The sequence below is a fragment of the Lacerta agilis genome, chromosome 10 (assembly GCF_009819535.1).
Source record: "Lacerta agilis isolate rLacAgi1 chromosome 10, rLacAgi1.pri, whole genome shotgun sequence".
NCBI classification, from domain to species: domain Eukaryota; kingdom Metazoa; phylum Chordata; class Lepidosauria; order Squamata; family Lacertidae; genus Lacerta; species Lacerta agilis.
The window spans coordinates 1277946-1417000 of NC_046321.1; the positions used below are offsets into that span (position 1 = coordinate 1277946).

General features: G+C 48.9%; 10 protein-coding genes across 10 annotated transcripts in view; 4 read left to right on the forward strand and 6 right to left on the reverse strand.

The window, feature by feature from the left end:
• The first annotated feature begins 11642 nt into the window (after positions 1 to 11642).
• LOC117054036 (translation initiation factor IF-2-like) lies at positions 11643 to 16855 on the forward strand. The gene is made up of 3 exons (XM_033162475.1): positions 11643 to 11655; positions 13040 to 13391; positions 16310 to 16855. Exons 1-3 carry the CDS (start codon positions 11643 to 11645, stop codon positions 16650 to 16652), a joined length of 708 nt encoding a protein of 235 aa, XP_033018366.1. The 3' UTR covers positions 16653 to 16855.
• Positions 16856 to 19190: 2335 nt separating this feature from the next.
• On the forward strand, positions 19191 to 29680 carry LOC117053954 (protein FAM71F2-like). Its single transcript, XM_033162342.1, has 7 exons — positions 19191 to 19428; positions 19620 to 19798; positions 22469 to 22719; positions 24786 to 24806; positions 25740 to 25806; positions 28242 to 28300; positions 29332 to 29680. Exons 1-7 carry the CDS (start codon positions 19288 to 19290, stop codon positions 29553 to 29555), a joined length of 942 nt encoding a protein of 313 aa, XP_033018233.1. The 5' UTR covers positions 19191 to 19287; the 3' UTR covers positions 29556 to 29680.
• A 5736-nt stretch (positions 29681 to 35416) lies between these two features.
• On the forward strand, positions 35417 to 43313 carry LOC117054037 (C-type lectin BpLec-like). Its single transcript, XM_033162476.1, has 5 exons — positions 35417 to 35489; positions 36152 to 36261; positions 38094 to 38225; positions 42545 to 42671; positions 43216 to 43313. Exons 1-5 carry the CDS (start codon positions 35417 to 35419, stop codon positions 43311 to 43313), a joined length of 540 nt encoding a protein of 179 aa, XP_033018367.1.
• A 16560-nt stretch (positions 43314 to 59873) lies between these two features.
• On the reverse strand, positions 59874 to 68849 carry LOC117054038 (acrosin-like). Its single transcript, XM_033162477.1, has 6 exons — positions 68776 to 68849; positions 68007 to 68204; positions 65795 to 66078; positions 64516 to 64661; positions 60728 to 60925; positions 59874 to 60581 (listed from the first exon to the last, which is right to left on the reverse strand). The coding sequence occupies exons 1-6, from the start codon at positions 68847 to 68849 to the stop codon at positions 59874 to 59876; spliced, it is 1608 nt and encodes a 535-aa protein (XP_033018368.1).
• A 4610-nt stretch (positions 68850 to 73459) lies between these two features.
• On the reverse strand, positions 73460 to 81580 carry LOC117054040 (acrosin-like). Its single transcript, XM_033162478.1, has 8 exons — positions 81549 to 81580; positions 79857 to 80001; positions 79068 to 79168; positions 78784 to 78981; positions 76521 to 76804; positions 75264 to 75409; positions 73890 to 74151; positions 73460 to 73665 (listed from the first exon to the last, which is right to left on the reverse strand). The coding sequence occupies exons 1-8, from the start codon at positions 81578 to 81580 to the stop codon at positions 73460 to 73462; spliced, it is 1374 nt and encodes a 457-aa protein (XP_033018369.1).
• Positions 81581 to 81920: 340 nt separating this feature from the next.
• Positions 81921 to 88612, reverse strand: LOC117054041 (acrosin-like). Its single transcript, XM_033162479.1, has 5 exons — positions 88539 to 88612; positions 87712 to 87912; positions 85212 to 85486; positions 83874 to 84019; positions 81921 to 82616 (listed from the first exon to the last, which is right to left on the reverse strand). Exons 1-5 carry the CDS (start codon positions 88610 to 88612, stop codon positions 81921 to 81923), a joined length of 1392 nt encoding a protein of 463 aa, XP_033018370.1.
• A 2276-nt stretch (positions 88613 to 90888) lies between these two features.
• On the reverse strand, positions 90889 to 99259 carry LOC117054042 (acrosin-like). Its single transcript, XM_033162480.1, has 5 exons — positions 99150 to 99259; positions 97449 to 97652; positions 95852 to 96120; positions 92964 to 93112; positions 90889 to 91389 (listed from the first exon to the last, which is right to left on the reverse strand). The coding sequence occupies exons 1-5, from the start codon at positions 99257 to 99259 to the stop codon at positions 90889 to 90891; spliced, it is 1233 nt and encodes a 410-aa protein (XP_033018371.1).
• A 5931-nt stretch (positions 99260 to 105190) lies between these two features.
• On the forward strand, positions 105191 to 109266 carry LOC117054043 (acrosin-like). The gene is made up of 4 exons (XM_033162482.1): positions 105191 to 105342; positions 106310 to 106584; positions 107868 to 108007; positions 108742 to 109266. The coding sequence occupies exons 1-4, from the start codon at positions 105191 to 105193 to the stop codon at positions 109264 to 109266; spliced, it is 1092 nt and encodes a 363-aa protein (XP_033018373.1).
• A 6491-nt stretch (positions 109267 to 115757) lies between these two features.
• On the reverse strand, positions 115758 to 120681 carry LOC117054044 (acrosin-like). The gene is made up of 4 exons (XM_033162483.1): positions 120665 to 120681; positions 120227 to 120501; positions 116515 to 116654; positions 115758 to 116279 (listed from the first exon to the last, which is right to left on the reverse strand). The coding sequence occupies exons 1-4, from the start codon at positions 120679 to 120681 to the stop codon at positions 115758 to 115760; spliced, it is 954 nt and encodes a 317-aa protein (XP_033018374.1).
• Positions 120682 to 130101: 9420 nt separating this feature from the next.
• Positions 130102 to 139055, reverse strand: part of LOC117054045 (acrosin-like) — a 10954-nt gene continuing 2000 nt past the window's right edge. The window contains exons 2-5 of the mRNA XM_033162484.1: positions 137790 to 137993; positions 133769 to 134034; positions 132395 to 132558; positions 130102 to 130809 (exon numbers count right to left, since the gene is read on the reverse strand). Of these exons, the coding sequence (XP_033018375.1) occupies positions 130102 to 130809; positions 132395 to 132558; positions 133769 to 134034; positions 137790 to 137993 (1342 nt within the window). The remainder of the gene's footprint in view (positions 130810 to 132394; positions 132559 to 133768; positions 134035 to 137789; positions 137994 to 139055) is intronic.

Here is a 139055-nt window from a genome sequence, read left to right on the forward strand (position 1 = left end):
AGTGGTGGATACATTAACCCAGAAGGTGCGTGATATGTCCCTCACCAGAGGTGCTACTGCCTGCCAACACCTCAAGAAATCCTATCACTGGTGAACAAATTTTTTGTTGCATTGACACCTGCAGTTGTTCTAACCTAATTTCAACATGCTGATTTCATATCTGAAGTTGGTTTTGTTCTGTAAACTCTAGTTGTTTTTTTTTTGCAATTCATGTTTTTCACTTTTCACCATAATCTTTGTTTTTCACAATGCAAGAGTTCAATATTTTATTAAACACATAGCCGAAGTAGTACAATATGAGTGTAAATGTAAGTGTCTTATATAGCATTGAAAATGACATGTATATCTATGTACAGTTGGAGGTATGCAAAAAAATGCATTCCCTTGGGATACACAGTATCTACAAGCTGTTGTTATTCAGGTAAGAATTTGCGCTTGTAGCTCTTGTGTTTGTGGACTTGCACAGGGGTTTTTCGTTTGATGGTCCAACAGTAGTCTGACATCATAGTTTTGTCCCATCGCCCTTGATAACGCTCTTCCATCGTCTTCAGGTTTTTTGTTGCCAAGGAAGTTTTTGATAACTGCCACGAAAGACTGCCACGCTTTCTTCTCTTTGCCACTCATCTTCCTGACAAATTCCTCATCTTGAACAAGGCCACGAATCTGAGGTCCATCGAACACACCTGCTTTGATCTTCTCGAAAGACAAAGCGGGAAAAGCTGCAACTATATAGTATGTTGAAAACATTTACCTTCAGTATTTAATGCCTTCACAAACTGTTTCATCAAGCCATCTTTTTTCATGTCTCCTATGTCGCTTTTCAATCTCCAAATTAATTCTTTTGAATCCATCTCAGAATCATATACAGAATTCCTCCTTCCGTGTTGATTGTGAAGCAATATGAGTATGAAGGTCCATTTCCTGAACAGTCACATAGATCAATTCCCCGAAATCAGCATTGAATGAACATATAACAACAGTTGAAAAATCTCATGAAACAGAAAAAGAAAAAAGAAAAAGTTCCCCAGTGTATAGTTAAGACAGATCAGGAATAAATTCATGTCTCCGGAGACAGCACAAATTCAGGCCATCAATAAATCAATACTATATATTCAAGGTTGAAGTTTCCATTAAGTACAGTTATCCATTTCCCCTTAATAGCCAGCTTTTTCAGTGCCAGATTAGGATAGTCCTGTGTCAGAAGATGGGCTCGAGATCAGGCAGCACATCATTATTACAAAGAACAATAGGGGTGGGTGTTTCTGTCTGGGATTCCCATGTGCCAGCTGCTTTCCTTCTGCTTCTCCTGCTCTCTCCATGCAATGTGAGGCATGTAGATGGAGGTCCATCTCCAAGAACAGGAACTTCCCTGAGCACCCATTCCACTGACCCCAAGCAGCAAGCCTTGTCACTAGTTCTCTGACCCAGACCAAAGTCCCAGGAAAAGACATAGACCTGGGTCTCACATAATGGTCCACATGGACCTCCTGAGGCCAATAGGACTGTGCAGGTGATTCATGAAGATCTAGAGGTGGAAACTGGGATGGATGGAGGATTATGATGCAGAGGATGGGAAATGTCCAAAGGATCGATGAACCAGAGAAAGAGAGGGCCTGGACAGAGAGCAGCTGCCTTTCCTGTGAGGAAACAATTGATTTGAAAAAAGCTGTATTCCAAGATCATGCTGCTTTATTAACAATGATTGAGGATTATGAAAGGTTGTTGATGCATTACTATCATTTGACATCATTGCATGTTCATTTGCTAGAAATTGGGAATATGGGTAGGACATGGGAGAAGGTAGGATATGTTGAAATAAGAGAAGGTGCTAATGGCGCTTGATGTGCTCTCTTTCCCTTTGTTCTCTTCTTGTCCTTGAAACAAAACAGGATTGCCCACTCTGAAGAAGGTGATGGAGAAGACGGCCAGGATTTCGGGAGACAGGGCACCTTTTGTTTCACTAGGAATAGCTGTTAGAACGTGTAAAATGTGGAATACGCTTCACTGAATGCACATAGTTAACATCAATGAACTCAAACAAGGGAGAAACCACTTAAAGGTAGGGAGAGTGGGAAAAGCTTCACTGATAGTGGAAAACTGAGAACACATCAGCAAACAGACATGGGCAAGAAACGATTTCAATGCAGGGAGTGTGGGAAGAAATTCAGTCACAATGCAAACCTTAGAACACATCAACGGATTCACACAGGGGAGAAACCATTTAAATGCAAGGAGTGCGGAAAGAGTTTCAGTCAGAATGGAAACCTTAGAAAACATGAACAGACTCACAAAGGGGGAAAACCTTTTAAATGTATGGAGTGTGGAAAGAGCTTCAGTCAGATTGGAAACCTTAAATTACACCAACAGACTCACACGGGTGAAAAACCATATGAATGTATGGAGTGTGGAAAAAGCTTCCATTTGAAAGCAAACCTTAGAAGACATCAGCGGACTCACACAGGGGAGAAACCATTTAAATGCATAGAGTGTGGAAAGAGCTTCTGTCAGAGTGGACACCTTAGACAACATCAACGGACTCACACAGGGGAGAAACCATTCAAATGCATGGAGTGTGCAAAGAGCTTCAGTCAGATTGGAAACCTTAAATTACACCAACGGACTCACACGGGTGAAAAACCATATAAATGTATGGAGTGTGGAAAGAACTTCAGTTATAGTGGAAGCCTTAGAACACATGAAGAGACTCACGTAAGAAAAAAAAGATTTAAATGCATGGATTGTGGAAAGTGTTTCAGTCAGGGTGCACACCTTAGAACACACCAACGGATTCACACAGGGGAGAAACCATTCAAATGTATGGAGTGCAGAAAGAGCTTCACTGACAGTTCAAGACTCTATTTACATCGGCGAACACACACAGGGGAGAAACCATATAAATGTATGGTGTGTAGAAAGAGCTTCAGTTTCAGTGCAAGCCTTAGAACACATCAACGGACTCACACAGGAGAGAAAGCATTTAAATGTATGGAGTGTGGAAAGAGTTTTAGGGAGAATGCAAACCTTAGAATCCACCAACGGACTCACACAGGGGAGAAGCCATTTAAATGTATCGAGTGTGGAAAGAGCTTCAGCCAAATTGGAAACCTTAGAACACATCAACGGACTCACACAGGGGAGAAACCATGTGAATGTATGGAGTGTGGAAAGAGCTTCAGTCAAATTGGAAACCTTAAAATACATCAACAGACTCACACAGGGGAGAAACCATTTAAATGCATAGTGTGTGGGAAAAGCTTCAGTTTCAATGCAAACCTTAGAACACATCAACGGACTCACACGGGAGAGAAACCATTTAAATGTATTGAGTGCGGAAAGAGCTTCCATTTCAATGCAAATCTTAGAGCACATCAACGAATTCACAGAGGGGAGAAACCTTTTAATTGCATGGAGTGCGGAAAGAGCTTCAGTCAAACTGCACACCTTAGAACTCATCAACGGACTCACACAGGGCAGAAACCATATAAATGTATGGAGTGTGGAAAGAGCTTCAGTCAGAGTGGACACCTCAATACACATCAACGTACGCACACAGGGGAGAGATCATTTTAATGAATGGAGTGCGGAAAAAGCTTCAGTCAGAGTGGAACCCTTGATTTACATCAAGAAACACACACAAGAGATAAATCATGTATATGTCAGGAAGGTAGATAGAGGTTCAGTGTTATTAGAAGTCCTACATCAAAAGACTCATGGACAGGAAGAAGTTTTATAGTTGAAACCCTACAAACTATTAACAAACGCAAAGAGTCTCATTGCTTTGAAACCTCAGTAAACTCTTACTGAAGACGTCCTGCTGCCTCTGTGTGTGTGTTTGACCTCAGTGTGGGTATTGCTCTACACACGGCCCCTACCCCGCTGATACTTAGCTCATGCCCTGGAGTTGCTGTACTCAAGCATGCAGTGTGTGTGTGTGTGTGTGTTTGTGTGTGACAGGTTTTTGCACCAAACTCTTTCACCGCCACCACCACATGATCTCCAAACACTGCTTCTTCACTCGAACTTATCCCTGCCTCCTACACGTTCTGAAGAAAACTTAAAATACTATAATTTAATTGGAAATTCCCCACTACCAAGACTAATTGCAGGAGGGGGAAGGAGGGGCTGCAGGTACCAGGGAAGTCTCCTGGTGGACCCATCTTCACTCATGAACTCCATGGGGCAACCCCAGAACTACTGCTTATTCTGGGGTTTGGGGAAGATCATACTTTCCCATAGTCCCAGAAGTTAATATTTAATCATGCTTCTAGGGAGTTTTGCTAACAGAGGACCACAGTGCATATTACTATACATTCAGACACAATATTTCTAACATTGTAGCAACTATAGGCAATCAAAACCAAAATAGATGTATTTAATATACTTTGCCCACTGTGTGAGCAGCAGGAGGGCGCTCAGACAACCATGCAAAGGCTGAGCTTAAAGGCTGGTTTGCAGGCAGCTTCAGCCGTCTACGGATTCCCCCATTGGCTGTCAAATATAGCACTCTTGGTTGGTGAGCTTCAGGGCTGTCTTAAGCATATCCGGCGCCGTGGTGCAAAAATCCCTCTGGTGCCCCCATTTAGGCCAAAATACATCTTTCTGCAAAGTCCAGTGGTCTCGAGAGACTTGGTGAGGGCAATAATAGCATTATTGAGGGACACATCAAGTCCAAACTCAGGGGGACTCAGTCTATTTTCTGGAGGAAACTACGAAGAATGTATAAGAAGCAAAGTTTTTGCTGGCAAAACTTTGTAGCAATTTGTTCCTACTCCCCCCTTGAGGCTCTGAGGAACAATGCCTGGCACCTGCAAGATCAGCCTCAAGGAGTTTTCATCCTGAGTGCATTGGAAAGGGGGACACCAGGCAGCTGTGTTTGCAGGGGGCACTGGAGAGTCAAGGCAGCTAGTAGGGCTTTTGGCAGAATCTGGATCAATGGTGAGGCCCTCCGTGGGCAGCAGAGGAGAACCTGAGGTTATGTTTGCAGGACACAGAGAGGCAGGTTCAGAAATCTGCACTGTACTAGTGGTATTGCGGCAGGCTGGTGGCATAGGAATCTCTCTACTTGTCGAGGGCATTGGATCTCATCTACATTGGAGCAGTCCAGACCCGACAGGGTTGCTACAGAATGGTCCAGGCCGTCACAGCGGGACACACGTGGAGGAGCCACGATGCCACTGGGGCACGTCGAGGGCACCACATCACTGGTGACATGGGTGCTTTCGTTCAGATCCATGTAGGGAAATGAGAGTACCCCTAAACATTTTTTTAAAGAAAAAAAGCTCTCTCTCTCTCTCTGTGTGTGTGTGTGTGAATGCAAAAATGGAATACTGAATGGTATAGTTTTGTAAAATATGCAGGGATTTATGATTTGTAAAATGAACCATGGAAAGAGAATCATAGAATCCTAGAGTTGGAAGAGACCCCAAGGGCCATCCAGTCCAACCCCCTGCCAAGCAGGAAACACCACCAAAGCATTCCTGACAGATGGCTGTCAAGCCTCCGCTTAAAGACCTCCAAAGAAGGAGACTCCACCACTTTCCTTGGCAGCAAATTCCACTGTCCAACAGCTCTCACTGTCAGGAAGTTCTTCCTAATGTTTAGGTGAAGGGAAGTCATTGATAAGACAGCGATGCTATTGAGCATGCACACCCCCATGTGGCAGGTTCCCATTCAAAGGGATGGCCCTGAGCGTGCTCACCTCCAAAAAACGACAATGCCATCTCTTTCCCAGCTTCCCTGCACCCAGCTGCCCCTTCTTGCCCTGCTCCTTTCCTTTGCTAGAGAGAGAGAGAGAGACCAAGCCGCGGGCGGGCAAGCCTTAAGGGCACGCACAGCTTCGCATGCCGCTACTGCACATGCCCCACCGCCTACGTGGGTTTGAGCATGCAGAGTAGCTGCCTCAGCGGCGCGAGCGGACAGCATCATCGTCGGCTGCTTTCGTCAGCGGAGCGTGAGGCCCCCCTGGGCAGCATCTTTGCGAGCTGAGGCGACAACGAAGGAGCCCTTCGCCTGAGCCGTGCCAAACCACTGCGCCAATGAGCTGACACCGCCAGTGCCCTGCCGCCGTGAGGAGAGCCGCATGGCCAGGAGGGATCCTGCTCCTGCACCTGCTGCTGCCGAAGGCAGATGCCGCCACCTGCGCTGCTTCGCCGCCGCCTCCCTGCCGCCAGCCCCGGGGCGCTGCGAGGCGGAGGTGGCGAAGAAGCTGTGTGGGTGGCGCAGACCTGGAGCTGCACCTGGGCGGCTGAGCTGAGGCAGGGCAGCTCCACTGTCACCACCAGCTTGCGAGGGACTGCGCTAGGCGCCGAGTCACAGCTGCAGCAGTAGTCCTGCGGGTCCACATACAAGCGCTGCCGCAGGGTCCAGCGCAGCGCTGGGGCACCCCTGAGAGGCCAGCGCCCTGGTGCAATGTGCCAGTAATCCCAATCGGAAAGATGCCTCTGGTGAGCTTCACAAATAGCATTCATGAAATACAAAGTCCGTAAATCCCATTACTGGGGAGGGGCCACCACTAAACAGCCCAGCACCCACTTTTCATGGAGATGGTCTGGGGTTCAAAGCATCTCCAGGTGGGCTAAGAAGGATCACACCTCTCTGTCTTGAGATCCTGGAGATCCACAGAAGGAAGATTGCAGCACTTGGGACATTTTAGGGCGGTAAATCACGGTCTCCTGGCAGCGGCAGTGATGCAACATCATAAATCTCTAGCCAAGGACCTTGGCAATCTCTGTTGACTCATACGCAGGAGATGGTCAGTGTGTGTGATATCAGCCTTGGTCCAAGATAGCCAGAATAAAAGAGGAAGAGCCCCCCCAGGGCAGCTTAAACTGATCAGCCCCACAAAAGTGAGAAAAACACCCTGTCTTCTGTCTCCAGACAGGAGAACTTGGATTATTCCTGACCAAGATCCTTTGCTTTATCTTTGCTACCTATTTCTCGCCAGCCCACACCTTCTTCTCTCCATTCCCAAGAGAATAATTTATCCTTTATCATTTCTGAGCACAAAATGCACCCTTACAGAGAAATATATGCCTGATTCTCCTGATGTATTTTTTTTAAAAGTAGCAATTGCCTCAAGAGAGGGTGGTTTTGAGCAGAAGAGTCACATTGGGTGAATAGGGGCTCTAAACCTTTCCTTGCGGTCCGTTTTTCGGCTCGAAACAAACACCCAAGCTGGTTTTCATAGAATTGTAGAGTTGGGACCTGAGGGTCATCTAGTCCAACCCCCTGCAATGCAGGAGTCGCCACTAAAGCATCCACAGCAGATGTCCATGTGGCCATCGATTAAAACCTTCCCAGTAAAAGGGAGTCTCTGGGAAAGGAGTTGAGAGGCGGGAGTTTGGGGGTGGGGAAATGGCAGCAGAAAACAGGTTCGGTCCCTCCACCTCCTAAGGCTGTTTATTTGTTTTTTAAAATCCTGACCTTTCAGACGTCAACACAGGATTGCTGGTGGGGGCTGTGGACTCCGAGGGACATTCCTCCATTTGTGGTGGGAACGCCCTCAGGTTTCATTAGTCTGGCCTCAAGTATATCCAAAAATAGATAAAGCAATTCAATAACCTGTTCAGGCTTCCCCACAACTGCAGCTAAGATTTCCCAGGATTGGGAAGCCTTGAAAAATCTACATTTGCCTTCATTTGCCGCAAGAATTTACGGACTTTGGCTATTGCAGAAAGAAAGATAGAAAACCACACATAAACTGCATGTTTCCAGGAGGATACAGAATGCTTGCCTGTCATCTGGTGTGATTTTATTTCCCATGCTTTGGACTTTAAGGTGCCCAACGTCCAACATTCATGCCAGTGTGAGAAATACGGGGGTCTTTTTTTAAAGTGGGTGTGTCGCCACCTCTCATTTTATTTATGCTTCATTTGCTTTGTTCATGATACAGTGCAATAACCTGCCCTCAACAGCTGGAGGCAACCGTGCTTCTGAATCCCTGTTGCTGGAAACCACAGAAGCAGGGAGAGCTCTTGAGTTCGAGTCCTGCTCGCTGGTTTCCCACTGGGACTTCTGTTTAGCCACTGTGAGAACAGGATGGTGGTTCTCAATAATGTGTGCTGTCTGCTCCCAAGTCTTTGGGGGGAGGGTGGAATGCCACTAGGTGCAGAAGCCGGGTGGCAATGTGTTACGAAAATTATGGGGTTGGGGCACATCTTTAAAGTTGTTAAATGTTACAATTATTATGCATAAATGTATCCTTTTGACTTGACAGCTCAGGGAAGTTACCTAGATTTAAAAATGATATAAAATCAACTCCTTTGCCAGTTTCCTCCATTCCAACGCTATTTTGCCCTTGAAAAAGGGACTCCAGGAAGTCATAGAATCATAGAGTTGGAAGAGACCCCAAGGGCCATCCAGTCCAACCCCCTGCCAAGCAGGAAACACCATCAAAGCATTCCTGACAGATGGCTGTCAAGCCTCCGCTTCAAGACCTCCAAAGAAGGAGACTCCACCACACTCCTTGGCAGCAAATTCCACTGCTCTCCACAGCTCTCACTGTCAGGAAGTTCTTCCTAATGTTTAGGTGGAATCTTCTTTCTTGTAGTTTGAATCCATTGCCCCGTATCCGCTTCTCTGGAGCAGCAGAAAACAACCTTTCTCCCTCCTCTATATGACATCCTTTGATATATTTGAACATGGCTATCATATCACCCCTTAACCAGGCTTCTCCAGGCTAAACATACCCAGCTCCCTAAGCCGTTCCTCATAAGGCATCGGTTCCAGGCCTTTGACCATTTTGGTTGCCCTCTTCTGGACACGTTCCAGCTTGTCAGTATCCTTCTTGAACTGTGGTGCCCAGAACTGGACACAGTATTCCAGGTGAGGTCTGACCAGAGCGGAATACAGTGGTACTATTACTTCCCTTGAGTGCTGAGCTGATTGTTGGCCAAGGAAAGCCTAACCCCATCCCCAGACTTGCCCGGGGGTCCAAACATGCAAAGGAATATTGTACTTTGGGTGGTGGGACTTCAGAGGTGTTTGCCTATGCTAATCTTATACCTGGGTCTTGCCCTGACATGGCTGTTTATGCTAATCTTGAACCAAGGACTTTCCTGGACATATTTGCCAAGGTTAAACTAGTGTAACCCCTGTCTACCCCTCCCCTTTTGTGACATGTCAGTGATGTAAAGAAGATGTATCAATGATGCTGTGCAAACTGTATCCTGGGATGTGGTGGGAAGTTTTAAAACTCAGTGCCGCCCAATCCTCTTTGAACCTGTTGTGCAATAAACTTTGATCTACGCTATTTTGCTCCGGTTGGTGGCTGGACTCCTTCCTTAATTCCGCAGGGACCCACGGGCTCTGCCCAACAAACTGGGTGGCTGAGCAGCCTCACACACCTAGATTTTTCCTTAACACAATGGGAAATGCGTGCCCCAGTGTGGCTGACTCCTGCCAGCTGGGCTTATTTTCCTCTTGTGCCCCTGAATCATCCTGCGCAGCTGCAAACGTCTCTCTCTCTTGCATTCTTGCATCTTCTCCAGGACGTTTTGTCCTGTCTGAGTCTCTTTCTGTTCTGCAGACTATCCCTGCTAACAGTCCTGGGCTTCCTCTTGCATCAGCCTGGCCTGGAAGAGGAGGAGAGGAGAGGAGGAGGGTGTAGTATGATGAGAAATCACCAGCTCCACCTAGGATGATTCAGGAGCAGCGTGCAAAAAGTAAATAAATATCATTATTATTACAAAGCCATCTAGGCTGCTGGCGATCACCGACTCCAGATTCTAGCTTTGCTTTCTCCCTGAGCGCAAGTCATTCCATGTGTTGCAGAACAGCAACCCACGGGGTCAACCTGCCACCTGCCCAGGCAGCCAGACCCAAGTTCACCTCCGCAGTGAGAACGAGGCCACGGCTGCCACCTGCTCACAATGTCTCTCCCTGGGCTGGTACATTCAGTGCTGCCAGCAAAAGCTCGTTCCAGATTTGTCACCACGATTTCGAAATCAAGGGGAAGAGGCTGGTCTGGTCTGGAAGTGCAAGCCCTGGACTCAGTTGCCCCTTGAACCTTGCTCACATTTGCTTGCTGGTTGGATCAGGGCCCAGGGATAACATCGGCCACAGTATCATCCGTGTGGTTGGGTTCCACAGTGCAGAAACTGCCTGACACCCCACAACCTCAGGCATTGCTTGAATCCTGATATTATGAGACTTGTAAGACAATCTCTCTCTCTCTCTCTCTCTCTCTCTCTCTCTCTCTCTCTCTCTCTCTCACACACACACACACACTCGTAGTTGGGATCCCCAAGGGTCATCTAGTCCAACCCCCCTGCAATGCAGAAATCTCAGCTCAAGAATTCATGACAGATGGCCATCCAACCTCTGCTTAAAAACCTCCAAGGAAGGAGAGTCCACCATCTCCCAAGGGAGACCCTTCCACTGTTGAATAGCTCTCACCACCAGAAAGTTCTTCCATATGTTGAGTTGGAATCTCCTTTCTCGTACCCTGAAGCCACTGGTTCTTGAGTCCTGCCCTCCAGAACAGGAGAAAACAAGCTTGCTCCTTCTTCCATGCAACAGCCCTGTGTTTCAACCAGGAGGCATTGCCTCCTGAATTTTGACAGCGGGGGAACTCTGCCAGTGGGGGAAAGTGGCAAGCCTGGGGGTGAAAAGGGGCACAAGGAAGACACCTGCCTGATATCAATAGGCAGGGAGTTCCAAAGTGTCGGCACTGCCAGATTCAGAAAATTGAGTTCTTCCAAATGTGCTCAGGGCCATTTTGCTCCTCTGCCCCATTATTCCCAGGCACAAAGCAAGCTGGCAGCTGCTTGCTATGTATGCCCCAAGCCCAAAGGAATGTCGGATGCCCTGAACCTGTTTTCTGGGTGAAAGGTGGCAGAAAGCCTCAGGGCTCCGGCTGCCTTTGGGGTCCAGCCTCATCGCTCAGGTTCCTTCTCTGCCCTTGCTCAGGTCGGCCCAGAGAATGCAGAGGGTTGTTGTCTTGCCAGTTGGAAATCTGAGGAACCAGGAGGCCTCGCTATGTGGCTATTTTTACAAATGTGCAGGAGCTTTGCACCAAGAGACCGAGATTTTGTGGATTCCTGGCTGCGGCAAGCAAGGTGTTCCCAGCCACAGAGCCAACTGCGCTACCAGGCTGGCTCTGGGCTGTTGAGACTGCCACTGCCAAGGGGGAACCAGGGACACCCGGTGCATCAACTGGGGGAACCGCTGACCCCCTCCCCATGACCCAAATTGAGCCAGGAGCGAGAGCATCTGGCCATCCGGCTGACTGCCCAGTGGCGCTCTGGGGCCAGTAAAAAACCTGGAGGTGAGACAGTGAGAAAGAGGAGAAAGAGAAGGAGAAGGAAGGGAGAGAAAGAGGAAGGACAAAAAAGAGGGGAGGACAGGTAGGAAAGCACCAGGAGGTCAAGGACACTGGCTGAGCCCAGGCCGACCTGAGCCTACTCCATGGTGGTTAGTGCTCCAAGAGAGCCGGCTGAGACCCAGAGGAAGGCCCCACGACAAAGGAGACCACAGAAGAGAAGATGTTACTTACTTATTTTTTTTTATAATATTTTTAAAATATTTTTCCCCCCTCTTTTCAAAAAAAAAAAAGTGCCACCTGATTCTTTGAAAAAAAATCTGGTAACCTTACCCTTGGGGGGGGTCCCTCCCAACCCTACCATTCTCTGATTCTATGAGGAATGAAGAAGGCTGGTACCAGTGCCAAGTGCTGCCCATGGGGAACCTGCCCCCCCCTCATGAATTTGGCTGGGGATTTAAATAATCCCCGCCCTCCCGCAGGCTGTGCCTGGGGGTGCGTTCTCACTCTTCTTAGCAAGGATGGTGAAAGCCCAGGGGTCTAAATAGGTGAAAGGGCAACTGGACGCCCAGGAAGGAGGAGAGGGCCCCTCCCTGTTGATGCATGGGGGGGGGGTCTTGCAAGGGGGATACAAGGCTAAGGGGCGGGAGGGCTGAGTCTTTCCTGCTTGTTGGTTGAAAGAAGAGAAAGCTGGGGGAAGTGGTGGTGGGGGGGAGCACAGGAGGGGAGCTCAGGTCCTGCTTGAGAGGGGTTCCTGTCATGGGCACCGGGTTGGCCACCGTGAGAACGCAACACTGGATTCTCTCCCAGTAGGGCATTCAGAAGCACTGCTGCCTCTGACTGGGGAGGGCCAACCTGCCCTCTCGCCTCTTCCAGAGAGCCAGTGTGGTGTAGTGGTTAAGAGCGGTAGACTTGTAATCTGGTGAACCGGGTTCGCATCTCCGCTCCTCCACATGCAGCTGCTGGGTGACCTTGGGCCAGTCACACTTCTCTGAAGTCTCTCAGCCCCACTCACCTCACAGAGTGTTTGTTGTGGGGGAGGAAGGGAAAGGAGAATGTTAGCTGCTTTGAGACTCCTTCGGGTAGTGAAAAGCGGGATATCAAATCCAAACTCTTCTTCTTCTTCTTCTTCCAGGAATTTCTCCAATCTTCTTTTAAAGCCATCCAGCTTGGTGGCCGTCGCTGCCTCCTGTGGCAGGGAGTTCCACAGGTTCACTCTGCGCCAGGTGAAGACTGTCCTCCCCCAGAGAGGGAGAAAAGCTCTCCTCCACCCGCTTTCTCCATGCCAGACATACTTTTCATAAACTTGTATCAATATCCTGTAGGAGGCGAGGAGGAGGCCAGAACTTTACGCAGCCTTCCAAATCTGGTCGCACCAAAAAATCATAGAGAGGCCTTAGGAAACACAGGATCGTTGAGTTGGGAGGTACCCCGGGGTCATTTAGTCCAACCCCCTTCCCTTCAAAGCAGGATGACAATGGCCGTTTCGTTTCCAGTCCCTTTCCTAACTATCCGTCGCAGGGGATTTGTCTTTTCCACGGCCGCTGCTTACCCCCTTCATCAAAACCGGGTGCTTGAGAAGGGGGGGGGGGCAATTGGGGGTAGCGCGCCTCCCTTCGGAGGGAGAGCCCAAAACCCGAGCAAGCGGCGCAGAAGTCGAGGGACGAGGCATCTTCGGAGCTGGCGGGACGCGGGGCGGGGGTGTGAGGCGGCGTGTCAGACGGGGCTAGCCCCCCCCCTTCTCTGGCCAAGAGCCCAGTGGGTGAGAGGTCACTGCAGGGGCTGGGGGGAGAGGGCGGCTTCTGCACAGCCCGGGCGTGCGGCACGTGCAAGGCGTGTACAGCCGTCGGGGGTGGGGTGTGTGGAGGCGTGCAAAGGCAGCAGGGAGCCCCTCCTCACGCTCCCTCCCCGGCCCCGAGCTTTCAGGAGGGGAGGGGCCGGCCGATGCGCTCCGAGACCCTGGACCGGCCCCGCGACGCCAGTTCCCACGGCCGCCCCGTCCAACAAACCTTCCCTTCCGGGCGCAGCGGGGTCAGCGCCGCCCCGTCGGAGGAGCCATAAGAGGCAGGCGCGTGGCCGGCGGAACGGGCTGCACGTCTCCGCTGCCGGGAGAGGAAGAGGAGGAGAGCCGGTGAGTGGTCGTCCCCCCCCCTCCGTCCCGTCCATTGGTTGGGGTCGTTCGGGAAAGAGGGCTTCATTGAGCCTCGACGGCTCCTCGCCTCTTTCCCGCACTGGGAAGAAGAGACGCCATGGGTCGGGGGGTAGGGGAGCCTCTGCCCGTCGAAGGGTCCCGGGCCCATTGCCAACCGGGCGGGCTGGGAATGGCGCCCCGCACACCTGGGAGACGCTGCAGGGTCGTCCCCGCCTACCCAGATGGAGTCCGGGTCGGAGAAGACAGTCGTCCCCCGCCCCCGCCTCCCCACGACACACACACGACTAACCACCCGCAGTCCGACGGGATCCGGGGCGAACCGTCAGCCCAGAGGGACTCTGCACATGCTCCGGGGTAGCCTGGTTTAGTAACATGGGTTGTTTTTTGCGGTCCAGACTGGGACGTTCGCCTTCCAGTTCCTGCTTGCCTACTTCAACATTTTGGGGTTAAATTTACTCCTCCTGCTCCGCTTTAATCGCTATATCTGGGAGACTGATAGTTGAAGCGCTCGCAACAGGAGTCATGTGTTCCGGAGCACGTGCAGAGCGCCTCCCGTTCCAATTCACTTTATTTATTGGTCTTCTATCGCACCCTTTCCTCTGAGGAGCTCAAGGTATGGCTTACATGGTCGTTCCCCCCCCTTTAATCCCCACCAAGAACCCTACGAAGTAGGGTAGGCCCAGAGAGCAAGGGATTGGCCTTCGAGGTGCTATCCGGTGAGCTTCATGGTCGAACTTGGCGGGGCGGGATTTGAACCCTGGTCTTAGTCCTCATTGAATCCCCACCACAACCCTGCCTGAGATGCAGTATGGCCCCAGTTTCTTGCTTTTGCCCTCATGGCTCAGTGGCAGTCCCAGCCCTGCTTCTAGAGAGTGGGCCTCACATGCTGCCCTCTGGCTCTCTTTGGGGGTCCTCCTGTGTGCAGAACGGGGCTCCCCTTCCTTTCGCGAGAGGCGGAGGCTGGTGGGCAGCTGCGGAGGCCAGCTGGAGCCCGCTCTTGGGGAAACTGAGGCACGTGGAGGAGTGGGGAAAGAGAGCCAGGGAGGGTCTGAGCCCCACTGGGCCCATCATGCACAGCCCCACAGAGTTTCAGAGCAGATTCTCTAGCTGAGATTCCTACATCGCAGGGGGTTGGACTGGATGACCCTCGGGGGTCCCTTCCAACTCCTAACATTGCTGATGGGAGTGAGGCATTGTCTGCGTCTAAGAGCTCAGAGTTCACCTGCAAGATTGCCTTGCCCCCCCCGCACCCCCACAAGTGCTTCAGTCTGGCCCTTCCCCAGGAGCCACATAACCCTGCCCCTTCCACATTGGTGAGGACTCAGTCACTGTGCATGTACCCTTTGGAACTCCCTGCCTATGGATATCAAGCAAGCGTCTTCGCTGGATTATTTCCAGCGCCTATGGAAAGCATTCTTCCTTAGAGATGTTGATCCGAATTTTAACCGGGTGTAGTGTTTTAATAATTTGAACGTTTTAACACGTTGTAATCTTTCCGCTTTGTTTCCCTTATTTTATCTTTCTGCAAACTTTTCAGAGGCATTTATTTATTTATTTATTTATTTTTGCAGTGAAGCGGTTTATAAATTCTGGGAAACAAATAAAATTCAATGCACCTGATTTTGAGAAGGCTGAACGATTAATCTGAGAGGCCTGCAAATGGTGTGTTGGGGTTGAATCTAAAGCTGTCTCTGAGAGCCAGTGTAGTATATAGTTTATCATGAAATATAAAATTTCCTTTTTATTATTTGTCCTCCCATCAGATGTCAAAGAGATACATAAACAACTATCAGACTTTTAGAAGACATCTGAAGGCAGCTCTGAATAGGGAAGTTTTTTTTTAATGTTGGATGATTTTTGGCATATTATAGTTAAATATTGTGCTGGAAGCCTCCTAGAGTGGCTGGGGCAACCCAGTCAGGCTGCATATTATTATTATTAATTATTTTTATATCAGGTACCTGGGTAAGGTAAAAGGTAAAGGTACCCCTGACCAGTCCAGTCGTAGACAACTCTGGGGTTGCGGCACTCATCTCGCTCTATAGGCCAAGGGAGCCGGCGTTTGTCTGCAGACAGCTTCCAGGTCATGTGTCCAGCATGACTAAGCTGCTTCTGGTGAACCAGAGCAGCGCACGGAAACGCCGTTAACCTTCCCGCCGGAGCGGTCCCTATTTATCTATTTGCACTTTGACGTGCTTTTGAACTGCTAGGTGGGCAGGAGCTGGGACCGAGCAACAGGAGCTCACCCCGTTGTGGGGATTCGAACCGCCGACCTTCTGATCTGCAAGCCCTAGGCTCAGTGGTTTAGACCACAGCGCCACCCGCATCCCTACCTGGGAGAGAGCAGGCTTCAAATGCCACAACCATTCGGCATGAGAAGCTCTTTTGGTGACCTGTGTGTGTGTGTGTGTGTGTGTGTGTGTGTGTGTCATCCACTGCCTTCTCTCAGCCTGACCCCTACCTCACAGGGTTGCGGTAGGGCTTCAGTGAGGAGAACCATATAAGGCAGGGGTCAGCAAACCTTTTCAGCAGGGGGCCGGTCCACTGTCCCTCAGACCTTGTGGGGGGCCGGACTATATTTTGGGAAAAAAAATATGAACAAATTCCTATGCCCCACAAATAACCCAGAGATGCATTTTAAATAAAAGGGCACATTCTACTCATGTAAAAACACGCTGATTCCCAGACTGTCTGCCGGCCGCATTTAGAAGGAGATTGGGCCACATCTGGCCCCCGGGCCTTAGTTTGGGGACCCCTGATATAAGGCACCTTGAGCTTGGAGGAAAAGCTGAGATTTAAGTGCAGTAAATTAGATAATAGGGGGAGGGTTGGGCTTCTGTGGCCAAAATCAAGAGGTGTGAGTTGCAGCTTCTCAGGGGTTTCTTCTGTCCTTTCAGGAGCAAGTCCCGGATCTGTGCCCCCCATCACCATGCAGTGGGTGGTGAAGATATACCTCCTGGGCCTGGTACTCTCGTTGCTGTCTCTGCTCTTCGGGCTGATGGGCTTCCTGGGAGACCTGATGCCCCTCCAGGGGCTGGACCCCTGCCTCCCCGGCCGGTGGGTGAAATCAGAGGGCGGCAGCCTTGCGGACGGAGTCCCCCCAGGCCTCTCGGGGGACGACAAGCTCAGGACAAGCAAAGTGACTGGCTCCTACACATGAGACGAGGGGCTTCGCTGACGGCAAACCAAAGTGCCACGGATTATGTGGGTTTGTTTTTTTTAGGGATGGGGTTTACGTAGATGGGGCTGGGTTTGTATGCGCCTTTGCCAACCTGCCCTGGCGAAAGAGGGGGCTGGCAGCAGAAGCCCAGCTGGCCTGGGGGAGGAAGATGCCCCCACTTGGGAGAGCTTCTGTACCCTGTTAATTGGGAGACTTATGGGGCAGGTGTTGGAACCCCTGTGGATCAATATGGAGACCCTTAGCCCCACAGCAAGCCCAGACTCCGCAAAAAGGACACCTATTGATCTGCTACTGCGGGACACAGAGAAGAACACTGAGGACTAGCGACTTGCGGCCAAGAATGGGACTGGCCTTTTCTGCTTCATAGCCTTTTCCGAACGCAGAAGGCCCTGATTCTCAACAAACTGGGCTGCGTTAGGCTCACTGAGCTCTAGACTCTTGGCTACACACACAAAAAAGTGCGCCCTGTGGCCGGGCCTGGCTGTTGGACGGACCTGAAGTTGGCACAACTTGGGGGGGGGGAGGTTCAGGCACCCCACATTGCAGTGATCATGGTGGGATCCTCACCCTCCTAGATTTGCAGATCAAAATTCTGGGCTCCCTTCATAGAAACATTTCCCCCTGTTGTTCGGCCCAGTAATGGATCTGTGTTCTCATCCTGTGAGAGTTTGCTAGGAATCTGTCTGCTTACCCCAAGATTTAGCCATGCTGTCGCCAGCCCGCCTGCAAGCAGCAATTGGTGGAAGAAGCCTGCTGGACTGTGGATCATTTATTACTACTATTTTGTGTGTTGAGCGGAGGGGCTCAGGGGGTCCCTAATTGCTCCCCTGCAAGGGAGGGCAGCTGTGGGCAAGGCAATCCCAGGGGCTGGGCGGGGGGGGGGGGCTAGAGAAGAGAAAGAGACAGGTCCCTGGTGTTGCCAGGCTGCCCCGCCCTCCTTGAGGTGCTTCAAACAAAATCCCTGTGTTTTTAATACCTGTGGTTTATGAAGACACCCCAAAAAGGATGCTATTTGGTCTGGAAGGAGAAAAGGAAGGGCTCTCGCACTCCCCCTGGTGGCGGCTGCTAAGAGTTTCAGTGGAACCAGCTGAAAATATTTTTAAGGACAGACTTTGGGAAATCCTAGCCAGGGGGTGGGTGGTTCATGGGTGCCCATTTGTGCTGCAAACCACCTCCTGGATCTTCTGATCTTGCTGGAAGAGCAGGAGGCTGTATCCTAAATTCTTCGCAGCCTTTCCCTCTCCGAAGGAAGAAGGATGGACGTTTTAAGCCTGTTGAGATGGCCTCTCCTGAAAGGGAACGTTTGTGATTACTTCAATAGATGGCAACTCTTTTTAAATAAATACATATATATAATTCAAAATACAAGCTCTTTATTTGTGGGGAGGGAATTTTTTTGGAGCAGGAAAATGGGGTGCTTGAAAATGCTCCCCCCCATTACCCCCACTTGCTGGCAAGGGGTTCTGGTTTTGTGGAGGAAGGCTGACTGATTTCAAAATACCGTATTTTTTTCGCGCCATAGGGTGCACCGGACCATAGGGCGCACCTCGTTTTTAGAGGAGGAAACAAGGAAAAAAAATATTGTTCTGGTTTTCCTCCTCTAAAAGCCCTTGTTTTTTTTGTTTTTGTTTTTTTGAGGATCAGTTTTGCAGCATTTTTGCAAAGGGAAAAGGCCTGGGTTTTTTTTTCTGAGGATCAGCTCAGATTTGTGCAGCTTTTTTTTTTGCAAAGGAGGAAAAGCAAAGAGGAAAAGCCCCATTTTTATGGGGTTCAACTCACATTTCTACAGCTTCTTAAGGAAAGGGAGCTATTTCTACAGTTTCCAGACAGATAATCCAATCAGCCAATCACATGTCGCTAGGGAAACAAACAACCTCCCTCTGCAGCACATTCAACAATGGAGGCCTGGGCAAGGGAGCGGGGCCAAAGGGAGTCAGGGACTCTTATTTCTCTCCCGATCTCTTGATGATCAGCTGCTGAGAGGAGTCCTTTCAACACCCCCTTTTCTCTTTGTAAAATAAAAAGCACAACCTGCTTTTGGCCCCTGGGCAATTTGGCTCCAGGGACCACCATTCGCTCCGTAAGACGCACAGATATTTCCCCTTACTTTTTAGGAGGAAAAAAGTGTGTCTTATGGAGCGAAAAATACGGGATGCCTTAAGAATACTGTATTTTTCTGTGTATAAGATGCCCCCAAGTATAAGAATGTCCCTACTTATGGGGACCCCAAATTTAGAAAATGGGCATATGCACTATCCGTGTACAAGATGCCCCCAGGTTTTAAACCTTATTTTAAAGTAAAAAAAAAACCCTAGTTTTATAGACTCCTCCTTCCCAGAAGACAGTTATGGAAAACTCCCGTGAGTGGTTATGATTGAAGAAGCATTCTGTGCTACCCAGAAGCTTACTTCCAGAAGGGCTAAAAAAAACAGAAATACACCCCCCCTTCTTGTGGCCGGCTGTGTTGCTGATGCCTCCTCTGCTGGGCAGCAACTGCCCCCTCCCAGGAACAGCCCCCCCTCCTGCTGGCCAGTGTGACATCACAGCTTCAGCCAGGTAGCCCCGCCCCTCTACAGGGTGTCATCGCTGGTGCTGTGGCAGACGAGCCCGGCTGCTGCTGGCTGGCTGGGCCAGGGAGGGCCGAGAGTGGCAACCGAGGCCCCCCCCGAGGCATGCTCACCCCCTCGAGTGCCCATGTCTAGAGGGGCCTTGGCTCGCAAGCACAGTGCTGGGGAGGAGCTGGGCCTGGAAGGGGGCTTGCTCTGCCAGCTGGTCCGCTCCCCGGATTACAACCTGTTCCCCAACTCGGCGGTCTTTGAGAGCAACTTCATCCAGGTAGCTCCCCTCCCTGCCCCCCCCCGGAGGTTTTTAAGCAGAGGTCAGATGGCCGCCTGCCAGGGATGCTTCAACTGAAATTCCTGCATTGCAGGAGGGGTTGGACTACATGGCCTCTGGGGGATCCCCTTTCCAACTTGTGATTTTAGCCTGGTTTGGGCTGGGGGTGTGTGTGTGCTTTTATTCGACAGGTGACGAAGAAGGGGAAATGGGTGGACATCACGAATTCGCCCACCATCGTGACCATGGGAGTGACTTCCTCGGACCCCTGCCTGCCGCTCCCCAACGTCTTGCTGATGGGGCGCCACAGGGTCCAGATCCGGAGGAGCCACAGCAAGGCTTTAAGACGTCCCCCTCTAGAGCTGACCAGGTAAAGTGCAGAAAAGGGATCTGTTGCTATAGTTTAGCACTTTTGCAACTCTTAGCTCTCCCTCTGGGGGTGATAAGAGGAATAACCAAGATAGGCGAGTTACAGGTGTTGGTCTGCCATAGTCGAAACAAAATAGAAAATTCTTTCCAGTAGCACCTTAGAGACCAACTGAGTTTGTTCTTGGTATGAGCTTTCATGTGCATGCACACTTGGTATCTGAAGAAGTGTGCATGCACACGAAAGCTCATACCAAGAACAAACACAGTTGGTCTCTAAGGTGCTACTGAAAAGAATTTTCTATTTTGTTTCAAGATAGGCGAGTTTGACTAGGTATGGCCTCGATTTGTATCGTTTATTGACAATAGCACAGTTATTTCACAAAATTAATACCGTGTTTCTCCTAAAATAAGACACCGTCTTATATTTTTTTTCGCTCAACAAAACACAGTATGACTTATTTTCAGGGGATGTCTTATTTTAACCGTGTCGCATCGGTACGCTGCATAGCCACGCCTCTCCAGGCTGTTTTAATGGGAGTTGCCACGTCACTATGGCTTATTTTCGGGGTATGGCTTATTTTTGGGGAACGGCTTATATTCGCAAATGCATAGAAATCCTGCTATGGCTTATTTTATGGCTATGTCTTATTTTAGGAGAAACAGGGTAGATGGCTTGATTGTAAGAAAATAAAATGCCTCCCAAGTGGTTTACAGAAAACCCCACAAAATTGTCAACGAAAAGAATTAGCAATAATTTTAAAACATTCTACAAAAAAAAAACCACAACTAAAAACTGATCAAGACGCACATCTGGCAATTTAAATATCTGGGTGGGCTTTGTTTAAACAGAAATGTTTTGAGCCAGAAAGAGTACAAGGAATAGACAGGCAGTTGCCCAGTGTAGCTGCTGCCACACGAAAGATTTGAGGAAGCAGGCTGTCGGAGCCAGCTCTGCCAATCACAGTGGTCGAGCACTTCAGATCCCTGGCTGAGGAAGAATGCTGTGTCTTCCTGGGGCAGAGGGGTTTGCAGGGAAGGTGCCTGGGGGGTCCTTTGCAAGAGATCCTGGGCAGGGGGATTCTGCGTCCCTGGGGGACTCAGGGCTGCCTTGCTCCTGACAGAGATGGACTCCCTCTGGACACGGCGGACTCTGCTTTTTGGGAGGTTTTTAAACAGAGGCTGGATAGCCATCCATCAGGGGTGTTTCCATCGTGCATTTTGTGCTTTTATATTGTAACCACCCTGAGATCTCTGGATGAATGGCAGGATTAATAATAATAATAATAATAATAATAATAATAATAATAATAATAATAATAAATTTATTTATACCCTGCCAGACCGGGCTCAGGGCGGCTAACACCAATAAAATCACAACAAAAACAATTCAATTAAAATACAGATTAAAATACAATTTAAAATTTAATTTAGACTGCAGCCTCGTTTTTAAGTAGCCAACCTATCACACCAAAAGAAGGAAACATCAGGGTTAAACTGAAAGCAACCCAAAGGCCAGGTGGAACAGCTCCGTCTTGCAGGCCCTGCGGAAAGATGCCAAATCCCGCAGGGCCCTGGTCTCTTGTGCCAGACTGTTCCACCAAGTCGGGGCCAGTACTGAGAAGGCCCTGGCCCTAGTTGAAGCCAACCTAGCATCCTTGTGGCTCGGGACCTCCAAAAAGTTATTATTTGATGACCTTAAGGTCCTACCCGGGACATACCAGGAGTGGCGGTCCCTTAGGTATTAGAAAATAGAAAAAAGGATTCCTGCATTGCAGAGAGTTTGACTTGATGGCCCTTGGGGTTCGCTTCCAAGTCTATGATTCTAGGATTCATTTGAGGTTTCTGAGCAGAGGTTGGATGTCAGGGGTTCCTTTGTTGTGATTCCTGCATTGCAGGGGGGTTGGGCTTGATGGCCTTTGGGGTTCCCTCCCAACTCTGCCCATCTATGAAATGCCCATCTTAGCTCCTGGGTGTCGGATGGTTTATTCATTCACCTATTTTTATTTATTGCGTTCTATATCACTCAAGGTGGCATACATAGTGAAGTAGCTTAGGCAGAGAGGCAGAGTCTGGCCCGAGGCGAGCTTCACAAATGAGGGGGGATTCGAAACTGGGTCTCTCCCATGTCCTCGGGGCCTGATTTAGGTTTGATGAGCCCCTAAGCTCCTGAAGGTAATGGGTCCCTTTATATGTCCAGCTGTCCTTTGTCAACAAATTGTCGCTTTTTTGTGTTGAATTTATGCCTTATGTTAATTTATGGACCTAACAGGTCTCTAAAGCCATTTGCACATGTTGCAGTGCAACCAGTCCATGCAGAATGCAGGCACCCTATATATAGAAATGAGCAAACCAGTGATATTTTAGGGAGCAGGAGGGGCCCATTCCTTACATCATAGGAGCCTACACAACACAAAACACTGTTGTTGAATGTAGGTTTTATTTTATTAGTTTTTTAGCTTATATTTTGGAAATGTAACCCAGGTTTTTTTTCCCCTTTTGGGGGGGGGGCTCAAGAGAGCGGGGCCCTAAGCTACAGCTTGTTTAGCTTATGCGTAAATCCAGCACTTCATGTTCTAATTCAACACACTAACCACTGCGCCACACTGTTTCTGAGCCCCGCCCCCTGCCCTGCAGCGCCCATACCCTGACCGGTTCTGCCGCTTTGCCCCAGGCTGCTCCCCCTGCGCTACGTCCGCCTGTCCGTCCACGACGAAGCCCAGCGCATCCTGCGCGTTCAGACTGTGACGGGGAAGGTCTACTACCTGCAGCTGCACCAGGAGCACCCCCGCGCCGTCTTCGCCCTGTGGAGCCGCCTGGCCGAGATCCTGCAGAAGGGCCTCTCCATCACCACCAAGGACCCCAACATTCGCATCCGCCACAGCTTGGTCCCCAGCGGCAGCAGCCCCTCCAGCAGCTCCTCCGGTGAGGTAAGGGGGCTGCTCTTCTTGCAAACTCCGGCACAGGGAAGGACGCGGTCCGAGGTCTTCGGGGGGGCGGGGCGATTCTTGTGGGATGTGATCCACGAGAGGCAGTCAAGTACAACATTCCTTCTAATGCTAGAGAAGACATCCGAGGGAATGTTTGGTCCAGCCAGTCAAAACTTCCTGTTCCTCCTGGCCGGAGCATCCTCCCTTTGCATGTGACTAGAGGTGGGCGTGACCTTACCTGTCCAGGTAACAAAAGGATGAGTCACACAGCACCCTTCCCTCTTTTTGACTCCCTTCTTCGTCGGAGCAGCTTTTAGCTAGGACTGCTCTGCTAGCTCTCAGCTAGCAGAAGCAATGGGATTATTTCCCCATATGGGGTAGATCCACATGTACATATTTGTAACTTAAGTCTGCCTTCAGGGATCCAGCTGTGAACTGATGTGAGTATACTTCTTTTACTGACTTTGAATAAGATTGTGGCGTGTTTATTCTTTTAAGAGGGATTCAAGGGAACTTACCAGGAACGTACAACACAATCTGAGACAGACTGAATTGTATAATAGTAAGAGGCTCACACGAGCCTGCAACCAGCTATCTGTTGTGCATCTAAAAAGGGGGGAATGTAACTCTGCTAAGTAAAGGAATTTGCTAGCGCAGACTGAATTGTATAATAGTAAGAGGCTCACACGAGCCTGCAACCAGCTATCTGTTGTGCATGTAAAAAGGGGGGAATGTAACTCTGCTAAGTAAAGGAATTTGCTAGGATGCAAGTTAGGAAGGATATTAATAAACAATATATCCTATTGTGCCACCCTGAACATTCCCACAGTTCTTGCTCTGGCCCCATGTGGGGGTGTCAGGGCATTCTGTATGTGGACGTGGGGTCACCATAACCAGCAGCTGAGCGAAGTTGCTGCGGCTGGCAGTTAGGAATGTTCCCAACGCTCTGCTGGGGCAAGTTGAAGGGAGAGGTCTCTGAGCTTGTGAGGGGGCCGTGAGGTGATAATCCCCCATGTCCACAAGCCATAAATCTCGAAAACATGGAGCCCGGCAGCACTTCCGTGGCGCAGCTTCTGCTCCCTTTCGATTTCAGCAGTGTACTTCTCAGCCTTCTGGAAAAGCGTCTTGAAATTCCCTCTGGTAATAACTCAGAGCAACTCCTGCTTCATTTCAGCAAAGCAGCAAATTTATTACAGCAGATTAGCAAACAAAACTGGGGGAGAGAGCAGACATTCTTTCCTCTCCAACCGTCTCCGTGAACAACAAACCGACTGAGAAAAACAACAGTACCGTAGTACTTCAGCTCTGTATATTGGACAAACAGGCCAAACCCTACACCAAAGAATAAATGCACATAAATCTGACATCAGGAATCACAAGACAGAGAAACCAGTAGGAGAACACTTCAGTCTCCCAGGACATTCTGTACAAGATCTCAAAGCAGCTGTCTTATTACAAAAGATTTTCAGAAATAGACTGGAAAGAGAAATTGCTGAATTGCAACTCATTACCAAACTTAAAACCATGGAGAGACCTGGTCTGAATAGAGACATTGGATTCTTATCTCATTATACATAACAAAGCTATTTTTAACCTTTTCACCCCTTGCTTTTTCCTGTAAGACCAATTGCAGTCGTTAAGAGTCGTCAACAGGTTTTCCACACCCATCAGCCCATCCCCCATTCCCACCACCCTTCTGAGTAATACCCCTCCCCACCCTCTCACTATATATAAGGGTCTGGTGACTTCTGTTTCAGTGTATGTGAAGAAGTGTGCATGCACACAAAAGCTCATACCAAGGACAAACTTAGTTGGTCTCTAAGGTGCTACTGGAAGGATTTTTTTTAATTTTTTTATTATGTTTTATATAAAAATAGAATAAAACATAAAACATTAACAATCTGATCCAGTATGAAAAGCCACAATATATTTTAAAGTGATTATATTTATTTTAAACCATTTATATAAAATACAGTGGTCCCTCGGTTCTCAAACATAGTTCGTTCCGGAAGTCCGTTCCAAAACCAAAGCGTTCCTAAACAAAGGCGCGCTTTCCCATAGAAAGTAATGTGAAATGGATTAGTCCGTTCCAGACTTTTAAAGACAACCCCTAAAACAGCAATTTAACATCAATTTTACCATCTAACGAGACCATTGATCCGTAAAATGAAAGCAATAATCAATGTACTCCATTGTAAAATAAATAAGACAGTATTGTAGATGATAAAAATAAAAATTATTTCCCCCCTTAACCTTAGTCATTGCTTGGATGGGGGGGGGCTTTTATCCATTTCCGCAGTCACACAATCAATCAATCAATCAATCAGTAGATGAACTGGGTTCCACACACACAAAAAATGTACCCGGCTGATAAAGTAGTCTCATATAAACAGATATAATATAGAACTAAAACATAATAATACATGGGTGCAACTATTCAACTGAAATATGTGACATCAAATGTCAGTATGTATCACGAGATCCACATAATACAGATGAATCCATTCTGGAAGTCCGTTTGACTTCCGAAATGTTTGAAAACCAAGGCACGGTTTCTGATTGGTGCAGGTGCCCCGGAAACAACAGCCGACAGCCGCATCGGATGTTCGGCTTCCGAAAAACGTTCGAAAACCAGAACACTTCCTTGTGGGTTTTTGGTGTTTGAGAACCAAGGCGTTTGAGTACCAAGGTACCACTGTAAAACAATATTTAATCATCCATTCGAATCTAATAGTAAACCGTAAAATTAAACGCCCGCAAATAATAATTTGAAGAATGGTTAATCGGTGCTTGTTTGTAACGATTGCTGCAAACGGCTTTGATGTGCATTTTTATGATGGAGCGGCAGGCAGATATTTGTTATAAATAAATTAACTGGGTGGTTGGCAGCCAGGGGGAAATGGGGGGTGCCTTGGATTCATAACAGCCTCTCTGGTTCTCTCTCTCTCTCTCTCTCTCTCCGGCCTCAGTACGTGGACAGGGTGACCCGGGGAAGGAGCGCAATGAAGAAAGCAGGCAAGAAGGTGACGGGGGCCCTCTCCCACATCTCGAAAAGCCCCCCAAAGGACAAAGGGAGGAGGAAGTAAGTTGGCCGGACTTATTTCATGGGGCTCGCTACCAACGGATGCAAAATTGGAGAGCTGGAAGGGGACCTCCTAGGGTGATTTAGCCCAACCCCATAGGATGCAGGTTTCACAGCAGAAATAATAATAATAATAATAATAATAATAATAATAATAATAATAATAATATATTTATACCTCGTCCATCTGGCTGGGCTTCCCCAGCCACTCTGGGCAGCTTCCAACAAAATATTAAAATACAATTATCCATCAAACATTAAAAGCTTCCCTAAACAGGGCTGCCCAACCTGAGTTATCTGAGAACATCAGAACAGTCGTCTGGGTCAGGCCAAATGGGGCCCGTCTCGTCCAGCCTCCTGTTCTCACAGTGGCCAGTCAGATGCCCACTGTGGGAAAGCAGCAAGCAGGATTCGAACACAAGGGTAACTCTCCCCTCTGGGGTTTGGAAGCGTTGGGTGCTGAGCGTAGCCATTGTGACTCTATGAATCTGTCTCATCCTTTTTAAAAGCCCTCCAAGTTGATGGCCATCATTTATTTCCTCCTGGGGAGGAGTGTCGTAGTTTGAAAAACCTCCAGTGAATCATAGAACTGTAGGTTTGGAAGGGACCCCCGAGGGTCATCCAATCCAACCCCCTGCAATGCAGGAACCACAGCTAAAGGATCCCTGACAGAGGGCCGCCCAACCTCTGCTTAAAGGTAAAGGTAAAGGGACCCCTGACCAGTAGGTCCAGTCGCGCACGACTCTGGGGTTGTGGCGCTCATCTCGCTTTATTGGCCAAGGGAGCCGGCGTACAGCTTCCGGGTCACGTGGCCAGCATGACTAAGCTGCTTCTGGCGAACCAGAGCAGCACACGGAAACGATGTTTTTACATTCCCGCCGGAGTGGTACCCATTTATCTACTTGCACTTGGATGTGCTTTTGAACTGCTAGGTTGGCAGGAGCTGGGACTGAGCAACGGGAGCTCACCCCATTGCGGGGATTCGAACCGCCGACCTTCTGATCGGCAAGCCCTAGAGCAAGGGTCAGCAAACTTTTTCAGCAGGGGTCCGGTCCACTGTCCCTCAGACCTTGTGGGGGGCCAGACAATATTTTGGAAAAAAAAGATCAAATTCCTATGCCCCACAAATAACCCAGAGATGCGTTTTAAATAAAAGGACACATTCTACTCATGTGAAAACACTATTATTCCCGGACCGTCCGCGGGCCACATTTAGAAGGCGATTGGGCCGCATCCGGCCCCTGGGCCTTAGTATGGGGACCCCTGCCCTCGGCTCTGTGGTTTAACCCCCAGCGCCAACCTCTGCATAAAAACCTTCAAAGGAGGAGGAGAGGCCCCCCACCTCTTGTGTCTTCCTGATGTTTAGTCAGAATCTCCTCTCTTGCCAGTTATGCTGTGAACTGCCCCGAAATCTACAGATGAAGGGGGGGGAATGCAAAGTTAATAAATAGTAATGATAATTTGGATCCATTGGTTCATGTCCTAACGGGCGTTGCCCAGTGCTCTCCGGCACAACAGCTGGAATGTATTTTTTTGTGGGCTCGAGGGCACATTTCTGGCACATCAAAGGGTGCCCTGGGAATGGTTGGCAGGCAATGAGACTGGGCAGGATTCCTCTTCCTCTGCCTGTGGCTAGCCTGGGGGCGGCTGCCCGGGTCAGTGGGGAGGAAACGGCAGCTCTGGGATGGAGGGGCAGAAAACGGACAAGCAGGGATCACGCCAGAGCAGCAAAGTCCACTCTGAGCTGTGCGATGGCTGGGAAAGTGGCATAAGCTTTAATGGCAAAGAAGTTGCCTTAGTGGTGAACGCCTTGGTTGTGATTTCTGCATTGCAGGGGGTTGGACTAGATGACCCCTGGGGTCCCTTCCAACTCTACAATTTTGGGATTCTGTGCAACACATAGTTAGACGGCGGAACTCACTGCCACCTGAGGCAGTGGTGGCCACCAACTGAGATGGGTTTAAAAAAAGGATTCACAGAGGGAGGCAGCGACGCTTCTGAATCCAGCTGTTGGAAACCATGGGGGGGGGGAAGAGTTGCTCTTGCGCTCAATTCTTGCTTGCTGGTTTCCCATGATGGGCACCCAGTTGGCAACTGTGAGAACAGGATAGGCCATTGGCAGCCTCTTTTTATGACTCCTGTGGGAATGAGTTCCACAGATTATAACTATCCCTGTTTGGGGAAGTTTTTAAAGTTTGAAGTTTTATTCTGTTTAATATTCTGTTGGGAACCGCCCAGAGCGGCTGGGGAAACCCAACCAGATGGGCAGGGTATTATTATTATTATTATTATTATTAATAATAATAATAATAATAATAATAATTTGATTTATTAATTAATTAACGACATTCCTAAACACAACACAGAACTTTGAGGCACATTCCAAATGGTTTAAGCCACATCCTTGTGTTGCATTTTGTCTCCTTCCCTGACAGGGTGTCCTTTCAGGGAGATTACAACGACGAACTCTCGGCTTTGTCCAATGACATGAAAGGTAAGCAACCCCCCCCCCAAAAAAGTGCTTATTTCTTCCAATAGCAAGCACCCACCAGACCTGCCATGCAATGCCACTGAGCCCCTGCAAATCCCAGGTGTGCAGAGTTAGAGGGAGGAAGGGCGGGGGGACGACGATGACAGACACTCAGGTCTCTGTCTCCAAAGTGGAGCAGGTGTGTGGCATGGCAGAGGCCCTCAGGATCTGCTGGGGATGAGGGTCAAAGTAAATGGCCCTGGGCGCAGGGGAGCCTTTCCCAAACCGGGTGCCCTCCAGCTGTGTTGCGCTATAATTCTCAGCCGGCACAGCGAATGGTAAAGGATGCCAGCAGCTGGAGTCCCGCAACATCTGGAGGGAAGCAGCACTATTATCGCTATGGATTTGCAGGTGAAACTCGAAAAATTAGAATATCGTGGAAAAGTCCATTTATGTAAGCAATTGTTTTCATTAGCTACCGGAGTTTAATGTATGAGATAGACTCATGACATGCAAAGCGAGATATGTCAAGCCTTTGCTTGTTATAATTGTGATGATTATGGCGTACAGCTGGTGAGAACCCCAAATTAACAATCTCAACTTTGGGGTTTTCATCAGCTGTGTGCCATAATCATCACAATTATAACAAACAAAGGCTTGACATATCTCGCTTTGCATGTCATGAGTCTATCTCATATATTCAACTCCAGTAGCTAATGAAAACAATTGCTTACATCAATGGACTTTTCCACGATATTCTAATTTTTCGAGTTTCACCTGTAGAGCTGGATTTACTCGGTGCTGAAAAGCCATGTCAATAGGCAGGGAGTTCCAAAGTGCAGCTGCTTGCAAAGGCAAGACTGAGATGATGATGAGGCACCCATAGCAGAGCCAGTTCCACAGTTTGGAGCGGAGAGGAGGGCATATATATGGGGCCCGGTGTTTGGGGTGGTCTCATGCCTGCCCCCCTTAATTCTGCCTTGCAGGGGCGCCTTTGCGGTGCGATCTGAGCCCTCCCGCCTCCTTCACTCGCTTTCCTGTCCTCTGCCCCTCAGTGCTCTTCTACGATGTGCCTGCCCCCCTGGTTTGCGCCCGGTGCAAAGGGCGCCTCTCCAAGACCTCCCGCCGGCACAGCCGAGAGCTCAGGCCCTCTGAGGCGGATTTGGACCTCCTGCCTTGGATGGACAGCAGGAGCTACGGACTCTGGCAGCAAGAGACGCCTACGTGGCTGCAGCCCCTCAACCGCCTGAGCAGCCTGGCTGCCGCAGGCCTGAAGTAGAAAGACGGGCAGAGGCACCGGAGAGGAAGGCTGGGCAGCGATGGCACTGGGGAAACTGAGGCGCCGGCTGGCAGAGACTAGAGAGAGAAAGCCAAAGCATAATAAAACTATATGGCTGGGTGTGAGCGGCATGGTGGCCAGCACTTTTTTTGGGGGGGGGAGGGCTTGTGGCTTGGTGTTTCCGGCTTATGTTCACGCCCCTGCTGAGGTGCCCCCTTTCTTGTCCTCGGATCTCATGCCAGGGAGGACGAAGGGCAAATGGTGAGAAACGGCCCCGTGCTGCAATTTCCAGCATTCCCAGGGCTGGGAGAATGTACAATACTCAGTGGCATAGCAAGGGAGGGGCGATGGGGGCGGGGTGCCCCGAGTTCCAGGGGAGGGGGGATGACACTTGGCGGCCCCTCCTGCCACTCCCAAAGCCGAGCCCCAACACCTGGCACCCCGTCCGTCCACAAAGCAGCAGCGCCGGCCCGGATGGACTGCACATGTGTGGCATTCCCGCACATGCGCAGTCCGTCCCGACGTGCGTCATGACGTCATTTCTCATGCGTCAGGACGCCCTGCCCCTGGGGGGGGTGCCTTGCCCCCGGGTGGCCAAGAGGCTTCCTCCGCCCCTGATAATACTACCTTGGTTCTCAAACGCCTTGGTACTCAAACAACTTGGAACCCACACACTGCAAACCCGGAAGTAAGTGTTCCGGTTTGCGAACTTTTTTCAGAAGCCGAACGTGCTCCGTTTTGAGTGTTAAGCTTCCGATTTGAGTGTTATGCTGAGGTCTCTCTGTTTTTACTATTTATTTTGCATTTTTGCGGCTCTTTTTTTTCTTTTGTTTTTGTGACTGTGTGGAACCCAGTTCAGCTCCTGATAGATTGATTGTGTGACTGCAGTACATTGTTTATTGCTTTCGTTTTATGGATCGATGGTCTCGTCGGATAGTAAAAATTCACGTTAAATTGCCGTTTTAGGGGTTGGTTTCCAAAGTCTGGAACGGATTAATCCATTTTGCATTATTTTCTATGGGAAAGCGTGCCTTGGTTTAGGAACGGACTTGAAGCAGGTGAGTTGGTGTGGTTAAGTGCGGTGGACTCATAATCTGGTGAACCAGGTTCGCTTCTCCACTCCTCCACATGCAGCTGCTGGGAGACCTTGGGCTAGTCACACTTCTTTGAAGTCTCTCAGCCCCACTCACCTCACAGAGTGTTTGTTGTGGGGCAGGAAAGGAAAGGAGAATGTCAGCCGCTTTGAGACTCCTTCAGGTAGTGAAAAGCGGGATATCAAATCCAAACTCCTCCTCCTCCTCCTCCTCCTCCTCCTCCTCCTCCTCCTCCTCCTTCTTCTTCTTCTTCTTCTTCTTCTTCTTCTATTGATTAAGTTTGAGAACCAAGGTACCACTGTATGTGCTAATTGCCTACCATCTCATAGAATTGTAGGGTTGGAAAGGAACCCCCAAGGGTCCTCTAGTCTACTCCCCTGCAATGTAGGAATCTCAACTAGATCCTACATGACAGATCTCCATCCAACCTCTGCTTAAAAATGTTCAGCGAAGGAGAGTCCACCCCTCTTCCCTGAATCCTTTCTCTGGGCAGTTTATGATAGATCACTCAAGGATTCCCCAGGATTCCTTGGCACAACGGCTATTAAGCCAGATATAAGTCCAGTGTGGATATTTTTCTTAGCCCTCAGAGATGCCAAACTGGATCCAAAATCCATTTTTGAACACTCTGCCATTTCGTGACACAAACAATAAACCCGAGTGTCCTAGTCCAGTCTTTGCCTTTTCCAATCCACCCAAAAATTTCTCGTAAAACCTAACCCTGCAGGTGTCTTTCAAGTGTCCCGGAGGCACAACCTCAGCTGGCCACGCAGAAGACACATTTAACTAAATCAACAATAATTCTGGTTCTGGGAAGAGGCCATTTCATCGCTGAAATGAAGCAGAGCGATCAGGAGAGTGGGAGAAAGAGATGCCAGCAACTCAGGAGAGCAAATATTTGGGGAAGGCGGAAAGAGGGTTTACTGGCTGGGATTACACCAAGCTCACCTGTTGTGGCCTGTAGCCTGCCGACCTGCTCAGGGGGAGCGGGTGTGCTTCAAATTGAGCAGGTGATAGACGGACACCTCAGGACTAGGTTTACCGAGTTCAGCATCCTGTTTCTGATAGCTTCTGGGGAACAATAGGTGCAAAGGTGACTGCCCTGCCTGCAGACGCTTTAAGATTGGAGAATCAATGCACCTCGTGCATGTGAGGTTTTCTTTGTTGCAATGGCCATGATGCCAACCCATAATATGCTTTCACTTTATGGGGATTTACCCTTGCAACAGAAAAGCTGGTAAAATATCTGCAGCCAGCGCTGGTGCGGAAGCTCCATGAATCACAGAAGTAAAGCATTGGGGGTTGGGGGGTTGGAGGGGACCCCCAAGCGTCATCTAGCCCAACCCCCTGGAATGCAGGGATCCCTGGCAGGTGGTCCTCCAACCTCTGTTGAGAAATCTCCAATAAATGAGAGACCACCACCTTCCAAGGGCAGGGCCGTATGAACCACAAAGCAAAATGAGCATGGGCTTAGGCCATCAAGGGAAGGGGGCATCTCAGAAATTTTCCATTGCTGGATTTACCATGGAACATATAGTGCAGCTCGGGGGGGGGGGGGAAGGCTCCCACAATAAATGAAAGAATACATCCATGTGGCATTGCTTGGCTGAAACATCAGTTCAGAGCCCCCTTTCTTCCACCTCCCTCCATTGTTTAAGCCTGGATTTGGGACACGGGTGGTGCTGTGGGTTAAACCACAGAGCCTAGGGCTTGCCGATCCGAAGGTCAGCAGTTCGAATCCCCACAATGGGGTGAGCTCCCGTTGCTCGGTCCCAGCTCCTGCCCACCTAGCAGTTTGAAAGCACACCAAAGAGCTTTTCATGCTGAATGGGGGTGGCATTTGAAGGGGGTGGCATCTCTCCCAGGTAGGGACGCGGGTGGTGCTGTGGTCTAAATCACTGAGCTTAGGGCTTGCCGATCAGAAGGTCGGCGGTTCGAATCCCCGCACCCATTGCTCGGTCCCTGCTCCTGCCCACCTAGCAGTTCGAAAGCACGTCAGGTGCAAGTAGATAAATAGGTACCGCTCCGGTGGGAAGGTAAACGGTGTTTCCGTGCGCTGCTCTGGATCGCCAGAAGCGGCTTAGTCATGCTGGCCACTTGACCCGGAAACTGTACACTGGCTCCCTCGGCCAGTAAAGCAAGATGAGTGCCGCAACCCCAGAGTTGGACACGACTGGACCTAATGGTTAGGGGTCCCTTTACCTTTACAGCCCAGGAAGCCCCTTCTCCTGCCAGGTCAATGTTTGCCAGAGTTCTACAACCTGCATTCCAAACTAATAACAAGCAAAGGCTCGTTTCTTTGTCCAGGAGACCTTGAGGGTGACATCCAAGCCATATATTTAAAGCACTCTTATACCACATCATCATCATCATCATCATCATCATCATCATCATCATCAATAATTTCTTTATACCCCGCCCATCTGGCAGGGTTTCCTCAGCCACTCTGGGTGGCTTCCAACAGATTAAAAATACATTAAAACATCAGTCATTAGAAACTTCCCTGTACAGGGCTGCCTTCAGATGTGTTCTAAAAGTCAGACAGTTGTTTATTTCCTTGACATCTGACACGACAGCGTTTCACAGGGCAGGCGCCACCACGGAGAAGGCCCCATGCCTGGTTCCCTGCAACCTCACATCTTGCAGTGAGGGAACCGCTAGAAGACCCTTGGTGCTGGACCTCTCCCAAAGAATCCTGGGAGCCACAGTTTGCTAAGGATGCTGAGAGTAGTAGTTGTTGTTTAATCGTTTAATTGTGTCTCACTCTTCATGACCCCATGGACCAGAGCACGCGAGGCACTCCTGTCTTCCACTGCCTCCTGCTGTTTGGCCAAACTCATGCTTCGAGAACACTGTCCCACCATCTCATCCTCTGTCGTCCCCTTCTCCTTATGCCCTCCATCTTTCCCAACATCAGGGTCTTTTCTAGGGAGTCTTCTCTTCTCACGAGGTGGCCAAAGTACTGGAGCCTCAACTTCAGGATCTGCCCTTCCAGTGAGCACTCAGGGCTGATTTCTTTAAGGATTTATAAATTTGATATTCTTGCAGTCCATGGGACTCTCAAGAGTCTCCTCCAGCACCATAATTCAAAAGCATCAATTCTTCGGCGATCAGTCTTCTTTATGGTCCCTTTTGCTTCTGGCTTCGCCCACCACTGCCATGTGACTGTCATAGGTGAGGCTGCTGATCCCTTATTTTCAAATCCGAAAGTTGACAGCTATGGGCAGTTCACCAAAGATGATGATAAAATAAGATGAAAACACCAACTTGGGGGGGGGGAATAAAATATGTTCTGCTTGAAAGCTGCTTCCTCTCCTAGCTGATCTTTGTAATGGAAAAATCCCAGGTGTGGAACTGCCCAGCCACCTGGCCCTTGGGGATAGGCCCACTGGTTTCTGCGGAGTTAAATAAAAGAAGTCCAGCCACTGGAGCAAGGACAAGACAGGGTTTATTGCGCAATAGGTTACAGTCAAACTGCACACCCAGAGCAGTGTTACAAGAACTTTTAAAAACCCCTATCATATCCCAGAATACAGTTTGGAAACATCATCACTACATCACTAAAGGGAAGGGTTATACATGATTAGCATATAGGAAAAACAAGATTAGCATATGGGGAAAATGGAGCAGTATCAGGAAGATACCCCTGAGAAATGTGAATGGGTGTTAAGTATTGGCAAGGATACCTTGAGCACTTATCTGGGAGAGAACAATGGGATTCCGGTTGAGGGATATTAGCCTGAAGCACCCAGAGATTACCTGCTGTGTACGTGGTCTCTCGCCTACTGGATCATGGCAGAGAGATGGGTTCCCTTAAGGGCAGCACTCCATACCCCAATGAGTTTACTCGGGAGGAGACTTTGCTTAGATGACACCCCCCCCCCCATAATTTCCGTAACATATTTCATGGGACGAGGGAAGTAGAGAGCAAAGCTGCCTCTCCTGCTGCCGCCTGCCCCCCCCCTCCGCTGGGCGCCTGCTCAAGTTGGCACAAATTGGTTGGAGGGACAGGATCCTCCTGAGACTTTGTTTGCAAGAGGTTTTGAGACATGCCAGGCCCAGGTTAAGTCTCCCCAGCCCCTCCCTTTTGTAAGGGTATATAGCAACCGCTTGGCACCTCGGCCTCACTCTGCACCCGGGGACCAGTGCAAAAAAGGAGTGTTTTAAACACAAGGTGAGTGACTGGTGAGAAAAAGGCCCGTGTCCTTTGTCTAGTTTCACCAGGGCTGGAGCGGAAGGTTTCTTTGATTTTAAGCAGGCATTTCCTTATGGTCATAGAGCTGTAGAGTTGGGAGGGACCCCGAGGGTCATCTAGCCCAACCCCCTGCAATGCAGGAAACTCAGCTAAAGCATCCATGACAGATGGCCACCCAACATCTGCTTAAATGCATCCAAGGAAGGAGAGTCCCCAAACTCCCGAGTCGAGACCATTCCACCGAGGAACAGCTCTTGCTGTCAGGATGTTCTTCCCGACGGCTAATTGGAATTTCCTTTCTTGTAACTGGAAGCCGTGGGTTCGAGTCCTCCCCTCTGGAGCTGCAGAAAATAAGCTTGCTCCATCTTCCTTGAGACAACCCTTGTTATCATTCAACCCTTGTTATCATTCCCAGGAGTTTGAGGGTGGAGCAGCTTTCCTCTGGGACCTGCTAGCTGGTATCCAAAGCCTTCTGGGGTAGCCAGCCTGGCAGTCCAGCCGTGGGGCTTGCCTTTCTCTGCTGTGCTTCCTCCCTTCCTCCGTCTCCCTCCAGGCAAGGAAGGATCCAGGCCATGGGGACCGCAGCTTACATCATTGTTGCTCTGAGCTTCCTTGGCCATTGGGCTGTCAGCCCCTCCGCAGCAGGTGAGTCTGGGTCCCTCCTTGCTCCTCTGTGCCTTGGAGAATCTGTGGGCAAAGGGAAGGGAGGGCAAAGGGCCAGACTGGCATTCAGAGGCATCACTGCCTCTGATGTGGGACAAAAATCGAAACCCCCTCAGAAACGGACCTTGAAGCCTTGGATTTGGGCCTAGAAATGCAGTGCAAAAGGAAGTGAGCCCCTAGTGAGCTTCATGGCCGAGTGGGGATTTCAACCCTAGTCTCCCAGGTCCCGATCCAACACGCTAACCACTACAGCACACTGCCTATTTCCTGCCTGTTCCTCATTTTGTTGACCTGGCTTAGTGGGGAATTGAAAGAGCTTGAAGTGAGTAAACTGGCTATCTTTGTTCGTTTCTTCTGTGTTTACCCTGCTATTGTCTATGTGGGAAATATTCTTCTTACAGAAGACGCAGATTAACTTTTGCTGGTGATGCCAGATTGCTGTGCTGATCTTTGCACAAAGCCTTAAGAGATCGGGAAGCCTGCCAGCCCAATGGCCTACCTAGTCACAGGAATGTAGAGTTGGGAGGGATCCCCAAAGGGCATCTAGTCTAACCCCCGGCAGAGCAGTAACTGCAGCTAAAGAATCCCAGAATCCTGCACCTCTCTCTTTCATTGGTCTTCACCCAACCCTCTTTCGAAAGCAGCTGAAGATTCGATGGAGGACCACGCTTCTCCCTGCCCGACAGACTGGCTCTTCTACGAGGGCAGCTGCTACGGATACTTCTCCGACCGGAAGTGTTGGAGGGAGGCGGAGGTGAGTCCACCTGCATCATTCACACCCAGCACCCAGCACCCTGCAGGGCTGCTCTTTCCAGAGAGACGCTCTTGGACGGACCACTTATTTATTTATTTATTTATTTATTTATTTATTTATTTATTTACAAAAAACATACATTAAAAAAGCAAACAGAAAAAAGCATACATGAAAAGAAAGGGGGGGGCGGATAAAACAATCTTACAATGTCGGGGGGGGGGATATAAAATTGTCCAGTAACACCTTAGAGACCAACTAAGTTTGTTCTTGGTATGAGCTTTCGTGTGCATGCACACTTCTTCAGTTACACTGAAACAGAAGTCACCAGACCCTTATATATAGTGAGAGGGTGGGGAGGGGTATGACTCAGAAGGGTGGTGGGAGATGGGTGATGGGCTGATGGGTGTGGAAAACCTGTTAACGACTGCAACTGGTCTTACAGGAAAAAGCAAGGGGTGAGATGGCTAAAAATAGCTTTGTCATGTATAATGAGATAAGAATCCAGTGTCTGATTTATTTCGACTGCGTCAGACCAACACAGCTACCTACCTGAATCTAGAATCTTACAATGATTATTCTTAGACTGTAGATCTTGACTTATATATAATGACACTATTTACAAATCTAAGATTTATATAGGTGAAACTCGAAAAATTAGAATATCGTGGAAAGGTTCATTTCTTCCAGTAATTCAACTTAAAAGGTGAAACTAAAATATGAGATAGACTCATGACATGCAAAGCGAGATATGTCAAGCCTTTATTTGTTATAGTTGTGATGATTATGGCGTGCAGCTGATGAGAACCCCAAATTAACAATTTCAACTTTGGGGTTTTCATAAACTGTACGCCATAATCATCGCAATTATAACAAATAAAGGCTTGACATATCTCGCTTTGCATGTCATGAGTCTATCTCATATATTAAACTCCAGTAGCTAATGAAAACAATTGCTTACATCAATGGACTTTTCCACAATATTTTTCAAGTTTCACCTGTATAGTAATATAGTTATACAATACAGTATCTAAGAAAAAAGAAAAGAAAGAAAGAGAAAGAAGAGAAAAAACAACTGTGTCAAAATGACAATTTAAACAATAAAAATACCTATCTGAATAAAATTCAAACCAATATTAGTGTTTGTTTTTTTGTACATTTTAACCTTCAATTTGGGTTGAATCCCTTTTCAATTTATTATACTGTTGACTTCCTTCTACCTCATTACGGTTTCAGTTCGAGTATTCCTATTTCCCCCCTGTATTTAATTGTTTTTCCTCAACTTGGAATGAAGAGAAATATTTTTCTATCTGCGAGATTATTCAAGACACAACCAAGTCTTATTATTGGAACCTTGTTTTGTTAAGTAATTGTTAAAACATCCCTGTTCTTCTTTTACTTTATCCTTTTTTTTTTGCTTATTGTTCATAATTGCATGCATACAACATAAACTTGAATTCATTGTTATCCACAACTCAAAGCCATAAAAAGGAATACACATTCAAATTTTCTAACAATGAATTTTCTTCGTCAACATTTGACTTCCCGTCCTTTCCATATTCCTTTCTTTTTAATAAACTTGTTGCTTAGCTTAACTATTTATTTAACAAATAGTCTTTTTTGTTTTTACTTTGTCTGTTGATTGATTTCTTATTGACTCCGTCATTTTTGCGATTCCTCACTAGATGGTTTAAATTCGCTCTTCCAGTATTTGGCCACTAAAATTCTGGCTGCTGTCACTGCGTAAAGAAAGATTATGGTATTTTGCTTTCATTTGGAAAGCTCACTGTTAGGATTTCCTAATAAAAAACGCCTCTTGTCCTGCCCTGACTTAGGAAGAATGCCAGCAACAAGGATCTCACCTGGCTTCCATCCTGACCAAGAAGGAGTGCTGCCGCCTCCGCAGGTACCTCTCCAGGTTTCGGCCTGACGGAGACGTCTGGATCGGGCTCCACAATCTTGCCAAGGTTGGTCTCCCTGCCCCATGCCCACCCACAGACCCCCACCTTAAGCTACCCCCACTCCCTAGAGCGTAGCCCCTTCACACGATTTCATTTCGTTCTTTATTGCCTGCCCTGCACCCAGAGGTCCCAGGGCAGGTTGTAGAAATAAAATATAGCATTAAAAAAACAAACCAAACACCACACAGTTAAAAACAACTTGCCGTTGCAGGGATGAGTTGGGCCCCCAAACTGTACATTTCAAGCAGGGACCCACATGCCACTCCCTCAGCTGTTTTGATCTGCAGGATTGGCACCGCTACATACCGTATTGATGGCAGAATGTGAGGAAGAATTAAAGAACCTTTTAATGAGGTTACAGGTAGGTAGCCGTGTTGGTCTGCCATAGTCAAAACAAAATAAAAAATAAAAAATTCCTTCCAGTAGCACCTTAGAGACCAACTAAGTTTGTTCTTTGTATGAGCTTTCATGTGCATGCACACTTCTTCAGATATCTGAAGTTGGTCTCTAAGGTGCTACTGGAAGGAATTTTTTATTTTTTATTTTGTTTTTATGAGGGTGAAAGAGGAGAGCGCAAAATATGGTCTGAAGCTCAACATAAAAAAAGCTAAGATCATGGCCACTGGTCCCATCACCTCCTGGCAAATAGAAGGGGAAGAAATGGAGGCAGGGAGAGATTTTACTTTCTTGGGCTCCATGATCACTGCAGATGGTGACAGCAGTCACGAAATCAGAAGACGCCTGCTTCTTGGGAGAAAAGCAATGACAAACCTAGACAGCATCTTAAAAAGCAAAGACATCACCTTGCCAACAAAGGTCCGTATAGTTAAAGCTATGGTTTTCCCAGTAGTGATGTATGGAAGTGAGAGCTGGACCATAAAGAAGACCGATCGCCGAAGAATTGATGCTTTTGAATTCTGGTGCTGGAGGAAACTCTTGAGAGTCCCATGGACTGCAAGAAGATCAAACCTATCCATCCTTAAAGAAAGCAGCCCTGAGTGCTCACTGGAAGGCAGATCCTGAAGTTGAGGCTCCAGTACTTTGGCCACCTCATGAGAAGGTGAAGGCTCCCTGGAAAAGACCCTGATGTTGGGAAAGACGGAGGGCACAAGGAGAAGGGGACAGCAGAGGATGAGATGGTTGGACAGTGTTCTCAAAGCGACTAGCATGAGTTTGGCCAAACTGCGGGAGGCAGTGAAAGATAGGCGTGTCTGGCGTGCTTGGTCCATGGGGTCACGAAGAGGTGGACACGACTGAACAACAACAACAACAACATACTGTATTGACCCGAATATAAGCCGCACCCGCAAATAAGCCGCACCTTTAAAATTCAGGGGGGGGGGAGGGGAAAAAAGACAATACCCAAATATAAGCCGCTCTCTTAAAATTCCACAGGCACTCACACCCATAAATGGCAAATGTAGAAGAAAATCCTACAGCGATATTGTAAAAGCCAGTTTTTGCAAGGTCGCGAATTTAAGCTGCACTTTTCACGGTCGGAATTTGAAAAAGAAAAAAAAAGTGCGTTATTCAGGCCAATATGGTAACGGCCATTGCGCATTCATAAAGATAAATTCGCAACCGTAGTTTAAAAGATACAGGAAGCTGAAACACGAACACAGGTTAAAATTCACAGCAGCCTTCTAAGCATCTGGGGGTAGGCTTGCCTAAAGAGGAATGTTTTTTAGCAGGCGCTGAAAAGGGCACAGGGAAAGCGCCTGCTTGATCTCAAGAGGCAGTGAGTTCCAGAGGGGAAGGCACTGCCACGCAAAATGATTTGAGTTCTTGAAAATGGGGAGCGGGCATTACGTGGCACCTGCAGCTGTGCCCACTCCCCATGATCTGAAGCAGTCAGGTGGGCTTGTGTGGGGTAAGGATATCTCACGAGTAAATGGGTCCCAAGTTATTGAGGACTTTATATACTAATAGTAATGCCTTGAGCTTGCCCCGGAAAGCAAACTGGCAATCAGTGAAGACTGGCTGCATGAAGTCGACACTCCTGAAGCTGTCTTTCCTGCAAATAATTCTGGGTGCTGTAGTTTGTTAAAGCTTTTCTGGGAATTGTAGCTCAAAGGATGCTTTGAAGGCAAGAAGGTGCATCAAATGTGTTTTAAAGGCCACCGTCTCCTTGCTGCTCTCCGTGACCACATTTTGAGAACTTTAAAACAATGCTTCTGACATTAGTTCCGTCTCTCTCTCTCTCTCTCTCTCTCTCTCTCTTTCTCTCTTTCTCTCTCAGAGAAGTTGACTGTTCCCATCAGCTCATGTCACCTATTATTATTTGCTAAATGACCGTGAAAAGATGACTATTGTCAACATGGGTGTGCTCCAAAAGGTTCTTAGCTTTTTATTTGCTTCGATTAATCTATGCTCTGTGCAAACTCCCTCTCCCTAGTGTGCAAACTTGCACCAAGCTTTTGTTTTAAATGGGGGAGGGGGGAAGCAGTGCATGAGTGAGCAACCCCCCCCCGCCTCCCCAGTCTTGCTCTGCCCCTGCCGCAAGGCTGCTCCCACCCACCCCCCCATCATTGCTGGAGGGCAGGACCAGAGATTGACTGAGTTTGTTTGCATGCTGCTTTTACAATACTATGGTGGTAAATGTAAAAGGTAAAGGGACCCCTGACCGTTAGGTCCAGTCACAGTGGATGACTCTGGGGTTGCAGCACTCATCTACCTTTACTGGCCAAGGGAGCCAGCATACAGCTTCCGGGTCATGTGGCCAGCATGACTAAGCCGCTTCTGGTGAACCAGAGCAGCGCACGGAAACGCTGTTTACCTTCCCGCTGGAGTGGTACCTATTTATCTACTTGCACTTTGATGTGCTTTCGAACTGCTAGGTGGGCAGGAGCAGGGACCGAGCAACAGGAGCTCACCATCGCGGGGATTCGAACCGCCAACCTTCTGATCAGCAAGCCCTAGACTCTGTGGTTTAACCCACAGTGCCACCCTACTATGAGATGTGCCCAAATTGGCTAATGGAAAATATAGCAAACGCTCAGAACATCGAAATAACAGAGTCCTGGAAATACAGACATACAAAATGCAGAACGTGTTGGCAAATGACAAAATAAATGAGAACAAATCGACAATGTGGCAAGAGTGGAATAAATCCAATATTACCAAGGGAAAAAGAACCCACAAAACATTTAAGTTGAGAAATACCCAAAGCAAAGCACGGATTTGCTGCACTCCAAAGAGCTTGGCTTTAATATCAGCTACAAATCCAGCTAACAGTCACCTTGTCCAGCCCTCATTCTGTTCATATCTCTGCCAGAAGGGCCTCTGGGATGCATCATGTTCCATTCAGGAAAGAGCTGGTGGCAGACTCTCCTTCCCTGGAACTCTTTAAACAGAGGATCTATTTAGGTGTGGTTCCTCTGCATTGCAGCGGGTTGGACTAGATGACCCCTGGTGTCCCCTTCCAACTCTCCAATTCTGTGAGGTGCCGTTTTTATTAGCCAAAAGCAAGAGTTTGTCATTGGCAGCATGGGAAGCTGCTGATTTCTCTCGTTGCCCATCTAGCCAAGGGTCCAAGTGTGTTTATCGCAGGCTGTGACACTTTAAATTAGGGATGCCGTGGAGGACTCGGCCCTGAGCTCTTCTGCATGCCAAGCAAGTGCTGTTTTTACTTAGAGGTAAAGGTAAAGGGACCCCTGACCATTAGGTCCAGACGTGGACGACTCTGGGGTTGCACACTCATCTCGCTCTATAGGCCAAGGGAGCCGGCGTACAGCTTCCGGATCATGTGGCCAGCATGACTAAGCCACTTCTGGCGAACCAGAGCAGCTCACGGAAACACTGTTTACCTTCCCGCCGGAGCTGTACCTATTTATCTACTTGCACTTTGACTTCCTTTCAAACTGCTAGGTTGGCAGGAGCAGGGACCGAGCAACGGCAGCTCACCCCGTTGTGGGGATTCAAACTGCCAACCTTCTGATCAGCAAGCTTATCGCATTTATATCCCACCCTTTTCTCCAAGGAGCTCAAAGTGGCATTTGTAGTTCTCCCTTTCCCCATTTAATCTCCAAAACAACCCTGTGAGGTAGGTCAGGCTGAGAGAAGACAGTGACCAGCTCCCAAGGCCACAGCCATTGAGCTTCTCAGCCCAGTCCTTCTTAGCTCCCAGTCTGATGCTCTAACCACTACACCAGGCTGCCTTTCGCTTAGTTGGGAACCCTCCCCAGATCGAGCCTGATGCCTGTAACAGGGAGGTCCTCTGGCAACCATTACTGGGTGCTTTGGGGGAAGGTGACCCTGCCTCCTTCTTCCACCCACCCCTTGGGGCACAAGGGCCACCCCTCCCTCTTTTTCTGTGTCCCCCTCAGACTCCTGGAAATGCATCCTGGCAATGGAGCGACGGACTCATCGCCGACCACACTCAATGGAGCACCGGGCAGCCCAATAACTATGGCAAGGCTGGAGAGTGGTGTGTGGAGCTGTGGCGGACTAGAGGTGAGAAGCCGGTGCACAGGTGTGCATTGTGCTCTGTGGGCTGGGAATCCCCCTCGCTCCCCGTCTTCCTCTCTGACCCATGGCGGAACAGAGACGGGGTGTGGTGGGAATTTGTCGCAGAAGCCGGTTGTGCACAGCACTGACTGGCCAGCGCCTATGCTGCCACAAACACCGCCCCCCTCATGACTCAGAACAGCCTGGGTGCAGCAGCTAGATTAGGCCCAAGTGGGGCGGGGAGTCCACCTAGTCCAGCATCCTTTTGGTAGAGCAAGGGACTCTTCATCTCAGGGTTGTGGGTTCGATCCCCATGTTGGACCAAAAGATTCTTGCTTTTCAACAGAGGTCTCCCACGGAAGGTGGTGGCCTCTCCTTCCTTGGAGGTTTTTAGGCAGAGGTTGGCTGGCCTTCCGTCAAGAATGCTTTCGTAGAGATTCTTGCATTGAAGTGGGTTGGGCTAGATGCCCTTTGGGGGGCCCCCTCCAACCCTACAATTCTGCTTCTGCTCTTCCCAAACATTGGCGCTAATTCCTGTCTCACCGCTCAGGTTTCAGAAAATGGAACGACGAACTCTGCAGCCGTAAGAACAGCTTTGTGTGCAAGTATGAGGCTGAGATGTCTGCCGCGGAAAACAACTGCGAGTGAGCGGCAGAGGCGGGGGCTTCTCTGCTGTCCGCTGCCCTGGTGGGCTTCCTTCTCTGCTGTTTGGCCTCTCCTGTGTCCTTTCCCCTTCTTTCCAGTCGCCACAGTGTGGCAGCAATAAACCATCTCTGAAGCAAGCAGGTTTCTCTGTGCCCGTCCCTCCATTGCACCTTGAATGCACACGCCGATTGCTCTGGCGCCGAGATTTGTGGGTGTCCAGCCCCTTCAAGGGGAGTTTGGTGGGTGCTCTGGCACCTATGCCACAATCTAACCACTTCACCACACAGTCTCTCTTGGATTTGTGACCAATGCCTTTTCATTTCTTCAAAATCCCATCCGAAAGATCTTCACCCCTTTTCTGTCCTGCCCTCCCCAAAACCCACATGCCAGGGGCGTAGTAAGGTAAATTGGTACCTGGGGGCAATTTTTTTTGCCACCCCCCCAGAGGCGTAGGAAGCTCAGGTGGTACCCGGTGTAGAAAATTTCTTGTCACCCCCCATTGATCCCCCCCCTGCAAAAATGGTTTTACATTATTTCATTTTTTCTTACAAAGGAATAATAACAAGTAATAATAATAAAAAACTTTTATTTATATCCCGCCCTCCCCGGCCGAAGTCGGGCTCAGGGTGGCTAACATCAGATACATAACATTGGTATAAAACCAAACAATAATTAAATTACCTCCTAAAAACCTCTCAAAGTCTAATTAGATGTCTTTCCACAGGGTTAGGGTTGGGAACAGTAAGTGCTCCACTGAACTGAAATTTCAGCCTTCATGACATAGGAAAACAGCCAAGTGAACAGCTATTTTGGTGGAGGAGGGTCAGGATATTAACCAATATGCATGAAATTCCATATATAGCTATATAATCCCTAGTATAGTAAGATAAGACCTTTGGAGCAGGCATTTTTTTTTAAAAAAATTTTTTTTATGAACCGCCCTAGTAGGGCAGTAATTGTTCCTTGATAATTTGTCACCCCCTCCATTATGGAACATGGGGCGGTCCACCCCCTACACCCCCCCTTGCTACACCCCTGCCACATGCCTCCTGCTTTGCATCTTTAAACTGGATTGCTGCTTAGTGCAGCAGCTGTCCAAATGTGAGCAGAGGGTTGCAGTGCCGTCCCCCTCCCCCTCCTGCCTTTTGCTGAAACAACCAAACCATGGAATAACTGGGGTGTTTAAAACTGCAGAATTTCATCATCGGGAAACTGCAGTTCAGTTACGGTTGACGACCAACACCAACACACACACACACACACACACACACAAGACACATACAGAATCAATAATAAATGCAATTTAAAATTGATCTGAGATTTGTTCTAAAAGGGGTTGGCCGCCTTAAAATTGTTGTTGTTGTTCAGTCGTTCAGTCGTGTCCGACTCTTCGTGACCCCATGGACCAGAGCACGCCAGGCACGCCTATCCTTCACTGCCTCCCGCAGTTTGGCCAAACTCATGTTAGTAGCTTCGAGAACACTGTCCAACCATCTCATCCTCTGTCGTCCCCTTCTCCTTGTGCCCTCCATCTTTCCCAACATCAGGGTCTTTTCCAGGCAGTCTTCTCTTCTCATGAGGTGGCCAAAGTACTGGAGCCTCAACTTCAGGATCTGTCCTTCCAGCGAGCACCAAAGGCTGATTTCCTTCAGAGTGGATAGGTTTGATCTTCTTGCAGTCCATGGGACTCTCAAGAGTCTCCTCCAGCACCATAATTCAAAAGCATCAATTCTTCGGCGATCAGCCTTCTTGATGGTCCAGCTCTCACTTCCGTACATTACTACTGGGAAAACCATAGCTTTCACTATATGGACCTTTGTCGGCAAGGTGATGTCTCTGCTTTTTAAGATGCTGTCTAGGTTTGTCATTGCTTTTCTCCCAAGAAGCAGGCGTCTTCTAATTTTGTGACTGCCTTAAAATTAAAGTACATTAAAATTAAGCTACTAACATGAGCCACCTATTTGTGCGGCCCAAAGCTTAATAGCGACAGCACAGAACTTTGCCACCGCAGCTGTGACCTTAGGGTTGGCATCTGAGAGGAGCCAATGAGTGTTCTTCGGGACATCCAGCAGACTCACATAATAGCGGAGAGATAAGTTCATTCCGTAAAGCCCTATAAAAGCGGCAACGGAGAAGCACGTGGTCTGTAGTCTCTACTTCTCTGGAGTTGCATGGACAGAGTCTGTCGCCCAAAGGAACCCCCCTATACTTCCCATCCAATACGGCAGATGGCAGGACATGATTTTGGGCCAGTGTGAATGCCCTTCTGTGGGATGGGACCTCGAGCTGAGTAAAATACCTAGCTGGGAGTTGTAAGTATCTCCGCTCCTCCAGGGTTAAAAAAAGAGGGAGTTTACTTAAGTCATAAGGGACCCAGGTGGCGCTGTGGGTTAAACCACAGAGTCTAGGGCTTGCTGATTGGAAGGTCGGCGGTTTGAATCCCTGCCACGGGGTGAGTTCCCATTGCTCGGTCCCAGCTCCTGCCCACCTAGCAGTTCGAAAGCACATCAAAGGGCAAGTAGATAAATAGGGACCGCTCCAGCAGGAAGGTAAATGGCGTTTTCGTGCGCTGCTCTGGTTTGCCAGAAGCGCCTTTGTCATGCTGGCCACATGACTCGGAAGCTGCCTGCCGACAAACGCCGGCTCCCTTGGCCTATAGAGCGAGATGAGCGCTGCAACCCCAGAGTCGGACACGACTGGACCTGATGGTCAGGGGTCCCTTTATGTTTACCTTTACTTAAGTCATTGCCTCTCGATAGCCATTAACCTCTGGTTGACTAATGCCCTTGCTGTGTTGTAACTATGTGAACATAGGTAAGCTGGATGTAGACCTATACTCCTCATCTTGTTTTCTATGGCTTTGCTCCAAGAGGAGCAATGTTTATCTTTTAATATCAATGGGGCAAGGCCCTGAGGATTAAGATGAACTTTCAGCCTTGATACCTTTATTTATTGTGTTTCTATCCCACTCCCCGCCCCCCCCACGTTGCTCAAAGTGGTGACGATGGTTCTCCCTTTCCACCCTTAACCCACACAACGGCCTTATGAGGAAAGCTTAAGCTGAGGGGCAGTGACTCGCTCAAGGGACTTCCTTTGGTGCTGCGTTTCGGTTGGGGCTTTAAAGCTCCGTTTCCAAGCAGGGTTTTGGTTTATTTTTTTGTCCTTGCTCTTTCTTCCGGGAAAACCCTCATTTTACCACTGAATTGGAGGAAACATTTGCTCCAATTCAGCGGTAAAATGCGGATTTTGCCCGGGAAAGAGCTGGTGCAGAAACAAAACTGTTTGGACCCGGAGCTTTCATGGATGCACCTGCGGCTGGAAAACGAGGTTGGGCTGCATCTCCAGGGAACGCCATGGCTTCAGGAATCCCCTGCGGCACAGCCCCTGTTTCACCTGGTGCAGGTAGGCCTGGCTTACCTAATAGAGTAGGCATGTGCAAAGTCCGGACTAATCCTGTCTGCCAGTTGGTTTAATCTGGCCCCTGATGCAGTTTATTTCAATCCTAAAAAAAGGCCCAACGGCTTTGGTCGGCCCTCACGCACGTTCACTTCATCAAATCTTGCCCTTTTTGAAAAAAGTTTGGACACCCCTGCAATAAAGCCTTGCAGCTACCTGGGAACGGCCTGGATCTGCAGCTGAAATAACAGAAGCACAAATAATTCACCGTACAGGCTCCCAAGCATGATTCAAGAGACCTGTTGCTTTGGGTTGCGAAAAGCAGCACACCAACACTCGCCTGTTTATCCATTCATTCATGCGTTTATTCACTTTGGAAACTTTGATTTATTTATTTTATGAAAAAAATGTCACCAACAAGCTCCCATTTGGATGCAACTTCATATTCAAGTCAGGTTGAGAAACAAGGAAATGGTGGCGAAGCAATAAGATGAATTTTGTGCACGTGATCCATTATGGGCGAAGAAGAAAATCAAAAGGGGAGACGATGCATTTAGTTTGTTACCAGCAAAGGGCGGGTCATGGGCTCTGAGATCCGGGAGGGGCAGCCCACCCACCATGCCCGCGGGCACCCCTGGCATTGCCACCAGAGCTTGGCAGTCCTTAACAGCCCTTGGCTGTTACTCTTCCAGCGGCTGAGCTAGGGGCCATTTGTCAGAGACTTGGCTACCGGGTGGCGCCGGAACTTGTCTTTGCAGCGGCTTAAGTGCCCGGAACTCAATCCGTGGTGGGGGTGTGCTAATCGTGACCCATGGCCTGTAAATCTGCCCATGCCAAGCTGGGGCCCTCGTCCTCGGGTGCCACCTTCCTGGCCGCACAGACCATGGAGGAGGCGTTAGGCCCCAGATTGGGCCCCGGGGGGGAGTCGAGGCACCCTGTCCTGTGGGCCTCGTTCCGGGAGACATGCGTGATATAAAGGGACTCCCTCCTTTGGGCCACCGTGTGGGATAGGAGTTGGGTGTGAGGGTGGACCAGGACATGGGAACAGTCTGGGGGGTGGTCTCGGAGGGTGGCAAAGGTCTGGTGGTGGGCCAGACCACAGGAGGGGTCTGGGGGCTGGTTTCAGGGGGTGGAGAAGGTCTGGTGGTTGGCCAAACCACAGGAGGGGTCTGGGGGGTGGTCTTGGGGGGTGGCCAAGGTCTGGTGGCTGGCCAAACCACAGGAGGGGTCTGGGGGGTGGTCTCGGGAGGTGGCGAAGGTCTGGTGGTTGGCCAGACCACAGGAGGGGTCTGGGGGGTGGTCTCGGAGGGTGGCCAAGGTCTGGTGGTTGGCCAAACCACAGGAGTGGTCTGGGGGGTGGTCTCGGGGGGTGGCCAAGGTCTGGTGGTTGGCCAGACCACAGGAGGGGTCTGGGGGGTGGTCTCGGGAGGTGGTGAAGGTCTGGTGGTTGGCCAGACCACAGGAGGGGTCTGGGAGGTGGTCTCGGAGGGTGGCCAGGGTCTGGTGGTGGGCCAAACAACAGGAGGGGTCTGGGGGGTGGTCTTGGGGGGTGGCCAAGGTCTGGTGGTTGGCCAGACCACAGGAGGGGTCTGGGGGGTGGTCTCGGGGGGTGGCCAAGGCCTGGTGGTTGGCCAGACCACAGGAGGGGTCTGGGGGGTGGTCTCAGGGGGTGGCCAAGGTCTGGTGGTTGGCCAGACCACAGGAGGGGACAGCGGGGTGGTCTTGGGGGGTGGCCAAGGCCTGGGATATGGCACATTCACATTTTGTTGCAGTTGGGGCTGTGGCCTTAGAGGTGGTCGTGGCTGTGGCAAAGCCTTGGGCTGTTCCATTGGCGGTGGCTGGTTGGGCAGTGAAAGGTCCTTGTTGGTCGTCTTCCTCATCCAGTCGCTGTAGAACTGTGTGGAGGTGTAGACCCCCCGGCTTGGAGGTGGCCAAGGTCTGGTGGTGGGCCAGACCACAGGAGGGGTCTGAGGGGTGGTCTTGGGGGGTGGCCAAGGTCTGGTGGTTGGCCAGACCACAGGAGCGGTCTGGGGGGTGGTCTCAGGGGGTGGCCAAGGTCTGGTGGTTGGCCAGACCACAGGAGGGGACAGCGGGGTGGTCTTGGGGGGTGGCCAAGGCCTGGGATATGGCACATTCCCATATTGTTGCAGTTGGGGCTGTGGCCTTAGAGGTGGCCGTGGCTGTGGCAAAGCCTGGGGCTGTTCCATTGGCGGTGGCTGGTTGGGTAGTGAAAGGTCCTTGTTGGTCGTCTTCCTGATCCAGTCGCGGTAGAACTGTGTGGAGGTGTAGACCCCCGGCCTTGGAGGTGGCCAAGGTATGGTGGTGGGCCAGACCACAGGAGGTGTCTGGGGGGTGGTGTTGGGGGGTGGCCAAAGTCTGGTGGGCCAGACCACAGGAGGGGTCTGGGGGGTGGTCTTGGGGGGTGGCCAAAGTCTGGTGGGCCAGACCACAGGAGGCGTCTGGGGGGTGGTATCGGAGGGTGGCCAAGGCCTGGGATATGGCAAATTCCCATATTGTCCTGGTTGGGGCTGTGGCCTTGGAGGTGGGCGCGGCCATGGCAAAGCCTGGGGCTGTGCCATTGGCTGTGCGTGGTCGGGTAGTGAATGGTCCTCGTTGGTCGTCTTCCTGATCCAGTTGAGGTAGAACTGTGTGGAGGTGTAGACCCCTGGCCTCTTTTCCTGGCCACAGACGGACGGTCCCCAGCTGGCGATTCCAACCACCCAGTAGCGTTCGGACTTCTGCTCCCGGCACATGAGGGGGCCGCCTCTGTCGCCCTGTAAGCGGGAGTGAAAAGGCTCCTGTGAGGATTTGGCCTCAGAGGGGCCTTCTCCTTCTCTCACGGCTGCTGCCTGAGATGCTGGAGGCTGAATCACAGAGAAGTTTTGCATGCTCAGAGCAAGTGCTCTGTTGCTCCAGGAGCACCAGAACCTTTTGCCCCCAACCAAACCCGTAGCCTTGATTTTGTCGGAGCTTCACCCACCTTGCAAGTAGCTACGCCTGCTTCCATGCTTCCAGCGCAGATGTTCTCCTCAAGGATCCTATTGGACCACCAGTCCGGGCTGCTACAAGTTGCCTTGGGGATGAGATCAACAGTACCCTCCTGCATGAGGTCGGGAAATTTTCTCGCTGAGAGCAGAAAGGGAAAGTGGGGGGAGGGGGAGGCTCAGTTCAGATTTCACTCCCCACCCCACCAGCACCCACAGGACTAATGGAGAGAGGCATGTGCAGCAGAATTACCCCCACCACAAACCTAGTTGATGGACTGGGGTGAGGTCAGAGACAAGGGTACATCAGGCTGCAGAGTTGGGTGAGCTCCTGGTTTCTGGGGGCCCTTGGGGACCCCAAAACTCTGTTTCCTCCAGAAACCACATCCCTCCCTCCCTCCCTCCCAATCTCTCCATCTGTCCTAGTATTGGATACACTGAGTGATAGCAGCATTAGACAGGAGTTTCCACCAGCCCTACCCAGAGATTGAAACTCAATCTTCTGCATGCAAAGCCATCATTACTGAGCTGAGTTTTTGGGGCATGCATCTATGTCTGGAGAAGGTGATCTGCCCAGAAGCCGTGAAGTGAAATGGCTCTCAAAACCACCCCTTTCTGCCCTGTGAGACACACACACACCTGCCTCACTCCTAAGACTCAGGGCTTCTGATGTACACAGCCCAACCATAACTACCAACTTAGAATCAAAGAGTGGGAAGGGACCCCTAAAGGGCGTCCGGCCCAACCCCCTGCAATGCAGGAATCGAAATTCAAGACCACAATTGTGGCCACTGTAATTTCCACCATGACTACCATTGATATTATGTTTCTTTGGCGAAACTGATCGGCAGGGAAGGTGTGGTCTGCAAATTTACTTTAGGCACACAGCCAGGGCGCTCCTTCTGGGGGGCCTGGTTTCCCTGCAGATCTCACTTTTCGGGTCTATGATTCCAAAACCACTGACGTAGCAGTGACTGAGCAAGGACACCACCACTCTGTTGTCCGGCAAGCAGGCTGGCTGGATATAGTCCGTGCAGTTGACTGGCTCATTCAGCTCCACCAAGGAAATGTCGTTGTGCACTTTCCTGTAGGTTTCATTCAAGAAGTGCTCAAAGAGCTCGTGGTTCACCAGCCTCTTGATCCTGCGCCTCTGAGCATCGGGGCCAGGGTTGGAGATGCGGTTGGCACCAATCAACAGGGTGATGTGTGGTATTTCCCTGGAACATAGAATGCAAACAGGGTGGGGGACTGTGCTTCTGGACAAAATGAAGGTCAGCCGAAGTTGGCTGGATGTTGGCGTATAGGGAGCGCAGCTGGGTCTGAGGAGAGAGGGGAGCAGGCAGACCTCATCGCCCTTGGCCTCATTCCCCTTCCCCAATTTGGCTCTGACCTGCACATCTCCCTTCTCGCATAATGCCACCAGGTGGATTTGGAAAACCGGACGCAAACAACTTGCTCATAGGTGGTCCCTCATCAAACTGGGGTAACATTTTAAGTACAGCAATGAAGAGTCCCCGTAAAAATTCACCATCGTTTTGGTGTAAATTGCTCTTAATATACACATTTTCACAGAGCAATTTGCCCCCCAACCAATTGTTTTTGTACATTGTTTTCATGAAATATTGCGTTTTAAAAGTCGCTTTACCACAATGCATGCATTCTTACACACATTGCTATTCATTGATTCTGTTTAAAACATTTAGTAAATATTCTATTTCTCTCCCTTTTTTTAGTGTAATAAATTTGACTTTTCATCTACCTCTGCTGCTTTTGTTAAACCCTGGAGTGTCAGTTTCTGATGCAAATGTTTCTCAAAAGAACTTCAGAAAGGCTTGTCCGGTTTACAGAACTGTGGGCCTGCATACAAACTGAAAACTTCAGTAACACTTCATAGTCGAAGGAGCCTATCGGATTTGTCTTGGAAACTTGAGTGAAACAGAAGGGGGCCAGTTTTGTCCTAGTGTCCTCCTTTCAAGTTTTGCTGGAGAACCGCTAGACCAGGCATGTCCAACTTCAAGTAGGTTCTGATCCAGTATCAAAAACTGGCTGTGATCTACCACCCTCTGAAGTCATTTAAGTTTATGAAACAAACAAACAAACACATTAATGGATCTCTATTTCACAAATACAGTGGTTATGTTTTGATATCATCATGACAGACCAAAATAGTTACTAGATGGACAAGTAACTAAACAAGTGAAAAAGTCAAACCATTTTTTTATACGGTGGTACCTCAGGTTACAGATGCTTCGGGTTACAGACTCTGGTAACCCAGAAATTGTACCTCGGGTTAAGAACTTTGCTTCAGGATAAGAACAGAAATTGTGCTCTGGCGGCGCAGCGGCAGCAGGAGGTCCCATTAGCTAAAGTGGTGCTTCAGGTTAAGAACAGTTTCAGGTTAAGAACGGACCTCTGGAACGAATTTAAGTTTTTAACCCGAGGTACCACTGTATTAGTTTACACAGATCTGAGGATAAAGCTGGCGAACACAACGATTCCCCCCTCCCTGCAGCCCTTTCTCTCTGCCCCCCAAAGCGCAGAGTGAGTGGCAGGGAAGGAAGTCAAGCTGGCTTTGGAGGAAGAAGCTCGGCTGGAGGAAGAGGAAGAGGAGGAGGAGGAGGAGAAGCTCAGGCTTCCATGAGACTGGCTGCAGAGAAAGGATTTCTTTTCACAGCCCACGGTCGACCAAGATCAGTCCCATGATTGACAAGGGCTTCTGATTCCATTGTCCTAAGACAGGTATGTTCAAAGTCCATTTTGGGTGTTTAAACCGGTCAGTTTAATCCGGCCCACAGGGCATTTTATTCCCTGGGGTAAAATCCAAAAAAAGCTCATAAACTTCAATCCTATAAAAAGGTCAACAGCTGCAGTTGGCCCTTTGGTCGGCCCTCACAGCCCTTCACTTCATCAAATCTGGCCCTCTTTGAAAAAAGTTTGCACACCACTGGAGAACAGCTCTGAGTTTTGACGCACTGCGATGCTGACAGCTGACACCTCTCTGAAGGCGGAAGGTGGGACTCTGCTCCCATGAGAAGCCCCCGCCCTGGATGCCAGGATTGCAGACCCCATGACAAAATCTCTTGGGAACCCTTTGCTTACTTTGCTTGCTGAAAACAGTGGGCTGTGCTGAGGACCCATCGAGGGCTGATCAGGGAGCCTCCACAGAAACTGAAGTATCCCCTAAAAGTACTTATTTGGAAGCTGACCATCCAGGGCCACGTTCCGGGGAGAACGTTGCTGCCGCCCACAACCCGGAGGTTACTGCTGCCCGCCAGGGGACGTCTTCCGCAGACACCGCTGGAAAGCAAGACACAGATTGCAATCTCCAGAAGGATCAGAGCCATTGCACATATATATTACCTTCCCCCTGTTTGCCCAAATACTGGACACTCCTCTCCTCTTGGTCATCCTGGGAAGAGAGGGATGAAACTGGAGATGCCCAGCTGCACTTCTGGATGCCTCACAAATGCCCATCACTCCCAGGCTTTAAGACAGAGGAGGGAACTTTTTCCAGGCCAGGGGCCACATTGTGTTCTGAGGGCCACATCTCAGTGGTGGGTAGGGCCAGAGGCAAAAATGGACTGTTCAGCAAATCCAATTTAGTAAGCTATTTTCTACCCCTCAGTCCCACCCTTCCTCTGTCCTCTTTCTAGAAAAGAAATATTTCCTTTTGTCTGCCCCACTGACTGGTCCAGCATTCCGCTTCCTTCGGTGACCCAGAGGGATTCTCGTATTCTGAGAGAGGGAGAAACATGCCCTTTGAGAACAGACTCTGTCTTTGCATGCCATATTTGACCCACCACAATGAATGGGAGTGAGAGCAGCCATGGAGTCAGTTGCGCCTCCCTCCTCCAAGACCACATCCAGAAGGAGTTGGTGGGTGGGATTCCCCCTCCTGCCTCCCCGCCCTGTCTGGCCTCTCTCCCCACTTACTCGCAGGTGGTTTCCTTCGCATGGGTGGGCCAGAAAGCAGTGAGGGCCAGAACGGGGAAGAGCCACCACCCCATCCTTCTGCCGGCTCTGGGTGCTGGTGCTTCCTCCATGTTTTCCTGGAATCCATGACATCACAAAACGGAAGATCTGTCAGATCAGCAGGTGGACAGTCTGACATCATCACAAGTTCCCTTCCCTTCTCTTCCCTTAAACAACCCTTCCATTTGAGAGAAGTGTTTATGCACCCAGAAGTATGTAAAGAGCAAGGCTTGAACCCTAGTTTCTGCCCCATGCTGTAGGCGTCCTGTCATGCTCATCCCTGCAGGCGTTGGCCAACTGCAACATCCATTCTTTGCAGCACAGGGTGCCCTTCCTTGGGCCTACGAGAGTGCCAGAGTGCCAAGGCAAGGCGCCTGTTATAGTCCTAGAAAGAGAAGCACTGGCACCATGCTCAGATGCCTATGTTCTGGAGACAAGTTGCGTGTGCAAAGGGCTCCATTCTGTTCCATGTGCCCCGTCTCCCTGTATTCCCTGTGCACACTCAAATTGTGTACAACAGCGGACCCTCCTGGGGTCCCTGTTTTCCAGGGACAGTCCTGGATTTATGGGAGCTGATTTGATCCTGGAATGTACCACTTTTCCTTAGGATGTCCATATTTTCATCACAGAAATGTTGGAGGGTAAGGAGTTATGTGAACCCCCTGGGCAAAGAGATGAGTAACTACAGAACTTTCAGAAGACGTATCTGTGATTTTTCCATTATGTGACTCAAGCGAGAGTCAAAATGGGACACTCTGGGATCCAGTCACAAGCTGGAATGGTTTTTGTAATTCTGGGATGTCCTGCTCAACGTGTGACAGTTGAGGGGTATGTGCTGTGAGAACAGAATGCTGGACCTTGCTAATGTCACCCTGGGGTGTTCTTTCAAGGAGGGGCAATGTGTACGTGGTCTCATCTTGAGGGATTACGGTGGACGATTCAAGCCTTGCTGCCTATGTGACTTCCCGTCCCTTGGGTAATGGTAGTGGGTAATGGGGTGAAAGTTCTTTCTACATAGAGCAAAACAGCATTGGAATTAAAGGAATTGGCTAAGAAATGGATTTTACATGAATTTCAAAAGTTCAGTCCTTTTCTCAAGCTGCTAAAAAAAAGGTAGGGTGGTTTGACAGCAGCAAGGATGCATTGTAATAACCTTTGAGTGATCAAAACCAATTAACAGCTTTTTAATACACTGAACCCATTGGTAGCTCAACAGCGGGCTTAATGAAATTTGCTAGCCTGAACAGTTTTGCAGATCTGAGCTGGACAATTTTGCAAAGGCTTGGTAAAAAAAAAACCTCCCTGCCGATTGAGCTTCTTGCCACTAGGGGCTGTTCGATATCCCCCATTGGCTAGCTGTCAAAATTGAGCTCTCCGGATTGGGCGGTAGCTGGTAGTATGCAGATACAAAGTTCATTCATACATTCAGAGTCCACATTGTATAGCTGTTTAAAGCAGTGTTTTTCAACCTTTTTTGGGCAAAGGCGCACTTGTTTCATGAAAAAAATCACGAGGCACACCACCATTAGAAAATGTTAAAATTTTTAACTCTGTGCCTATATTGACTATATATAAAGTAATTCTCTTGAATTTTTCAATTTTTCCCACGGCACACCAGGCAACATCTCGCGGCACACTAGTGTGCCGCGGAACAGTGGTTGAAAAACACTGGTTTAAAGGGATGGGGTTTTCCTTTGGGGGCTTGTGTTCATTCGTGCTTGTGCAAGTGTAAAAGGGTTAAAGGGAGGCCTTCTGGGCTCATTGTCCCTTGCCTTGCAGAGTGCTGGGCAGGAGGGTTTAGCCGAAAATGAGCTTCTGTTTGGGTGCCCCCCTGGGAAATTCCGTATCAGTTCCCCCGTTCGGAGATAGATTTGCACAAGGTTCTGCAAGAACTGCAAATCCTTTCTCTGCACATTTAAAATTCAGTGATCACATATTCTCCTTTGCCTAAGTGATGCATTCAGACATATTCAGGAAATGTGGTATCTGGCTGCGAGCGGGAGTACACTGTTATGGGAAGGTGGCTGCACCTGTGATGTTAGGTCACATTGCGGAAGAGGGAACAACAAGGGGGTAGGCAATGCACACCACAACAGAAAAGCAGCATGCAGAGAATGACGACAAACACACAACTTGTAAGGGTCCTTTGAGTAAATCCCTCAGCCAGCCAACATTAGTTAACCAGCCCCAGGGGTTAAAGTCTGATAGATCTTCATGCTGTATGTCCTCTAGTTTTCCTGCTAGCTTGTGGATGGAATTTAGATGTCCAGTGATATTTAAGGTTAGGTCTGTCACAAAGTTACAACATTCCGCCCATATCAGCGCGCATGTCCCACCCTGGCTCGAAAGGAGATAGTTGAGAGCCAAACCATTTTGGAGTGCCACCTGTCTTACCTCTGTGAGTTCTGACATTAAAGACTTGGTGATGTCATCGGATTCATTCATGAACATGAGGAGGATATCCATAAGTCTCAAAATGTCTACATAGTTGGACCTGGCCCCATAGCCTACAAAGCATGATCCAGACATATGGGGACTAATCCAGGTATATGCCCTGTGTCCGCAAACACAAAAGAGTCCATGTAGAAAGGATTCCATCTGTCCTGAGGCAAGGCATGCGGGAGCAATGTGCTTGACTCATCGGGTTGCCATTCTGGTGAGTGGCCCATGATCTCTTTCCAGGAAGAGGTGAGATCTGGATAGGTCCGTGTCAGTTTGCTATTGAAGGCTGTCACCTGTCCCCTCATAGAGATATTGAGATTAAGGTCACAGGTGCTTTTCCCCACAAAGGTGCCCTTGCCAGTGAAAAGGCGGCAAAGGGGTCCCTTATTTGGCCCTGTTAGGTAAAGGTCAGGTTCAAAGCTGTCACATTCCAGGACATGAGGTTTCATGGTCACCACAAGAGGCACTCATTGCTGTTGGTGTGTGGGCGCATGTGTACAGACCCAGCACCTAGGATATGGGGCTTCATTGGCCACCCTGCTCACTAGTTGGATGTATGAGTTCTGTTCCTAAGAGAATAGGAGATCCTGTTCTGGGTTTGCAGGGGTTGTGCAGACCATTCTGGGTGCGGTGCCTCGAGGATGCATGGGGTCCTAGTTTTGCAAGAGTCTCAAGTCCCTGCTGACCCCCCCCACCATTTCAGGCCTGTTGGATCCCATTCAGGAATCGTAGTGGCTCCAGTAGGGTGGAACCATCCTTCCAGGTAATTTGTGTTGAGAGATTCATTCCCTGTGTGCCGTCATAGATTTATTGTTTATCACATGGCTGGGTATGTGTTTTGATTCCACAGAGTGGGAAGTGGGAAGTGGGAAGTGGGAAGTGATGGAAGACAGGATATTTTGTCTTACTGTGTTTCCCTGAAGTTGGACTGTTGTCCTTTGTCCTTTTTCTCGTTGCTGTGTGATACCAGAGAGAGGGGGAGCCATGTTGAAGAGCTCCGTGTGTTTATATGTAAATAAACTAGGTTAGCCAACATGCTGAGTTGCTGTGGTCTGTCACCCAAGCTGGGCAAAACTCTGCGGATCCAGTAAGTCTTGTGGCATCAATCACTGAGATGTCCGTGGCTGAGGAAGTCTAAGAACCTCCCGAACGATCACCCAGGAAACAGGGAACATGCCAGTCGGGCATGTCTCTCTGCCAGGGTCCTACTTGTGAGCAGGCCGTTTTCCTGACAATTTGGTCCTTCCTAGTCCTTGGTTATTCCAATGTCCCAGATTCAACAGAACCGCCTCACACAAACTCCTTGCAGGTGTGATTTCTGGGGTTGGGAGTCCATTCATAGCCATTGGAACCTAAAGATCAAGTTTTTCATGGGGTGGTGAGAATCTGTATAGATATGTACAGCTCTCCCATTTTACATTTCTGTCCTGTTCGGGTGTACATGGGTGTTGGGCCAAGCAGGGTTGTGGGTTGAAAAAAATGGTGCTGACTTGGTGGTGACATTTGTCACCAGGTGACTAGATCTGCCGTATAGAACGGGTGATGGGTGTATACCATTCTGGGAGGTCTCCAGGCATTTATGGGTGGTATAGGTAAAGCCCCCCGAGGCATTTGGTTCTGTGGCAGTCCTGTTAGGCTGTTCTGGTTTCTGCCTTGCTGGCGGGTGACTACTCCTGTGGCTCCCCCTCCTGCCCCGTCTGCCCTGTCCCCTCTGCCATGTCCCCCTGCACCCGCTAGGCTATCCCTCATTACAATCTTGAGAAAGGGGACCCTACTGGACACCCACGAACATGGTGCCAGCTCAGGTGCTCCTCAGATAGTAATTTCACAACAAAACACCCACTAGCTTTCAGAAACGAGTTCACGCACGGCACATGTGTTACGTGACTAGACTGGTGCAGTTCGGATGAAGACTTTATAGAAAATTGGGAAAAGAGTTTCTGACCCCTTGCTTTCAATGAGATCTCCCGCTTGTGGTGAGGTGGGTGTTGAAGCTGGTCTTCTCCGTCTTACTTTGCAGGGCCCCCATGGTGCGGCTGGCCAGAAGGATTTAGGGAAGAAAAAGTGCTCAGAACTCCCCTTTCAAGTTGAGCGGTGGTTCACGGGCTCTCTCACTAGCCCCGACCAAGAGAAAGGCAGTCACACACAGTCCTGGTCAGTCACACAGGAAAACTGCCAGCTCCACATTGGGCTCCACATGAAAGGGAAAATTCCGGGTTGTGAAGTTACTCAACACACCAGCTCGTTGGGCAGAGCCCGGAGGTGTTCGTAGTCAGAAAGAAAGGAGATCCCAGCCACGAACCGGAGCAAAACAGCAGTCAGTAGACAGAGATATTTATTTGTTGCGCAACCAGTTAATAGCTTTTGAATACACTGAACCCATTGTTAGCTCAGCAGGGGTCTTAATGCAACATGCAAGGCTGAACAGTTTTGCAGAGCTGAGCTGGACAATTTTGCAGAGGCATGGTAAAAGGAGCTCCCTGCCAGTTGAGCCTCTTGCCTCTAGGGGCCGCTGTTCAATATCCCCCATTGGCTAGCTGTCAAAATTGAGCTCTCCTGATTGGGCGGCAGCCGGTAGCATGCAGATACAAAGTTCATTCATACATTCAGAGTCCGTATTGTATAGCGGTTTAAACGGACGGGTTTTTTCTTTATTTAGGGGCTTGTGTTCATTCGTGCTTGTGCAACTGCAACACTCTCTAGTCTCTGCTTCTCAATTTGTATTGCTGTTGTTTTATTGATTATAGTTTATAAATTATTTATTGTAACTGTTGAGTGGATTTCTGTTTAACATTTATATGTTGATATTCAACAATTATTAGACTAGTATAAAATAATATTGTTACTTATTTCATGTAGGTTGCTTATTTTAAAGTTTTGTTTATTGTCACATTTTTGTATCGCATTAGATTGTTATGAGATGTACATTTTTTGTTTCTTCAGCTTGTAAACTGCCTTGAGTATTGTAAGATAGAAATATGGTATACAAATTAAAAATGATACTGATGATCATGGTGATAAAGGGGTTAAAGGGAGACCTTTCTGGGCTCATTGTCCCTTGCCTCGCAGAGTGTTGGGCAGCGGGGTTTAGTTGAAAACGATCTTCCATTTGGGTGCCCCCTCCCACGGAAATTTCATAACAAAATACAGAGTCCTAAAATACAGACATACAAAATACAGAACGTGTTGGCAAATGACAAAAGAAATGAGAACAAATCGACAATGTGGCAAGAGTAGAATAAATCCAATATTACAAAAAAAACCAAAACCAACAAAACATTTAAGTTGAGAAATACCCAAAGCAAAGCATGGTTTTGCTGCTCTCCAAAGAGCCTGGCTTTAATGTCAGCTACAAATCCAGCTAACAGTCACCTTGTCCAGCCCTCATTCTGTTCATATCTCTGCCAGAAGGACCTCCGGGATGCATCATGTTCCATTCAAGAAAGAGCTGGTGAATTTTGCGCACGTGATCCATTATGGGCGAAATTAGAAGTCGAAGAAAATCGAAAGGGAAGACATTGCATTTAGTTTGTTATCAGTAAAGGACGGGTTGTGGGCTCTGAGATCCGGGAGGGGCAGCCCACCCACCATGCCCACGGGCACCCCTGGCATTGCCACCAGAGTCTGGCAGACCTTAACAGCCCTCGGTTGTTACTCTTCCAGCGGCTGAGCTAGGGGCCATTTGTAAGAAACTTGGCTACCGGGTGGCGCCGGAACTTGTCTTTGAAGGGGGTTCAGCGACTGGAACTCAATCCATGGCGGGGGTGTGCTAATCGTGACCCATGGCCTGTAAATCTGCCCATGCCAAGCTGGGGCCCTTGTCCTCGGGTGCCACCTTCCTGGCCGCATGGACCATGGAGGAGCAGTTAGGCCCCAGATAGGGGGCTGGGGGGGAGTCGAGGCGCCCAGTCCCGTGGGCCTCGTTCCGGGAGGCATGAACCATACAAAGCTCCTGACATGTTTTCCTCTGGGCCACCGTGTGGAATGGGAGTTGGGTGTGGGGGTGGACCAGGACATGGGAACAGTCTGGTGGGTGGTCATGGGAGGTCCCCAAGGTCTGGTTGTGTACCAGGCTGCTGGAGGGCTCTGGGGGGTGGTCTTGGGGGGTTTCCAAGGTCTGGTGGTGGGCCAGGCTGTTGGATGGCTCTGGGAAGTGGTCTTGGGGGGTTGCCAAGGACTGGTGGTGGGCTGGGCTGTTGGATGGCTCTGGGGGGTGGTCTTGGGGGGTGGCCAAGGTCTGGTGGTGGGCCAGGCTGTTGGATGGCTCTGGGGGGTGGTCTTGGGGGGTGGCCATGGTCTGGTGGTGGGCCAGGCTGTTGGACGGCTCTGGGGAGTAGTCTTGGGGGGTGGCCAAGGTCTGGTGGTGGGCCAGGCTGTTGGATGGCTCTGGGGGGTGGTCTTGGGGGGTGGCCATGGTCTGGTGGTGGGCCAGGCTGTTGGACGGCTCTGGGGAGTAGTCTTGGGGGGTGGCCAAGGTCTGGTGGTAGGCCAGACCACAGGAGGGGTCTGGGGGGTGGTCTTTGAGGGTGGCCAAGGCCTGGGATATGGCACTTTCCCACTTTGTTCTGGTTGGGGCTGTGGCCTTGGTGGTGGGCGCGGCCGTGGCGTGGGCCGGGGCTTTGCCATTAGCGGTGGGTGTTTGGCTAGGGAAAAGTCCTCTTTGGTATTCTTCCTGATCCAGTCGAGATAGAACTGCGTGGAGGCGAAGACCCCTGGCTTCTTTGCCTCTCCGCAGAATGGCGGTCCCCAGCTGTAAATTCCAACCACCCAGTAGCGTTCAGACCTCTGCTCCCGGCACATGAGGGGGCCACCGCTGTCGCCCTGCAAGCGGGAGAGAAAAGGCTCCTGTGAGGAGGAGTATGTTGACAGCCCCATGGCTCAGAAGTGGAGCTGTGTAAGAGGAAAGCTTTGTGAGGACGTCATATGCAAACTCCGACTGCGGTGCTGGACCTATAACAGCACCTTCGCTCGTGTAAATAATCCGTTGCTGTTCTCAGGATGAAGCAATGTGTAAGGAATGGTCCTTTGGAAGGTGTCAGGAGCTGCGAAATCAAAGAGCTGGAAGCGTCACAGAGTTGCAACCTGCACCCTGGACCACCCATTGAGCTGTTGGTTGGCCTAGGTCGGGGGTCTGCAACCTGCGGCTCCAGAGCCGCATGCGGCTCTTTTACACCTTTGCCGCGGCTCCGGGGCGGATACGCCTGTCCACTTCTCCAGCTGGCCAGCGGCAGCGGCTGCCCTCCAGCTGGCCGGTGGCCTGCCCTCCGGAGGCTGAGGGTGCTGCTGCTGTGCTGCTCTGCTCATGCGTCGTGCCTCGTTTCTGCCAGCGCAGGCGCAGCAGCAGACAGCAGCAGTTTCCCTCCAGAGGTGTGGCTGCTGCTGCTGGTGTGGAGCTGCTGCTGGCTGCTGCATCGAGGCGACGACGAGGTAGGCAGCTGTGGGCTGGGCCAGGGGCGGCGGGTGGTGGGCGAGGGGGGAAGCCCTCCTTTTAAAAATGGTCGAGGAAGCTGCGCCTGTTTCCCTGCCGCTGCCTCCTTCACTCCTGGTTCCGCTCGCAGCCTCAGACCGCGCTCTCGCGGGCGCGCGTCTCTCTCCGCCCCGGAGCAAGGCCGGGACTCGCCCTTGCCTGGGACCCGCGTCTCAGGAGCCAATGGGTGCATGTGTCACGAGGGGGCTTGGAGGCGCCTAGGAGCCCGAGCACGCACAGCTGCTTAAAAAGGCTGCATGGAGGAAAAGGCAGTTGTGCGTTCTTCCGCAGCAGCGTCGAGCGGAGCCGCCGGCGGACCTCACCAGGCAAGGTTAGTCACGTTGCCCCCGCCTTCCAGGGCGCAAAGCTGGGCTGGCTGGGCAGAAACCACCGTCGAGCTCTCTGCCTGCCGTGGGCGGGGGGCTGTGCAACCCCCCAACGAGTCCCTTGGGGTGGGGGACTGGGACTGGGGAGGGGGAGTCCTCTGCCGCTGCTTCCTCAGGTGTGTTGCTTAGGCTGCCGGGCGGAGCGCGGGAGCGCAAGTTGGCCGCCTGCGCCGCGCCCTCCGGCTGTGGCCTCTCCAAAGTGGCCTCTCCAAACGCGCGGCACAAAGAGCGGCGCCTTGGCTTTGCCCCGGTTTGGTTGGGCAGCCTGTGGCTGGAGGAGATCCGGGGGATTCCTCCTCTGCGGCTGAAAGAGGGGCTTGTTCTCCCGCGCTTTCTTTTCTCCCAGTTCTAGGTCACTCGACCCACAATAGCACTTCTTTAGTCTCCTTGCCGCACGCGTTCTGGCAACTTTTCAGGCTCCGGCTTGCGTAAAAACTGGGAAAGCTTTCTCTCGCTTCCTTCCCCCCTACCCCTCCAATGCTGCTCTCCAACCACCTACCTGCTTGTCACAAGTTTTGACCCCCCCCCCGCTCCTTGGAAGGGTTTCATTATTGGAGCTGAGCTTGTCCCCTGCTGAGGTAAATGACTTATTGCTCTGCTTCGACCGGGGTGGTTGGGTGGTTGGGTGGGCTGGTAAAGAAAACCAAACCTGAGTAACTTATGCAGAGGCAGAATTTACTAGGTGGGGGAGAAGCCCCTGTCGTGACTTCCAGGTGTTTGGAAGCACGGACAGCCCACCAAAAAGAAAACTTGTGAAAATGCTTCCTTCGCGAGGGCAAGGAGTAATGGGGTGGAGATGGGCCGAAAGTCCAAAGGAAATGATTTCTTGAAGGGGGAGGATGTACTACGGGAGGCAGAATAAAGGGCTGGTTCTCACAGAGACATGGGTAGGAGAATGACGCCCCAAAAGGTTGCAGTTTTTCCTCTGTCCTGAGTGTGTGTTAGGGGAGCCTTGACAAAGCACCTGTTGGCGTGGAAGAGAGGAGTCCTAACTTGGATCTGTGTTCATGTGCAAAATCTATCGCCATTGTCATTAAGGGGGCAGGGAACTCCCCTAAAAAGGTTTGAACACTATGAACTACTACAGCCACCTGTATGCAAGTCAGCACAAACATCACAGGCTTCTCTGGTGCAATTCTGTGCTTTATTTAGCAAGAGAGGAGGTTGGAAGAGGTGAGCATAGCCTCTGGTCTGGAATATTAAGGGTAAAAGACACTAAGATTATTGTAAAAGCCAGCAGTCTTCAATTAGACATGGGACAAACATTTAACACAAGTGTGCAGTTGAGGACTCATTTTGAAAAACAACAACAACAACAAATCAAATATTTGTATGCTGTTGCAACCCACCTTGGATCAGGCTGTGACCTGGTAGTGGTCCCCAGGTTGGATAAAAATGAATGATTTAAAAAAAAATAATCAAAAAATTGGATGTTTTTATTTAAATCAGATTTTTTTTATTTAAATCAGATTTTTTAAAATAAAATGCAGTGTTATATTTGTTTTAAATGTCGCAGTGGTTTTGCGGCTCCCAGTTTCTTTTTTTCCCTTCAGAAACGGGTCCAAGTGGCTCTTTTTGTCTTAAAGGTTGCAGACCCCTGGCCTAGGTGAACTTCCAAGGAAGCTCATATAATCTAAGGGAAGGCTAGACAAAATAAAAAAATTCCTCCCAGTAGCACCTTAGAGACCAACTAAGTTTCTTATTGGTATGAGCTTTCATGTGCATGCACACTTCTTCTTCTAAGGAAAGGCTGTAGCTCAGAAGCATAGCTCCTGCTCTGCATGTTGAAGGTCATAGAATCATGGAGTTGGAAGGGTCCCTGAGAATCCTCTAATCCAACTCTTTGCAGTTGTCCCATATGGGGATCGGGTGAGAAACCTTGAATTTCTCATCACCACGCCTGAACAACCTCAACTATACAGGACAAAGAAAGACTTTTGGTGTCGGCTGAAAACCCAAACCGAGGTGCGCTCCTTGGAGGACAGCTATGCTCACCACATCAACACCACCGTCAGTCTCCTGCGGCATCTCCAGAGATGTGGCCACTGTCAGTGACACCCTTCCACTGTGGGATTTTCTCTTTCAACAAATATTGAACGTAGAATTGAGCCTCCCTTTTTGGTGTTTTGGGTAATGAAGGACTCCTATCCACCACTGAGGCAATGACCCCTATTTGGGTTGTGATTCCTTCTGAGCCCAGATGCTAAGGGTGGTGACCTCTTGAGCAGGGCTTTGAGGGATGCTGAGGTCAAAGGGTATCATTTTCATCTATTAAGGAAGACCCCTGAGGATATTCATGTTTATGCGGATGCCTTATGTTGAGTTTTCCACTGGTGAATCTCGCCCGGCATTTTCTGCTCTGGCCAGTTGCAGCTTTCCAAGGATTTGGCCTCGGAGGGGCCTTCTCCTTCTCTCATGGCTGCTGCCTGAGATGCTACAGGCTGAATCACAGGGAAGTTTTGCATGTTCAGAGCAAGCGCTCTGCTGTTTCAGGAAAACAGGAAGTTTTCACCCCCAAACCAAGTCAATAGCTTTGATTTTGTCATAGCTTCACCCACCTGGCAAGTAGCAATTGATCTTTCCGTCTGTGCAGCACAGATGTTCTCCTCGAGGATATAGTCGTACCACCACTCCGGGCTGCTGCAAGTCGCCTTGGGGATGAGATCAACAGGACCCTCCTGCATGATGTCGGGCAATTCTTTCGCTGAGAGCAGAAAGAGTGGAGGGAAAGGAGGCTCAGTTCAGATTTCACTCCCCACCCCACCTGCATCCCCAGGACTAATGGAGAGAGACATGAAGGCATGTGCAGCAGAATCTTCGCCCTAAAACCTAGTTGATGGACTGGGGGTGAGATCAGAGACAAGGGTAAGTCAGGCTGCAGAGTAGGTCAGCCCCTGGTTTCAGGGGGCCATTGGAGATCCGAAGATTCTCCATTTCCACCTGAAACCACATCCCTCCCTCCCCCTTTAGAACAAAACACATTTGGACCAATATGGCAAATTCCTTGTGGTCTCAGGAAAATGCAGGCTTCAGTATTTCACTGGTGGGTTAACCTGTCAACTGCCATTTCCCTCGTTATTTTTTCCTTTTTTAGTTTGGATCTCCCTGTGCATTCGTTTGTGAATTTTTTTTAAAAAAAACTCGTGAAAATTCACCAGTGGTTTCAATACAAATTTCTCCTAAAAGAAACCTTCCTGTGAAACTGTTTCCCCTAACATAATGTGCTTTTGTGGATTATTTTCACAAATACAGAAGTTTTTAATGCACAGTTCACTCTAGCACATCCCTCTTGGTACACGGCCGTCCTACAATCTCTCTATCTGTCCTAGTGTTGCATATACCGAGTGATAGCAAGCAGCGTCAGACAGTTTCCACCAGCCCTACCCAGAGATTGAAACTCAATTTTCTGCATGCAAAGCCATAATTACTGAGCTGAGTTTTGGGGCCAAGCAACTATGTCTGGAGAAGGTGATCTGCCCTGAAGCCATGAAGTGAAATGACTCTCAAAACCAACCTTTTCTGCCCTGTGAGACACACACACACCTGCCTCACGCCTAAGACTAAGGACTTCTGATGAACACAGCCCAACCTCATCTACCAACTTAGTATCATAGAGTGGGAAGGGACCACCAAGGGTCATCCAATCCAACCCCCTGCAACACTGGAATCAAGATTCAGGACTGCAATTGTGGCCACTGTAATTTCCATCATGACTAACATTGTTATTACGTTTCTTTGGTGAAACTGATAGGCAGGGAAGGTGTGGTCTGCAAATTTACTTTAGGCACACAGCCAGGCCACTCCTTCTGGGGGGCCTGGTTTCCCTGCAGATCTCACTTTTCGCGTCCATGATTCCAAAACCACTGACGTAGCAGTGACTGAGCAAGGAAACCACCACGCTTTCGTCCGGCAAGCAGGCTGGCTGGATATAGTCCGTGCAGTTGACTGGCTCATTCAGCTCCACCAAAGAAATGTCGTTGTGCACTTTCCTGTAGGTTTCGTTGAAGACGTGCTCATAGAACTCGTGGTTCAACAGCCTCTTGATACTGCGCCTCTGAGCATCAGGGCCGGGGTCAGAGATGCGGACTGCGCCAATCGACATGGTAATTCCTGGTATTTCCCTGGAACAAAGAATATGGACATGGTTGGGGACTGTGCTCCTCAACAAAATGAAGGTCAGCTGAAGTTGGCTTGATGTTGGAGTATAGGGAGCACAGCTGGGTCTGAGGAGAGAGGGGAGCAGGCAGACCTCATCGCCCTTTGCCTCATTCCCCTTTCCCAGTTTGGCTCTGACCTGCACATCTCCCTTCTCGCATAATGCCACCAGGTGGATTTGGAAAACCGGACGCAAACAACTTGCTCATCGGTGGTCCCTCATCAAACTGGGGTGAAGTTTTAAGTGGAGCAATGAAGAGTTTCTTTGATCCATGACTTTGCTGAAGGGGTGGAGGGAATCCTTTGGAACTTACATTTGGGGTGTTGTTTTTGGTTTTTATCATTTTTCTAAACTTCTCTGCGTCATTTTTTTAAAAAAAGTCCTCTTAAAAATTCATCATTGTCTTAGTGTAAATTTATCTTAATGTACACATTTTAGCAGAGCAATTTGCCCCCAAACCATTTGTTTTTGTACATTGTTTTCATTAAATATAGCATTTTAAAGGTTGCTTTGCCCCAGTGCATGCATTCTTACACACATTGCTATTCATTAATTCTGTTTGAAAACTCTACTAAATATGCCAATTTCTCTCCTTTTTTTAGTGTAATAAATTTGACTTTTCATCTACCTCTGCTGTTTTTGTTAAAGCCTGGAGTGTCAGATTCTGGAGCAAAAGTTTCTCAAAAGAACTCCAGGAAGGCTTGTCTGGTTTGCAGAACTGTGGGCCTGAGTACGAACTGAAAATTTCAGTAAAACTTCATAGTCGATGGAGCCTATAGGATGAGTCTTGGAAACTTGATTCAAACTGAAGGGGGCCAGTTTAGTCCTAGGGTCCTCCTTGCAAGTTTTGCAGGAGAACCGCTAGACCAGGCACGTCCAACTTCAAGTAGGTTGTGATCTACAATCCAGTATCAAAAACTGGCAGTGATTTACTATGCTCATTTAAGTTTATGAAGCAAGCAAGCAAGCTAACTAACAAACTAACTAACTAACTAACTAACAAATTAATGGATCTCTATTTCACAAATACTGTAGCTATGTTTTGATATTGTCACGACAGACACAAATAGTTACTAGATGGACTTTAAAGCCCTAAATGGCCTTGGTCCTGTATACCTGAAGGAGCGTCTCCACCCCCATCATTCAGCCTGGACACTGAGGTCCAGCACTGAGGGCCTTCTGGCGGTTCCCTCCTTGCGAGAAGCAAAGCTACAGGGAACCAGGCAGAGGGCATTTTCGGTAGTGGCGCCCGCCCTGTGGAACGCCCTCCCATCAGACGTCAAAGAGATAAATAACTACCTGACCTTTAGAAAATACCTGAAGGCAGCCCTGTTTAGGGAAGTTTTTAATCTGTGATATTCTAATGTATTTTAATATTTGTTGGAAGCCACCCAGAGTGGCTGGGGGGACCCAGCCAGATGGGCTGGGTACAAATAATAAAATTATTATTATTATTATTATTATTATTATTATTATTATTATTAGCTAAACAAGTGAGAAAAGTCAAATTATATTTTTATATTAGTTTACACAGATCTGAGGAGACGGTTGGCATGCACAGGGCTTCTCTCTCTCCCCCCTCCCAAAGCAGCCCTTTCTCTCCCCACCCAAAGTGCAGACTGGGCAGCTGGGAAGGGAGGCAAGGCAGCTTTGGAGGAAGAAGTCCCAGCTGGAGGAGGAGGAGGAGGAGGAGGAGGAGGAGGAGGAGGAGGAGGAGGAGGAGTTCAGGCTTGCATGAGACTGGTGGCAGAGAAAGGATTTTCTTTCGCAGTCTGCGCTAGGCAAAGATCAGTCCCGCGATTGATGGGGGCTGTTCCTGGGCTTCTGATTCCTAAACAAAGGTCAACAACATTGAGACCCCATGACAACATTCCTTGGGAACCTTTGGCTTACTTTGGGTTCTCAAAACAGTGGGCTGCGCTGAGGACAAATCGAGGGCTGATCAGGAAGCCTCCACAGGTACTGAAGTATCCCTTATAAGTAGTGATTTGGAAGCTGACCATCCAGGGCCACGTTCCGGGCAGAACGTTGCTGCCGCCCACAACCCGGAGGTTACTGCTGCCCGCCAGGGGACGTCTTCCGCAGACACCGCTGTAAAGCAAGACACAGATTGCAATCTACAGAGGATCAGAGCCATTCCACATATATATTACCTTCCCCTTGTTTGCCCAAATACTGGACAGTCCTCTCTTCTTGGCCATCCTGGGAAGAGAGGGATGAAACTGGAGGTGCCCAGCTGCACTTCTAGATGCCTCCCAAATGCCCATCACTCCCAGACTTTTAAGACAGAGGAGGGAACTTTGTCCGGCCCAGGGGCCACATTGCCTTCAGAGGGCCACATCTCAGTAGTGGGTAGGGCCAGAGGCAAAAATGGACTGTTGAGCAAATCCAAATTAGCAAGCTATTTTCTACCTCTCTCTCCCACCCTTCCTCTGTCCTCTTTCTAGAAAAGAAATATTTCCTTTCGTCTGCCCCCCTGACTGGTCCACCATTCTGCTTCCTTGGTTGACCCAGATGGATTCTCATATTCACAATGAAGGGGAGTGAGAGCAGCCATGGAGTCAGTTGTGCCTCCCTCCTCCAAGACCACATCCAGAAGGAGTTGGTGGGTGGGATTCCCACTCCTGCCTCCCCGCCATGTCTGGCCTCTCTCCCCACTTACTCGCAGGTGGTTTCCTTCGCATGGGTGGGCCGGAAAGCAGCGAGGGCCAGAACGGGGAGGATCCACCACCCCATCCTTATGCCAGCTCTGGGTGCTGGTGCTTCCTCCATGTTTTCCTGGAATCCATGACATCACAAAACGGAAGATCTGTCAGATCAGCAGGTGGACTGTCTGACATCATCACAAGTTCTCTTCTCTTCTCTTCTCTTCTCTTCTCTTCTCTTCTCTTCTCTTCTCTTCTCTTCCCTTCCCTTCCCTTCCCTTCCCTTCCCTTCCCTTCCCTTCCCTTCCCTTCCCTTGAACAACCCTTCCATTTGAGAGAAGTGTTTATGTGCCCAGAAGCATGGAAAGAGCAAGGCTTGAACCCTAGTTTCTCCCCATGGAGTAGGCGTCCTGTCATGCTCATCCCTGAAGGTGTTAGCCAACTGCCACATCCGTTCTTTGCAGCACAGGATGCCCTTCCTTGTGCCTACGAGAATGCCAGAGTGCCAAGGCAAACCACCCATTGTAGTCCTAGAAAGAGAAGCACTGGCACCATGCTCAAAAGCCTATGATCTGGAGACATGTTGTTTGTGCAAAGGGCTCCTTTCTGTTCCACGTGCCCCTTTCTCCCTGCATTACCCAGAAGCATTGAAAGAATAAGGCTTGAACCCGAGTTTCTGCCCCATGGAGTAGGCGTCCTGTCATGCTGATCCCTGCAGGCGTTGGCCAACTGCAACATCCATTGTTGTGTGTACAAAGCGCTCTTTTCTGTTCCATGTGCTCCTTTTTCCCTACATTCCCCGAGCTCAAACTGTGTACAACAGCAGACCCTCCTATGCTCCCTGTTTTCTTGGGACAATCCTGGATTTATGGGAGCTGACCCAGGTTCTGATTTGATCCCGGAATGCTTTTCCTTAGGGTGTCCCTATTTTAATCAGAGAAATGTTGGAAGGTAAGGAGTTATGTGACACCCCCCCCCCCTCCGGGGCAAGGAGATGAGTAACTATACAACTTTTAGAAGACATAGCTGTGATTCGACCGTCGGAAATAGCGTCCAAGTGCGATTTCCGAAAATCTGTAAATATGCTTGGGAAAGCCCAGGTGTATTGCAAACCATATCGGAATGTTGATTTATTGGCAAATTTCAAAAAGGAGAAAAGCTCTAAAACTTTGCATTTTGGGGAATTTTTGGAGATTTTGTGTCCTCATTTTCACTTTTTGAATAATGGCAACCCTATTTTATGCACGTCTTTGGGGGCCATGCTCCCACCCATGCTAGTCATGTGACTCAAGCCAGAGTCAAAATGGGACATCCTGGGATCCAATCAGAAGCTGGAATGGCTTTTGTAATTATGGGATGTCCTGCTCAAAGTGTGACAGTTGAGGGGTATGCTCTGTGAGAACAGGATGCTGGACAGGATGGGCCATGGGCCGGATCCAGCAGCCACTCCTTAGGTTCTTATGTCTATTCACCAGTAAACTCCACATCAAAGAAACTCCTTGCCTGTTTCATCTTTGCATTGCAACAGGTCAAGGGGGGGGGGAGAAAAGACCCATTGCTTATCTTTGTTGCTGAAAGCTGATCCCTAATCCTATAAGCCAGTGGGCAGGCATGGGATCCCGTCATATGTGAGCCTTTTGTAGGCCTTATCCAGCTGCTACAACAAGTCTGCACTCTGCTCCATTGGCAAACCACAGCTGGACACAGATGAAGAAGAAGAGTTTGGATTTGATATCCCACTTTATCACTACCCGAAGGAGTCTCCAAGCGGCTCACATTCTCCTTTCCCTTCCTCCCCCACAACCAACACTCTGTGAGGTGAGTGGGGCTGAGAGACTTCAGAGAAGTGTGACTAGCCCAAGGTCACCCAGCAGCTGCATGTGGAGGAGCGGAGACGCAAACCCAGTTCCCCAGATTACGAGTCCACCGCTCTTAACCACTACACCACACTGGGGGACTAATCAAGAATAAATTCCCAGCCTAGTACCGGTACCTATGTGAGCCTGATAAACTTGCTAATGTCACCCTGGGGTGTTCTCTCAAGGAGGGGCGATGTGTACGTGGTCTAATCTTGAGGGATTACGGTGGACGATTCAAGCCTTGCTGCCTAAGTGACTTCCTGTCCCTTGCGTAATGGTAGTGGGTAACAGGGTGAATGTCCTTTCTACATAGAGCAAAACAACATTGGAATTAAGGGAATCGGCTAAGGAATGGGTTTTATATGAATTTCCAAAGTTCAATCCTTTTTTCAAGCCGCTAAATAAAAGAACTTTTTAATGAGGGTGAAAGAGGAGAGTGCAAAATATGGTCTGAAGCTCAACATCAAAAAAACTAAGATCATGGCCACTGGTCCCATCACCTCCTGGCAAATAGAAGGGGAAGAAATGGAGGCAGTGAGAGATTTCACTTTCTTAGGTTCCATGATCACTGCAGATGGTGACAGCAGTCACGAAATTAGAAGACGCCTGCTTCTTGGGAGAAAAGCAATGACAAACCTAGACAGCATCTTAAAAAGCAAAGACATCACCTTGCCTACAAAGGTCCGTATAGTTAAAGCTATGGTTTTCCCAGTAGTGATGTATGGAAGTGAGAGCTGGACCATAAAGAAGGCTGATCGCCGAAGAATCGAAGCTTTTGAATTATGGTGCTGGAGGAGACTCTTGAGAGTCCCATGGATTGCAAGAAGATCAAACCTATCCATCCTTAAAGAAATCAGCCCTGAGTGCTCACTGAAAGGACAGGTCCTGAAGCGGAGGCTCCAGTACTTTGGCCACCTCATGAGAAGAGAAGACTCCCTGGAAAAGACCCTGATGTTGGGAAAGATGGAGGGCACAAGGAGAAGGGGACGACAGAGGATGAGATGGTTGGACAGTGTTCTTGAAGCGACTGGCATGAGTTTGGCCAAACTGCGAGAGGCAGTGAAGGATAGGCGTGCCTGGCGTGCTCTGGTCCATGGGGTCGCGAAGAGTCGGACACGACTGAACGACTGAACAACAACAACAACAACTAAAAGCTAGGGTGGTTTGACAGCAACAAGGATACATTGTAATAACCTTTGAGTGATCAAAACCAACTAATAGCTTTTGAATACACTGAACCCATTGTTAGCTCAGCAGGGGACTTAATGCAGCATGCAAGGCTGAACAGTTTTGCAGAGCTGAGCTGGACAATTCTGCAGAGGCATGGTAAAAGGAGCTCCTTGCTGGTTGAGCCTCTTGCTGCTAGGGTGACGGGAGCCAGCTCGTCATGGGCGAAATGATCAGTCTCACAACAGTGTGGGTTGAAAGAATCTGATGAATTTAGGGCTGCAAGAGCCTTTATTTATACAAAAGCATACAGGAACATTTCACCATATTTGGACTACATTCTTGCATCAGCCAGATATGGAAGTGCCATATATGGGTAGGGTGGACTTATTTTTTGCTTACGTAGTTTTAACATGCCATGTCTACGTAAATCAATGGGCCTGTGTGTATGCGATGTTTACCGCACCTAGTAGGTGTGGTACATGTTCTTCCTGATAAGGGCTGTACCCCAGTAGGCATAGTGTACGTTGGTGCATGGTCTTCCTGATAAGGGCTGTTTTGTGGTTTTGTGTCAGTACGCCTAAACGGCAAGTTTTCCCTACACTAGGGGCCGCTGTTCAATATCCCCCATTGGCTAGCTGTCAAAATTGAGCTCTCCTTATTGGGCAGCAGCTGGTAGTATGCTGATACAAAGTTCATTCATACATTCAGAGTCCGTATTGTATAGCTGTTTAAACGGATGGGTTTTTTTCTTTATTTAGGGGCTTGTGTTCGTTCGTGCTTGTGCAACTGCAACACCCTCTAGTCTCCGCTTCTCAATTTGTATTGTGTTATTATTTTATGTACTGTGGCTTGCCGTTGTTTTATTGATTATAGTTTAGAAATTATTTATTGTAACTGTTGAGTGGATTTCTGTTTAACATTTATATGTTGATATTCAACAATTATTAGACTAGTATAAAATGATAATGTTACTTTTTTGATGTAGGTTACTTATTTTAAAGTTTTGTTTATTGTCACATTTTTGTATCGCATTAGATTGTTACGAAATAACAGAGTCCTGGAAATACAGACATACAAAATGCAGAACGTGTTGGCAAATGACAAAAGAAATGAGAACAAATTGACAATGTGGCAAGAGTAGAATAAATCCAATATCACAAAAAAACCACAACCAACAAAACATTTAAGTTGAGAAATACCCAAAGCAAAGCATGGTTTTGCTGCACTCCAAAGAGCCTGGCTTTAATGTCACCTACAAATCCAGCTAACAGTCACCTTGTCCAGCCCTCATTCTGTTCATATCTCTGCCAGAAGGGCCTCCGGGATGCATCATGTTCCATTCAGGAAAGAGCTGGTGAATTTTGCGCACGTGATCCATTATGGGCGAAATTAGAAGACGAAGAAAATCGAAAGGGAAGACGATGCATTTAGTTTGTTATCAGCAAAGGACGGGTCGTGGGCTCTGAGAACTGGCAGGGGCAGCCCACCCACCATGCCCACGGGCATCCCTGGCATTGCCACCAGAGTCTGGCAGTGCTTAACAGCCCTCGGTTGTTACTCTTCCAGCGGCTGAGCTAGGGGCCATTTGTAAGAAACTTGGCTACCGGGTGGCGCCGGAACTTGTCTTTGAAGGGGGTTCAGAGACTGGAACCCAATTCGTTGCGGGGGTGTACTAATTGTGACCCACGGCCTGTAAATCTGCCCATGCCAAGCTGGGGCCCTTGTCCTCGGTTGCCACCTTACCGGCCGCATGGACCATGGAGGAGCAGTTAGGCCCCAGACTGGGGGCTGGGGGGGAGTCGAGGTGCCCAGTCCCGTGGGCCTCGTTCCAGGAGGCATGTACCATATAAAGCTCCTGGGAACTTGTCCTTTGGGCCACTGTGTGGGATGGGAGTTGGGGGTGGGGGTGGACCAGGACATGGGAACAGTCTGGGTGGTGGTCTTGGGAGGTCCCCAAGGTCTGGTTGTGTACCAGGCTGCTGGTTGGCTCTGGGGGGTGGTCTTGTGGGGTTGCCAAGGTCTGGTGGTGGGCTGGGCTGTTGGATGCCTCTGGGGGTTGGTCTTGGGGGGTGGCCAAGGCCTGGGATATGGCACTTTCCCACTTTGTTCTGGTTGGGGCTGTGGCCTTGGTGGTGGGCGCGGCCGTGGCGTAGGCCGGGGCTTTGCCATTAGCGGTGGGTGTTTAGCTAGGGAAAAGTCCTCGTTGGTATTCTTCCTGATCCAGTCGAGATAGAACTGCGTGGAGGTGTAGACTGCCGGCTTATTTGCCTCTCCGCAGAATGGCGGTCCCCAGCTGGTGATTCCAACCACCCAGTAGCGTTCGGACCTCTGCTCCCGGCACATGAGGGGGCCGCCACTGTCGCCCTGCAAGTGGGAGAGAAAAGGCTCCTGTGAGGAGGAGTGTGTTGACAGCCCCATGGCTCAGAAGTGGAGCTGTGTAAGAGGAAAGGCTTTTTAAGGCGTCATATGCATACTCCGGCTGTGGTGCTGGACCTGTAACAGCACTTTCACTCGTCTAAATAATTCTTTGCTCTTCTCAGGATGATGCAATGTGTAAGGAATGGTCCTTTGGAAGGTGTCGGGAGCTGCGAAATCAAAGAGCTGGAAGCGTCACAGAGTTGCACCCTGCACCCTGCACCACCCATTGAGGTGATGGTTGGCCTAGGTGAACTTCCAAGGAAGCTCATCTAATCTAAGGGAAGGTTGTGATGTATTTCAGAGCTGACAGGGTTAAACTGCTCTGACCATGTGATGTGCTGTACACTGGGTGGGTCTGCATTCGGGTCTTTGTTCTTTGTGTGTCGGCACTTTCGCTTTCGTTTTCTGTTCCTCTTTACTGGGAGGTCGACATGCCTTCGCTATCTCCTGGGTCATTCTGCTGTAGATAAATACCGTAAATGCTTCTAGATAAGAAAGAAGCCGGCTCCAGAGAGATTTATTGCTGCAACTCCCTTACACACAGACCATCTTCCAGCTGCGTGAGTGACTCTGAAAAGGCTGAAATTGCTCTGCTAACAGCCCAGAAACTGGGAGGATAACTTGGCACAGCTGAAAACGTGCTGGGCACCATTGCTGCTTCTGGAGAAGCAACCCATATTTCTGGAGAAAGGCTGTAGCTCAGAAAGAGAGCTCCTGCTCTGCATGTTGAAGGTAATAGAATCGTGGAGTTGCAAGGGTCCCTGAGAATCCTCTAGTCCAACTCTTTGCAGTTGTCCCCATATGGGGATTGAGTGAGAAACCTTGAATTTCTCATCGCCACGCTTGAACAACCTCAGCTATACAGGACAAAGAAGGGCTTTTGGTGTCGGCCGAAATCAAACCGAGGTCAACTTCTTGGAGGGCAGCTATACTGCTGGAGGCTGAATGACAGAGAAATTTTGCATGTTCAGAGCAAGTGCTCTGCTGTTCCATGAGCACCAGAAAATTTCACCCCCAAACCAAACCCATAGCATTGATTTTGTCGTAGCTTCACCCACCTTGCAAGTAGCAATGCCTCTTTCCATCTTTCCAGCACAGATGTTCTCCTCAAGGATATAGTCGTACCACCAGTCGGGGCTGCTGCAAGTCGTCTTGGGGATGATGTCAACAGGACCCTCCTGCATGATGTCAGGCATTTTTTTTGCTGAGAGATGAAAGGGAAAGTGGGGGGGGAGGGGAGGCTCAGTTCAGATTTCACTCAACACCCCACCAGCACCGATAGGACTAGTGGAGAGAGGCAAGAAGGCATGTGCAACAGAATCACCCTTGGGGACCCCAAGACTCTCCGTTTCCACCTGAAACCACATCCCTCCCTCCCCCTTTAGAACAAAACACATTTGGACCAATAGGGCAAACCCCTCGTGGTCTCAGGAAAATGTAGTCTTTAGTATTTCACTCATTCCTCTGTTATTTCCAGAGAAAATCCCAGGGAATTTTTTGGGGTTCACTTCTTGTGATGGGTTAACCTGTCAACCGCTGTTTTCCTCGTTATTTTTCCATTTTTTCTTTGGATCTCCCCATTCATACATCGGTTTGTGAATATATTTTTTTAACTCATGAAAATTCACCAGGCATTTGGATACGAATTTCTCCTAAGAGAAATCTTTCTGCAAAGCCATTTCCCCTAATATAATGCATTTTTGTATATTGTTTTCACAAATACAGAAGTTTTTAATGCACAATCCGCTGTAGCAAATCCCTCTTGGTACACGGCCGTCCTACGATCTCTCCATCTGTCCTAGTATTCCCTACACTGAGTGATAGCAGCGTTAGACAGGAGTTTCCACCAGCCCTACCCAGAGATTGAAACTCTTCTGCATGCAGAGCCATCATTACTGAGCTGAGTTTTGGGGGCAAGCAACTATGTCTGGAGAAGGTGATCTGCCCTGAAGCCGGGAAGTGGAATGGCTCTCAAAACCAACCATCTCCATCCCTTTCTGCCCTGTGATACATGCACACACCTGCCTCATGCCTAAGACTAAGGACTTCTGATGAACACAGCCCAATCTTATCTACCAACTTAGAATCATAGAGTGTGAAGGGACCTCCAAGGGTCATCTAACCCAACCCCCTGCAATGAAGGAATCAAGATTCAGGACTGCAATTGCGGCTGCTGTAATTTCCATCATGACTAACATTGCTACTACGTTTCTTTGGTGAAACTGATAGGCAGGGAAGGTGTGGTCTGCAAATTTACTTTAGGCACACAGTCAGGCCGCTCCTTCTGGGGGGCCTGGTTTCCCTGCAGATCTCACTTTTCACATTCATGATTCCAAAACCGCTGACGTAGCAGTGACTGAGCAAGGAAACTACGACGCTGTTGTCCGGCAAGCAGGCTGGCTGGATATAGTCTGTGCAGTTGACTGGCTCATTCAGCTCCACCAAGGAAATGTCGTTATGTATTTTGCTGTAGGTATCGTTCAAGAACTGCTCGTAGAATTTGTGGTTCACCAGCCTCTTGATCCTGCGCCTCTGAGCATCGGGGCCGGGTTTGGAGATGCGGTTGGCCCCAATCGACAGGGTGATGTGTGGTATGTCCCTGGAACAAAGAATACGGACATGGTGGGGGACTGTGCTTCTGGACAAAATGAAAGTCAGCCAAAGTTGGCTGGATGTTGGAGTATAGGGAGTGATGCTGGGTCTGAAAAGAGAAGGGGGCATGCAGGCCTCATCGCCCTTGGCCTCATTCCCCTTCCCCAATTTGGCTCTGACCTGCACATCTCCCTTCTCGCATAATGCCACCAGGTGGATTTGGAAAACCGGACGCAAACAACTTGCTCATCGGTGGTCCCTCATCAAACTGGGGCAACATTTCAAGTGGAGCAATGAAGAGCTTCTTTGACCCATGACTTTGCTGAAGGGGTGGAGGGAATCCTTTGGAACTTACATTTGGGGTGTCATTTTTGGTTTTTATCATTTTTCTAAACTTCTCTGCATCATTTTTAAAAATAAAGTCCCCTTAAAAATTCATCATTTTTTCAGTGTAAATTTATCTTAATGTACACATTTTTGGAGAGCAATTTGCCCCCCAAACAATTGTTTTTGTAGATTGTTTCTATGAAATGTTGCATTTTAAATGTTGCTTTACCCCAATGCATGCATTCTTACACACATTGCTATTCATTAATTCTGTTTGAAAACTCTGGTTAATATACCAATTCCTCTCCTTTTTTTAGTGTAATAAATTTGACTTTTCATCTACCTCTTCTGTTTTTGTTAAAGCCTGGAGTGTCAGATTTTGGAGCAAAAGTTTCTCAAAAGAACTCCAGGAAGGCTTTCCCGGTTTGCAGATCAAACTGCATACAAACTGAAAACTTCAGTAAAACTTCATAGTCAAAGGAGCCTATAGGATGAGTCTTGGAAACTTGGGTCAAACAGAAGGTGGCCAGTGTAGTCGTGGTGTCCTTCTTGCAAGTTTTGCAGGAGAACCGTTAGACCTGGCACGGCCCACTTTAAGTAGGTTGTGATCTACAATCCCGTATCAAAAACTGGCAGTGATTTACTACCCCCCGAAGTCATTTAAGTTTATGAAGCAAGCAAGCAAACATACATACATACATACATACATACATACATACATACATACAAACAAATTAATGGATCTCTATTTCACAAATACAGTAGCTATGTTTTGATATTGTCATGACAGACCCATATAGTTACTAGATGGACTAGTAACTAAACAAGTGAGAAAAGTCAAACTGCCATATTTTTCTTTCAATAAGATGCTCCTGAACATATTATGCACCTAGTTTTTAGAGGAGGAAAGGGGGAAAACCCCATTTTTGAGGATCAGCTCACAGTTGTGCAGCTTCTTTTGCAATGGGAAAAGCCCCATTTTTATGGGGTTCAACTCACAATTCTGCAGCTTTTTTAGGAAAGGAAAGGGAGCTGTTTCTACAGTTTCCAGAAACATAATCTTATCAGCCAGTCACATGTCACTGGGGAAACAAACAGCCTCTGTCTGCAGAACATTCAACAATGGAGGCCTGGGCAAGGGGGCAGGGCAGAAAGGGAGCAGGGGACCCTTATCTCTCTCCCGATCTCTTGCTGATCAGTGGCTTCCTTTCAACACACCCTTCTCTCTTGGTTAACAAACAAAAGCACCATCTGCTTTTGCCCCCTAGGCAACTTGGTTCCAGGGACCATGCATTCGCTCCATAAGACGCACAGACATCTCCCCATACTTTTTAGGCTGAAAAAGTGTGTCCTATGGAGCGAAAAATGTAGTATATTTTTATATTGGTTTACACAGTTGGTGCGCACAGGGCTTCTCTCTCTTCCCCCTCCCAAAGCAGCCCTTTCTCTCCCCACCCAAAGTGCAGACCGGGCAGCTGGGAAGGGAGGCAAGCCGGCTTTGGAGGAAGAAGGCTCTGCTGGAGGAGGAGGAGGAGGAGGAGGAGGAGGAGGAGCTCAGGCTTGCATGAGACTGGTGGCAGAGAAAGGATTTTCTTTCACAGTCTGCAATTGACAAAGATCAGTCCCGCGATTGACATTTCTTGGGAACCCTTTGCTTACTTTGGTTTCTGAAAACAGTGGGCTGCGCTGAGGACCCATCGAGGGCTGATGAGGGAGCCTCCACAAAAACTGAAGTATCCCTTATAAGTAGTTTTTTGGAAGCTGACCATCCAGGGCCACGTTCCGGGGAGAACGTTGCTGCCGCCCACAACCCGGAGGTTATGGCTGCCCGCCAGGGGACGTCTTCCGCAGACACCGCTGGAAAGCAAGACACAGATTGCAATCTACAGAGGATCAGAGCCATTGCACATATATATTACATTCCCCCAGTTTGTCCTAAATACTGGACAGTCCTCTCCTCTTGGCCATCCTGGGAAGAGAGGAATGAAATTGGAGATGCCCAGCTGCACTTCTGGATGCCTCCGAAATGCCCATCACTCCCAGGCTTTTAAGAAAGAGGAGGGAACTTTGTCTGGCCCAGGGGCCACATTGCCTTCTGAGGGCCACATCTCAGCGGTGGGTGGGGCCAGAGGCAAAAATGGACTGTTCAGCAAATCCAAATTAGTAAGCTATTTTCTACCCCTCGGTCCTACCCTTCCTCTGTCCTCTTTCTAGAAAAGAAATATTTCCTTTTGTCTGTCCCCTTGACTGGTCCACCATTTCCGCTTCCTTGGGTGACCCAGATGGATTCTCACATTCTGAGAGAGGGAGAAACATGCCCTTTGAGAACAGACTCTGTCTTTGCATGCCATATTTGACCCACCACAATGAATGGGAGCAAGAGCAGCCATGGAGTCAGTTGTGCCTCCCTCCTCCAAAACCACACCCAGAAGGAGTTGGTGGGTGGGATTCCCCCTCCTGCCTCCTCGCCCTGTCTATAAAAATATAAAAAAAACAAAATCAAATTGCAACTGCTTGACCAGGAACGTGCCCCTGTGCATTACAATCGTCTGTGCCTCAGCTGTGACTTTGTCCACCTGCCACTGCTGATATGCTTGGCCAAGTCCAGCTTGCCAAAAATCTTAGACCCTGCCTGCCAGGGTGGTGAGGACATGGCTGATCACTGGCATCGGGTAAGTGCGGGCAGTAAGGGCCTTATTTAAGGTACATTTGTAGTCCGCACAGATGCATACCGAGCTGTTGGGCTTGACGGGCGTGATGATCGGGGTTTTCCAGGGGGTGTTAGGCACCGGCTTGAGCACTCCTAGCTCCACAAGCCGGTCCAATTCCTCATCTATGCGGAGTTTCAGAGCGAATGGGACCTGGCGGGCCTTGAGCCTGATGGGTTGTACAGAGGAGTCCAGCTGTAGGGCAACGGGGACGGGGAAGTATATCGTCCCAACTCACAGTCAAAAACCTCCGGAAACTCATTGCATATGGCGTCCGCGTCCACTTGGGAGCTGGTGCGGTTCACCCCGGTGATGGCTAGCCCCAGTGGCTCAATAATAATTTATTATTTATACCCCGCCCATCTGGCTGGGTTTCCCCAGCTACTCTGATCGGCTTCCAACTGAATATTAAAATACAACAATCAATTAAACATTAAAAGCTTCCCTAAACCACGCCAACCCAAGGAAGCTAACATACGGGTCCTTGACCACGATTCAGTCCAAACACAGCTTCCGCCCTCAATATTGTACCCCGAAGGTCCACACCCCCAGTGTGGGGACATTTCGTATCTGCAGTGAAATACTGGTATACTGGTAATAATGATTTAAAACATAACAATACCTTGATTTATGGCAAAACAAAATAAAAAAATAAAAAATCCTTCCAGTAGCACATTAGAGACCAACTACGTTTCCTATTGGGATGCGGGTGGCGCTGTGGGTTAAACCACAGAACCTAGGGCTTGCTAATCAGAAGGTCAGTGGTTCGAATCCCCGAGATGGGGTGAGCTCCCATTGCTCGGTCCCAGCTCCTGCCAACCTAGCAGTTTGAAAGCACGTCAAAGTGCAAGTAGATAAATAGGTACCACTCCAGTGGGAAGGTAAACAGCGTTTCCGTGCGCTGCTCTGGTTCGCCAGAAGCAGCTTAGTCATGCTGGCCACATGACCCAGAAGCTGTACACTGGCTCCCTCGGCCAGTAAAGCGAGATGAGCGCCGCAACCCCAGAGTCGGACATGACTGGACCTAATGGTCAGGGGTCCCTTTACCTTTTTAAGTTTCCTATTGGTATGCGCTTTCATGTGCATGCACACTCGTTTCTAGCCCACCTCCCCCACCCCCCCATGTTGCTCATGGTGGCAGACATGATTCTCCCTTTCCACCCTTAACCCACACAACGGCCTTATGAGGAAGGCTTAAGCTGAGGGGCAGTGACTCACTCAAGGGACTTCCTGTGGTGCTGTGTTTCGGTTGGGGCTTTAAAGCTCTGTGTCCAAGCAAGGTTTATGGAGATTTTTGTCCTGGCTCTTTCCTCCGGAAAAACCCTCATTTTACCCCTGAATTGGTGGAACAGTTGCCTCCAATTCAGTGGTAAAATGCGGATTTTGCCCAGGAAAGAGCTGGGACAGAAACAAAACTGTTTGGACCCGGAGCTTTCATGGATGCACCTGCGGCTGGAAAATGAGGTTTGGCTGCATCTCCAGGGAACGCCATGGCTTCAGGTATCCCCTGCGGCACAGCCCCTGTTTCACCTAGGGGAGGTAAGCTTGGCTTAGCCAATAGAGCCTTGCAGCTTCCTGGGAAAAGACTGGATCTGCAGCTGAAAAAACAGAAGCAGGTCACAGCAGGTGACACAAATAATTCACCTTACAGCCTCCCAAGCATGAGTCAGGAGAGCTGTTGCTTTGGGTTGCGGAAAGCAGCACACCAACACTCACCTGTTTATCCGTTCATTCATGGGTTTATTCATGTTGAAAACTTTGATTTACTTATTTTATTAAAAAGTGGCACCAACAAGCTGTTTGCAGCATTAAGCTCCCATTTGGATGCAACTTCCTATTCGAGCCAGGTTGAGAAACTCCGAGGAAACGGCGGCAAAGCAATGAGATGAATTTTGTGCACGTGATCCATTATGGGCGAAGTTAGAAGAAGAAGAAGTAAATCGAATGGGGAGAAGATGCATTTAGTTCGTTACTAGCAAAGGACGGGTCGTGGGCTCTGAGATCTGGCAGGGGCAGCCCACCCACCATGCCCACGGGCACCCCTGGCATTGCCACCCGAGCCTGGCAGTCTTTAACAGCCCTCGGCTGCTACTCTTCCTGTGGCTGAGCTAAGGAGCATTTACATTTGTAAGAAAGTTGGCTCCCGGGTGGCACCGCAACTTGGTCTGGCAGCGGCTTCAGCGCCTGGAACTCAATCCGTGGCGGGGGTGTGCCAATCTGCCTGTGCCAAGCTGGGGCCCTTGTCCTCAGGCGCCACCTTACTGGCCGCGTGGACCACAGAGGAGGTGTTAGGTCCCAGGCTGGGCGCTGGGGGGGAGTCAAGGCACCCGGTCCCATGGGCCCCTTTCCAGGAGACATATTGGACCTGGGACCCCCTCTTTTGGGCCACCGTGTACGGCGGGATTTGGGTCTGGTTGTATACCAGAGTGCAGGAGGGCTCTGAGGGGTGGTCTTGGGGGGTAGCCTAGCTCTGGTCGTGTACCAGGTTGCTGGAGGGGGCCTGGGATATGGCACATTCCCATTTTGTTCTGGTTGGGGCTGTGGCCTTAGAGGTGGGCGCGGCTGTGGCGTAGGCCGGGGCTGTGCCATTGGCGGTTGGTGGCTGGGTAGGGAAAAGTCCTCTTTGGTCGTCTTCCTGATCCAGTCAAGGTAGAGCTGCGTGGATGTGAAGACCCCCGGCTTCTTTGCCTGGCCGCAAGAGGACGGTCCCCAGCTGGTAACTCCAACCACCCAGTAGCGTTCGGACCTCTTCTCCCGGCACATGAGGGGGCCGCCGCTGTCGCCCTGCAAGTGGGAGAGAAATGGCTCCTGTGAGGAGGAGCATGTTGACAGCCCCATGGCTCAGAAGTGGAGCTGTGTAAGGGGAAAGCTTTGTGAGGACGTCATATGCAAACTCCGGCTGTGGCGCTGGACCTGTAATAGCACTTTCGCTCGTGTAAATAATCCGTTTCTCTTCTCAGGATGAAGCAATGTGTAAGGAATGGTCCTTTGGAAGGTGTCGGGAGCTGCGAAATCAAAGAGCTGGAAGCGTCACAGAGTGGCAACCTGCACCCTGGACCACCCATTGAGCTGTTGGTTGGCCTAGGTGAACTTCCAAGGAAGCTCATCTAATCTAAGGGAAGGCTAGACAAAATAAAAAAAAAGCCTCCCAGTAGCAACTTAGAGACCAACTAAGTTTCTTATTGGTATGAGCTTTCATGTGCATGCACACTTCTTCTTCTAAGGAAAGGTTGTAGCTCAGAAGCATAGCTCCTGCTCTGCATGTTGCAGGTCATAGAATCGTGGAGTTGGAAGGGTCCCTGAGAATCCTCTAGTCCAACTCTTTGCAGTTGTCCCATATGGGGATCGAGTGAGAAACCTTGAATTTCTCATCGCCACGCCTGAACAACCTCAGCTATCCAGGACAAAGAAAGACTTTTGGTGTCGGCTGAAAACCCAAACCGAGGTGAGCTCCTTGGAGGGCAGTTATGCTCACCACATCAACACCACCGTCAGTCTCTTGCAGCATCTCCAGAAATGTGGCCACTGTCAGTGACACCCTTACACTGTGGGATTTTTTCTTTTGACAAATATTTAATCCTGGTGGTTTGGGCAGTAAGGGACTCATTTCCACCTCTAAAGGACATGACCCTTATTTGGGTTGTGACTCCTTCTGAGCCCAGGTGCTAAGGGTGGGGACCTCTTGAGCAGAGATTTGAGGGATGCTGAGGGCAAAGGGGATCATTTTCATCTGCCCTGTGTCTGTTATGGAAGACCCCTGAACCCCAAGGTGGACATTCATGTTTATGCGGATGCCTTATGTTGACTTTTCCGCTGGTGAATCTCGCCCGGCATTTTCTGCTCTGGCCAGTTGCAGCTCTCCAAGGATTTGGCTTCAGAGGCGCCTTCTCCTTCTCTCACGGCTGCTGCATGAGATGCTACAGGCTGAATCACAGGGAAGATTTGCGTGTTCAGAGCAAGCGCTCTACTGTTCCAGGAGCACCGGAAGGTTTCACCCCCAAACCAAACCCGTAGCATTGATTTTGTCATAGCTTCACCCACCTTGCAAGTAGCTACGCCTCCTTCCAAGCGTCCAACGCAGATGTTCTCCTTCAGGATCTTACTGGACCACCAGTCCCGGCGACTGCAAGTTGCCTTGGGGATGAGGTCAACAGAACCTTCCTGCATGATGTCGGGCATATTTCCCGCTGAGAGCAGAAAGGGAAAGTGGGAGGCTTAGTTCAGATTTCACTCCCCACCCCAACTGCAGCACCAGGAGTAATGGAGAGAGCCATGAAGGCATATGCAGCAGAATCACCCCCCTAAAACCTAGTTGATGGACTGGGGGTGAGATCAGTGACAAGACTACGTCAGGCTGCAGAGTGGGTGAGCTCTAGGTTTTGGGGGGCCTTTGGAGACCCCAAGACTCTCCATTTCCACCTGAAACCACATCCCTCCCTCCCCCTTTGGAACAAAACACTTTTGGACCAATATGGCAAACTCCTCGTGGTCTCAGGAAAATGCAGGCTTTAGTATCTCACTCGTTCCTCTGTTGTTTCCAAAGGAAATCCAAGGGAATTTTTTGGGGTTCACTTGTTGTGATGGGTTAACCTGTCAACTGCCATTTCCCTCATTATTTTTCGATTTTTTCTTTGGATCTCCCTGTGCATTGGTTTGTGAATGTTTTTTTTAAAACTCGTGAAAATTCACCAGGCATTTGGATACGAATTACTCCTAAGAGAAACCTTTCTGCGAAGCCATTTCCTCTAATGTAATGTGCTTTTGTGCATTGTTTTCACAAATACAGAAGTTTTTAATGCACAATCCGCTCTAGCACATCCCTCTTGGTACACGGCCATCCTACTATCTCTCTATCTGTCCTAGTATTGCATATACCGAGTGATAGCAAGCCGTGTTAGACAGGAGTTTCCACCAGCCCTGCCCAGAGATAGAAACTCAATTTTCTGCATTCACAGCCATCATAACTGAGCTGAGTTTGGGGGGCAAGCAACTATGTCTGGAGAAGGTGATCTGCCCTGAAGCCAGGAAGAGGAATGGCTCTCAAAACCAACCATCTCCATGCTTTTCAGCCCTGTGAAACATGCACACACCTGCCTCACGCCTAAGACTAAGGACTTCTGATGAACACAGCCCAACCATATCTACCAACTTAGAATCATAGGGTGCGAAGGGACCCCCAAGGGTCATCCAACCCAACCTCCTGCAACGCAGGAATCAAGATCCAGAACCGCAATTGCAGCCACTGTAATTTCCATCATGACTACCATTACGTTTCTTTGGCGAAACTGATTGGCAGGGAAGGTGTGGTCTGCAAATTTACTTTAGGCACACAGTCAGGCCGCTCCTTCTGGGGGGGCCTGGTTTCCCTGCAGATCTCACTTTTCGGGTCCATGATTCCAAAACCGCTGACGTAGCAGTGACTGAGCAAGGAAACTTCCACGCTGTCGTCCGGCAAGCAGGCTGGCTGGATATAGTCTGTGCAGTTGACTGGCTCGTTCAGCTCCACCAAGGAAACGTCATTGTGCACTTTGCCGTAGGAATCGTGCTTATAGAGCTTGTGGTTCACCAGCCTCTTGATCGAGCGCCTCTGGGCATTGGGGCCGGGGTTGGAGATGCTGATGGCGCCAATCGACAGTCTTACCCATGGTATTTCCCTGGAATAAAGAATACGGACATGGTGGGGTACTGTGCTCCTCAACAAAATGAAGGTCAGCCGAAGTTGGCTGGATGTTGGAGTATAGGGAGCGCAGCTGGGTCTGAGGAGAGAGGGGAGCAGGCAGACCTCATCGCCCTTGGCCTCATTCCCCTTCCCCAATTTGGCTCTGACCTGCACATCTCCCTTCTCGCACAATGCCACCAGGTGGATTTGGAAAACCGGACGCAAACAACTTGCTCATCGGTGGTCCCTCATCAAACTGGGGTAACATTTTAAGTAGAGCAATGAAGAGTTTCTTTGATCCATGACTTTGCTGAAGGGGTGGAGGGAATCCTTTGGAACTTACATTTGGGGTGTCGTTTTTGGTTTCTATCATTGTTCTAATCTTCTCTGCGTCATTTTTTTTTTTTTAAAAAGTCCTCGTAAAATTCATCATCCTTTTATTGTAGATTCCTCTTAATGCACACATTTTTGCAGAGCAATTTGCCCCCAAACCAATTGTTTTTGTACATTGTTTTCATGAAATATTGCATTTTAAAGGTCGCTTGACCCCAACGCATGCATTCTTACAGACGTTGCTATTCATTAATTCCTTTTAAAACATTTAGTAAATATTCTATTTCTCTCCTTTTTTTTAGTGTAATAAATTTGACTTTTCATCGACCTCTGCTGTTTTTGTTAAAGCCTGGAGCATAGCTGTCAAGTTTCGGATTTGAAAATAAGGGATCAGCAGTCTCACCTATCCCGGGGACAGTCACATGTCAGTGGTGGGCGGAGCCAGAAGCAAAAGTGGGCGGAGCAGCAATGTAAACTCCAAGCGGGCTCAGAGCGGAAAAAGAGGGGGGCAGCCAGCAAAGAGGAGGGCAGTCATGTGCTCCGCACGATGGAGCCCCATCATCTTCTTGTCTGATCCCATCAAAACAGGACAGGAAGCAGCAGCTGCTCAAAGGCAGCCAGGCTCTGCCCGCCAGCTAACCCTATTGGCCGGCTGAGGGGCTCGGCGGCAACGGATAGGGGCTGATGCAGGGGGAGGAATACACCCCCCTGTAAGCACGGGAAATGGCTCCCTCTTGTTTTGAGGGCTGAGGCTTTTCTCTCCAAGTAGATGAAGTCTTCCCACCCAGTCCCTGGCCAACAGGGGAGGAGCTGCTTCCATTAAAAATGGGAAATTTAAGGGAAATAAAAAATAAGGGAGAGCAGCGGGAAACTGCTTGAAATAAGGGAGAATCCCGGGGAAAACGGGATACTTGACAGCACTGGCCTGGAGTGTCAGATTATGATGCAAATGTTTCTCAATAGGCCTGTCCAGTTTGCAGAACTATGGGCCTGCGTACGAACTGAAAACTTCAGTAAAACTTCATAGTCAAAGGAGCCTATAGGATGAGTCTTGGAATCTTGGGTCAAACAGAAGGTGGCCAGTGTAGTCGTAGTGTCCTCCTTGCAAGTTTTGCAGGAGAACCTTTAGACCCGGCACGGCCCACTTTAAGTAGGTTGTGATCTACTATCCAGTATCAAAAACTGGCAGTGATTTTCTACGCTCCAAAGTCATTCAGGTTTACGAAATAAATAAATAAATGGATCTCTATTTCACAAATACAGTAGCTATGTTTTGATATTATCATGACAGACCCAAATAGTTACTATATGGACTAGTAACTAAACAAGGGAGGAAAGTCAAACTATATTTTTATATAAGTTTACACAGATCTGAGGAGACAGTTGGCACGCACAGGGATCCTCTCTCCTCCCCCTCCCAAAGCAGCCCTCCCCCCGCCAAGCGCAGAGCGGGCAGCGAGGAAGGGTGGCAAGCTGGCTTTGGAGGAAGAAGACTCGGGTGGAGGAGGAGGAGGAAGAGGAGGAGGAGGAGCTCAGACTTGCATGAGACTGGCGGCAGCAGCTTCGAGGCTGTGGACAAAGGATTTTCTTTCTCATCTCACTATCGATCAAGATAAATCCCACAATTGTTGAGTCGATTGCAATTGAGCTGTTGGATATGCCTGCACTAGACTATCTGGACCTTGAGTTCTGATCCATCAGGGCGGTTCCTGGGCTTCCGATTCCATTTTCGTAAGAGGATGGCTCTAAGTTTTGACGCACTGCGATGCTGACAGCTGCCACCTCTCTGAAGGCAGAAGGTGGGACTCTGCTCCCATGAGATGCCCCCGCCCTGGATGCCAGGTTTGCAGACCCCATGACAACACTTCTTGGGAACCCTTTGCTTACTTTGGTTTCTGAAAACAGTGGGCTGCGCTGAGGACCCATCGAGGGCTGATCAGGGAGCCTCCACAGAAACTGGAGAATCCTTCCCGTGTCAAGACTTGGAAGCTGACCATCCAGGGCCACGTTCCGGGGAGAACGTTGCTGCCTCCCACAACCCGGAGGAGGTTATGGCTGGACGCCATGGGACGCCTTCCGCAGACTCCACTGGAAAGCAAGACACAGATTGCCATCCACAGAGGATCAGAGCCGTTGCATATACATCACCCCCCCCCCCCAGTTTGCTCATTCCCCTCCTCTTGGCCATCGTGGGAAGAGAGGGATGAAAATGGAGATGCCCAGCTGCACTTCTGGATGCCTCACAAATGCCCATCACTCCCAGGCTTTTAAGAAATAGGAGGGAACTTTGTCCGGCCCAGGGGCCACATTGCCTTCAGAGGGCCACATCTCAGTAGTGGGTAGGGCCAGAGGCAAAAATGGACTGTTGAGCAAATCCAAATTAGCAAGCTATTTTCTACCTCTCTCTCCCACCCTTCCTCTGCCCTCTTTCTAGAAAAGAAATATTTCCTTTTGTCTGCCCCCCTGACTGGTCCACCATTCCGCTTCCTTGGGTGACCCAGATGGATCCTAATATTCTGAGAGAGGGAGAAACATGCCCTCTGAGAACAGACTCTGTCTTTGCATGCTAGTTTTGACCCACCACAATGAATGGGAGTGAGAGCAGCCATGGAGTCAGTTGTGCCTCCCTCCTCCAAGACCACATCCAGAAGGAGTTGGTGGGTGGGATTCCCCCTCCTGCCTCCCCGCCCTGTCTGGCCTCTCTCCCCACTTACTCGCAGGTGGTTTCCCCGGCATGGGTGGGCCGGAAAGCAGCGAGGGCCAGAACGGGGAAGAGCCACCACCCCATCCTTCTGCCGGCTCCAGGTGTTGGTGCTACCTCCATGTTTTCCTGGAATCCATGACATCACAAAACGGAAGATCTGTCAGATCAGCAGGCGGACAGTCTGACATCATCACAAGTTCTCTTCTCTTCTCTTCCCTTCCCTTCCCTTCCCTTCCCTTCCCTTCCCTTCCCTTCCCTTCCTTTCCCTTCCCTTCCTTCCCTTCCCTTCCCTTCCCTTCCCTTCCCTTCCCTTGAACAACCCTTCCATTTGAGAGAAGTGTTTATGTGCCCATAAGCATGGAAAGAGCAAGGCTTGAACCCTAGTTTCTGCCTCGTGCTGTAGGCGTCCTGTCATGCTCATCCCTGCAGGCGTTGGCCAACTGCAACATCCATTCTTTGCCGCACTGGATGCCCTTCCTTGTGCCTATGAGAGTGCCAGAGTGCCAAGGCAAGGCACCCGTTGTAATCCTAGAAAGGGAAGCACTGGCACCATGCTCAGATGCCTATGTTCTGGAGACTAGTTGTGTGTGCAAAGGGCTCCATTCTGTCCCATGTGCCCCCATCTCCCTGCATTCCCCATGCACACTCAAACTGTGTACAACAGCAGACCCTCCTAGGGCCCCTGTTTTCCAGGGACAGTCCTGGATATATGGGAGCTGATTTGATCCTGGAATGTACCACTTTTCCTTAGGATGTCCATATTTTCATAAGAGAAATGTTGGAAAGTAAGACCCCCCGGGGGCAAGGAATGAGTAACTATACAACTTTTAGACGACATAGCTGTGATTCATCCACCAGAAATAGCGTCCAGTTGCGATTTCGTAAAATCTGTAAATATGCTTGGGAAAGCCCAGGTGTATGGCAAACCATATCAGAATGTTGATTTATTAGCAAATTTCAAAAAGGAGAAAAGCTCTAAAACTTTGAATTTTTGGGAGATTTTGTGTGTCCGAATTTTCACTTTTTGAATAATGGCAACCCTATTTTATGCACGTCTTTGGGGGCCATGCTCCCACCCATGCTTGTCATGTGACTCAAGTGAGAGTCAAAATGGGACACCCTGGGATCCAATCAGAAGCTGGAATGGCTTTTGTAATTCTGGGATGTCCTGCTCAAAGTGTGACGGTTGAGGGGTATGCTCTGTGAGAACAGGATGCTGGACAGGATGGGCCATGGGCCGGATCCAGCAGCCTCTCCTTAGGTTCTTATGTCTATTCACCAGTAAAATGCCCTGAGGTCAAAGGGGTTAAATCAAAGAAACTCCTTGCCTTCTTCATCTACCCAGTGCAATAGGTCAAGTGGGGGGGGGGGAGAGAAAAGACCCACTGCTTATCTTTGTTGCCGAAAGCTGATCCTTAATCCTTTAAGCCAGTGGGCAGGCATCGGATCCCTCGACGAGGGATACGTGGGCCTTCTGTGGGCCTCATCCAGCTGCTACAACAAGTCGGCATTATGCTCTATTGGCAAACCGCAGCTGGACACAGAAGGGGGACTAATCAAGAATAAATTTCCAGATTAAGAACAAATTTCCAGAAAACTTGGTTGCCATCTGTCACGGATGCTTTAGCTGAGATTCCTGCATTGCTTGAGGTTGGACTAGATGACCCCTGGGGATCCCTTCCGACTCTGCCACACTATGATTCTGTTGCCCAGTGCCAACATGACTTAGGCCCATTAATTCCAGCAGCTTTCCTCTTAGCACTGGGGGAAACAGCAGCCCTTCTTACATTTGTGCCATATGGGAACCTTGGTTTCCAGGAAGAGACATGCCTAGATGGATGGTTTTCTTAGATCATGGAGCGGGAGATTTAAATGTGACACCCCCTAAAAAAAAAGTTGAAAGAGCAACCACACTGCAATTGCATCAGATATTTTAAATCACTCAAAGGAAGAATTCTTTCCAGTAGCACCTTAGAGACCAACTAAGTTTGTTCTTGGTATGAGCTTTCATGTGTATCTGAAGAAGTGTGCATGCACACGAAAGCTCATACCAAGAACAAACTTAGTTGGTCTCTAAGGTGCTACTGGAAAGAATTTTTTATTTTATTTTGTTTTGACTATGGCAGACCATCACGGCTACCCACCTGTCACTCAAAGGAAGGAGACACAAATGTCATAAAATGGTCCTGATTTGGGTCTTTATTCTACAAATCTGGGTCCGGCGACAGCACAACACTTATTGGTGCCCACTGCCCAAATTCCAAAAAGTCTGGTCAATTTGCCTTCATTCACATATCTTCATAGGTACATTATACCCATCAATGGTGTCCTGGCTGCTTTGACTTCATGCCATGCTCCCCTCAGGGTGGCAGCTGCCCTGGCAGCAGAACTGGTGGCTGCGCTTGAGGCCTGGGGTTGATGTACCCCTGATCCCAGCTATAAAAATCCCCATAGCCTGGAGGCATTCCCCCCTGGTTCGGCTTGGCACTAGGCCTGGCCTGGCCTGGGATCCTTCCCCTCTCAGGGTGCCACCTTGTGGGTCTCAGCTGCCCAGGCGGTGGTGGAGGACCCTGCCGGGTGGGCCTGGTGCCGGGAGCCGCTTGCAAAGGCCTACAGTCCTGCTTTGTGCTGGGTGTGGTCGCATCTGGTGCCTGTCTCTGTGCCAGGAGCGGTTGGCGGCTGGGTGCAGACAGGCTTTCCATGGTGGTCCTTTCAATCCAGTGGAGGTAGTGCTGCGTGGAGACATAAATGCCAGGCTGCTTCACCTGGCCGCAGACTGGCACCCCCAAGCTGGCGACGCCAATCACCCAGTAGCGCTCGGATCTTTCTTCCCGGCACATGAGTGGGGCACCAACGTCGGTCTGCAGGGGGGAGGGGAGCAAAGGATGGAGGGAGGCGGTCAGCAGGTGGGCAGGTGGCCATTCGAGGGAAAGGAAGCCCTGAGGAGCATCCGGCCACTTTTGGAGAAGGACAGTGCCATCCAAGCCCAGCTGGTGGTTCCTCAGCATAGCTCAGCAGAGCAGTGGGTCTGTAGAAGCTGGACTAGGAATACAGAGAAATGGTGCATCAGATCATTCGGTCCATCTAGCGGAATATTCTCGACACTGACTGGCAGCAGCGGCTCTCTCCAGGATTCCAGGCAGGGGTCTCTCCCAGCTAGATTTGGAGATGCCAGCAGGGCCTGATCCTGGGACCTGAATGCAAGGCAGGTGCTAACTCTCCTGCTGAGCAATGGCCTTCCTGAGAGGGAGACGGGAAGCTCAAGTGGGGAAGTGGGAGCTCTGTAATGGAAGGAAGGAGGGAGGTGGCGGCTGGAAGATTCGCTAGAGAGGAAGGTGGGGGAGATGAGGAGTGCAGGAGGAAGGTGGGGCTGGAGCTGAGTGGGGTCCTCAGCAGCTGGGAAAGGGGAGGGATCGGGTGGGCAGATGGGTGGCACTGACAAAGGGGACTTGGCATGGCAGGTGGTGAGCGGTTCTTACAAAGTCGGGTGCAGAAGGGAATGAAGAAAATGGCCTGGGGGTTGGTGGTCTGGATTGGGCGGGGTGTGAGTTTGTGCTGTGGGGGCATGCATGAATGTCGCCCTGCAAGGGGGACATTTGATGGGGAGAGGAAGGTTGTGTGGGATGTAAACACAGAGCAGTCAAAAAATACCATTGCTAGAGTGGACATGAAGGTTGTCTCAGTCCTCCAGCCAAAGCTTCCTGTTTACCTGGGCTGAGATAACTTCCTGTGTAACTAGAGGTGGGTGTGGTCTCACCTGTATACAAAACTCTTGAGACCAGACGCCATCTCTCTCTTTTGGATTCGTCTTTTCAAGAAGCTACATGTTAGGACAGGATGCTCCCTTGGCTTGGAGCCAAAGAGAGGGCTAGTGAAGCCTGCTCCCTTATGGAGATAGCTTCACACACATGTAAATACATTTATCTAAGCTAGCCTGCCTTCTGAGACTGTACTGTAACTCAGGATGATTGTAAGTAAACTCTTTTTATATCTTTTAAAGAACACTGTGTTGTGTCTTTACTTTTAAGAGGGAAGAAGGGGAATATACCAGGAATATATATGTTATTCTGAGGCTTTAGCAAGCCTGTGCAACCGTTTCTGCTGTGATTTAGAAAGGGAATGCAACTCTGCTAAGTTTGGAGCTTGTTAACACAAGCTGGGATAGGATATCTTAATTAATATATCCTCATCCACATTCCTAAGCATTCCCACAGGTTGGGCTTGCATCTCCTGGTTTTCATCACTGGGATGTTGGAGGCTACGCGATTGCAGCCTGCCTGGCTCTATATCGCACTTGCACCACGCCAGCTCAGCTCAGTCAGTGTGCAAAGTCAGTGCTCCGAGGTGCAAGCTGCAGCCTCCTCAGGGGGCAGCAAACCCAGTCCCCCCCTCTCCTCTCCAGCAGTAGCCCTGGAAGGCTTTGGCCCTTGCCCACCTCGCAGGGGTGGTCGCCTCCTTCCTCCTCGTATCCAGCACACAGGATCTCATCGGCCACCTTCCGCTTCCACCAGCTCTTGCTGCCGCAGGTCTGTAGGGGAAGGAGTTTCACCTTTGATTCTTGCAGGATGCCAGATATTTTATGCCCTGTGAGTGGAAGGCAGGAAGAAGCGTTCAGTTTGCATCCAGGAATTGAATGAGAGATATTTACGGAGAATGTTGATTTATGACCCTTCGATCAATGCCACGTGGCAAAGGCAGCTGTTGAGACACCTGCCCTCCAAACCATAGCCTGGGGATTATGCAACAATATTTCATTCATTCATTCATTCATTCATTCATTCATTCATTCATTCCCACTCTCAGGCTAACCTTATAAAAAAACTTGGGATATAAACCTAAGCAGTAAATAAATTCAGGTGGGTAGCCATGTTAGTCTGATGCAGTTGGAATATATATATATATATATATATATATATATATATATATATATATATATGTATAGAGAGAGAGAGAGAGAGAGAGAGAGTCCAGTAGCACCTTAGAGACCAACTAAGATTGTTCTGGGCATAAGGTCTTCCTCCTAGAGCTTGAGAAAGAGAACTGTCGTTGTCTGGGAGGAAGACCTTTCATCGCCTGCAGACAGCCACCCAATCTCAAACAGCTCCTCACCCACAATAATACAACAACAGGACTCAACACGGACACTGGCACCAGAGCCTGCAATAAACCCAGATGCCAACTTTGCTGCCACATAAACCCGGACAACACCATCACTGGCCCCAACAACATCAAACATACCATCTCAGGACTATTTAATTGCTCATTGTCTAACACCGTGTATGCCATCAAATGCCAACAGTGCCCTTCAGCTCTCTATATTGGACAAACAGGCCAAACCCTACGCCAAAGGATAAATGGACACAAATCTGACATCAGGAATCACAAGACAGAGAAGCCAGTAGGAGAACACTTCAATCTCCCAGGACATTCGTTGCAGGATCTCAAAGCAGCTGTCTGCGCCGCCAACCGTCCCGGGCAGCGCAGAGCCTTGCTACGCCCCTGCTGGAGGTGCCGGGGTTTGACTTTGATATCTTCTGCATGCCAACCTCTACTCTGCCACTAAGGTCCATCGGTAAAAACATGGCAATTGAGTGTTTGTTGTGTAGTTTCTGTGAGAATTGTGGGTTTCTCTTTCCTGGGCTCGCTTGCAAGATGTAACACCCAGCTAGGATGCCCCTGTGGCTTCTGGTGAAGCCACATTCCTTGGGACCGCAGCTCAGCAGATGAGCACATGCCTTCAGTTCTCGACATTTTCAGTTAACAAGGTCCCCGTGAGCAGGTAGGTGATCAGAAAGACATCTCTTGGAGACCAGTCAAACTGGACTGTAATGACCGGGCCAGCCCTGTCATGAGACAGTGGGAAGCAGTTGCCTCAGGCGGCAGGTCAGCACAGGCGGTAGTGGATCGTGCCCAATGGGGCTACTCTGCTGCAAGGGGGATTGCCAGCGATGCTTCCAGAGGGATTTCTGGGCCCACCACAACTCGTTCCATAGAAGGGGGTCCTTCCTCAGCGTGAGGCATTGTGGGTGTATCTGTACCATAGACCCCATGCGCCTGCCACTTGGCCACAGTGGGAGCAAATCCTAGAGTAACAGTATCAGTTACAGGTGGGTAGCCGTGTTGGTCTGCCATAGTCGAAACAAAATAGAAAATTCTTTCCAGTAGCACCTTAGAGACCAACTGAGTTTGTTCTTGGTATGAGCTTTCGTGTGCATGCACTGTGTATCTGAAGAAGTGTGCATGCACACGAAAGCTCATACCAAGAACAAACTCAGTTGGTCTCTAAGGTGCTACTGGAAAGAATTTTCTATTTTGTTTAGAATAACAGTATCTTAGAAGAGAAGAAGAAGAAGAGTTTGGATTTGATATCCCGCTTTTCACTACCCGAAGGAGTCTCAAAGCGGCTCACATTCTCCTTTCCCTTCCTCCCCCACAACAAACACTCTGTGAGGTGAGTGGGGCTGAGAGACTTCAGAGAAGTGTGACTAGCCCAAGGTCACCCAGCAGCTGCATGTGGAGGAGTGGAGACACGAACCCGGTTCCCCAGATTACCAGTCTACCACTCTTAACCACTACACCACAGTGGCTCAAGCATCCATGACAAATGACCCTCTGGCCTCTGCTTAAAAACCTCCGAGGAAGGAGAGTCCACCACCCTCTGATGGACTCCTGCTCAACACTAAGCGGCCACAAAGTTGAACAGAATAAAAAATAAAAAATAAAAAAAATTCCTTCCAGTAGCACCTTAGAGACCAACTAAGTTTGTTCTTGGTATGAGCTTTTGTGTGCATGCACACTTCTTCAAAGTTGAACAAAAGTGGTGAAACGTTAAACAGTCGTTGCGTCTGTTGTGGCAAAGCAGCAGTGCCACGTGATTTCTCTTGTGCCGGGTGTACCCCCACAATGTCTTGCTCTGGGGGAAGGAGTTGTTTTGCCCCACCCCCACCTCATGAACAAGCAGCAGCTCAGCAAGGAGGGAAGAGAAGGTGGCAGAAATAATCCCCAATTACTTAAAGGGACAAATGTTCTGAAAGAAGGAAATGGGCATTCCAATCCCAGAATCATATAATTGGAAGGGGCCCGGGTCGTCTAGTCCAACCCCCTGCAATGCGGGAATAGAAGGCCACCCAACCTTCGGCAAGGAAGGAAAGTCCACCACCTTCTGTGACCAGACATTGGTTCACAACCGTTGTTGCGATTCTTGTGTGTTTGTTACATGAAGGCACAGGACATATTTTCACTCTGATCTCCCAGGGCGGGGTCAGTCCTCGTGGGGGGGGGGCTGCTTTTGTGGCAGTGCTGGGGAGGTCCTGGGGCTCTCACTTTCCTCACCCATGTCGCCCCAGCCACTGATATAGCAATGAGTTAGCATCGATAGTACCACGCTGTCGTCAGGCAAACAGGCCGGCTGGACGTAGTCGCTGCAGCGGACCGGCTCCACCAGCTCCACCACAGAGAGGCCGTAGCGAAGCGACTCGTCGTCCTCATAGAGTTTGTAGTCCACCACCCTCTTGATCCAGCGCTGCTGGGCATCGGGACCAGTCTGTGGGAGCTTGGTGATGCCAACCACCACCTTAAAGACTTTTATCAACCTGGAAGGGAAGAACAGGTTCGTTGCTGGTGGGACAATGTTCTTGGACCACACAAAGGTTAGCCAGAGAGGTCTGGATGCTCCTGAGAAAGGCCTAGAGCCCCAACCCTGATACATCTCAGCTGATGGAGGAGCAAGAGGGAGAGGCAAGTCGCAGCCAGGGAGTCTGGTCCAGCTTTCTGGCCAGGGACCCCTTCCATACCTTTCCCTGCTTTTGTGACCCAGGTGGGAAGGGGCATTGGGTGAAGGAGCTAAAAGGGGGAAAGGGAGGGGGAGTTGAAGGTTTTAAAAGGGTAGAAGGAACCAGCTCATTGTCTGGCAAGTTCATGTCCTGGGTCACTCTAAGGCTGGGGTCAGCAACCTTTTTCAGCCATGGGCCAGTCCACTGTCCCTCAGACCATGTGAGGGACAGGACTATATATTGGGGGGGGGGGTGAATGAATTCCTATACCCCACAAATAACCCAGAGATGCATTTTAAATAAAAGGACACATTCTACTCATGTAAAAACACACTGATTCCTAGACCGTCCGCGGGCCGGATTGAGAAGGTGATTGGTCTGCATCCGGCCCATGGGCCTTAGGTTGCCTACCCCTGCTCTAAAGGTAAAGGGACCCCTGACCATCAGTTCCAGTCGTGTCCAACTCTGGGGTTGTGGCGCTCATCTCGCTCTATAGTCCGAGGGTGCCAGCGTTTGTCCGCAGACAGCTTCTGGGTCATGTGGCCAGCATGACAAAGCCGCTTCTGGCGAACTAGAGCAGCGCACGGAAATGCCGTTTACCTTCCCACTGGAGCGGTACCTATTTATCTACTTGCACTTTGACATGCTTTCGAACTGCTAGGTGGGGAGGAGCAGGGACCGAGCAACGGGAGCTCACCCCGTCATTGCAGGGATTCGAACCGCCGACCTTCTGATCAGCAAGCCCTAGGCTCAGTGGTTTAACTCACAGCGCCACCTGGGTCCTGCTCTAAGGGCTGCATAAATGCCATGCATTTAAAGCACATGATGGCTCTGCTGTGCCTCCACAGTTGGAGGCTGCAATGCTTCTGAAAACCATTTGCTGGAAGCCGCAGGAGGAGAGAGGGCTTCTTCCTGGTCGGGTGGCACTTTCAGCAGCCCTAAGGACTAGATGCTTGCTTTCAGAATGTCAAAACTGAGACAGATCCCCCAAAGGACTGATCTAGCAGTGGCTTTCACCCATCCTTCATGCTCCAGGTTGGGCAAAGGCAGAAGATGGGACTCTGCTTCCATGAGATGCCCCCAGGCTGCCTGGTTTGTAGACCCTGCCATGTTCTCCTACCCAAGGAGCAGCTGCTCCTTTGTCTTACGTCTTGATCTTCAAGCAGTGGGCTGCGCTGAGGACCCATCGAGAGCTGATGAGCGAACCTCCGCAGAAATGGACCCAGTGCCCAGCTTGGCTTGGGTACTGGAAGCTGACTTGCCAGGGCCATGTTCCTGGCAGGACATCGGTGCCACTCATGACCTTCCTCAAGTACTGACTGACCGCCAGCGGACGTCTTCCACAGGCTCCCCTGGAAAGAAACATTTCCATTAGTTTTCAGCCGCACATGTATTGCTGACGCTGTAGAACCACAAGGAGTTTGGAGGCTCCATCCCTCAAGGAATTTACTTCCTTTCTTATGCTTTCCACACTATGTGCTACCTGTTTGTTTTGATGCCCAATAGATAGTTGCTGAGGAACCTGTGTGTTGTTTTCCTTTAAAATGCAATGCCAGCAAACCGTGGTGCTTGGCGCCACATGGAAGACGGCGCAAGCTTATTTTCTGCTGCTCCAGAGGGGAGGATCCAAACCAATGGATTCCAACTGCAAGAAAGGAGATTCTGACTATACACTAGGAAGAGCTTTCTTGAGAGCTGCTCAAGAGTACAACTGATAACCTCAGAAGGTGGTGGACTCTCCTTACTTGGAGGTTTGTAGAGAGGTCGGATAGCCTCTGCCCGGAATTCTTTAGCTGTGATTCTTACATTGCAAGGGCTTGGATCAGATCAGTGGCATAGCATGGGTTGCCATCGCCCGGGGCAACACAGAGGGGTTGGGTGGGTGGGAAACAGATGAAGTGCACATGTGGGCTGTAGGGCGTCCATGTCACCCAGGAGATCACAGCCACAGAGATAAGAAGAGTCATTCTGTCATCTGGAGAGATCGCTTCCTGCTTCACATGGAGAAGCCATTTTCAAATGAGCCCACTGACAAAAGCACATAGCTGTATTGAAGCATCAACGAGTGTTGAAATGTTGTGCCCTTAACAAATTTTGCATCCGGGGCAGCTGCCCCTGTTCCTGCCCCCCCCCCAACTCCACAGTTTTATGATTGTATAATATACCTGTTTAAAAGTAAAGGTACCCCTGACCATTAGGTCCAGTTGCGGACAACTCTGGGGATGTGCCGCTCATCTCGCTCTATAGGCCAAGGGAGCCGGCATTTGTCCACAGACAGCTTCCAGGTCATGTGGCCAGCATGACTAAGCTGCCTCTGGTGAACCAGAGCAGTGCACGGAAATGCCGTTGACCTTCCCGCCAGAGCGGTACCTATTTATCTACTTGCACTTTGACATGCTTTTGAACTGCTAGGTTGGCAGGAGCAAGGACCGAACAATGGGAGTTCACCCGTCGTGGGGATTCGAACCGTCGACCTTCTGATTGCCAAGCCCTTGGCTCTGTGGTTTAGACCACAGCACCACCCGTGTCCTTATATACCTGTTTAGAATAAACCTGTGGCAGATTTCACTTTGCCTAGTGACCTGGGCAACTCACAGTTGATCTAAATGCCAGGGAGCTGAAAATGTTTCTGTCCAAGGCAAAAGATGCCAAGCGCTTGTGCCCTCTCCAAGAATAGGGTTTGACTCTCCTTAGTAGATGCCAGCACACTAAATGGACCACAGGGGATATAGATTGGGGAGAAAAAGGCCACTTGGGCTCAGTTGTGCCTCCATTTCCACAGAGGCCACATCCAGAGGGCAATGCCTCTGTGTTGCCTCCTTGCTACATTGGCCCATTTTGGCACTTACTTGCAGGTAGCATCTCCGGCATGGGTGGGCTGGAAATCAGCAAGGGCAAGAATGAGGAGAAACCACCGGTTCATCCTTCTGCCAGCTCCGGGCTCTGCTTCCTCCACCATGTTTTCCTGGAATCCATGACGTCACAAACCAGGTGTGCCCAGGCTCTGACATCACACAGCTGGCTTTGGCAAAGGTGCAAGAAGGGAAGAAGCCAGGTGTGAAACTCAGCACTTGGCGAGCAGGAAGAGAAAGTGAAGGAAACAGTAATGGACAGCTGGAATCAAAGAATTGTCAAGCCAGAAGGGACCCCAAGGATCATCTAGTCCAACCCCTTGCAATACAGGGTTAGGGAAGAGAGAGGATGATTTGTGGCATCAGGGAAACCTGGGCAGAAAGCCGAGAACTATCTGGAAGTCATGAGGAAGACTTCATCTAAGTTGTGTGTATTTGTGCACGGAGGCAATTTGTGTATGGAAGCAGGGAGCATGGCCTAGCAGCATTTATTTTACTAAAACATTTTGACACCACCCCCCCTTAGAAATTCCATGGTTAACCAAATAACACAATGGCATCAATGCAACAATCCCAGAAAAAATTCAAAATATCCATAGCAGAAGGCAGCTGTCTACAGAGCCTGCAAACTCAATGGCCGATTGTGGAGAGAGGAAGTTAGGATGGGTTTGGACATTAGTTCAGGGGTCGGTGGGTGGAAAACCAATGTGGTGTAGTGGTTAAGAGTGGTAGACTCATAATCTGGTGAACCGGGTTCGCGTCTCTGCTCCTCCACATGCAGCTGCTGGGTGACCTTGGGCTAGGCACACTTCTCTGAAGTCTCTCAGCCCCACTCACCTCACAAGAGTGTTTGTTGTGGGGGAGGAAGGGAAAGGAGAATGTTAGCCGCTTTGAGACTCCTTCAGGTAGTGATAAAGCGGGATATCAAATCCAAACTCCTCCTCCTCCTCCTCCTCTTCTCCTTCTCCTTCTCCTTCTCCTTCTCCTTCTCCTTCTCCTTCTCCTTCTCCTTCTCCTTCTCCTTCTCCTTCTCCTTCTCCTTCCCCTTCCCCTTCCCCTTCTCCTTCTTCTTCGTCTGGAGTGATCACATCCCCTTCCAAATAATCTTGCCCATGGTGGGCGGGGACAGGGCAAAAGTTGGTGGAGCAACAATTCTATAGCTTGCCTTGGATTCTGCACCCCAGCCCTCTCTACTGGTCAAGTGAGGGGCATGATAAGAGTCCAAGGATACCTTCCATCCAGGTGAAAGCACCAAGGATGTTGGGAAGAAGGGCTGACATGGGGCATGGTCTATGGACACCAGGTGTGGCTGGGAGCAAGTGGGGGACAGTGAGAAAGGCTTGGAGCACCCCATTTGGCCCCCTGCCTGAGACTCCCAACTCCTGATTTAGTTATAGCAGTGTTGGCTAATCTGGCTCTACTCTGGTTGGTTTGGGTTGCTGCTCCCATCAGCGTCAATTGACACAGCCTTACCAGCTAAGACTCATGGGATTTGTAGTCCTAAGCTGCTGGAGGGCACGAGGCTGGTCAAGCCTGAGTATGAGCATGGGAGGTTTTTTATGTTTTTGGTTGCTTCTTCACCCCAACATTCTGATCCTGTTGTCCCTAGAATAAGTCTCTGGACTCATCCATGCTTCCTCCACTTGCTAGAAAGGACAGGTTTGGGCAGTTTCCCACTTTTCCAATGTTTTCCAGGCACAGGTTCAAGTAGCTTTGCCTTTGTCTTGCCACTTTCTCTCAGAAAGCCTACTCTTTAGTGCTAAATCTGCAGAAAACCAATTGCCGTTTGCTCTGATTGAGCAAGTTGTCCCATCAGAAAGTGGCAGGGAAGTGGAGATGTGCATGAGCCCCCAGTCATGTTTTTGGAGACAAAAAAAGTCCAGGAATGCAGGATTTTCTAGCCAGAATTGATGTTGTTAAGGTTAAAATACCACCTCCACTTCCTAAGGTAATATTTCTAAAACGATATTGCTTGGTAGCAGTGCCATCTGTTTGTCTGACCAGGTTTAGGCACACACACCCTCCAAACCCTAGTGTTATGGCTTGGTTTCTCCCACAAATGAGAGACGACTCTGGCTGTTAATTGTTGTTGTTCAGTCGTGTCCGACTCTTCGTGACCCCATGGACCAGAGCACGCCAGGCACGCCTATCCTTCACTGCCTCTCGCAGTTTGGCCAAACTCATGTTAGTAGTTTCGAGAACACTGTCCAACCATCTCATCCTCTGTCGTCCCCTTCTCCTTGTGCCCCCCATCTTTCCCAACATCAGGGTCTTTTCTAGGGAGTCTTCTCTTCTCATGAGGTGGCCAAAGTACTGGAGCCTCAACTTCAGGATCTGTCCTAGTGAGCACTCAGGGCTGTCCTTCTAGTGAGCACTCAGGGCTGTTAATTAGTTCAGATTTATCGCTAAAACAACAAACTAGGACGGAGCTCCTCTACTCATCGTCCTCCCCAGAAGATGGAGTTGCCCAGACTGAGCTCCTCCCCCTTCCCCAGCACAGAAGCCCCCACCTTCTTTTCCCCCACCTTCTTTTCCTGTATCTTTCACGCGTCTCAGCCACTTTTGAGATTCCACGAGATTTGGGAGAGAATGCTTCCTGCATTCCAATGTCTGACTCACTATCTTCTGATCTTCTGAAGAAGTGTGCATGCACATGAAAGCTCATACCAAGAACAAACTCAGCTGGTCTCTAAGGTGCTACTGGAAAGAATTTTCTATTTTGTTTTGACTCACTAATGTCGCTCTCACACAGCTGCCTGCCATGGTTTTAAGTTTGGTAATTACGTTTGGCAAATCATTATGGTTTTAAGTTTGGGAATTACGTTTGGTAATTAAGTTTGGTAAATCATTACCAAACTTAAAACCATGGAGAGACCTGGTCTGAACAAAGACATTGGATTCTTATCTCATTATACATGACAAAGCTATTTTTACCCACCTCACCCCTTGCTTTTTCCTGTAAGACCAATTGCAGGTTTTCCACACCTATCAGCCAATCACCCATTCCCACCACCCTTCTGAGTAATACCCCTCCCCACCATCTCACTATATATAAAGGTCTGGTGATTTCTGTTTCAGTGTATCTGAAGAAGTGTGCATGCACACGAAAGCTCATATCAAGCTGTTACTCTGCTAACTATACATTGGAATCTGCTCTGGATCAATATTGAGTAGAATTTCAATGGCGGTTTCTGAGCACCATTTCTATCTTCCTCAGGATACAAAGGTCTTTCAGATACTGTATATACAGTGATCTTGAGATGGAGAATGCAATCAAAGAGGAGATGTTGCAGACTGGATGCATATTTGTTCTAAACACAGCAAAGAGCTAACATTTATAGATACACAAAATGACTGTCCTAGAACAGATAGTAATGGAATTGACCAGAAGAACATAAACTCTGGGTTTTATCTTAAGTGGCAGTCAGGATCTGGTTAGAGATGAAAGTGTTGCTGAACTAATTGGGAAGAGTGACCACAGTGCTACCAAATTCAATTTATACATGTACTGGACAATTGCCAAGTAGTTTCATTGTGGTCACATTTGACTCGAAAGAACGGAACTTCCCAAAAATGAGGTTGCTGGAAGAAAGGAAGGTGAAAAGCAAAAACCCTGCAGAACACTTAGGGGTTGGTTGTTCAAAACCACAATGAGGGGATCTCAACTATAATGTATTTTGCAGTTCAGAAAAAAAAATACCACCCAGGCCAAGAGGGTGGCTAAAGAGCAGAGTCCAGGGACCAGGGACCCAGGCAGAGGGCCTTCTCGGTGGTGGCACCCTCCCTGTGGAACGCCCTCCCTTCAGATGTCAAGGAGATAAAGAACTATACAACTTTCAAAGACGTCTGAGGGCAGCCCTGTATTGGGAAGCTTTTAATGTTTGCTGCTTTATTATGTTTTATATATACTGTGAGCTGCCCAGAGTGGCTGCGGAAACCAAGTCAGATGGACGTGGTATAAATAAAAAAAATATTATGGTTGTTGTTACTATTATTATCCTTGTTTTTGCACTTTAACCTGGTGCTTCTGTTAATATTGATGACATTTGTCTGTCTCAAAAAGAGAGGAGGAGGAGGAGGAGGAGGAGGAGGAGGATAAATCAGCGATGATGTCAGGCTTCCCACATGCTCTCTGGACAGAACCTGGATTCATGTGTTTTATGATGTCATGAATTCTAAGAAAAGGTGGTGTGTGGTGGACCCTGTAGCCTTGGAAGCTGCCCAGAGGATGAGATGGTTGGTCCTCTCTGTTCTGGTCCTTGCTGCATTCCAACCCACCCATAACGAAACCGTCAGCAATTGCGAGTAAGGGGCCTTTGGGGTGATGGGTGACATTTTGCAAGTAAAGACAAAATAGGGAAGTAGTTTTTTTTCCCTGGAAAAAGACCCCAGGTGGTCTTCTGCCTGCCTGTCCATCTACCAGGGTTGCTTTCCTTCCATTTTGCCTCAAGGGTCTCGTGAAATTTGGTGGCATTTCATCCAACCGTCTTGGAGTAGACCCATTGGGAGAAATGGACACAAACAAGTTAGGCCCATTCATTTTGGTGGATCTACTCTGAGTCAAATCTTGTTGATTACCACCTATAGCCATGGTGTCCGGAAAGATCTCCCAAGGTTACTATCGTGAATTATATAAAACTGACAAGACTGCTATTTAAAAAATAAATAAAAAATAAATAAAGACCTGCAAAATACCAGATGATATCCGAGGAGCCTGTTTTAGTAAAAAAAAAAAAAAAAAAAAAAAAAAGAAAGGTAAAATGTGTGATCACAATATTCAAAGAGACCTTGGGTGCTGTTTTTGAGTTTAACGTGCTATGGACCACCAAGGGAACGCAGCTTGATCACAGGTATAGTTGCATATTAAACAAATAATCAAGTTCCTGTTGGATGGAAGACTGGGAGCTCTGCAACTGAGATTGGCTCTCCCAGTGTCTCCCTGGCCTTTCCTGATGGATCTCCTGTCATGTTGCAGGCAACCAAAATCTTGCTGAAAGACTGGACTGTAGAGCAGTCCAAACGGGAAGGTCCTAAGACACAAACTATTGCATATATTTACATTGTGCTGCTTGAAGCAACTGGATGCATACAAAACTGGCTCCTTTTGGAATAAAACATTGTCCAGGCTAGGACACCATGGCAATTGGGCTGCATCCAGCCTGCGGGCCGTAGTTTGGCGACCTCTGCTCCAGGCCCATAAGTTTGATTCAATGCTTTACTTGCAGAACTTTCTTCAAAACAGAACAAACACATCAACAATGCATCTAAAGAAATGTACAATAACTTGTGCATGTCCAGCACAGGCTCAGCATCTTACAGTATAAGAAATAACTTTACTTCTTCCAGAAATCAAACCTGTCTCTCTCTCCCATTCCAGCCTGCATTCACCTGCCTAAGGCTATGCATCTCCTGGAGAATTTCATTATCTTACCCCCACTCTGAATGGGAACAAAGGGCCAAAGACCAGCTCCCCAAGATGGTGATTTGCACATTGAATACCTTACTCATATGATCTAAGGTTAAACACTCATGTGCTAGCTAGCAGAGAACAATACCAGTTAATTATCAACCCATCTGGGTGCTTGGAGAGCTCTTCTTGCTCTTCAATGGAATTTTCCAGTTAAACCCTTTCAGCATTCTCCATCTCAGTGTGAATTACTGGTAAGCAATTATACTTAACATGAACCACCCTGGTGTTCTACAAGGACGTTTGCAGGTGGCAAGCCCTGGAGGGCACCATGTTGTCCAAAGCTGACTTAGCTCATGGGCAGTGAATGGAATCTCTGGTGCACAGGGATCTGGTCCCATGGGTGTCTCCAGCTTTGTACTTCAGTCTGCCGAGGTGGTCAAGAAAGAGATGCTTGTCTGCTGCAAGAAAGCATTTGGGGGGAAGTGTGGAAGTCAAGCGTGTCCGAGTCTCTTATGCCAGAAGTACAATCCACCCACGTCATGTGCATGAACTGTTCCTGCTCTCCATCTTTTTCAGTGGCATCTGCGGAAGGCGACCATTGGCAAGCAGCCACAAGTTGATGCGTATTATGGGTGGCAGCGATGTTCTTCCGGGGACGTGGCCCTGGATGGTCAGCATCCAGACGAAAGTACACGGGAACTTCTACTTTCCTACCTGTGGAGGAACACTCATCGGCCCCCAATGGGTCCTCAGTGCAGTCCACTGCTTCCCAAAAGCAAAGTAAGCAGAAGGGGAAGTCTGCTTAGCAGAAGGACGTTCCTGGGAGGGTTGTGGAATCTGCAAGCCCAGCAGCCTGAGGGCATCTCAAGGAAGCAGAGTCCCTTCTTCTGCCTTCCAGGTGATACTTGGAGGAACTGCAGTTCGCCTGAACTCAGAGCTGTCCTCTTGGGACGGTGGAGTCTACAGCCCAGGAACTGCCCTACCGGATCAAGACTAAGGTCCAGCTAGTCCAGCGTCCTATTGGGAACCTCAGAGGGCTGGGCACTAAGGCCGATCCACCCCAGTTTGGGTCATAGGAATATAGGGCTCACCCACAATTCCATTTGTCCTGTGACCTGTAGGCACAGATCCGAGAGGCTTCTCTTTTCTCCCACTGCTTTCCCCAGGAAAACACACAGTTCATCGCTGAATCAGAACAAATGTCAATCGGGTTTTCTGTGAATTCATGTTTGCTCCGATTTAGATGTAAACGGTAGGTTTTCCCAGGGAAAGCGGCCAGGCACAAGAATGAGAAATGAGGACACGGGCCAGCCCCCTTGTGCTAAAATTATCCTTTTAATAGGGGTGATGTTTTAATTTGAGTGGGTGTTGTTTATTGTTCTTAAGTGTTGTGTGTTAATTTGTATTTTGTATTTGTTTTTTTGTTGTTTTTGTTTTATAAAGCTGCTTAATATTCTACAGTTTTTAAAAACATGTTTCTCCAAACTAAAAAGTCCCAAGTGCTGCAGCCTTTCCTCGTAGGGGAGTCCCTCCACCCCACAATCATTTTGGTGTCCCTTTTCTGAACCTTCTCCAGCTCTACAATATCTTTTTGGAGGTGAGGCCAGCTTCACTGGATATTCAGGTGTTCTAGCCTGGTGAGAGAGGGAGGGAGGATTTTTTCTGCTCCATCCTTTCTCTGACATTCAGGGAGTCCAAAAACAGTCTCCCACAAGCCGTATATCCCTTTTCTTGGTCCCACCTGCAGAGACCAGTACAAGCTTGTTCTTGGCACCAACCGGATCAAGAAGCTGGGCCCCGAGGCCGAGCAGCGCTTCATTAAGAGGCTGGTGAAACATGAGAAGTATGACAACCAGCTGAACCAAGGAGAAGTAGTGTTTGCAGACATCGCCTTGCTGGAGATGGACGAGCCCGTCAACTGCAGCGACTACATCCAGCCAGCCTGCCTGCCTGACGAAACCCTGCCGATTTTGGCGCTCAGCCATTGCTACGTCAGCGGCTGGGGCGGCCTGCAGCCAAAAGGTGAGAGCAGCCTTGTGAAAAGCAGGAGGACTGGCGCACCCAAAGTGTTTGAAAGAAAATCGTCGGCTGTACCTTCACCGCCAGCCGGCATTTTCCAGGGTGGTTTAGGGCTCGTCTTCACTCTTTCGCTTATCCTGCTGCTTCCCCCCAGGGAAAACCTGCAGTCGGGTTCTCCACAGATTGCTGTTTGCTCCTATTTAGCAGTCAAGAATGAGTTTTCCTGGGGAAAGTAGCAAGGCAAGCAGAAAACCACTCGGACTCATGCCTAGAGAGCACAAACCTCTCTCACTCATGCTTTCTAGACTAGTGGAAGTGTGGACAAGCCCTTCCAGGGGGGTGAAAGTTAATAAATAAAATGGAAATGACCATGACAAATAATATAGTTCTGAATGAATAAACACTTCTGGTTGGGCTGCACAAGGTTCCTCCCTTGCAGGAGAGGTTTTCTTTTGGGGTGCTCCACCCCTGTTTCACTTCCCCTCTCTCTTGCACGCATGGGATTTTCCTCATCCTTGCCTGTAATTATTCTGCTTTAATAATATACTGGGCTCAGGGTATCTATCTACGAAATAAAAACATGGTTAAAAGGTAAAGGGACCCCAGTCGCGGACAACTCCGGGGTTGCGGCGCTCATCTCGCTTGACTGGCCGAGGGAGCCGGCGTACAGCTTCCGGGTCATGTGGCCAGCATGACTAAGCCGCTTCTGGTGAACCAGAGCAGCGCATGGAAATATCATTTACCTTCCCTCCAGAGTGGTACCTATTTATCTACTTGCACTTAGACATGATTTCGAACTGCTAGGTTGACAGGAGCAGGGACTGAGCAACGGGAGCTCGCTCACCCGTCGCGGGGATTCAAACCGCCGACCTTCTGATCAGCAAGCTGTAGGCTCTGTGGTTTAACCCATAGCACCACCCGCGTCCCCTAAAAACATGGTTAGCAGGGCTTTTTTTCAGCCAGAACTCAGTGGAACTCTGTTCCGGCACCTGTCAGGTGGGCACCATTGTCATTATAGGAGACCAAGAAAGGCATTTGTGGTGAGTTCCGACACCTCTTTTTCTACAAAAAATAGCACTGCTGGTCCACGTGCTGAGAGCAGCTACCTGTTAGGCAGGTCTTAGGGCTTGTCCACACGTCTGCCTTCTAGGCATGGCTCTGAGGGGTTTCCCCCTTTCCTCTCTCCTTTCCCTGCCCCAGTTAGGATTCATGGGCAGGGCACTCCCTCCCTGGTCAGACGTCCAACTGCCTATCTCCATTCCCACTCCTCTGCTTTCTGCTCACAGATTCCACCCCTCCTGACATCATGCAAGAAGGGGCAACGAGTACCTACACTAGAATCCAATGTGGGATGCGGTGGGGCAGGAGGATCCCTACACAGAACGTCTGTGCCGGACACGAAGAAGGAACAATTTCAATCTGCCGGGTAGGGTGAACGACGGTCAGGAGCCAAGGTCAGGATTTTGTGCTCATCCGATGCAGGGGGTGGCGCCCAGTGGCACTCTGCGGCTCCACATCGGAGCTCTTTTGTGGCCCACCAATGCGCCAAGTTTCAAGACCTGGCAAGCTGACCCGCGGCTGCTCGCCGAGGCTGTCTACACACCACACGTTTAAAGCACATTCAAAGTGCAGGACTCCCGCTGCCTCACCACCACTGAAAAAAAGAGTCCTGAGAACTGCACTTTGGGTGCCAGGAATCAGATCTCTATGAGGAGCAAACTACAGTTCCCAGGATTCTTGGGGGGGGGGAGTCACACACTTTAATTGTGTACTCGGCACACTTTAAACGTAGGACGTTGGTATATGTTTCAATCCGTTTTTAGTTTGCAGCTGGTTTTATCCTCTGAATGTCTTCAAGAGTTGGTTTTACTCGTTATTGTTTTGTTCCCTTCGTAAACCGCCTCGAGGTTGCTGTTGTGCAATCAAGCAGGGTATAGAGTTGTAGAATTGGAAGGGACCTCGGGAGTCATCTAGTCCAACCCCTTGCAAGGCAGGAATTTGATGCAATAAATAAGCGAAACTGGTGTGCTGTGCTGCCCCCTGACAGGATGGCTGTGCCTTGTATCCTTACCCCATTTGCCTCTTTTCAGTATCCTCTGCCTCGGTCTCCACAGCATCCTGCGTGCACCTCATTCCACCACCTTCTTTTCCCCACCCCAGGGTGACAGCGGAGGCCCCCTGATGTGCAGGGAAGAGAGATCCGAGCGCTACTGGGTGATTGGAGTCGCCAGCTTCGGACCGGTCTACTGCGGCACAGCGAAGCTGCCAAGCGTCTTCATTTCCACGCAGTACTACCTGGACTGGATCCAGACAACCTCTAAGCTGCAGCTCTCGGTTCCCACACTCACGCCGCTGCTGGCGCAGCCCCAGGCCACAACAACGCGCAGGCCCAGGACTTTTCCTACCGCTGCCAGACCAAGACCCCATAGGCCTGCCTGGGTGAGGCCCACACGGTGGGGTGTGAGGCCTCCTCCCCAGGTGCAGACCACAAGGTCCTCCTTCCCTTTCTGGATGAGGGAGAACTATTTTTGGGGTAAGCGGAAGCCTGGCCGCAGGACTAGGTACAGATCGCAGCTGCCCTCATTCCATATGGCACCTCGAAGTCATTTCGCAGATCCACCAGGGTACTACCCTGGCTCCGAAGACTACTCCGATCTGCTTCTGCCCTCAGGAAAGCAGGATTGAGAGGGACTTTTGGAGCAGAGGGCAGGCATTATAAAGCAGAGGGACCAGGCTAGAGCCCACCATGATAAGAATGGGATATTCTACAGAATAATAAAACGGAGATGGTTTGAGCAAGCTGCTTGGAATTTGGCAGTGGGTCTTCGTGTCTTTCACACCACCATCTCACCAAATCTCAGAGGGATGTGCTGGGAAATGGCCAAATCCAGAGCCATATTCTCCTACTTATGTTCATAATTCATCCAGATATTTTTTACGTTAAATGGAAGTAGTGGAAAAAGAAAAGAAAACAAGAAGGAAGGGAAGGGAAGGATGAAGGATATTCCACGTTTAAGAATTCCAAAATGTATTTTACAACAAATTAGAAACACTTTATATTTCACATTTTACAGTTTAAACTCCAAATCAAAACTGTTGCAGTTAATTTATTACCCCAAAAGAGTTTGAAATGTGGGGTGCTCACCCAAAGGAAACATGGCTCAGCAAATGACCTGCTATAAAACCATTAAAATTCTATGATTCTATGATTGTATGATTGTATGATTCTATAAGACACTTTCCAGCCTCCCAGGCCTAATCAATCACCTACTCCTTTAAGATAGGACTACAGCTTATTTTACCACTGTTAGTAGGCAAATATAAATGTCCCCTGCGTGCCAGTAAAACAGCTGCCAGCTCCCTGCCCCTCTGGGTTCTCCATACCTCCCAATACTGCATCTGCACCCACCAACCACTGACAGCCATCTCTGGAATCAAGCCTGTTCCAGCTTCTCGTCACTGCAAGGCTTTTCCACAATAGCTACCCAGCTCGTAAATCACCACGACCGGCATCCACTCCAGCTGCTTCACCACCGCTGCCCAGGCACAGGGACTCTCCAGGTCCTCCTCATCCTCCGGCATTTTGGTGCAGCTACTCCTTCGCAAACACTCTGGCAAACTCTCTTCGCAAACACTCATTCACAGCAAACACTCTGGCACTGCACAAACCTGATCTCCTCAGCACTCTGATCAGCCTCAGGAACCCATCAGCACATCAAAAGAACTTTCTGGGCCCATAACCTGGCAAGAAATTCTACTCAATATTGATCCAGAGCAGAACTCTGATGTATAGTCAACAGAGTAAAAACATAAAACACTTTGCAGGATTAAAAAAGAAAAAAAGACCAAAGACAATTAATATTTCATCCAGCAGAGCTTTACTGCTACTGATGGCAGATGAGCATCATGGTCACAAATCCTATACATTCAGTGTCCATAAGAAATCCAGTTTCAGTAGACTTAACTTAAACTTATAATACCGTATATACCCGAGTATAAGCCGACCCGAATATAAACCGAGGCACCTAATTTTCCTACAAAACCTGGGAAAGCTTATTGACTCGAGTATAAGCCGGTTCACCTTTGCCGCTGTGGAGGAGGAGGAGGAACGAGCAGCCCTTTGGGCTGCTCCTTCCTCTTCCTCCTTTGCCAAGTTTGCATTTATGCGAGCAGTTCAGGAATGGAACAAGCTGCCTGGGGAGAGTAAAGAACCGCTGTTCTTGTACGCTTCTTAAGGAATGGTTGACTGGGGAGAGTGGGTGGCGGCACGAGCGGAGAGAAAGGGCTTCTTTCTCGCCACCCCCACCGCCCGCCTCACTCGAGTATAAGCCGAGGACAGCTTTTTAAGCACAAAAAATGTGCTGAAAAACTAGGCTTATACTCAAGTATATACAGTAACTTATAATAAGTCTAAACCTTAACACTGTACAGTATACAGAACACCACACCAGAAGGAAGTGAGTCAGAAAGAGAAAGTGAAGCCTAGGCTCCTTCTGTCCTTACTTTTATAGTCAGCATGACCTTGAAGAAGAGATAACAAAACCAGTTTAAGCCAGCTGTACTCAACTTCTATGAAGGAATAACCCAAGCGTCATGAATCTTCTGTTTCTTTGTTTCACACAGAGAAGCTTCCCAAACCTTCTTGAATTAAGTAGAATAGGAAAGATCTCTACACATCAGATCGATACTTTCTGCACTAAGAAATGCAAACTGACACCCCACCCCCCAAATCCTAGGAATGAATAAAGGCTAGGATTTTGGTTAATTGGGATATGGGCAGGGCCGTCTTAAGGAGATTGGCCGCCGTGGCGCAGCGATCCCTCCGGCACCCCCGGCGTGCCGCCTCTCCGCCGCCTCCCTCCTGCGCTTGCCGTCCCTCGGGAGGGGGGTGGGCGAGCGGGGGATGAGGGGCATGGCGCAGGAGCGGCGTGGGGCTCTGCGTGCCCTTCAAGTGCTTCCGGGATGGAAGGCGAGGGCGGCCAGCTCACACTCCTGTGCTCCGCCGGGCAGCTCGCGCTCCGCCGGGCAGATGGAGGGTGTGGCGTGGCTGGCCAGCTTGTGCTCCCGTGCTCTGCCGGGCAGCCGGAGGGCGTGGTGTGGCCGGCCAGCTCCCGCACTCCGCCGGGCAGCCGGAGGGCGTGCCACCAGCCCCAATGGATGAGACGGCCCTGGATATGGGTTAAAAAGAAAAGCTGCAGAGCTGTGCCAGACAGGGAATTTCTGGGCTGGGTTATGCAAACCAGCCTGGCTGACTTAGGGAAGATGAAACCTGTTAACATGAAAAAGGTGTTGATGGGCCATGGGAGAAGATCCTTTCACTTGGGGAGTGAGACCTGACCAAGGTGATGGGGTGTGTGTTTGAGATATTTGAGCAAGCTCTGTTGGGAAGGAGAAGCAGGGAGAAGAGCTGAGATCCATCTCGGGCAGGCTGGCAGGAGGTTGCCTACGCTGCTGCCTCTGGAAATGTGTATGTTGAAAGATCTGGACTCCCTCCATGTAGACTAGAGGTGTGACCAGGAGAATAAATCATACAGTTGAAATTCGAAAAAATTGAATATTGTGGAAAAGTCCATTTATGTAAGCAATTGTTTTCATTAACTAATGGAGTTTAATATATGAGATAGACTCATGACATGCAAAGCGAGATCTGTCAAGCCTTTGCTTGTTATAATTGTGATGATTATGGCGTACAGCTGATGAAAACCCCAAAGTTGAAATTGTTAATCTGGGGTTCTCAGCAGCTGTACGCCATAATCATCACAATTATAACAAATAAAGGCTGGACGTATCTCGCTTTGCATGTCATGAGTCTATCTCATATATTAGTTTCACCTTTTAAGTTGAATTACTGAAAGAAATGAAGCTTTCCACGATATTCTAATTTTTCGAGTTTCACCTGTATTTCTTAAAGCCGTGACAGTCTCTGCCATGTCTTCAGTTCTCCAAAGGAGCACAGACCCTGTTTGAGTGCCTGGGACCCCATGGGATCTTGCCATCACTTGGCAGGCATGGAGAACCCTCTCCTCCCCCAGTAGCACCAAAGGCAAGAAGAACAAGCATGTTTGTATTTATGGTTTTTATTCAGTCATCTGGTAGCAAGACAAAGAATCCATCTCTCCACGCAAAGGAGACGTTGCCTACCCCGAACCCTCCTCTTCCATCCCCAACAACATCCTGAGTACCTGCGTAAAGTCCCAGGTGTCACCCTCCTCTGCAATCTCTGTTCTTGAATGCAGAGGGACCGACAGGACCTTGGAGAAGGAGGATCTCCCAGACTCTCCAGGGAGGTCTCCGCTTGCTGCTCTCTCCCTCCTCCCTCCTCCTCTACTATCTCGTAACTAGGCAATTCTTCATTCAGCTGTAATTCAGCCCTGTCTCCTTCTCATCTAGCATCAGGAGCCCAGGCTGCCATCTTGATAACACACCATGCAAGTTGTAATGAGCTTGAAGATTTATTGCAGTACAAACAATTATCCTCGGACGTCTAACCGAGCATCCGTGCCTTACAAGTCAGTTGGCCCCTCTGAGGAGTGCTTCCTGGTTTTGCAGAATATCCTAAACCTATGACCCTTACATTTCTGGGTTTGTTTCCTGTCTAATACCTTTCCCATACGGGGACTCCTTCCAGCTGTCTGACTGCTTCCTAATTCATGCTGTGTTTCTCTACTTGAGGCAGATGTGTTCATAACATATAAAAACTGCTGGAGACAAAGGGGGGGGCGAAGTTTCCCACTCCCCCCCCTTCCGAGAGAAGCCGAGCAGACCGAGGGGACACTTCTCAGCCTTCCTGTTCGGTCCAGTCCCTGACATCACACCTCAATCCAGAGCTTTCCTCCTCCCTTTCTTCCTCCCCCCACTCCTTCAGTATTGGTCTGTTGTTGTGGCTCCCTTTGCCATTCCCGGGCATGAACATATTCTGCATATTCCCATGATCTTTCTTCAGGCCCATAACCCTTCCATGCAATCATGTATTGCAGCCTCTTTCATGTCATGCGTGAGTCTACAATCTGCTCTACTTCAAACTCCTCTCCCTCTACCAGAACAGGAATTTGGGGCGCTTGCCTGGGAGTTTGTTAGGCGTGGGCTGTCACTACTGGGGACAGCACGGATATTTGGAATACAGCGGGTATCTTCATTGATACTGGCAATCTGAGTTTGAAAGTTCATTTCAAATGGCCCCACCTGCTGAGGGTCCAACCTCCTGCATCTACCTTTGCTGCCCAGGAGTGTGGTGGAGTCTCCTTCTTTGGAGGTCTTCAAGTGGAGGCTTGACAGCCATCTGTCAGGAATGCTTTGATGGTGTTTCCTGCTTGGCAGGGGGTTGGACTGGATGTCCCTTGTGGTCTCTTCCAACTCTATGATTCTATGATTCTACCTCTCTGGGGCAAATCATGTGTAGACAGCAACACCTGATCCCCCACCTTTATGTCACTACCTGGTTGTCTATGGGCATCTGCAACTCCTTAGCAGAGTCCAAGCATTTCCTTAGCAAACTTCGGATGGCTGTTAAGTCTTCTACGAAGTCCTCTGCTGCTGGTACTGACAGTGTTGGTCTGTGATGGGTTAGTACATGGATGGTATCTGTAACTGGCAAAAAAGGGGGTCTCCTGAGTTGAGGCGTGAAGTGCATTGTTGTACGCAAACGCCGCTAAGGGCAATTTGGACACCCAATCATCTTGCTGGTAGTTCACATAACACAGGAGGTACTTCTGTAACGTGGTGTTAATCCTTTCCAACTCATTAGTCTCTGGGTGTCAGACTGAGGTGAACTGGGTCCCCCAATCTGAAATCACATTAAGAGGGAGCCCATGCAATTTAAATACATGGTCTACAAAGAGTTGTGCTGTCTCTTGTGCATGAAGTGAGCCATCTTTGTGAACAGGTCTACCACCACCCAGATCACTCTCTTCCGCAGTGACTCTGGAACATCAGTGATGTAGTCCACAGCTACGGCTTCCCATGGTCCTTGCAGTGTGGTTAGTGGTTGAAGCAATCCTGCAGGTGCTTCCCTGGGTCTTTTTGCCCAGAGACAAACCTCACAGGCTCAGACGCATCCCTTGACCTCCTCTCTCAATCTTGGCCACCAGAATGGCCCCGTCATGTGGTATAGCGTTTTGTGCTGCACAAAGTGTCCCACTGTAGTGTTGTCATGTATTCGGAGCTGCCATAACCTAGTGCAGAACATTGTTTTCCACTCATCTCCCTCCCCTCTAACGGATCATAGAATCATAGAATCAGAGTTGGAAGAGAACACAAGGGCCATCCAGTCCAACCCCCTGCCAAGCAGGAAACACCATCAAAGCATTCCTGACAAGTTATAAGCACCCCTTAAGTCCAGCTTCGTTAAAATTTTCACTGACCTCAGCCTTTCTATCAAATCCCCAATACGTGGTAGAGGATAATGATTAGGAACCATTAGGGCATTGATCTTCCTATAGTCCACACATAATCTAAATCCTGTAGTGTCCTTCTTGTTCACAAATAGCGTTGGGGCACCACCTGGTGCCTTGGAAGGTCTGATGAAGCCCCTTACCAGATTCTTCTCTAAAAACTCCCTCAAGGCTGCCGTTTTTGTCTCGGACAGGCAGGCACTCATCTTTGGTAACAATATTTTGGAATTTTTTCTCCATATAGTGTTGTGAGTTGCCTTGAGCACAAGATGTGGGTTGGAGCAGGTGAAGAAAGACAGGACTTAGTGTCAGAAGGGTGCAGGAGGACTTTTTTTAAAAAATGGCTCTGTTTTCTCACTCTAATTAAACTAAGAAATATTGTGTAACATTGCACATTGGGGGAGGGTTTTTGTTTTCACAGGAACATATTGCATTTTACACATTTTGGAATTCTTAAACATAGAATATCCTTCATCCTTCCCTTCCCTTCTATCTTGTTTTCTTTTTCTTTTTCTACCACTTCCATTTAATGGAAAGAAAGATCTGGATGAATTATGAACATAAGTAGGAGAATATGGCTCTGGTTCTGGCCATTTCCCAACACATCTCTCTGAGATTTGGTGAGATGGTGGTGTGAAAGACATGAAGACCCATTGCCAAATTCTAAGCAGCTTGCTCAAATCATCTCCGTTTTATTATTCTGTGGAATATCTGATGCTAATCATGGTGGGCTCTAGCCTGGCCCCTCTGCTCTATAATGCCTGCCCTCTGCTCCAAAAGTCCCTCTCAATCCTGCTTTCCTGAGGGCAGAAGCAGATCGTAGTAGTCTTCGGAGCCAGGGTAGTACCCTGGTGGATCTGTGAACTGGCTTCGAGGTGCCATATGGAATGAGGGCAGCTGCGATCTTGACCCAGTCCTGTGGCCAGGCCTTGGGCGCCTCCCATTGTTCTCCCTCATCCAGGGCGGGATGGGGGATGTTGTGGTCTTTACCCAGGGAGGAAGCCCCCCACTCCACAGCGGGGGCCTCACCCACTGAGGCTTGTGGGTTTTTGGCTTGGCCATGGTAGTTGAAGTCCTGGGTTTGCGTGGTTTCGTGGTCTGGGGCTGTGCCAGCAATGGGGTGTTTCCGGGAGCTGAGAGCTGCAGCTTAGAGTTCCTTTGGATCCATCCTAGAAAGTACTGTGTGGAGATGAAGACGCCTGGCAGCTTCGCTGTGCCGCATAACACTGGTCCGAAACTGGCGACTCCAATCACCAAGTAGCGCTCAGACCTCTCTTCCCTGCACATCAGGGGGCCTCCACTGTCACCCTGGGAGGGGGGAAAGAAGGTGGTGGAATGAGGTGCAGGCAGGATGCTGTGGAGACCGAGACAGAGGCCACTGAAAATAAGCAAATGGGGTAAGGATACAAGGCACAGCCATCCTGTCAGGGGGCAGCACAGTACACTAATTTCATTTATTTATTGCATTTATGGCCACAGAGTGCCACCCCCTGCATCAGGTGAGCACAAAATCCTGACCTTGGCTCCTGACTGGTTCACCTACCTTGCAAATTGAAATTGTTTCTTCTTCATGTCCGGCACAGATGTTCTGTGTAGGGATCCTCCTGCGCCACCACTTCATACATTTTTTTCTGCTGAAGGTATTCATTGTCGCTTCCTGCATGATGTCAGGAGGGGTGAAATCTGTGAGCAGAAAGCAGTGGGGTGGGAATGGAGATAGGCAGTTGGATGTTTGACCAGGGGGTGCCCTGCCCGTCAATCCTAACTGGGGCAGGGAAAGGAGAGAGGAAAGGGGAAACCCCTCAGAGCCATACCTAGAAAGCAGACATGTGGACAAACCCTAAGACCTGCCTAACAGGTAGCTGCTCTCAGTCCGTGGACCAGCAGTGCTATTTTTTTTTTAGAAAAAGAGGTGCCAGAACTCAAGACAAACGCCTTTCTTGGTCTCTTATAATGGCAATGGCGTTCACCTGAGAGGTACCGGAATGGAGTTCCAGTGAGTTCTGGCTGAAAAAAGCCCTGCTCTTATTGCATAAATAGATATCCTGAGCCCAGTATATTATTAAATCAGAATGATTACAGGCAAGAACGAGGAAAAACTCATCCGTGCAAGAGAGAGCGGAAGTGAAACAGGGGTGGAGCACCCCAAAAGAAAACCTCTCCTGCAAGGAAGGAACCTTGTGCAGCCCAACCAGAAGTGTTTATTCATTCAGAACTATAATTTTTGCCATGGTCACTTCCATTTTATTTATTAACTTTCCTCCCACTGGAAGGGCTTGACCACACTTCCACTCACCCCCTGCCTAGAAAGCTTGAGTCCGGGTTATATCAAGTATCTACACAAAATCAGAGAAGTTTGAATGCACCCATATCGATAATGGATGTACAAATGGCAATACAAAAAATGAAGATGGCAAAGCAATGGGGCTGGATGGTCTTACAGCAATTTATTATGAAAAGTTTCAGGATGCAGTCATCATGACACCATGAACAGAATACTGGGCACGGGAGTAATTCCTGTGTCATGGAACGATGCTTTTATCACCCTGATCCCCAAGCAGGATAGTGACTTAACAAGAACCAAAAACTACAGACCCCCCCCTTTTTTTACTGAACTGTGATTATAAACTCTTTGCCACAATTTTAGTTAATAGACTAAAAAAGACCGAGTCAGTGCATAGAGACCAAGCCAGGTGTTGTTGTTTTTTTTACCAGGCAGACAAATGAAGGACAATATAAGGAATGCACTTAATGTAATAGAGTATTTGAAAGTGAGAAATGAAAAACAGGCCACATTGATATTCTTAGATGCGGAGAAAGCCTTTGATAACATTTCTTGGTTATTAGAGAAAATGGAAATAGGCAATTTCTTTCTGATTGGAATTAAAGTGATTATACTGACCAATCCGCAAATTGTTTACTAAACAATATACTTTCAGAAAAATGCCAAATAGAAAAATGAACAAGACAAGGTTGTCCCTTATTTCCATTGCTGTTTATTACGATATTAGAAATATTCCTTCAGAATATAAGAACTAATAGGGAGATTAAAGGTATTGAGGTGGATGGAGAGTGTACAGATTAAGAACATTTGCTATGATGTGGTGTTAACATTGGAAAAACCTTTAGAGAGCATTCCCAATGCACTAGAAGAAATTAAAAGGTTTGGAGAAGTGACAGGGTTTAAAAGAAATTCAGACAAAACTAAAATGCTAATTAAAAACATGGCTGAGCAGTCGAAAAATCTGTTAGAAAAAAATGTGGTTTGAAAATATGTTAAAAAGTTAGATATCTGGGAATCTGGCCCACAGTAAGAAATCTCAATTTATTTGAAAATAACTACCGGTATATTAAACTGTGGAAAGAGATTAAGAAAGAGTTGGAAATTTGGGAGTTAATGAACCTCTCCTGGTTTGGCAGAACCCCAGCTATCAAAATGAATCTACTGCCCACGATGCTGTTTTTATTCCAATCAATACCAATTGTTAATATCTCAGGCTGCTTTAAAGAACGGAAGAAGGATATTTTCAAATTCATCTGGCAGGGGGGAAAGCCAAGAATTAAATATAAAATTATGGTAGATATAAAAGAAAGAGAAGGCTTTGTCCTGCCAGATTTGGAAATTTATTATGAGGCAGCCTGTTTTTGCTGGTTAAGAGAATGGATTACATTGGATAATGCAGACATCCTGGACCTAGAGAGTCATGATATAAAATTTGGCTGGCATTTATGCCTCTGGTAGGGAAAGGTGAAAATTTAAAAAAGTTTTATGAACCTTATTCTAAGGAAGAATCTGTATAGAATTTTGGAGAAACACAAAAATTTGCTGGAAAGGGAAACATCTTTATGGTTATCTCCAATTGAGGCTATCACAATTAAGAGAGTTAAAAAGGGTAGACAATGGGCTACATATAGGGAATTGCCATACTTTACAGAGGGGGGGAACCCAAACCCAAATTTCAATCAATGGACAGTGTAAAGAGTCATGCTACAGATTGGCTACAATGTCATCAGTTACATTAAATGTTTAAAATAGACAGGCTTCTTGGACTTTTTGGACTAAAGCTCACAATTTGAAAAAGAACTTCTACAAAACAAAGAAAAACTTTTATCTAAAATGTACAATTTGTTATTAGAGTGGGAAACAAAAGACGAGCTTGTCAAAACTTGTATTACACAATGGGCAATAGACATAGGACATAATATAAATTTGAATCTCTGTGAAAATCTTTGGAAGCGTGATTTGAAATTCACAGCATGTTATTACTTGAAGGAAAACTACGTGAAAATGATTTACAGATGGTATCTAACTCCAAGTAGACTTGCTAAGACTGAATCAGGTGCTGGAGATGCAATGAGGATGGGGGTACGTTCTATCATATGTTGTGGGCTTGTAAAAGGGTAAAAGAGTATTGGGAAATAATTTATAATGAATTTTTAAAAATGTTTAAAAGTACTTTCCCCCCAAAACCAGAGTCCTTTCTGTTAGGGATAATTCAGACAGAAATTCCCAGGTGTCAAAAAAGGTTATTTATATATGCCACTACTGAGATTCGTACTTTGCTAGCCCAAAAAATGTAAAACTAGCGAGGTCCCAACCAAAGAAGAATGGCAACTTAAACTGATGGAATAAGCGCAGCTTGCAGATTTAACATATAGAATATGAGAACAAGAAGAACATACGTTTAAAGAAGATTGGGAAAAGTTTATTGAATACTGTATATGGATGGAAATTGTGTACATTTGAAAACGTTGGTAACATTAGCATAAATACAACAGTGTAAATAAGTTTTGGTGGATGTAATAATGGAATACTGAATGGTTTAGTTTACAAAAAAATATGCAGGGATTCATGGTATGCAAAATGAACCATGGAAAGAGAAGAAGGGAAGTCATAGACATTTTAAGGTTGTGTAAATGAATACTCGAAAAGGTAAAACAGAAAAACGTAATAAAAATTATGGAAGAGGTGTGAGAAAAAGAAAATAGAAAGCACGAATCCGAGTGGTTTTCTGCTTGCCCTACTACTTTCCCCAGGAAAACTCATTCTTGACTGCTGAATAGGAGCAAACAGCAATCTGTGGAGAACTCGATTGCAGGTTTTCCCTGGGGGAAAACAGCAGGATAGGCGGAAGTGCAGACGAGCCCTAAACCACCCTGGAAAATGCCGGCTGGCGGTGAAGGTACAGCTGACGGTTTTCCTTCAAACACTTTGGGTGCGCCAGTCCTTCTGCTTCTCACAAGGCTGCTCTCACCTTCCGGCTGCATGCCACCCCAGCCGCTGACGTAGCAATGGCTGAGCGCCAAAATCGGCAGCCTTTCGTCAGGCAGGCAGGCTGGCTGGATGTAGTCGCTGCAGTTGACGGGCTCGTCCATCTCCAGCAAGGTGATGTCTCTGAACAGCACCCCTCCGCTGTTCAGCTTGTTGTTGTACTTCTCGTGTTTCACCAGCTTCCTGATGAAGCGCTGCTCGGCCTCGGGGCCCAGATTGGTAAGCCGGTTGGAGCCAAGAACAAGCTTGTAGTTGTTTCTGCAGGTGGGACCAAGAACAGGGATATGTGGCTTGTGGGAGGCTGCAGGGGTGTTCCGAGGTGGGGTGGGGTGGGGGCGGCACGCCCCAGGTGCCATTCCAAAGGGAGGGTGACAAAATGCCAACCCCTTATTGGCGGCACCCCAAGGGACATGCATCACACCCCAGGAGACATGCCATGCCCCCTGCGGGTGGTGCACCTTACACCTGGATGGCACACCACGCCCCCCCATGGGCAGTATGTCATGTCCCCTTGGACACATGCTTCTCCAGATGCCGGAGCTGGTTGCTATGCTTCTGGGAGGCTATTCTTGGACTCCCTGAATGTCAGAGAAAGGATGGAGAAAAAATTCCTCCCTACCTCTCTCACCAGGCTAGAACACCTGGATATTCAGTGAAGCTAACCTCACCTCCAAAAGGATATTGCAGAGCTGGAGAAGGTTCAGAAAAGGACCACCAAAATTATCAGGGGGTACAGGGAGTCCCCTACGAGGAAAGACTGCAGCACTTGGGACTTTTTAGTTTGGAGAAAATGGGGGGAAGAGGTGATATGTTTGAGGCTGATAGAACTATGCATCGCGTGGAGAAGTGGAAAGAGAAAAGTTTTTCTCCCTCTCCTGTAACTCTCTAACTTGTGGTCACTCCATGGAGATTCAGGAGAGACAATGAAGCTATGCAGCACATAGCTAAGCTGGGGAACTTGCCCACACGAGAGGAGGCAATGGACACCAGTCTAGAATCATAGAGTTGGAAGAGACCCCAATGGCCATCCAGTCCAACCCCCTGCCAAGCAGGAAACATCATCAAAGCATTCCTGACAGATGGCTGTCAAGCCTCCGCTTAAAGACCTCCAAAGAAGGAGACTCCACCACACTCCTTGGCAGCAAATTCCACTGTCCAACGGCTCTTACTGTCAGGAAGTTCATCCTAATGTTTAGGTGGAATCTTCTTTCTTGTAGTTTGAATCCATTGCCCCGTTTCCGCTTCTCTGGAGCAGCAGAAAACAACCTTTCTCCCTCCTCTAGATGACATCCTTTGATATATTTGAACATGGCTATCATATCACCCCTTAACCTTCTCTTCTCCAGGCTAAACATACTCAGCTCCCTAAGCCGTTCCTCATAAGGCATCGTTTCCAGGCCTTTGACCATTTTGGTTGCCCTCTTCTGGACACGTTCCAGCTTGTCAGTATCCTTCTTGAACTGTGGTGCCTCTTTTAAAGTCTACATGGCTTTAAAAGAGGATCGGGCAAATTCTGGGATGGTTATGCTCTTCCTTCACAGTCAGAGGTAGCAGAGCTCTGTACAAGATCCTGCACACTTCTGTTTCTTCCATTTGTTCCCTTCAGTTCCATGATTCCCCGTGATTTCTAGACATGGGTCTGAGAGATTATATTTTTTTAATTTGATTTCATTTGACTTGACTTGATTTGATTTGTTTACCACCCTTCATCACAAGATCTCAGGGTGGTTCACGAGATAAAAATCCACAGTAAAAACACAATAGTCTAAACAAAAAAAATAACGAAACAATAACTCTGTTCCCACAAACACATTTTTTAAAAAAACTGTAGAATATTAATCAGCTTTATAAAACAAAAACAAACAAGACAAATACAAATTAACCCCTGAACATCTGGTATCTGAAGAAGTGTGCATGCACACGAAAGCTCATACCAAGAACAAACTTAGTTGGTCTCTAAGGTGCTACTGGAAGGAATTTTCTTTATTTTTTATTTTGTTTTGACAAATTAACATGTAACTCTTAAGAACAATAAACAACACCCACCCAAATTAAAACATCACCCCTATTAAAAGCATAATTTTAGCACAAGGGAGCTGGCCCGTGTCCTCATTCCTCATTCTTGTGCCTGGCCGCTTTCCCTGGGAAAACCTACCGTTTACCTCTAAAAAGGTAAAATGTAAAGGGACCCCTGACCATGAGGTCCAGTCACTGACGACTGGGATTGTGGCGCTCATCTCGCATTACTGGCCGAGGGAGCCGGCGTACAGATTCCGGGTCATGTGGCCAGCATGACTAAGCCGCTTCTGGCGAACCAGAGCAGCGCACGGAAACACCGTTTACCTTCCCGCCAGAGCAGTACCTATTTATCTACTTGCACATTGACGTGCTTTTGAACTGCTAGGTGGGCAGGAGCTGGGACCGAGCAACGGGAGCTCACCCCGTCACGGGGATTCGAACCGCCGACCTTCTGATCGGCAAGCCCTAGGCTCTGTGGTTTAACCCACAGCACCACCCCTGTCCCCTCTAAATTGGAGCAAACATGAATTCACAGAAAACCCGATTGACATTTGTTCTGATTCAGCGATGAACAGTGTGTTTTCCTGGGGAAAGCAGTGGGAGAAAAGAGAAACCTCTCGGATCTGTGCCTACAGGTCACAGGACAAATGGAATCGTCGGTGTGCCCTATATTCCTATCACCCAAACAGGGGCAAATTGGCCCTAGTGCTAACAGTGGCGGAGCTAGCTGCTCCGGCACCTGGAGCAGCATACACCCAGGGAGTGGGGCTAGCTGCCCACAAGGGTGGGGATGGCACCCCAGGAGGGTGAGGTGAGCGCTCTAGGGGGGTGCCACCTGTTTGTAGCATCCTGGGGGGGGGCCGTCCTTGGACGTCGTGGTGGTGATGTCACCCCCCAGGGATGACACCCAGGGCGTACCACACCCACCGCACCCACCTTGCTCTGCCTCTGAGTGCCCAGCCCTCTGAGGTTCCCAATGGGACGCTGGACTAGATGGACCTTAGTCTTGAGGACAGCTCTGAGTTCAACCCTCCCAGGAACATCCTTCTGCTAAGCAGACTTCCCCTTCTGCTTACTTTGCTTTCGGGAAGCAGTGACCTGCACTGAGGACCCATTGGGGGTCGATGAGCGTTCCTCCACAGGTATGGATGTAGACATTCCCTTGTTCTTTCGTCTGGATGCTGACCATCCAGGGCCACGTCCCCGGAAGAACATCGCTGCCGCCCATAATACGCATCAACTTGTGGCTGCTTGCCAATGGTCGCCTTCCGCAGATGCCACTGAAAAAAGATGGAGAGCAGGAACAGTTCATGCACATGACGGGGGTGGATTGTACTTCTGGCATAAGAGACTCGGACACGCTTGACTTCCACACTTCCCCCCAAATGCTTTCTTGCAGCAGACAAGCATCTCTTTCTTGACCAAGTCGGCAGAGTGAAGTACAAAGCTGGAGACACCTATGGGACCAGATCCCTGTACACCAGAGATCCCATTCACTGCCCATGAGCTATGTCAGCTTTGGACAACATGGTGCCCTCCAGGGCTTGCCACCTGCAAACGTCCTTGTAGAAGACCAGGGTGGTTCATGTTAAGTATACCGTATATACCCGAGTATAAGCCGACCTGAATATAAACCGAGGCACCTAATTTTCCTACAAAACCTGGGAAAGCTTATTGACTCGAGTATAAGCCGGTTCACCTTTGCCGCTGTGGAGGAGGAGGAGGAACGACCAGCCCAAAAGCAGCCCTTTGGGCTGCTCCTTCCTCTTCCTCCTTTGCCAAGTTTGCATTTATGTGAGCAGTTCAGGAATGGAACAAGCTGCCTGGGGAGGGTAAAGAACTGCCGTTCTTGTACGCTTCCTAAGGAATGGTTGACTGGGGAGAGTGGGTGGCGGCATGAGCGGAGAGAAAGGGCTTCTTTCTCGCTGCCCCCACCGCCCACCTCACTCGAGTATAAGCCGAGGGCAGCTTTTTCGGCACAAAAAACGTGCTGAAAAACTAGGCTTATACTCAAGTATATACAGTAATTGCTTCATTCACACTGAGATGGAGAATGCTGAAAGGGTTTAACTGGAAGATTCCATTAAAGAGCAAGAAGATCTCTCCAAGCACCTAGATGGGTTGATAATTAACTGCTATTGTTCTCTGCTAGCTAGCACATGGGTGTTTAACCTTAGGTCACATGAGTAAGGTATTCAATGTGCAAATCACCATCTTGGGGAGCTGGTCTTTGGCCCTTTGTTCCCATTAAGAGTGGGGGTAATATAATGAAACTCTCCAGGAGATGCATAGCCTTAGGCAGGCGAATGCAGGCTGGAATGGGAGAGAGAGAGACAGGTTTGATTTCTGGAAGAAGTAAAGTTATTTCTTATACAGTAAGATGCTGAGCCTGTGCTGCACATGCACAAGTTATTGTACATTTATTTAGATGCATCGTTGATGTTTCTGTTCTGTTTTGAAGAAACTTCTGCAAGCAAAACGTTTAATCAAACTTATGGGCCTGGACAATGTTTTATTCCAAAAGGAGCCAGTTTTGTATGCATCCAGTTGCTTCAAGCGGCACAATATAAATATATGCAATAGTTTGTGTCTTGGGACCTTCCCGTTTGGACTGCTCTACAGTCCAATCTTTGAGCAAGATTTTGGTTGCCTCCAACATGACATAACCTTGGGAGATCTCTCCAGATGCCATGGCTATAGGTGCTAATCACCAAAATCAATCCACCAAAATTAATGTGTTCATTGCTTTCAGTGGGTCTACTCCAAGAGGGTTGGATGAAATGTCCTCAAATATCACATGCCCCTCAAGGCAAAATGGAAGGAGAGCAACCTTGGTTGATGGACATGCAGACAGAAGTCCACCTGGGGATTTTGTTTTTTTTCCCTGCAAGGAAAAAAACTTCTTCCCTATTTTGTCTTTCCTTACAAAATGTCACCCATCACCCCAATGGCCCCTTACTCGCAATTGCTGACGGTTGCGTTATGGGTGGGTTGGAATGCAGCAAGGACCAGAACAGAGAGGACCAACCATCTCATCCTCTGGGCAGCTCCCAAGGCTACGGGGTCCACCACACACCACCTTTTCTTAGAATTCATGACATCATAAAACACATGAATCCAGGTTCTGTCCAGAGAGCAGGTGGGCAGCCTGACATCATCGCAGCTTTATCCTCCTCCTCCTCTGTCTTTGTTGTTGTTGTTGTTGTTAATATTAACAGAAGCACCAGGGCAAGATGCCTAAACAAGGATGCACCAATTTTTTAAAATATTCCTTCTTTTCAGCTTGCACTTTTTTTTGCCAAAGTTTGTATTCCTTTGTTTTCTCCCATTTACTTCCATTTTTTTCAAGTAAGCCTTCCTGCCTCTAATAGCTTCCTAATAGCTTCCTAGCAGCAGCAGCAACAACAACAACAACTACTACTACTACTACTACTACTACTTTATTATTTAAACCCCACCCATCTGGCTGGGTTTCCCCAACCACTCTGGGCAGCTCACAGTATATATAAAACATAATAAAGCAACAAACATTAAAAGCTTCCCAATACAGGGCTGCCCTCAGACGTCTTCTGAAAGTTATATAGTTCTTTATCTCCTTGACATCTGAAGGGAGGGCGTTCCACAGGGAGGGTGCCACCACCGAGAAGGCCCTCTGCCTGGTTCCCTGGTTCCTGGACTCTGCTCTTTAGCCACCCTCTTGGCCTGCGTGGTATTTTATTCCTGAACTGCAAAATACATTATAGTTGAGATCCCCTTATTGTGGTTTTGAACAACCAACCCCTAAGTGTTCTGCAGGGGTTTTGCTTTTCACCTTCCTTTCTTCCAGCTCCCTCATTGTGACCACAATGAAACTACTTGGCAATTGCCCAGTACATGTATAAATTGAATTTGATAGCACTTTGGTCACTCTTCCCAATTAGTTCAGCAACACTTTCATTTCTAACCAGATCCTGACTACCACTTAAGATAAAACCCAGAGTTTATGTTCTTCTGGTCAATTCCATTACTAACTGTTCTAGAACAGTCATTTCGTGTATCTATAAATGTTAGCTCTTTGCTGTGTTTACAACAAATATGCATCCAGTCTGCAACATCTCCTCTTTGATTGCATTTTCCATCTCAAGATCACTGTATATACAGTATCTGAAAGACCTGAGGAAGATAGAAATGGTGCTCAGAAACTACCCATTTTGATGCCCTCAAAGTTGCTTTTGCACAGGCTTGGATTTAGCATTTGTTTTGCAGTTGTAATATTGTAAGTTTGTAGACGACTGTTTCGGTCTAGTCAGCACTATTTTAGGAAGGCACAGTGGGCAAAAGTGAACATTTAAGGCCTGTGATTGACATGTGATTATCTCTTAGAGGTATGCTGAGTGAAGTCACACAATGCCGTCTTGAGAGGCAGAGTCACCAGACTGCAGATCTCTTCTTCCTTTGACCACCCCTCTTATCCAGGTATAAGACCGTCTTAAGATCCCAGACATATGACCCCCAAGGGCACAACTAATGCACCAGTTAGTCTGCTCAGAAGGACGTGGTCTATAAAATTGAGAACTGGAGGCATTGCCAGGGAGAGCCCAGCCTAGACCAGGAGGAGCCAGCTGCAGCTAGAAAGGGGTTCAGAGAAGGAGGTTGTCCAAAATAATACCAAAACGCTATCTAAGGTCTATGACTACTTGCTGGAATGGAATTTGAAAGACGAGGAGACTAAGAGTGTGATGATAAGGTGGGCTATGGACATCGGGTATAACATCGAATTTGCTAAATGGACAAGACTTTGGAACATCAGTATGAAATTCATGGCGTGTACATCACTGAAGGAAAACTTGTATAAAATGATGTACCGTTGGCATCTCACTCCAATTAAACTAGCGAAACTGTACAAAACAGGAAGTAAATATTGTTGGAAATGTGAGGTGAAGGACGGGGAGTTTTTCCATATGTGGTGGACATGTGACTTAGTAAAGCAGTATTGGGAAAATATATACAATGAACTCAAAAAAATATTTAAATATACTTTTAAGAAATTACCAGAGGCATTCCTCCTAGGAATGGTAGGGCCAGAGATTAAGAATTGTGACCAAAAGTTCTTTCTATATGCCACAACAGGGGCGAGACTATTGCTGGCACAGGTCTGGAAACAAAAAACAATACCAAATGTGCAGCAATGGCAACAGAAAATCACAGAATATATGGAAATTGCAAAAATGACAATGAGAGTCAGACAACAGGGGGATGAAATGTTTAGAAATGAATGGGGAAAGTTTATAGAATACTTGGACAAGGTATGTAAGACGTGAATATTGACATATAACTCACGGCGTATAAGAAAGGAGAAGGTACTATAAATAAAGTCAGAAGGTGGAAAATAAGGAATATGGGAAGATACTTAATTTGGAAGTGGGATTGGAAAAACTAAGAGAATGGCGTAGAGGAAAAATTTAAACGTGTGGAAAGGAATTTGACGTGTGAGATATAGACGTAAGATATAAGGAAGACATAAGATGAAAGAAGGGAAGTGAATGAAATTTAAATTTAAATGATTTGCGTGATATAATTTCTACTGTATTACAATTTTTATTTGTAAAACTTATTGTTATAATTTTGGTTTGTATTTAGTCAAAATCAATAAAAAAATTATTTACAAAAGAAGAAGAAGAAAGGGGTTCATCCACGGCCGTTTCTAAGGGTTCTAAGTCAGATGAAGGGTTTCTAAGTCAGATGAAGCAGCCTGAGAAAGCTTTTATCCTAGCTGTGTTTAAGTGCTCAGCTGTCGTCTAGCTTAGTTAAATTAGGCTCTGTGTGGGTTTATTGTGCACCTTTATACCTGATGCTTGCTGTGCAACAAACCTGGAGTGCTTCACCTGTTGGTGTGATTGTAGTCTCTAAATCCACAAAGAACAGCTGCTGTTGGCAGAAAAACAATTGTCCCAAGAATCCCAGCTCAGAGCAATGGTAACATATTCTCTGTAATAAATTTCTCCTGGGCCCTGGTGTCACCACCCACAGTGATTGTGTTGGGCTCTGTGTCCGGCTTGAGCTACCGAGTGGCATCGCCTCCGGTGTGCCTTTTCCCTGTCATAGAATCATAGAATCATAGAGATGGAAGAGACCACAAGGGCCATCCAGTCGAGCCGTTAATGAGTACCCTTTGGGTTCGGTCAGTCAGCCAGTGGTACTATTACTTCCCTTGATCTAGATGCTATACTCCTATTGATGCAGCCCAGAATTGTTGTTGTTGTTCAGTCGTTCAGTCGTGTCCGACTCTTCGTGACCCCAGAATTGCATTGGCTTTTTTAGCTGCCCCATCACACTGTTGACTCATGTCAAGTTTGTGGTATACCAAGACTCCTAGATCCTTTTCACATGTACTGCTCTCAAGCCAGGTGTCACCCATCCTGTATTTGTGCCTTTCATTTTTTTTTTTTGCCCAAGTGTAGTACTTTACATTTCTCCCTGTTAAAGTTCATCTTGTTTGCTTTGGCCCAGTTCTCTAATCTGTTAAGGTCATTTTGAAGTGTGATCCTGTCCTCTGGGGTATTAGCCACCCCTCCCAATTTGGTGTCATCTGCAAACGTGATCAGGATGCCCTCAAGCCCATCATCCAAGTCATTGATGAAGATGTTGAATAAGACTGGGCCCAAGACAGAACCCTGTGGCACCCCACTAGTCATTTCTCTCCAGGATGAAGAGGAGCCATTAATGAGTACCCTTTGGGTTCGGTCAGTCAGCCAGTTACAAATCCACTGAATGGTAGCCTTGTCTAGCCCACATTTTACCAGCTTCTTTACTTGTCCTTCCTGTGGAGTTTATAGCCAGAGATGGATGTCCCACTTGTCCTCTCCATTCCGCCAGGATTCCTCTAAGACCATAGAACCATAGAATTATAGTTGGAAGCAGTGCTTCCCCCCCCCCAGGGGGCACTCAAGGGCATGCAATGCCTGCACCTCTTTCTTGTTGTTGCTAAAAAGTGTGGCACTTACGGCAACAACTTCATGGTGAGTACCGACGCCTATTTGTCTAGGGAAAAAAGCACTGGTTGAAAGGCACCCTGAGGGTCATTATGTCCAACCTCCTGCTGCAATGCCGGAATCTCAACTAAAGTACCCAAGAGAGATGATCAAGACCTCCAGCTCATCCATCTTGGCTCCGAAGCTTCTCGTATTGCCATAGTGTTGTCCGCCACCCCATGACCCTCGAATTCCCCATATACAACCCAGTGCAACCGCACCAACGTATACATTCGAGGAGATTCACACTAAAACGCTGTATGTGTTCCCCCACCCCCACCCACGAATGAAGAGTTCTCAAACTGATATGGACATGTGGAGAACATAACAAGCAACAGAATACGCAGGGAGAGCCAGTTGAGAAAGCACCAGTTTATTGCAGATGTGCCCTGCACGTTACAGAACAGCTGCCGGGAGACAGCTGGAACCGCAAGGTCTTCCCACAAAGGCTTTGGTGTGGATGCAAAAGGGCACTTGCCCCTCTAGAGCCAGTGAGCGCCAGGGGGGCAGAGTCCAGGCAGCGGCATTGGGTCCTCTGGAACCGACTGATCTCAGAAGCAAGCTTTGCCCCTACATGCAACGCTTGCCTGTTTCCTGCCCCATCCCTCCAGCAGTTTCCATGGCTTGCCAAAAAAAGTGCATATATCTCTGTGTACTTAAAAGACAACCGTTTTGCCCTAGGAAGACGGCTTGCGAGATCTGATTTCATGTGCGGTAAGGGAAGGGGAACCGAGTTGACGGCTGTAGCAGTTTGTACAGGGTTGGTTTGGAAAGGGCAGGGCAGGGAGATGAGCAGCTGATTGGCCAGGGGCCAGGATGGACTGTCTGGCTACTTGACTGGCCTGTTCTTCCTAAAGTTCAAGTAGTAAGTCGCTACCCAAGAAGGCCTACCGTAGGTCCACTTCTGCGTGGGCCTGGTCCAAGGGGTTGTTCTGGGGGGAGGCCTGGTCACCTGTATGTTCCACGAAGGGTATTGCTGCACAGTGTATGGTGGTTGGGTTCTGGGGGGTGGCCTAGTCACCCCCCACATATTCCACGTTGGCCGGGCCGGAGCCACGGTCCACGCCTGGGTCCAGCCGTAGGCCCCCCAGGGCGCCTGGGTTTGCACGGGCTGCAGGGGGGGTTCAGTCTCGGCTGGCGGTTGTTGCCAAACGGGAGGGGGGTTCACCACGACAGGCTGGGTGTAAGCCCAGTTCTCAAACTGCTGGATTTCGTTGGGGGACGCCGGACGCTGCCTGGTGGTTTTCTTCCAAGGATTTTCAAAGGTCTCGAGCGGCCGGCTGACGTAGGGGCCCGTGGGCCACCAAACCTTGGACGTTGTCAGGGGCGGGGGCATCGTTGTGGGTTTCCCCACAAAGCCGCCCTGGAAGAACTCCTCCTTGGTCGACCACTTTATCCAGTCGAGGAAGTGCTGTGTGGACGTGTAGATGCCCGGCTTCTGTGCATTGGCACAGCCCGTCCCCCAGCTGGTGACTCCGATGACCCAGAAGCGCTCGGACCTCGTTTCCCGGCACATGAGGGGCCCCCCGCTGTCACCCTGAGGAAGGAGGGAAAGACGGGAGATGAGTGAAGAGGGTGCAGCTGCACTCGGGAGAACCGGGCCGCACATCCGCCGGCGGCAGCAGCACCAAGGAGATCTCATGGCAACCACAAAGAATGGAGGCATCCCTCATTGCGCATGCGAGAGAGACGGGGGTCACAGGGCTTCTGCAGGTAGGCAGAGAATATCGTGCCAGGGTTGTTTTACTCAGGCTTTGCCTCAGCTCTACTTCAGCGGGGAGGTGAAATTCTGGGAAGGGCAGAGCGAAAGAGAGCCACACGGCCGCCAGAAGTCACTTTACACTAAATCAGCCTGTTGCTCCAATTAGCTCAGAACTGCCTACACTGATTGGCAGCACCTCTCCAGGGTCCGAGGGCTCAGTCACTCTCCCTTTCTGCCTTACTCTTTCCAGGCGCTCTTTCCATGTTTTAAAGCTCTGCGTCTGGGGGCGGATCTACACTCATGGTTTTAAACGTTAAGGAAGGGTTAAGGAATGACTCTGAAAACTAATATGGACACATGACGTTCCACTTTTAACGTTTTAGAACATATCTAATAACGTTCTAATAATGTTAAACAGGTCAGTGTAGATCCAGCCTAAATGTCTTTTTTTGCCCCATAAAAACCTGCATAATAATAATAGTAATAATAATAATAATAATAATAATAATAATAATAATAATAATAATACCCTGCCCATCTGGCTGGGTTTCCCCAGCCACTCTGGGCAGCTTCCAACAGAATGTTAAAATACAATAATTTAGCACTCTATTGGAGCAAATGTCGATTTGGGTTTTCCAAGGATTGTGTTTGCTTTCGCTGAGCTTTACAGAACGGGACTTAGGAGCAATAAATAAATAAAAGGGGGGCGATCAGATGCAGAGCTTTCAAGCACAGACCTGTGCCTGGAAAGAGCCAAGGAAAGGTAATTGTGGATAAGTCCCCAGGCAGAGAATCTGCCTGGAGATGCCCAAGCCTGAGACCTACTGCATGTAATGGAGATTCGGTGGACCAATGGTCTGACTCGGGATAAGGCAGCTTCCTATGTTCCCAGTGCCAAAAAGATGAATAATTTGGGAGCAAGAGGACTCTGTGGTGGGACAGGCAGACCTTGGAGGATGGGGAATTCTGAGGGACAGCCAAGCACATCTTCTGGAGCAGGCAAGAGCGAGCCCTGAACGTGATCATTTGCCTGCCTTGCCCTCCTTGCTGAGAGCTGCAGTGTGGCGTAGTGGTCAGACTAGGACCTGGGAGAGACCAGGGTTCAAATCCCCACTCAGCCAGGAAGCTCACTGGGTGACCTTAGCTGCCTCTCAGCCCAACCTACATCGCAGGGTTGTTGCGGGGATTAAATGAGGAGGGAGAGAACCACGTATGTCACCTGGATCTCCTTGGAGTGAAAGGTAGGAAGATATTCACATATTGATAACGACGGGGGCTGTCTGAATATGGGGTGGAAAGGGGATTTCCCTGGGTGGGGCGGCCATTCCTCCAAGAGAAGGGGGGTTCCCTCGTGGTGCCCCTCCCCGCCGCTTGCCTTCCTCCCTGGAGAAGCAGCCTCTGGCTTTGCGCCACTGCGTACCTGGCAGCTGTCAATGCCTCCTTGCTCGTGCCCAGCACAGATGTTGTTGGTGTGGATGCGCTTATTATACCAGCCGGTGCTGTTGCAGATGTGGGAAGGGATGAGGTTGACTTTGGCCTCTTGCAGGGTGTCCGAGGTCACGCCTGGCTCTGCAAGCAGGAAGTCTCGCTTTAGCGTCTCGCCTCGGGACGCAACCTGGCTTCCAAGTCAAAGCAACCGATCCGGGATCTCTCTGAACCAGCTCTCACCAACCTGGTGCCCTCCAGGTGGTTTTGGGCTATGATTCCCATTGGCCCCTCTTATCAGCTGGGGAGTCCTAAAGCCTCTGAAGAAGCAAAATCCACTTCCCAGTCCTGCCATCTTTGGCCATCTGGATGCACCCCTTGGTAGGTAGGAATATAACCACCCACTAACCCTACCCAGGGACCCAGGTGGCGCTGTGGGTTAAACCACTGAGCCTAGGGCTTGCTGATCAGAAGGTCGGCGGTTCGAATCCCTGCGACGGGGTGAGCTCCCGTTGCTTGGTCCCAGCTCCTGCCCACCTAGCAGTTCGAAAGCACGTCAAAGTGCAAGTAGATAAATAGGAACCGCTCCAGCGGGAAGGTAAACGGCGTTTCCGTGCGCTGCTCTGGTTTGCCAGAAGCGGCTTAGTCATGCTGGCCACATGACCCGGAAGCTGTCTGCGGACAAACGCCGGCTCCCTCGGCCTATAGAGTGAGATGAGCACCACAACCCCAGAGTCGGACACGACTGGACCTGATGGTCAGGGGTCCCTTTACCTTTACCTTTAACCCTACCCAGCTCAGGAGCTGGGTGAATCACAACACTTTTTTTAAGGTTAGGGCATAGCTGTCAAGTTTCGGATTTGAAAATAAGGGATCAGCAGCCTCACCTATCCCGGGGACAGTCACATGGCAGTGGTGGGCAGAGCCAGAAGCAAAAGTGGGCGGCACTGGTGTGAACGCGCACGGTAGGCTTGCTGTATTTTGGAAACGCTGCCCGTGGGCTACGACGCCTGTAAGCGCGGGAAATGGCTCCCGCTTGCTTTGAGGCTGCAAGGAGGCAAGGTCTTCCCAGTCCCTGGCCAGCAGGGGGTGGGAGAGGAGCTGCTTCCTTTGAAAAAAACGGGAAATTAAAGGGATATAAAAAATAAGGGATAGCAGCGGGAAACTGCTTGAAATAAGGGAGATTCCCGGGGGAAACGGGATACTTGACAGCACTGGGTTAGGGACTCCCAGTACATCCAAGAGGCGACTGGTCTCTGGTTATGTACGCATAGGGTAGCAGATGTGGTGTTCCTCCCACCAGGCGTTGCTGGGCAGCGCTTCCCTTGTGAGACCCTCTTTGATGTACATCCCATCCCAGGACTCTCACTTGACACATCTGTCACTCCCCAGCCGCTGACGTAGCAATGGGTCAGGGACATCACATCCACGTCCATGTCGGGCAAGCAGGCCGGCTGGATGTAGTCGCTGCAGTTGAACGGCGCACTCATCTCCATCAAGGCGATGTCGTTGAGGTTCATGCGTTGGATGTACTGTGGGTGTACGATCAGGTCCTTGATGGTGCGTGCCTCGGCGTCGGCGCCAGGGTCAGAAAGCTGGTTGGCTCCCATCACCAGCTTCCATTGATCGAGGAACCTGTAGCAGAGGAAGATGGAGGAGAAGTGGCCCATTCATATATGATTTTGGGGAGAGATTCAGGAACCCCATGTAAAGCGGTTAGACTGAATGGTGTCTCTGGGTTTCCAAGGGGGGTGTGAGGGAGGGGCTACAGTGGTGCCTCGCAAGACGAAATTAATTCGTTCTGCGAGTCGTTTCGTATTGCGAAAAATTTGTCCTGCGAAGCACGACCATAGGAATGCATAGGAATTTAATTCCCATAGGAATGCATTGAAATTTTCGTCTTGCGAAGCACGACCATAGAAAAATTCGTCTTGCGAGTCACCCTTTCGTTAGTGAATGCCTTTCGTCTAGCGAGTTTTTCGTTGTGCGAGGCATTCGTCTTGCGAGGTACCACTGTATTTTAAGTTGTTGTTGTTGTTGTTGTTGTTGTTGTTGTTGTTGTTGTTGTTACTATTCATTTATTTATTAAGTTTCACCGGAGGACGACAGGGCAGTTTACAATATAAAAACACACAAGTACATAACATAATAACAAATGAAACAATACCCGCCACAGTTTAAAAGGCCACAAATGGTTTAATTAGCCAGAGGCCTGAGAGAAGGGGAACACTTTTGCCTGGTGCCTAAAGATACCGCTTTGTGATGAAGGCGCCAGGTGAGCCTCCCTGGGGAGAGCATCCCACAAGTGGGGAGCCACTACAGAAAAGGCCCTGTTCTCGTGTTGCCACCCTCTAGGCAGCTGGGGAAGTATTCATATAATATAATGTCATATATAATATAATATAATATAATATAATATAATATAATATAATATAATATAATATAATATAATATAATATAATATAATATAATTAATATAATATAATATAATATAATATATCTCAGCCAGTAAAGCATGAGACTCATAATCTCAGCATCGTGGTTTTGAGGACGAACAATTCCTGCATTGCAGGGGTTGGACTAGATGGCCTTTGTGGAACCTTCCAACTCTACAGTCCTATGATCCTGTGATTTGAACAAGGAAATTCGTGGCTGCCTGCAGCACTGTTCAGGGCATTTTATGGAGAGAGGTAAGTATCATGGGCGTGGCACCTAAATAATAATGCCAGCGATAACAATGGCCATTGCTTTTGCTGTTATCGTTGTTATTAACTTCTGTGCAAGCAGCGCATGCAGGTCAACTATGCTTTCAGGGTGGCTAGCAGAATAGACCATAAGCAATCGTCGCAATGCACCATACCAATGTGGAATTAATGATACCAAACAGTTCATAAAATCACAGGGTTCAGACTAGGCTTAGGTTCCCCATAGACTTACAGGTGAAACTCGAAAAATTAGAATATCGTGGAAAAGTCTATTTATGTAAGCAATTGTTTTCATTAGCTACCAGAGTTTAATATATGAGATAGACTCATGACATGCAAAGCGAGATATGCCAAGCCTTTGCTTGCTATAATTGTGATGATTATGGCGCACAGCTGATGAAAACCCCCAAGTTGAAATTGTTAATCTGGGGTTCTCATCAGCTGTGCGCCATAATCATCACAATTATAACAAGCAAAGGCTTAGCATATCTTGCTTTGCATGTCATGAGTCTATCTCATATATTAGTTTCACCTTTTAAGTTGAATTACTGAAAGAAATGAACCTTTCCACGATATTCTAATTTTTCGAGTTTCACCTGTAAACTAGGTTAATGCTAATGTCACCTCCCCTGGGAACTGTAGTGCTGCGAGAGGTGACAAAATCTGTAGCATGCCAGCACTTGCCACTCTGGTGCCATCCAAATGTTTTGGAATACAACTGTCTTGAATCACTCATTAATTCCTGTTGCAGGTCGGTAGCCGTGTTGGTCTGCCGTAGTCGAAACAAAATTTTAAAAAATCCTTCCAGTAGCACCAACTAAGTTTGTCATTGGTATGAGCTTTCATGTGCATGAATCTGAAGAAGTATCTGAAGAAGTGTGCAGGCACACGAAAGCTCATACCAATGACAAACTTAGTTGGTCTCTAAGGTGCTACTGGAAGGAATTTTTTTTAAATTTTGTTTCATTAATTCCTGGCTGAGGAAGGACATGAACTTGGGGCTTTCTGGCACACACCTCACTGTACCGATTTTATAATGCTGATCTTTAATAACTTTAAGTAGCTAGAAACTATTACCCGAGTTTCTTTTTTCCTCCTCCCTCCCGACCCCCTTTCCTTTTGTGCCATGACTTTTAGATAGGAAGGAGGGAGCCATCTTTCTGCTGCTTGTTGCCTCCCTGATCCCCCCTTTTTTTGGCTGTGGTGAGGGGCAAAAATCTTTTAAAGGATGAAATGAGCTATAATGATCTCTGGCAGGCAAGCAGCCTGATAAGCAATAATGTCTCTCTGTCAGTTTTATGTAGGTTTATTTACAAGAAAAACACATCCAGAGCACGGCTTCCCATTTGTTCGTATTAACGGTAGTTGATCAGTCTGAATCACTGTCCCTCTCCCAACAGGAAGGACACCAAAATCCTGCCTTTCTTCTCCTTCTCTGTTGAGCAGGTGTGGAGGACTCCCTGGCCCTGAATGGGGTAACTGTGCCGCTGAAGGACCAGGTGTGCAGCCTGGGAGTCATTTTGAACTCACAGCTGTCCAAGGAGGTGCAGGTTAATTCTGTGTCCAGGGCGGCTGTCTACCAGCTCCATCTGGTACACAGGCTGAGACCCTCCCTGCCTGCGGAATGTCTTGCCAGAGTGGTGCATGCTCTGGTTATCTCCTGCTTGGACTACTGCAATGTGCTCTACGTGGGGCTACCTTTGAAGGTGACCCGGAAACTGCAATTAATCCAGAATGCGGCAGCTAGACTGGTGACTGGGAGCGGCCGCCGGGACCACTTAACACCGGTCCTGAGAGATCTACATTGGCTCCCAGTACATTTCCGAGCACAATTCAAAGTGTTGGTGCTGACCATTAAAGCCCTAAACAACCTTAGCCCAATATACCTGAAGGAGTGTCTCCACTCCCATCGTTCAGCCCGGACACTGAGATCCAGCACTGAGAGCCTTCTGTCGGTTCCCTTCCTGTGAGAAGCAAAGCTACAGGGAACCAGGCAGAGGGCCTTCTTGGTAGTGGCACCTGCCCTGTGGAACGCCCTTCAATCAGAGGTCAAAGAGATAAACACCTACCTGACATTTAGAAAATACCTGAAGGCAGCCCTATTTAGGGAAGTTTTTAATCTGTGATATTCAAATGTATTTTAGTATTTGTTGGAAGCTGCCCAGAGTGGCTGGGGAGCCCCAGCCAGATGGGCGGGGTACAAAATAATAATAATAATAATAATAATAATAATAATAATAATAATAATAATTCCCTTCCATTGTTCTCTGAGCCTCTCCAGTCTCCTAATACAGGGACTCCTAGTACTGCCTCCTCCCCACTCCCAGATGATGCAGCCTCAGACTCTGTCTTATCTGCTGGCTGCCTGGCAACGCTTTGGCCGCCTTCCAACTCTCCCTCTTCTTGAGAGCAAACAGTGTCTTCCCTGGGAAGAAGGGGGGCCGGACTTCCCTTTCTGGACTCTGACAGCCATTTCTCATTTGCAGAGTTGGCCCCTTGCTCGCTTAGCTCAATTTCTGAGGCCGGCTCTTCCTCTGCACTCTGGGGGGCCATGTTTCGGACATGAGCTCCAAAGCTCAGCCGGCATTACATCTGCCAGGCTGAATGATCTGCAGGGACAGCACATCTGGAGACTCTCCAGCAAAGCCCCCCACCCCTTGCCACATGCAGCTTCCCCCTGCTCACCTTCTGTCTAAGAAGCAGTGCGCTGCAGTGAGGACCCAGCGAGCGCTGATGAGGGAGCCTCCGCAGGTGTGCCTGTAGCCCTGGGTGGATGGGACCTGGATGCTGACGAGCCATGGCCACGTCCCGGGGAGAGCCTGTGTGCCTCCAATAATCCGAACTGAGCCACCATGGCTGGGCGCCAACGGACGTCTCCCGCAGACTCCACTGGAAAGGGACACAAAGGACAGACAGCCCACACGTGTCATGTGTGACAGGTGAGAGGCACAGGAGACTTAGGAAAGCAGAGCGGACCTCCCCAAAAGGTCTGCCTTCTGCCACAGAAACCCACCCAAGCCAAGCCTTCTCCAGAGGCCCTTTCCCAAGCAACCCCACCTTGGGATGCGAGGCAGGTGACTGCGTGGGAAAAAGAACTTCTCTGTGATGGCACCCGTGTTGTTGTTGACATTGGTCTGTCCCAAGAGACAATGGGGTGCAGCTCCGGGGGTGAAGTCAAACCGCTGCCTTAGCAGGACCATCCCAGGGTCAAGCCTGGGCAATGTGTCTGGAGGTCCCGGGCTGCCCAGATGACAAGACCCCCCTCTTGGCCTTGTTGATGTGGTCCAAAGAAGAGCAGAGCAAGATGTTTTGCACCAACCTGGCTGCAGGAGTTGCCGGAAGGAGGCATACAAGACACCATCCAACCGCCTTAGGGGCTCCACTCCAGATTTGTGTAGGGTTTACTCCTGAGCATTTTGGTTTAGGACCAGAGTTTTCCTTCTCCTCTACAGGCTCCCTTCCCAGGTGGATGAGTCCCACCTACCCCTCACTTCCATCTCCAGCATGTGCAGAAACTGCTTTCAAGAAGAAGAAGATGAGAAGAAGAAGAAGAGGAGGAGGAGGAGGAGTTTGGATTTGATATCCCGCTTTTCACTACCCGAAGGAGTCTCAAAGCAGCTCGCATTCTCCTTTCCCTTCCTCCCCACAACAAACACTCTGTGAGGTGAGTGGGGCTTAGAGACTTCAGAGGAGTGTGACTAGCCCAAGGTCACCCAGCAGCTGAGTGTGGAGGAGCGGAGATGTGAACCCAGTTCACCAGATTACAAGTCTACCACTCTTAACCACTACACCACACTGGCTCTTGACCATTGGACCCACTCTTGGTTTTCTTCTGCGCCATCTGCTGGAATCTGTCTTCACATGCAAGAGAAGCCCCAAACTCACCCAAGTTGTAAGAACGTGGCAACATAAGACGAGCCTGCTGGATCAGGCCAATGGCCCTTCCAGTCC

Bases quoted from the DNA above. Each gene is read 5' to 3' on its own strand.
- LOC117054036 (XM_033162475.1), top strand. The intron at 13,392-16,309 runs GTGAGTGGTCGT...CTGTCCTTTCAG, and splicing joins GAGGAAGAGGAGGAGAGCCG to GAGCAAGTCCCGGATCTGTG.
- LOC117053954 (XM_033162342.1), top strand. From the start codon at position 19,288: ATGTCTAGAGGGGCCTTGGCTCGCAAGCACAGTGCTGGGGAGGAGCTG. The intron at 24,807-25,739 runs GTCCGTTCCAGA...TGAAGAAAGCAG, and splicing joins AAGTAATGTGAAATGGATTA to GCAAGAAGGTGACGGGGGCC. The intron at 28,301-29,331 runs GTAAGCAACCCC...TCTGCCCCTCAG, and splicing joins TTTGTCCAATGACATGAAAG to TGCTCTTCTACGATGTGCCT.
- LOC117054037 (XM_033162476.1), top strand. From the start codon at position 35,417: ATGGGGACCGCAGCTTACATCATTGTTGCTCTGAGCTTCCTTGGCCAT. The intron at 35,490-36,151 runs GTGAGTCTGGGT...TTTCGAAAGCAG, and splicing joins TGTCAGCCCCTCCGCAGCAG to CTGAAGATTCGATGGAGGAC. The intron at 36,262-38,093 runs GTGAGTCCACCT...GCCCTGACTTAG, and splicing joins AGTGTTGGAGGGAGGCGGAG to GAAGAATGCCAGCAACAAGG.
- LOC117054038 (XM_033162477.1), bottom strand. From the start codon at position 68,849: ATGGGGTGGTGGATCCTCCCCGTTCTGGCCCTCGCTGCTTTCCGGCCC. The intron at 68,205-68,775 runs GTAAGTGGGGAG...CTTGCTTTACAG, and splicing joins GCGAAGGAAACCACCTGCGA to CGGTGTCTGCGGAAGACGTC. The intron at 64,662-65,794 runs GTGAGATCTGCA...TTCTGCTCTCAG, and splicing joins TGGAATCATGGACGCGAAAA to CGAAAGAATTGCCCGACATC.
- LOC117054040 (XM_033162478.1), bottom strand. From the start codon at position 81,580: ATGAATAAACCCATGAATGAACGGATAAACAG. The intron at 79,169-79,856 runs GTATGCATCTGT...CTTTCTTAAAAG, and splicing joins CCGTCAAGCCCAACAGCTCG to CCTGGGAGTGATGGGCATTT. The intron at 76,805-78,783 runs GTAAGCAAAGGG...TCTTTGTTCCAG, and splicing joins CACTGTTTTCAGAAACCAAA to GGACATACCACACATCACCC.
- LOC117054041 (XM_033162479.1), bottom strand. From the start codon at position 88,612: ATGGGGTGGTGGCTCTTCCCCGTTCTGGCCCTCGCTGCTTTCCGGCCC. The intron at 87,913-88,538 runs GTAAGTGGGGAG...CTTGCTTTCCAG, and splicing joins GCCGGGGAAACCACCTGCGA to TGGAGTCTGCGGAAGGCGTC. The intron at 84,020-85,211 runs GTGAGATCTGCA...TTCTGCTCTCAG, and splicing joins TGGAATCATGGACCCGAAAA to CGGGAAATATGCCCGACATC.
- LOC117054042 (XM_033162480.1), bottom strand. From the start codon at position 99,259: ATGGTGGAGGAAGCAGAGCCCGGAGCTGGCAGAAGGATGAACCGGTGG. The intron at 97,653-99,149 runs GTAAGTGCCAAA...GTTTCTTTCCAG, and splicing joins GCCGGAGATGCTACCTGCAA to GGGAGCCTGTGGAAGACGTC. The intron at 91,390-92,963 runs GTGGGCAAGGGC...TCCCCCCTGCAG, and splicing joins GAGGCGACCACCCCTGCGAG to ACCGACGTTGGTGCCCCACT.
- LOC117054043 (XM_033162482.1), top strand. From the start codon at position 105,191: ATGGGTGGCAGCGATGTTCTTCCGGGGACGTGGCCCTGGATGGTCAGC. The intron at 106,585-107,867 runs GTGAGAGCAGCC...TTCTGCTCACAG, and splicing joins GGGCGGCCTGCAGCCAAAAG to ATTCCACCCCTCCTGACATC. The intron at 108,008-108,741 runs GTAGGGTGAACG...TCCCCACCCCAG, and splicing joins GAACAATTTCAATCTGCCGG to GGTGACAGCGGAGGCCCCCT.
- LOC117054044 (XM_033162483.1), bottom strand. The intron at 116,655-120,226 runs GTGAGAGCAGCC...TTCTGCTCACAG, and splicing joins GGGTGGCATGCAGCCGGAAG to ATTTCACCCCTCCTGACATC. The intron at 116,280-116,514 runs GTAGGTGAACCA...CCCCCCTCCCAG, and splicing joins AAACAATTTCAATTTGCAAG to GGTGACAGTGGAGGCCCCCT.